This window comes from Brachypodium distachyon, chromosome 2, assembly GCF_000005505.3.
Source record: "Brachypodium distachyon strain Bd21 chromosome 2, Brachypodium_distachyon_v3.0, whole genome shotgun sequence".
NCBI lineage: Eukaryota > Viridiplantae > Streptophyta > Magnoliopsida > Poales > Poaceae > Brachypodium > Brachypodium distachyon.
Window position 1 is genome coordinate 17,133,519 of NC_016132.3, and position 118,128 is coordinate 17,251,646.

The 118,128-nt window shown below is 45.5% G+C and overlaps 13 protein-coding genes, 1 long non-coding RNA gene and 1 other non-coding gene across 20 annotated transcripts; 8 read left to right on the top strand and 7 right to left on the bottom strand.

The window, feature by feature from the left end:
• Positions 1 to 16,747: 16,747 nt before the first annotated feature.
• On the bottom strand, positions 16,748 to 18,169 carry LOC100825807. Its single transcript, XM_003565979.4, has one exon. It carries the CDS (start codon positions 17,765 to 17,767, stop codon positions 16,937 to 16,939), a length of 831 nt encoding a protein of 276 aa, XP_003566027.2. The 5' UTR covers positions 17,768 to 18,169; the 3' UTR covers positions 16,748 to 16,936.
• A 2,847-nt stretch (positions 18,170 to 21,016) lies between these two features.
• On the bottom strand, positions 21,017 to 22,220 carry LOC104582612. Its single transcript, XM_010232848.3, has 2 exons — positions 21,988 to 22,220; positions 21,017 to 21,702 (listed from the first exon to the last, which is right to left on the bottom strand). Exons 1-2 carry the CDS (start codon positions 22,009 to 22,011, stop codon positions 21,268 to 21,270), a joined length of 459 nt encoding a protein of 152 aa, XP_010231150.1. The 5' UTR covers positions 22,012 to 22,220; the 3' UTR covers positions 21,017 to 21,267.
• Positions 22,221 to 22,446: 226 nt separating this feature from the next.
• LOC112270605 lies at positions 22,447 to 23,715 on the top strand. The gene is made up of 2 exons (XR_002962889.1): positions 22,447 to 22,866; positions 22,943 to 23,715. It is a non-coding gene; the product is annotated as an uncharacterized LOC112270605 (long non-coding RNA).
• Positions 23,716 to 32,308: 8,593 nt separating this feature from the next.
• On the bottom strand, positions 32,309 to 34,497 carry LOC100826121 (GATA transcription factor 12). Its single transcript, XM_003565980.4, has 2 exons — positions 33,952 to 34,497; positions 32,309 to 33,542 (listed from the first exon to the last, which is right to left on the bottom strand). Exons 1-2 carry the CDS (start codon positions 34,234 to 34,236, stop codon positions 32,703 to 32,705), a joined length of 1,125 nt encoding a protein of 374 aa, XP_003566028.1. The 5' UTR covers positions 34,237 to 34,497; the 3' UTR covers positions 32,309 to 32,702.
• Positions 34,498 to 38,327: 3,830 nt separating this feature from the next.
• Positions 38,328 to 45,655, top strand: LOC100823982 (probable peptidyl-tRNA hydrolase 2). 3 transcript variants are annotated; one of them, XM_010232849.3, is made up of 10 exons: positions 38,328 to 38,487; positions 38,616 to 38,810; positions 39,402 to 39,462; positions 39,739 to 39,775; positions 40,494 to 40,571; positions 40,666 to 40,738; positions 41,215 to 41,254; positions 41,497 to 41,542; positions 43,563 to 43,674; positions 44,993 to 45,651. In XM_010232849.3, the coding sequence occupies exons 1-10, from the start codon at positions 38,440 to 38,442 to the stop codon at positions 45,329 to 45,331; spliced, it is 1,029 nt and encodes a 342-aa protein (XP_010231151.1). In that variant the 5' UTR covers positions 38,328 to 38,439; the 3' UTR covers positions 45,332 to 45,651. The 3 variants fall into 3 exon arrangements, with proteins under 3 accessions (XP_010231151.1, XP_003568075.1, XP_003568076.1); XM_003568027.4 differs by lacking the exons at positions 43,563 to 43,674; positions 44,993 to 45,651 and adding an exon at positions 41,815 to 42,095 and having other exon boundaries at positions 41,497 to 41,561; XM_003568028.4 differs by lacking the exons at positions 38,328 to 38,487; positions 38,616 to 38,810; positions 39,402 to 39,462; ... (3 more) ...; positions 41,215 to 41,254; positions 41,497 to 41,542 and adding an exon at positions 42,680 to 43,332 and having other exon boundaries at positions 44,993 to 45,655.
• A 772-nt stretch (positions 45,656 to 46,427) lies between these two features.
• LOC100824594 (dolichyl-diphosphooligosaccharide--protein glycosyltransferase subunit STT3A) lies at positions 46,428 to 52,971 on the top strand. The gene is made up of 23 exons (XM_003568029.4): positions 46,428 to 46,652; positions 46,750 to 46,812; positions 47,097 to 47,152; positions 47,261 to 47,332; positions 47,418 to 47,523; positions 47,616 to 47,666; positions 48,235 to 48,330; positions 48,412 to 48,471; positions 48,538 to 48,651; positions 48,780 to 48,866; positions 49,772 to 49,875; positions 50,044 to 50,139; positions 50,443 to 50,563; positions 50,645 to 50,725; positions 50,815 to 50,946; positions 51,047 to 51,310; positions 51,391 to 51,534; positions 51,613 to 51,799; positions 51,888 to 51,985; positions 52,086 to 52,165; positions 52,254 to 52,341; positions 52,446 to 52,535; positions 52,620 to 52,971. The coding sequence occupies exons 1-23, from the start codon at positions 46,518 to 46,520 to the stop codon at positions 52,674 to 52,676; spliced, it is 2,382 nt and encodes a 793-aa protein (XP_003568077.1). The 5' UTR covers positions 46,428 to 46,517; the 3' UTR covers positions 52,677 to 52,971.
• Positions 52,972 to 53,594: 623 nt separating this feature from the next.
• LOC100825103 (lecithin-cholesterol acyltransferase-like 1) lies at positions 53,595 to 55,291 on the top strand. 2 transcript variants are annotated; one of them, XM_010232850.3, is made up of 2 exons: positions 53,595 to 54,221; positions 54,284 to 55,291. In XM_010232850.3, exons 1-2 carry the CDS (start codon positions 53,821 to 53,823, stop codon positions 55,218 to 55,220), a joined length of 1,338 nt encoding a protein of 445 aa, XP_010231152.1. In that variant the 5' UTR covers positions 53,595 to 53,820; the 3' UTR covers positions 55,221 to 55,291. The 2 variants fall into 2 exon arrangements, with proteins under 2 accessions (XP_010231152.1, XP_003568079.1); XM_003568031.4 differs by having other exon boundaries at positions 53,603 to 54,221; positions 54,296 to 55,291.
• On the bottom strand, positions 55,271 to 59,268 carry LOC100825410 (probable transcriptional regulatory protein At2g25830). 2 transcript variants are annotated; one of them, XM_003568032.4, is made up of 7 exons: positions 59,000 to 59,268; positions 58,785 to 58,900; positions 58,426 to 58,487; positions 57,880 to 58,036; positions 57,387 to 57,664; positions 56,346 to 56,466; positions 55,271 to 55,790 (listed from the first exon to the last, which is right to left on the bottom strand). In XM_003568032.4, exons 1-7 carry the CDS (start codon positions 59,094 to 59,096, stop codon positions 55,698 to 55,700), a joined length of 924 nt encoding a protein of 307 aa, XP_003568080.1. In that variant the 5' UTR covers positions 59,097 to 59,268; the 3' UTR covers positions 55,271 to 55,697. The 2 variants fall into 2 exon arrangements, with proteins under 2 accessions (XP_003568080.1, XP_024314452.1); XM_024458684.1 differs by lacking the exon at positions 59,000 to 59,268 and having other exon boundaries at positions 58,408 to 58,487; positions 58,785 to 58,872.
• Positions 59,269 to 63,108: 3,840 nt separating this feature from the next.
• LOC100825913 (chaperone protein ClpB1) lies at positions 63,109 to 66,749 on the top strand. The gene is made up of 5 exons (XM_003568034.4): positions 63,109 to 64,517; positions 64,618 to 65,422; positions 65,512 to 65,791; positions 65,890 to 66,087; positions 66,190 to 66,749. Exons 1-5 carry the CDS (start codon positions 63,362 to 63,364, stop codon positions 66,487 to 66,489), a joined length of 2,739 nt encoding a protein of 912 aa, XP_003568082.1. The 5' UTR covers positions 63,109 to 63,361; the 3' UTR covers positions 66,490 to 66,749.
• Positions 66,750 to 66,799: 50 nt separating this feature from the next.
• TRNAN-GUU lies at positions 66,800 to 66,873 on the top strand. The gene has a single exon. It is a non-coding gene; the product is annotated as a tRNA-Asn (tRNA).
• A 7,507-nt stretch (positions 66,874 to 74,380) lies between these two features.
• Positions 74,381 to 78,628, bottom strand: LOC100826227 (periodic tryptophan protein 2). Its single transcript, XM_003568035.4, has 7 exons — positions 77,392 to 78,628; positions 76,808 to 77,059; positions 76,620 to 76,712; positions 76,090 to 76,461; positions 75,373 to 75,717; positions 75,063 to 75,290; positions 74,381 to 74,982 (listed from the first exon to the last, which is right to left on the bottom strand). Exons 1-7 carry the CDS (start codon positions 78,574 to 78,576, stop codon positions 74,812 to 74,814), a joined length of 2,646 nt encoding a protein of 881 aa, XP_003568083.1. The 5' UTR covers positions 78,577 to 78,628; the 3' UTR covers positions 74,381 to 74,811.
• Positions 78,629 to 80,542: 1,914 nt separating this feature from the next.
• On the top strand, positions 80,543 to 88,092 carry LOC100826539 (vesicle-fusing ATPase). Its single transcript, XM_003568036.4, has 21 exons — positions 80,543 to 80,861; positions 81,624 to 81,719; positions 81,805 to 81,889; positions 81,973 to 82,023; positions 82,192 to 82,362; positions 82,481 to 82,635; positions 82,709 to 82,817; positions 83,204 to 83,303; positions 83,396 to 83,451; positions 83,989 to 84,054; positions 84,146 to 84,228; positions 84,734 to 84,867; positions 85,147 to 85,357; positions 86,142 to 86,273; positions 86,357 to 86,417; positions 86,501 to 86,560; positions 86,734 to 86,792; positions 86,894 to 86,981; positions 87,155 to 87,277; positions 87,531 to 87,596; positions 87,683 to 88,092. The coding sequence occupies exons 1-21, from the start codon at positions 80,677 to 80,679 to the stop codon at positions 87,824 to 87,826; spliced, it is 2,235 nt and encodes a 744-aa protein (XP_003568084.1). The 5' UTR covers positions 80,543 to 80,676; the 3' UTR covers positions 87,827 to 88,092.
• Positions 88,093 to 89,732: 1,640 nt separating this feature from the next.
• On the top strand, positions 89,733 to 94,988 carry LOC100826851. Of its 2 annotated transcripts, none has more exons than XM_010232851.3 (9): positions 89,733 to 90,536; positions 91,921 to 92,181; positions 92,255 to 92,468; positions 92,557 to 92,666; positions 92,771 to 92,970; positions 93,472 to 93,575; positions 93,862 to 94,010; positions 94,089 to 94,288; positions 94,534 to 94,988. In XM_010232851.3, the coding sequence occupies exons 1-9, from the start codon at positions 90,269 to 90,271 to the stop codon at positions 94,774 to 94,776; spliced, it is 1,749 nt and encodes a 582-aa protein (XP_010231153.1). In that variant the 5' UTR covers positions 89,733 to 90,268; the 3' UTR covers positions 94,777 to 94,988. The 2 variants fall into 2 exon arrangements, with proteins under 2 accessions (XP_010231153.1, XP_003568085.1); XM_003568037.4 differs by having other exon boundaries at positions 89,734 to 90,536; positions 93,823 to 94,010.
• Positions 94,989 to 95,579: 591 nt separating this feature from the next.
• Positions 95,580 to 99,781, bottom strand: LOC100827155 (dual specificity protein kinase shkB). Its single transcript, XM_003568038.4, has 4 exons — positions 99,464 to 99,781; positions 97,450 to 98,763; positions 96,197 to 96,652; positions 95,580 to 96,006 (listed from the first exon to the last, which is right to left on the bottom strand). Exons 2-4 carry the CDS (start codon positions 98,494 to 98,496, stop codon positions 95,722 to 95,724), a joined length of 1,788 nt encoding a protein of 595 aa, XP_003568086.1. The 5' UTR covers positions 98,497 to 98,763; positions 99,464 to 99,781; the 3' UTR covers positions 95,580 to 95,721.
• A 5,017-nt stretch (positions 99,782 to 104,798) lies between these two features.
• LOC100827364 (VQ motif-containing protein 4) lies at positions 104,799 to 105,893 on the bottom strand. The gene has a single exon (XM_003565984.4). The coding sequence runs from the start codon at positions 105,783 to 105,785 to the stop codon at positions 105,036 to 105,038; it is 750 nt and encodes a 249-aa protein (XP_003566032.1). The 5' UTR covers positions 105,786 to 105,893; the 3' UTR covers positions 104,799 to 105,035.
• Between the last annotated feature and the right edge of the window lie 12,235 nt (positions 105,894 to 118,128).

Below are 118,128 nucleotides of genomic sequence, written 5' to 3' on the forward strand. Positions count from 1 at the left end.
CTCTTAACACACAAGATCTAATCCAAGATCTAAGAGAAACAACATAAAGTGCTCTTTATTGATAGGTAGTGGTACAGAGTCTGTCCCAAGATAGAGCTGTGGACCTCTATTTATAGGCCTCAAGAGTTTGCACTACTTAGCTCTACTTATAACTAGAAGCTTTTAGGGAACACTACTCAAAGCTAGGAAAATATCCTAGTTACAACTTATAGTAGAACACTCTAGAAACTACCACAACACCTATGACTAAAAGACAAGTTACTTAGAATATAATAGAAGTTTGTAGAAGCCTTGAGAGATCTGACTTCTACTTTTATTTTATTTTGGTTTTCTCTACTGTCCCTCATCATCCTCCCCTGGTTGTTTGGAACTCGGCCTCGAGTTATCCTCGTAGAGTGCTTGTTCTGGATGATAGAGAGCCAAGTCTGTCACATTGAATGTGTTAGATATTCCATCTCATCCGGAAGATCTATCACATAGGCATTATCATTTATCGTACTTAGGATAGAGAAATGTCCATATTTTCGCTGTCTGAGCTTCCCTTTGATGCTTAAAGGCAGTCTTTCTTTTCGGAGGTATACCATGACCTTATCACCGACTTGGAATGATTTCAGCCTTCGTTTGCAATCAGCCAATTGTTTGTACTTCTGATTTTGTGCATCTAAGACACTTTGAATTTCTTCAAATAATTCAGTGTAGTTATCAGCAAAGGACAATGCTGATTTTGAGTTCCCCTTCGTTGGTAGCCTCACCAGATCCACCACATGTGTTGGAACTTTAGTGTAGACAATAGAAAAAGGACTCCTTCCTGTTGATATATGCTTGGAGTTGTTATATGAGAATTCAGCAAGTGATAAAGCCAAATCCCATTGTCCCTTCCTATCTCCACAAATGCAACGGATCAGATTACCCAAAAACTTGTTCACCACTTCCGTCTGACCATCTGTTTGTGGATGTGTTGTACTAGAAAATTTTAGCTCGGTGTTGAATTGCTTCCACAAAGTTAGCCAAAAGGCAGCAAGAAACTTGCTATCACGGTCTGAGACGATGGACCTTGGAACTCCATGAAGCCTGACCACTTCTCAAAAGAATAGATTTGCCACATGATGAGCATCTGTTGTCTTGCGACACGGAATGAAATGGGCCATTTTAGAGAACCTGTCCACAACCACAAATACCGCATCGTTCCCGTGTCTTGTTCTTGGTAACCCAAGACAAAGTCCATAGAGATATCCTCCCACGGGGCATCAGGGACAGGCAAGGGCATGTATAACCCTGTGTTCTGGACTTACCCTTGAAGGTTTGACATACGGGGCACCGTTGAACAAACTTGCCTGCATCTCTTTTTAGTTGTGGCCAAAAGTATCGAGCCTCCAAGTTAGCGATAGTTTTGTTACGTCCAACATGACCACTGAGATCACTTGAATGGAGTTCTCTAATTAACTTGTCACGTAGAGAACTTCTTGGGATGCACAAACGATTATTCTTGAAGAGATAGCCATCTTGTACCAAATGTCATCACCTAATGGTTGTCCTCTCATGTGTTTTACCCAAACATAGCCAAAGTTTTCGTCCTCTTCGTACAGCTCCTTTATTTGATCCATGCCTGGAAGTTCAGCCTCAAAGGAAGTCAAAAGGCATGCACGCCGACTCAAAGCATCGGCTACTTTGTTGGCTGTTCCAGACTTATGCACAATGAGGTAGTTAAACCTTTCCAGGTATGCTGCCCATCTTGCTAGCATGCGATCTACATGCTTTTGATTTCTAAAATTCTTCAAGGATTGATGGTCAGTGAAAACAATGAATTCCTTAGGCAACAAATAGACTCCCCAAGTCTTTAAAGCCCTGAAAACAGCATACAATTCTTGTTGATAGGTACTCCACTTTTGTCTTGCCTCGCTTAGCTTCTCTCTAAAGAAAACAATGGGTTTTCGTTCTTGAGATAGAACTGCCCCAATGCATCGCACTCTATCCCAAAAGTCTTAGTAAAATCAGGTAGTGCCGAGATAGGAGCTTGTGAGAGCTTTGCCTTTATCTCTTTGAAACTAGCTTCAGTAGATTCATTCCACTGAAACTTTCCTTTCTTTAGGCATTCAGTGATTGGTGCCATGATGGTACTGAAATTTTTCACAAACCGCCTATAGAAAGTTGCAAGACCATGAAAACTTCTTACCTCTGAGATAGTCTTTGGAGTTGGCCATTCTCTGATTGCTTCGACTTTGGAGTCATCAACATGAATGCCCTCACTTGTTATGACAAACCCCAAGAAAAGAAGTCGTGTTTGAAGGAAAACACACTTCTTCAAGTTGACATAGAGTTCGTTTTGCTTTAGTACCCATAGCACCTTACGAATGTGATCCAAGTGTTCATCTTCATCCTTGCTATATATGAGGATGTCATCAAAATAAACCACAACAAAGTGGGATAAGAAGGGTCGAAGTACCTGGTTCATCAAGTGCATAAAGGTACTTGGTGCATTTGAGAGTCCAAATGGCATGACCAACCATTCAAAAAACCCTTCCTTTGTCTTGAAAGTTGTTTTCCATTCATCCCCAGGTCTAATGCGAATTTGATGATATCCCCTCTTTAATTCTAGCTTTGTGAACACTCTTGCACCACTAAGTTGATCTAACATATCATCCAAACGGGGGATAGGAAATCTATACCGTATGGTGATTTTGTTGATCGCTCTACTATCCGTACACATGCGCCAAGATCCATCCTTCTTTGGCATGATCAAAGTTGGCACAGCGCATGGACTAATACTCTCTCGAATGTGCCCTTTCTGCAGCAATTCCTCCACCTTTTCCTTTAATATATCATGCTCTTTTGGGCTCATTCGGTAGTGTGGAAGATTAGAAAGACTTGCTCCTGAAATTAAGTCAATTCGATGTTGAATTCTTCTCATTGGTGGTAGGCCTTGTGGTTCTCCAAGTATGCCTTGAAACTCAGCTAGTAGGCCATGTACTTTTGCTGGAATTTCAACCGCCGGTTGCTTTTCACCTTTAACAATAAGAGCAACACACATTTGCCTCCTTCAAGTCTTCCATAAACTCATTAGAGGTGTGGGAAATGGTTAACATATTTTTCCCCTTCTCCTTAGAGGTATTACCATTTGATTGGTTTGGTAGGATGATGATCTTTCTCTTGTTCCAAGTGAAAAAGTAAGAATTTTCCTTCCCTCTGTGTGTAGTATCCATATCAAACTGCCAAGGTCTCCCAAGAAGAACATGGCTGGCATCCATATCGACAACATCACATAACACATTTGAGTGGTAGTATTTTCCCAAAGAGAGTGGCAAGTTGCATTGTTTGGTGACCCTCATATTCATCCCTTTCTTGATCCATCCGATGGTGTAGGGATTTGTGTGATCATGTGTCTCAAGCTTTAAATAGTTCACCAAATTCTGTGAGATAAGATTCTCACAACTGCAACTATCAATCACTAATTTGCATACCTTGCCATTCACCGTGCATTTGCTCTCAAATATTTTCTTCCGTTGTGTGTTGTCGGCCTGTGGCGTTGAGCACACGAGACGCCGAACCACGCATGCCACCTCTTCACCCTCTTCTTCACAAACATCTTGCCCTTCAACATCTTCAGATTCATATTCCTCGTCATCTTCGTCATCATGGATTGTTGTGTTGACGAATTTCCTCAATGGGCAGTTGCTAGATACATGTCCCTCTTCCCCACATTTATAGCATTTTACCACATGCTTGCCCTACTCTTGCCTCCAGCTTGCTTCGGGGCAGGTTGCTTTGGTTTTGGTTGGGTGTTCTTCTCTTCCCCTCTATGGGAGTAACTTCGAGATGGGCCTTCCGTATGGGAATATGGAGCCTTACTTGACTTTCTTGTCTTCACCAACCTCTCGGCCTTTAAGGCTAGAGCTTGTGCTTGGTCAATGGACCAAACCTGTTGCATCATCAAACGATCCTTTATAGTGTCATTGAGACCGTTAATGTATCTTGCAACTTGTTGATCTTCAGTTTCAGCAAGGTTGCACCTCACTTGTAGCCTTAGAAACACTTCGGTGTATTCTGAGAAAGTCATATTTCCTTGAACACAACTGGAACTGAATAAATAGGATCTGATCATAATCAGTAGGCAAAAATCTCCCTTTCAAGAGATTCTTCATTTGTCTCCAAGATCTCACACGAGGTTCTCCTCTTAGTCTGCGGTCTTCTTGAAGGCAATGCCACCATACACCAGCTCCTCCTTTTAGCTTGTATGCGACCAAAGAAACTTTACAATCTTCTAAAATATTCGTGACCTCAAAGAAAGTCTCCACCTCGTAAAACCAATCAAGGCACCCTTCAATATCGACATTTCCATTGAAAGTGGAGATTTCAGCTTTCACCTGTATGTATCTCTCGCATTTGTAGCATTGGTTACTCTCGGATATGCATAGAGGTCAGGTTCATCAAGGCCCTCATCAGATTCTTCACCTTCAGAAGTTTTAGCATAAGTTGGCCTCCTTGACGTATGCTGATGTGCATGTCGTTGTGGTACTTGGATTCGAAGATGAGCTTCCTTCCTTCGTCCCCGAACATCTCCTTCCTTCTTAGATGTATCTTCTTCATGGGTAGCAGGAGGAACACCCCCTTCTTATCATCTCAACCAACCGATCGAATCTCCGGTTAATATCCTCACGTAGCGCTTGGATTTGCTGTTCTGCAGCATCCACTCTTTTTCCCAATTCCTCCATCGCTTGCTGCAGCTTCCTCTCAATGGGGAAACCAAAAACTAGAACGGATCAACAGGGCTCTGATACCACCTGATGCAGCACAAGGTTGTGGAGGAACAACTCCACCTTGCTGCTACAATATAGACAGCACAAATGTTAAAGGAACCACTTCAACGTGCTGCGCTAGATATCGCTCTAGGAGTGGGGAACTGCCAAGAGTTTAATCCAAAATGATTGTAATAAATAAAATAAAAAAAGCAAGCAAAACAAACATGCATTGCTAACAAAGTTTCTAAGCTAATCTCACCTAGTCTCTAGCGTACAGATGAAAGAAAAGATGCAAGCGTGTGTGTCGGAGGTGTGCTAGTGTGGTGTACTAGTGCTACTGCTAACTCTTTCTTTCTTTCCTTCTTTCTTTTTGAACGAAGCTACTGCTAGGTAGCTCCCACTTGCTGCAAAGAGCAAGCACGAACAGCACCACGCCGCCGCCTTGATCTCCTTGCTCGGCCATGTCCGACCAAGCTAAGACCAGCCCTAGACTCCTCTCTCACTCCTCCTCTTTTAGATCCCGAAATTCATTTCTACAAAACTCCACCAACCTATCCCGAGACTGCAACCCTAGCTTTTGGGCTGCCATGGCCGCGGCCGTCTCCCTCGGGTCCGGCGCGGCCAACTTCATCGTCTTCGGTGACCACGACGCTTCTCCCTACGATTTCTCTAGCAGCACGCACCACTACAACGACGAGGACTGCCATGGCTTCTCGGCACGGCTCAGGTGCCGCGGCCGTCGCTGACGACGGCTAGGCTGGGGTCATGCCTACTCCTTCCCAGCTTGCCGGTGTTGGGACCGGCGGTCCAGCGCGTGGCCTCCTACTAAGTATCCTAAGAAAATCTAAGTCCATCTCTCTTTTATTGGCAACAAGTTTTAGTGTATTAGGGAAACAAGTTGTAGTGTTGATTCTGATGCATAGATGCCTGATTTGGGTGAGCAAAGAAGATGGTGATTACTCGTAGGTAGATGTGTTCTACTCCCTATTAGCAAAATGACAATACTATTCACAGAGAATACACATGGGTTCTGGATTAGCTTTGTTGAAGTACTGACTAAACATGCATTTTACTCTACTATAATCGTACAAGCAAAACAATCAGGAGCATGCGAGGCAATCAAGAATAACATTTTGTTTTACCTTTCAACACATAGATCACCACACAATAGCAAGCAGTAGGAAGGATTGCCAGCAGGTGGAGTGGAGGTGGCTCAATGAGGCAGTGGTGAAAAGGCAACACTAAAAAACAGTAGTTGCTATTTATAGTGTGTAGAATACTGTGCAAGTTGAGGACAAGTGTTGGACAAGTTGGTTGCATGGCTCACACGTGTTTCTCAGCTTGTTGGAAGGGAGCCAAATGGCAAGCAGCATGAGACAAATGGCATTCATGCAGCTGGGCCCACCTAGCGGTTTCTTAGGTGCTAAGAAACTGTTCAAGGGCTGAAATGTAAAACTAAAAGGGCTTGTTTGTAATTTTTGAATTATTAATTTGTAATAGAGGACTTTGTATTAATTTCGTGAAATAAGATGATTAGACCATATAATTTTGGTCCTTGAAACCTGGGGTTTCACATCCCTTCCTCCTTAAAAGAAATTTCGTCCTCTAAATTTAGGGTCGAACCTTAAAAAGGTGTGGATATTTCTTGCGTAGGTCTTCCTCTTTTTCCCAAGTCGCTTCTCGCTCCGGATGATCTCCCCATTGCACCTTGCAGTATCTAATTGTTCTATTTCGCAATTTCTTTTCGTCGGTTCCCAAGATTTGGCTTGGTTGCTCTTCGTAGGTTAGATCCTTTCGAAGAGTCAATCCTTGTTCGAGGACTCTTTCTCTTGGTGGTTTTATGCTTTTGTGGAGTTGAAAATATGGAATACATCGTGAATACCTTGCAAATGTGCTGGCAATTCTAATTGGTAGGCAACGGGTCCTCTTCTCCTTAGGACTCGAAATGGCCCAATATATCTTGGACTTAGTTTTCCTTGTATCCCAAAGCGTTTGACACCTCTCATTGGCGAGACCTTTAGGTACACATAGCCTCCGGGTTGGTAGTGTAGGTCTCGGCGTCCTTTGTCCATATAACTCTTTTGTCTGCTCTAGGCGGCTTTCAGTCGTTCCCTAATTATGCGAACCTTTTCCTCCGTCTCTCGAACAAGGTCTAGTGCTAGGAGCTTTCTCTCTCCGGCTTCTACCCAACATATTGGGGTACGACATCTCCTACCATATAAGGCCTCAAATGGGGACATCCCAATACTAGCTTGGTAGCCATTGTTGTACGCGAACTCTGCTAGTGGCAGGTGTTTGCTCCACGAGTCGCCAAAGTCTAGCACACATGCCCTCAGCATGTCTTCTATTATTTGGTTTACTCGCTCAACCTGACCGCTAGTCTGTGGATGGTATGCGGTGCTAAAGTCTAACTTAGTTCCTAATGCTTCTTGCAATTTTTCCCAGAACTTGGACGTGAACATAGACCCACGGTCAGTCACAATTCTAGACGGTGTCCCATGCAGAGTTACTATTCTCTGAATGTAGAGCTCTGCCAATTTCTCTCTGGAAGATCCTGGGACTAAAGGAATAAAATGCGCAGATTTTGTGAGTCGATCCACTATAACCCATATTGTTTCCTCCTTCTTTGCTGTCCTAGGTAGCCCGGTGATAAAGTCCATGTGTATTTCTTCCCATTTCCACTCTAGAATTGGAAGATGTCGCAACAACCCTGGTGGTTTTTGGTGCTCTACTTTGACCCTTTTGCAAGTGTCACACTCATCCACATATTGAGCTATTTCCTTTTTCATATTTCTCCACCAGAATGTACCCTTCACATCACGATACATTTTTGTGCTACCTGGGTGTATGGGGTATTATGTGCCTCCTGTATAATTATTATTTTAATATCCTTGAGGTCTGGCACACATATCCTGGTTTCATGCCAAAGAGATCCATCTTCTGCTATCTGGAATTGTGATGGCTCACCACTTTGTATTCCGCGTTTCTCCTCACAGATGAACTCATCCTTGACTTGATTTTCCTTTATTTGGTCCAATAAATTGGGTCTTAATGTTAATGTGGCCAACATATGTTCCACTGGTTTGTGCATGATTTCGATTCCCATACTTTCTAGCTCACGGATCAGGTGTTTTTCCAATGGTTGGAATTTTCATGTGGCTAATGAGGTTTTTCGGCTAAGGGCATCTGCAACCACATTAACCTTCCCAGGGTGGTAGTTAATTCCAAGGTCATAGTCCTTGATAAGTTCTAACCACCATCTTTGTCTCAAATTAAGCTCCTTCTGAGTAAAAATATATTTGAGACTTTTATGGTCCATGTACAACTAACAACGACTTCCATAAAGGTAGTGGCGCCACATCTTTAGTGCAAATACCACAACTGCTAATTCCAAGTCATGTGTGGGGTAGTTCTGCTCATGTGGCTTTAGCTGTCGAGAGGCATAAGCTACGACTCTCCCTTCTTGCATAAGCACACATCCCAAACCAACTCGAGAGGCATCACAATATACCGTGAATTCTTTGCTTGGCTCGGGTAAAGCTAGGACGGGTGCGGTGGTGAGTCGTTTCTTTAACTCTTGGAAACTGCGCTCACACGCATCATTCCAAACAAACGGCGTGTCTTTTCTTAGCAGTTTGGTCATAGGGGCTGCTTCCTGGGAAAACCCTTCTATGAACCTTTGATAATATCCGGCTAGTCCGAGGAAGCTGCAAATTTCCGTTACGTTGGTTGGTGATTTCCAGGCCAACACTGCTTCCACTTTAGCAGGATCTACGGCTACTCCTTTTCCCGATATAATGTGTCCTAAAAAGAAGACTTCCTCTAGCCAGAATTCACACTTTTTGAATTTGCCATAGAGTTTCCTTTCTCTCAATGTCTGTAGCACTGCTCGGAGGTGCTCGGCATGTGCCTTGATGCTCCGAGAATATATCAGAATATCATCAATAAATACGACCACATACTTATCCAGATAGGGCATCAGGACTAGGTTCATTAGGTTCATAAATGTTGCCGGTGCATTTGTAAGCCCGAACAGAACAACCGTGAACTCATGGTGTCCGTACCGAGTTACAAAAGCGGTCTTGGGTATATCTTATTTACTTATTTTCAGTTGGTGGTATCCTAATCGGAGATCTATTTTTGAGAAAACGCAAGCTCCCTTTAATTGGTCAAATAGATCATCTATCCGCGGCAACGGATACTTATTCTTAATGGTCACCTCGTTTAGGCCTCGATAGTCCACACATAATCTCATACTTCCATCCTTTTTCTTTACAAATAGGACTGGCGCTGCCCATGGTGATACACAAGGTCGGATAAAATCCTTTTCCTCTAGTTCATCCAATTGTTTCTTTAATTCCTTTAATTCTTCGGCAGACATACGATAGGGTCGCTTGGCTATGGGTGCCGTTCCCGGAACAAGATCAATAGTGCACTCTATTTCCCTGTCTGGTGGCATCCCAGGCAACTCTTCTGGAAACACATCTGTGAATTCTTGAACTATGGGGACGTCCTTAGCTTCCTTTGTGTGCAAGGCAGCTACTAAACCTTGGTCTGATTGTGGGCTATTTCTTCTACTCCTGAAGATCATCCTTTTATTATTTGGGCCCCTCAAGGATATAGACTTTCCTTCACAATCCATTTTTGCCCCCATGTCTAGCTAATCAGTCCATCCCGAGTATAACATCTAATCCTTTTAGACCAATCCCGTACAGGCTGGCCCTAAAGGTTATCTTTTCTATTAGTATGGAATGGTTGTGACAGACACGTTCCACAATTATTAGGCCTCCAGGGGAGTTGACTTCTATTGGTCTGGCTAGGGCGGTTTGTTCCAAATTATGTGTCTCGACAAATTTCCGTGAGATAAAAGAATGTGTTGCCCCGGGATCAAAAAGTACTAGGCCTACAGCAGGAGAGATCAGTAGGTTACCCGTGATCACATCGGTGGCTGACTCCACTTGTGCGGCATCAAGGTGTGTCACAAGAACTGGTCCACGTGCTAGTCCACCACGACCACGTCCACGGCCCGCTGCGGCTCTAGTCCCATGAACTTGTGTTGCATTAGCTTGACGTTGAGGTTGGGGTTGAGGTTGAGATTGGGTTCTTGTAGTGACCCTTTTGTCCACATCCAAAACATATGATGCTGGCTTTTGGACAGTCCCGGGCCATGTGTGGTCCATTGCAAATATTGCATTTTATAGGAGGTCTAGGGGTTCGAATAACCAATCTAGGGAGTTGGCGGAAGGTAGGCTGATTCTGTCCCCTTATGGAATTTCGCGTCGGGGCTGTAGGGCGGTTGTCGCCTCCTTTAATGAACCTCGGGTCCATCCTAGCTTTCTTTCTCCGCTCTTCTTCTCCTGCGGCTGTTTGCCGACTCTCAATAAGAAGGGCCTGATCAACTATATCTTGGAACTCAGTCACCTTCACGGAGGCTAAAATTACTTGTACGGATGGGTTAAGTCCTTCGATGAACTGATACACCTTCTTAGTCTCGGTATCAGTGTCCTCTGGTGCATAGCGGGATAAGAAGTTAAATTGGCTTAAATAATCCGCGACGGTCTTTTGTCCTTTCTTAAGGTTCAAAAATTCCTTTCTCTTAATGCTCATTAAACTTTCTGGAATATAAGTTTCTCGAAACCTCCTCTTAAATTCATCCCAGGTGATCACGTGGTCGGCTGACACAATATTTTGCACATTTCTCCACCACGTGGCAGCAGGACCAAATAACTGATGGGAGGCATAACGGACCTTCTCTTGGTCTGTGCATCCTACAGTCATAAGTTTCTGCTCTATATCCACTAACCAATCATCTCTTCTAGTGGATCTGTGGTGGTTGAAAATGTTGGTGGTCTAGTCTTTTGAAATTCTCCAATTGAGATCCCTCGGTCTGGATTTCTAGTCATCTGACTTATAATGGTACCAAATAGATTTTCCATGAACTTGTTTTGTTGCTCCATAGAGTCTCGACGAGACTGCTCCATCCATTGAAGCATTTGAGCACATTGGTCTGATCCCGAAACATGCGGAGGGAATATTGGGGCTGCAGGTAACGTCGCACTAGTTCCTATACCCCCACCATTTCCTGGCAACTCGGACTCTGTCCCGGTCTGGTTTATAACTCCCTCGCGTTGACCAGTACCGGAATCCATGGCTACCAATCTGGTATAAAAGGGCTCCGGTTAAGGATGTGGCTACGCGGAAAGAAAATTTTAATCCACACGTACATTTTTGTTTTGAGGTGTGTGTGTGCACAAACAGACAAGGCACTTTCTCCATTTTATCTATTCTCAGAGACTAAGTTTTGGTGACTAACAACAGCCGGTACAGGGAGGAATAAAATCAAACTAAAGCCTGACATGCATCTGTCGAAGTGCACACATACATAAAGCCATCATTCACACATACAGATACAGGAGCATACAAGACATGAATGTGAACAGAGTAGAAATTACAAGAGATCAAGCAATATACATCATATGAATCTCTGAACTGGAAGTAGCATGGTGGCATCAACTCATACATACGCAGGTCAGTGATACACAGAAATAGTAGCATCATAATAAAGGAAATGCAAACATTACAGAGGAGCACATCATACAAGATGGTAATGAAATGATAGCATAATAGTCCATCATCCATAATATCATCCATGAGTCCATCCGAAACATCACAAAATAAAGTAGCAGCACCATGCCTAACTCCATATCACAATCATCAGGTTATCACGTTTATCTACACGTGTACCCGGCACAAAAGTATACCTGCCGACCTATCTGTCCGTCGGATCTGACCTATCTAGATACGGCTGTGTAAGCTCTGGAAGGGTAGCTACGGCTTCAAGACCTTTCAAGAGGTACATAAACAAAAGGACAGCCTATACGAGCCTGCGTAAGTATCTGGTAAGTAGTGACATCAACTCTGGGAGGTGTAACAGTCTAGCTAGTATAGGCTGCTACAACCTTGCCAGAGGGTATATGCACACGTCTAGCTATGCTAGTAAGTCAGTCCTCCCTAACAAGGGGACTCGCACAACGAGTGAGGAGTAAGTCGGGGTTGAGGCCGGAAGTCGGTGCAGACTGGAACACACTCGGTGCGGGCAGCGGAGAACTCGGTGCTGCAGCGTCGGACTCGTGAACGGTGGAGTCGGGGACAGAGCTAAGGGGGTGCTCTGAGGGAGTGACGTCGGAAGGGACACGAAGGAAGTCTGAAGGGGTGAACTGAGAGGACACAAGACTGGTGTCAAGCTCGGCGAAGTCAGAGTAAGTGAGGACGGCGTCTGCAAGACCTGGAGTGTAGTCAGGAGAGGCGGGTGTGTAGTTGGGAGAAGCGGGTGTGTACTCGGGGGAAGCAGGGGTGTAGTCGGGAGACGGTGGAGCAAGGACGACAGGTGGAGAACCCAGTGGTGTGCGAGGAGTGGGGTCTAGGAGTGGTGGAGCTGAGGTGGAACTCAGAGTAGCGCCGACCTGTGAGGACGGCTCGTCAGTGGCAAGGGACTGCTGGTCAATCGAGTACCCAACACGGTCTAGACTGACAGAAGGAGAGCTCTCAAGCACAAGTGGGTTGAGGGCCATACCTGGGCGGGTGTAGTCCCTCAACGCTGCAGTCAAGTCGCGGTTCTCCCACTCAAGGCGGGGGCAACGCTGCTGTAGGGTGTCAAGCTGGCTCAACAACTCCTGCACTGAACTCTGAGGTGAAGGTGGGCGTCTGTAGGGTGTAGGTGGATGCGACACGGCTCGAGAGGAAGAACCTCTAAGTACCCTGGGTGGAGCTGAGAAGTCTGAAGTACTGGGTGGAACTGTCGGGTACAGAGGAGGAAGAGCACTCGGAGGTGGTGGTGGTGGTGGTAAGAACGTGGGGACAAGTGGTGGAAGTGGAGGCAACACGGAGATGGACACGAGCTGCGGGGGTAAGAAGGTGGGCGGTGGGGCTGTAGACGAACTCCCTGACTCCTCCAGGCAGTGGGGCCACTCTCCCATGCCAATCTGAGCTAGTGCAGCGTGGTACGCATGGAAGACGTGCAAAGCAGCATCTCGTGCCGCTCTCTGGAGCGCCGACACGAAGTCGTAATGTGCAACACGGTAGACCGACGGAACGACACCTACCAATCCCTCCTCGGGAGGAAGGTGCGGAGTGACTAAGTACCCAGCGTCACAAGAGTCCTGAACCACGGTGTAGTACGGTGCAAGGCGAATACACAAAATGTAAAAGAGCTGAACCAAGTAGCGAGCAAAACCCCCTACTCAAAACCCGTACCTGGTACTGTATCCTTCATCCACATTGGTTAGATAAAAATTCAATTAATTATTCAATACATTTTCAGTCAGTCTACTCCAAAACAGTAAGCAAGCAAGTAAGCGATTCAAAAACGTATAGTATTGAACCTAGGTAGTAAGCAATCAATACCATGCAGTACAGTATACTCTAAGTAGCACAAATCTATTCAATCACGCATGCTTGTTCAATTTATTTGTTTGCCATACGTTCCGGTCAGCACTAATATATAATCCTTATTTTATTTACTAATTACTTTGGTCAGGTCAGTAGATACCCTTGCTACAGAACAGACGTCGGAAAGAGAGATAGGTACCAATTTTTTTTTAAGAATAGACAAATTAATTGAAGATGAGAAAACTTTAGTTATTTAGATGAGAAGGGAAATTATTCTTCCTTAAGGCTCTGACAGTCTCTGCCTAATTACATTTATGTTTTCTTAAGCGCGCTGGGATATCAACTTTTCTATGACGCTCCGTTACCTCTGACAAAGTCAGCGTAACGGAAGAATCGTCACGTACAGAGTTGCGCCAAGATCAACTTGAGGAAAACAGTAACATGTACAATAGAAACCTTCACCGTTTTCAGACGGTGTCTTATTACAAGGATACTCAAAGTGTCTCCAAGTCCCACTACGGCAAGAGGTGCCTCTAATCTAGACATTATTAGGCCATCTTGAACTATCCTCCTGATGGTCTACGCAACATCATCTTCGCCAGCGGCATCCTCATACTCATACTCCACTTCAGCATATTCATAGTAAGGACCGGACTCATCATAAGTACCGGACTCTACCTCTTCAGGGCTCACCATGATCATTGGTTCTGAAAACAACATATGAAGCAAGGCTGAAAATACGTACTCCGCAAGCCGCTGGAAATCATTATGCATGAATTAACCTTGACGACCATCAAGCCGTCGGACCAAAAATAATTATTTCCGAAAATAAGTTATTTCTTATAGTATTTCGTTGAAAACCATATTTTATTTGAAAAATCTACTGGCGGGAGATCGACATGGGATCTTACGTCCTGTGTTAGAGGAAAACCCACACAACGCACTTCCAAACCCGGAAGCTAGGAGTGATATCACATTTAACTCTGATCAGAGGTGTACTGCTTTGCCCATAGCATCGCTTGGTCAATCCTTGTCGGTGCACTAATCATCTGCACATGACTAGACCAAGGAATCAGAACCAAAACTAGCCCGTACACTACCTCTGCTTTGCCGCCTTGCCTTACGTAGGCCCGCGGGTCGAGACCCCTGACCGGTAGGTCCCGCCCTAGGGTGTCTGCACCTACCCGGATACAGTCACCTTCTCACCCAGACAGAGGCAGCTACTTGGCGTGGTTTGGTTCAGCCTGTCCCATTCCAGGTCTATGGTCAGTACAGTCTGTGCCGCTTTTGAAGTAAGCGCCAATTGGTTTGTCCTTATATGATATTCCGATGTAGGAGAGCCCTGACTTTCCATCAACCCTATCCGGGTTGCTCTACTACCTGAGCTCCCTACCCGCCGAATATATTCTGGCCGTAACCCAGTCGGGACCGGCAAATCTAGTACTGACCATACTAATGGATCTTCCTCATCCACATAAATATTCTTAATATTTATAAAACTTATTTTTGAGTGACGGGCAAATGTTTTGAAATACGCCGAATTTTCATAAAAATATTTTCGAAGACATGTTCAAAGGGTGCGACTTGCCTGGTAGTGCTCCGGTCAACTCGGAAACACCGTCCGGGTGTCCTACTTGTCCGGAGTCAACTCCTAATATTTAATTCATAAACATACTTAAAAATCTCCTAAAAATGATTGTAATAAATAAAATAAAATAAAATAAAGCAAGCAAAACAAACATGCATTGCTAACAAAGTTTCTAAGCTAATCTCACCTGGTCTTTAGCGTACAGATGAAACAAAAGATGCAAGCGTGTGTGTCGGAGGGGTGCAAGTGTGGTGTCCTAGTGCTACTGCTAACTCTTTCTTTCTCTTTTTTTTTAACGAAGCTACTGCTAGCTAGCTCCCGCATGCTGCAAAGAGCAATGGCAAAGCTAATCTCCTGCCTAAGCCTCCAGACCAGCCCAACGAAGTAGTACTAGTACTCCTCCTCCCTCTCGGTTCTCTCTCTCCCTTATCTCCCTCTCGGCCTCTCCTTTTCTCTTTCTCTCCCGAGCAAGCACGAACAGCACCACGCCGCCGCCTTGATCTCCTTGCTCCGACCATGTCCGGCCAAGCTGAGACCAGCTCTAGACTCCTCTCTCACTCCTCCTATTTTAGATCCCGAAATTCATTTCTACAAAACTCCACCAACCTATCCCGAGATTGCAACCCTAGCTTTTGGGCTGCCATGGCCGCGGCCGTCTCCCTCGGGTCCGGTGCAGCCAACTTCATCGTCTTCGACGACCACGACGCTTCTCCCTACGATTTCTCTAGCAGCACGCACCACTACAACGACGAGGACTGCCATGGCTTCTCGGCACGGCTCAGGTGCCGCGGCCGTCGCTGACGACAGCTAGGCTGGGGTCACGCCTACTCCTTCCCAGCTTGCCGGTGTTGGGACCAGCAGTCCGGCGCGTGGCCTGCTGCTAAGTATCCTAAGAAAAGCTAAGTCCATATCTCTCTCATTGACAGCAAGTTTTAGTGTATTAGGGAAACAAGTTGTAGTGTTGATTCTGATGCATAGATGTCTGATTTGGGTGAGCAAAGAAGATGGTGATTACTGGTAGGTAGATGTGTTCTACTCCCTATTAGCAAAATGACAATGCTATTCACAGTATACATGGGTTCTGGATTAGCTTTGTTAAAGTACTAACTAAACATGGATTTTATTCTACTATAATCGTACAAGCAAAACAATCAGGAGCATGTGAGGCAATCAAGAATAACATTTTGTTTTCCCTTTCAACACACAGATCACCACACAATAGCAAGCAGCGGGAAGGATTGCCAGCAGGTGGAGTGGAGGTGGCTCGATGAGGCATTGGTGAAAATGCAACAGTAAAAAAAAGTAGTTGCTATTTATAGTGTGTAGAATACTATGCAAGTTGAGGACAAGTGTTGGACAAGTTGGTTGCATGGCTCACACGTGTTTCTCAGCTTGCTGGAAGGAAGAGCAGCATGACACAAATGGCATTCATGCAGCTGGGCCCACTAGGGGTTTCTTAGGTGCTAAGAAACTGTTTAAGGGCTGAAATGTAAACCTAAAGGGCTTGTTTGTAATTTTTGAATTATTAATTTGTAATAGAGGATTTTGTATTAATTTTGTGAAATAAGATGATTAGACCATATAATTTTGGTCCTTGAAACCTGTGGTTTCACAGAAGCCTTATTTTATTTTGGTTTTCTCTACTGTCCCTCGTCAGGTTCTTTGATGGAATAGGTTTCTTTTGGTCGGTTATACTTTTAGTTTCTCTTAATTAATGGATCGAGCCGGATCTTTTGCCTTCGTTTCAAAAAACAACTCGGTTAATGCATGTACTAACATCTTAGGCATGCGTTTCAGTCCACATATATAAATCTCAGAAACTTGAACCATACGTCAACCTCATTGCATCACCGTCCCCCTCTTGCCATTGATGTTACTGCTAGAGGCCTGTATTTAACTAAAGTAACTAAGCCTTTAACATCAAATTAATGGGTGCAATTGACTTGAGTGACGATCACAGTTTTTCTCCCAAAATTCCACCAGCGTTACCTCAGCAGTCAGCATCGATCGAAACCACACCAGAAAACAGCAAAAAGAAAAAAACGCATGGAAAGAGTTTGTTCCAAAAATGAGAAAATCAAATCAAACGAAATGACAGTCCAAACTCCTCAACAACTTCACATTCCTGCGTGAAACGATCACGTATTGTGTGTACTGTGTATCCAACGACGGTCCATGCATGCGCGAGTCCACGCACGGATGGCCCTGATCTGCTCTGCTCTACCTAACCCGGTACGTGGCGCGCTAGCTCCCTGGCAGCGGCGGGCCGCTGCGGCTGCTGCTGCTGCTGCTGCATGCGCAGCTGGCCGTGGAACCACACGATGAACTCGTCGGCGCGCCGGTCTACCAAACCCGCCTCATCGTCTTCTTCCTCCCGCGCAGCCGGGAACGGCGAGTCCGTGATCCGCACCTGCCTTGGCGCCCCGGCGCCGCTGATCTCAACAACATCGCCTTCTTCTTCTTCGTCGCCGTCCATGAGATCGTACAGCCTCGTCACCGCTGCCGCCGACCCATGCTCCGGGTCCTCGTCTTGCTGCAGGAGCCGGCGCCGCGACCGGCGGCGCCTGCGGCGGCGCCTGCTGTGGAGCGGCGTGCTGCTGCAGCTGAACTCCACCTCGCGGGGCCGGTACTCGTACTTGCTGTACACCGCGGCGCCGGGGTCCATGGACCGGCACGACAGCGACGAAGCTGCTCCGCCGGTGATGCGACCGCCGCCGCTGCGCGGGTACGGGTGCACGTGCACCGCGTCCACGGACCGGCAGGACAGCGCCGGCGCCGCGAAGCTGCAGTGGCGCATGGAGGAGGACATAGGCGAGAGCAGGTGGTGCAGGTGGACGCCGAGCGCGGCGAGCTTGGGCTGGTGCTTCCCCAGGCCCCTGGCAAGGACCAGGTGCACGGCCCGCGCCATGCGCCACAGCTTCTTCCCGCTCAATAACGCCGCCGGCGCCGCTGGGCCGTCCTCGCGACGGCCCACATCGATATCGCCGTCCCCGTCGTGTTGCTCTTCCATGGCCGCCCACTCCTGGTCACTGCCCATCTCGAATCCCCGATTCATCGAACTAGCTACCTTGTCTCCTTTCTCGATTTGGAAAATCCTCCAAGTCCTCCGGGCTCTGCCCTGCCAGAGGTAGCTAGCTTCTGAGTATCTCAGGAAAATGGCAAATCTTTGTCAATGACGGGATTGGAATATGAAATTAAGGACAGATGTGCCGTGGTATTTAAAGGGACATGCGTTAGCGTACGGCGTGTGTTGTGGCTAGATCACTGGACAATTAAACGCCGCAAGGAGAATTATTGGGCCGGGGTGCGACGGCACGATAGTCTTCAAATTGTTCTTTTTGTGCTCAGACGCTTTGCTTCCGCACACGTACGACGTGGTCGACCGGCGTTTGTCCTTCCTTCCATGCGAGAGGTTTTCGCTGGCGCTAGGCTATAGGCCTGCTGCGACCCTTGCGTGTCATGCCATGCATATCTGGCTAATCGATCTGCGGAGGTCGGATTAGTAGCTTTTAAACCCGCTTTTTTTGGTGAGCTCGATCGGGTATGCTAACTAAGTGTTTCCACGTTCGCTCTGAGTGGGGGCTGGAAATCCCACGTTTAGCTTGCTTATGTTTTAGATATCGACGACGTGGTATAGCATAGAGTGACACTTTGACTATCAGTGTTTAAAGCTAACATAACATCCATACTGAAATATTAAGGAAAGTGTATTTCATGACAGGCATAGTAGCCTGAATGTAGTGTCGTTGTACGTACTGGATCATGTTTGTATCTTTTCTGTACTGGTAGTCGATGGTCCACAAACCCAATTGTTTTATTTATCATTATTAGTCACATGTGTTCCAAAATGATAAATATTTAGAAACGGGAGAAGTACAGGTTAAGACAATTAGGCGCTTTTCGTGTGTTCGTTAGAGCGTAGGTCGACATGAATAAATGGCTAGATCGAAACCGCAATCATGCACTGTAGACAAATGGCCATGCTTGGGACCATCAATATATCAGCTTGTGATTGAGAAAACGGCACATGAAGTTTCCACTAACTAGTGTCATTAGTGTCCATACAGCAGGGGTCATCATGATGAAATCGATGTTGTATTCAAGTGTACTCCAGAAGAGAAAACGAAGAGCCACCGAGACGATTGGATTCTAACATTGAAGGCAGATCTGCAAAGTATGATCAGTCGGGGATGTCTAATACGAAGTTAGGAACTCCATACGCACCGGCCCCCCTTCGGGATATCATGGTGGTGCAAAACATTAAAAAAAAACATGAACATCACGTGTGCACTTAATTTATGGAGAAAATAAAATATTACCTCCGTTTCATAATTCTTGTCGAAATATTAGATGTATCTAGACACTTTTTAGGGATAGATACATCCTTTTTTGGTCAAATTTGAGACATGAATTATGGAACGGAGGGAGTAAGTGTTATATACTGAATATTTTTATCTCCTTTTCTCACAGTAAACAAATGTACAAAATGTATTGTCCCTCACGAAAATCTAACATGACCTCTAGCTAGCTAGCTAGCTAGTTTCTGTTTGTCACCCAGGAATTTCACACTGAACAATCCAGTTCCCAGAAAAAGGATCATATTACCATGAATGCATGATGGCAGAAAAACAGAAAATATGTTGTGCTTTTGCAAGCCAGACATTAGTAAAAAAATATATTCTTGAAAGGAACATGACAGTAGTAGCAGTATACCGGCCAGTTGTTCTAGATGAAAAAGGTATAATTACACGGTGCCTCTCTCCCTTCCATGAATTATTATGAAATAAAAAAGTGGGATTTCGATGTCACCAGCTGGGACTAGGCATGCCGTCGTCACTGTTCATTAATTGGAATGTTTTATGCACTACAGTTTTATAACAGGGAGGAGTCCATAAGCAGCAGCCGCCGTTGATCGATATCACTGTCCAGGTTTAATGGCGCCCCCTACCCAATTATACACAGCCCATGTCCACCTCAAACAAACAGCTAATGCCCAACATCACCTGCTAAGAATTCCCCATGGTGTTTAGCGTGTATATTGTACAGTACGCGCGTACGTACTCAAGCAGGCCCACACACGTGTTTAAGATATTTTTGAGTCGTCGGCACCTGTTAATAGTAGTCTGAATTAACATGCACCATCTGCTCGCGAAAAGATATCCTAGGAAGGGCACTGTTAATTTGCCCATGGAAGTTGCGTGTGCCACGGCAAAGTGTGGTACGTATACGTACGCGTGACAAGACATTGAAGGAAAAAAAAACAAGATACGAAGTACTACCTCTCACGTCCTAAATTCTTGACTCAAATTTATCCAAATATGGATGTTCTATTTTTAAAATGTGTTTAGATACATGTATATTTCGACAACAATTTAGAATCGAGATTACTTATTAAAAAATACTGACTACTACTGTAACGGCTGAAGCTACGCAGGAGCTTAATTAGCTGGAACTTTTCCGGGAAACCGATGTGACAAAATTAACACGGTACGTAGTCCGTGGTTGGCCTGGGCGTAAACGAAAGGAGGAGGGTGTGTGGTGACCGGTGAGAGATGGATCCTGGGGATAACATGGAGTCGACATCTGGACCCTGGGCAATGGAAAGGCGTCGGCGAAGGCGGGCAGAGGAGGCGAAAAGAAAGCCTTCGTTCGGAAATCAAGGCCCCTGTGTATATGCCGCCGGATCACAGACGTGGCGCGCATCGTCTTCTACAGACCTGGAGACTGAATACTCTCTCCCTTCCAAAACACAACTCATATAGATTTTTCTCATTTATTTCCAAACACATCTTATTTTTTTCTTGGTACTCGCACCCGACCAATAACTACTCACATCTATTTATTATTAATTTAATACGAGTAGTCAGGCACTAGAAACAAGAATTGTTTTGATCCAAATGTACAAATTTATATGAGTTGTGTTTTGGAACGGAGGGAGTACGCAATTGACCAAGCCCATCAGTTGAAGAAGTCGCTTAAATAACAACCTCCCGTCGTAATCAAAGCCCGGCCCAGTCCAGTCCAGCCCAGTTTAATTGCTGATTAGGACTTCGCTCTTTCGGAAAAAAAAAGAATTTGCAAACTAAGTTTAAATCTAGCATTCTCGTGTCGATTTCTTTAAAAGTTTCCCGACTGCACGATCTTATCTGATTTTATTTCACATCTTAGGAAAAAAATACTTATGCCTTTTCGACTGTTCGTATGCATGCATGAGCTGATGAGCACGCATACACAGCAATACCATGCACCTACATAAATCATGTCTAAATATCATCTGTAATCTGAGAGGCATGCAAGAAAGATATAATCAAACACTACCGGCCAGCAGTCAACTTACTACGGAGTAGTACATAGTACGGAGTATATAGTAAGGTGGTTTGGCATGCATGCGTTAGCGTGTGCTATCAACATATAATTAAGTTGGCGAGCCAGTGCATATATACGATATATATGATGCATGCATGCCCGTGTCAATTTCTCGATCAATCACACAGGTTAGATATATAATGAAGCCGCCGCCTGCTTGCTCGACACGACCGAACGGTCTTCAATTCGTCAGACGTACGGCAGCGCGCAACCGGCGGCGCCGGCGCCGGCGCGGCCTCCGCCGTTGCAGCACGCGGGTGGCTTATTAACAACCATCCCAGTTCCCCTGCCGGCGCCAGTGTTGCAGGCTCCGCGTCCGCGGTTCTGGGAGCTCTTGCGGGCGATGTCGCGCATGGAGCTGGCGAGGGAGAGCTTGGGGTTGAGCCGGACGGTGGAATTGAACCGCTGGCAGAGCGCCGCGTGGGCCTCCACGGCGGCGCGCACGGTGATCATGACGTCCGGGTCACAGCGCTGCTGGCGCTCCTTGACGGCCTCCGTGCAGAGCCCGCACACGTACTTGCCCTGGAAGTGCTCCCGGACGCGGCCGATGAACGTCGGCGTGCACTCCTCCGCCATCCCGCAGCACTCGCACTGCACGCTCCGCGCCTCCCCCAGCGGCTCCCCCTGTGTCCACGTGCATCAGCTTTAAATTAATTCGTGTATATGTTCATAATTTCTAAATATTTGTCGTGGTTTTAGTTGAAGGTACGGAGGGAGTAGAAGCTAGCTATGAGCTATCGAGGTGGTCGTTTGGATGCCATGGTGAATATAATATATTGGTGATCGAGATCTACTACTGATCTTCTGTACACGCTTTGGCAGTAAAAAAGAAGAAGCGGAAATTAACGCCGTGTAGTAATTAACACACACAAGGGTCAATCCACGAAGATGCTACTATTAGCTACTTACCTCTCTAGCCAAGCGCCAAGGCATATCTCCCCGTTGCGATCGACGACAGCTGGGCTAGCTAGCCCTCTCGATCACGCGAACCTTCCAAGAGCTTCCTATTCCTTCCTTGCACTCAAGTGCTTCCTACTGTATATCTCTATCTTAGCTCTTAGCTATATGACCTTCTAACCAAGTGGTTAGCTATCCTGGTCGATCACTCGTGCACTCTCGTGTCTGCGACTCTGTGCACATGCCGGCCTATAGCTACCCCCAGGGCCTATTTATAGGGCACACACGGGCGGAATGCCCGCGCGCGTTGCGCACACAGTATCGCTTATACACCACAGGAAAACAAAGAAACGCATGCCCTTGTTGCCATGTTGGGGGTGGATCGAACTTGGTTTAATTTGCGGCTCGTGCATGCCAAGGGGAACGCGTCAGCCTGTCCATCGGCCACGAGCATGCAAGCTGGGCCGATCGAGCAAATGTCATGGGTTCTGATCGGTTACGACTTCATCCGTACGTCGTCGCCGGAAAAGTAAGTACGTACGTGCTCGATCAAAATATCCCATATGTATGCGTTTACCCTGGTCCGGTTTTCCTAGGGATAAAAAATACTAATAGTACAGTGTAGATATCTTCAAGCTGTGAAATGGGCAGACCCAGTAAGTTGCACGTACACACATGCTTTGGACTTAACTTTACCTTTCTTTCGTTTCTTTGCCATCGGTTACAACTGTTGAATGGAGTGAGGTTCAGGATACCGGCGGGCAGGCGACCAGAATGCACGTATATACTGTATCACTCTCTGACTCCCTGTTGATCTTCTGTGCAAAGACCTGTATATATTACTCTGAACCTCGTTCCTTAACTTCGTTCTTTCTGAATCTTATCAAACAGGTCTGAATCTTTTCCTGGTTTCTGAATTTGTGATGTCACGGATTACTTTTGAGCTCGTCATTTCATCGATCTGCAGGCAAAGCAAAATGCCCATGCATGGAGAAGATCCTAGCGGGTTGTCGATCGAGATCGCGCGCCTGTGAGTGGCTCACGGGATGCGCATCGGCCGCGTGATCTTGCCCCTGACAGAGCACCATCGCCTAACCTCATCGCCGGCGGGACGGCGGGCACTTTCCTTGGATCTTTTGTAGCTTCCTCTCCTTTTTTCCGTGCAGGTGGATGATGTGATGCACGTTACGTCATTCGTTCGTATACTTCTCTCTAGTATCAGAAGCTTCGTTAGAGCGTACGTCCCGGAGCCCGCCGGGCCGCCGCGCCGATCAGGGCAACAGCAAGCGGTAATAAGCGGTCCTCTATTGATGGTGCATGCATGCAGATATATAGACCCTGCAAATTGACAGTTCGTGCCCTGAATTCGCAACCGATGAACACGCATCCATACTCTTCGGAATGTTGCTCCAGAGTAATCGAGCTTGTCCCAGACGCATGCAGCATGCACCAGCTGATTAGCTCCTGCCTGGAGGAGTTCCACACAAAATTCGAGCAAAACTTGAAAAATATTACTCCCTCCGATCCATATTACTCGTCAAAATATTACATATATCTGGACGTTTTTTAAACATAGATACGTTCATATAGCAAATTTGAGACAAGTATAATATGGATCGGAGGAAGTAATAAACGACAAGTACATTTTCGACCTGAAGTTATACTTATGCTTCATCGATCTTTGGCCAGCTTTCCAACACATGTAAATTTCCTATCTATTAATCGGACTACATTATAAAATGAGCCGTTCTGAATGATCACAAAGTGCAAAAGCTCCATGCATAAACTTTTGGACGGAAAAGGACATTCAAAAAGATCGGCTGAAAAAGCAAAACCACTTCAAAAAAAAGCTTGCAATCATGTTTCAGGTGATCGTCCATGGTATCTTTTGTTGTCATATCACTACTAGAATCCACAAATTTTCCTAGTGCCAAATATTCTAGATGAAAGCAAAAAAATCTTAGATAAAGGCTTCACCTAGGGACTGCACTAGGGAAAGAACCCTGGGTATAGTATGGTGGGGAAAGAGGGCTTTACCTAGGGGCATTTTGACACCTCTAGGGAACGTTTCTTTACCTAGAGGCTTGAACTCTAGGAAAAGTTATCACATGGCAGCGGTGTGCCAAGGTGTAAAGCTACTGTCCCTAGGGCCAATTTAACTCTAGGGAAAGACACGAGACCAAAATTTTAATCAAATATGCCACATCATCATCTTTTCCTAGATGACTTTACCTACTAGGCTCTCAAATAGATTCAAATGGTACCAGAATTCGTATTTTGACCATATATGAATTCGTATTGTCCATATTTGAATTCATAATGACCATAGTTCAAATATATTCAAATAGAACCAAAATTAATAACCAATAGGAACATAACACAAAATGTTTAATCAATCTCAACCTTCATTCAAATAACATGTTCGCAATCAGTAAGAAGTGTTGTTGCTACAAAAAATAGCCTCATTATTGATCAACGGCTAGTGTTTGCTATGCCAAACAAACATGACTCAAGATGTGAACAATTGTCCCAGATGAGTATGCAGCTAGAATCTGCTATGCCAAAAATCTGTGCAAAAGTAGGTTGTATGCAAGACCTGTGCACCTGAAAATTAGATGACACAAATTTTAGTTGTTTGATGAATACATGTACAAAATTTGAGCAGCATAACAACTATAAATATGAAAACGTGAAGGAGAAATCAACTACAACGTGAAACGAGAATGGAAGAACAGAAATGAATACAGGCTTGTTTGTTTCATGAGTGTTTTTATCTTGTTGGTTAACTATTTTTTCCACATCGGAAATCATGTTTGAAAAGGAGTTTAAAAGTGGTACTAATTCTGACCTCATACTTATCCATCCATTCAATTGTTCCAAGTCATGCTATTCTGCATAATTGCCAATGACCAGAGCCATTGTAGGATTATCAACTTGGTTCAAACATTATTTCTAATTATCAGTGATGCCAAAGTAAACTTCCAGCTCTAGTGTGTGTACCAATGCATCGAGTACTAGTAGTAACTAGAAGGACCTGTCAAATATGAGTGCTAGTACTAGTAGTAGAAGGACCTGTACTTAGGCCACGTGTTGGTCTTGAAAATATCAGTAAAGATACAACTGAAGCTAGAGTGGAGTAGAAAATAATTAAATAATTAAACAGAAAGTACAGAAAAATAGGAGCTGGAGAGTGGAGAGGAAAAGGAGTCAGGGCCAGTGGTGCTGCAGCCTGTAGCTGGAAAAGTTCTCAGTAGCAGAACAGCGAGGAGGAGAAGCAGAGCAAGGAGAGTATCAGGAGTTCAAGTGTTAAAGGTAAAAACTTGGAGTTGAGGGGAAAAACTGAATATTTGTTTACTTGTGTGTTGTTCAGATGCTTGAAGAGTGGTTTAGGGGAATCTCTGCTTGAGTTAATTGTTGTTTTCTGTGGAAACCAAATGAAGTATTTGTTGCTCTAGTCAGGTTTCAGGCCTACAAATAGAAGCCTGATTACTGTAGATGTTTAGATTTATCATTAGCTGAGAAAGGAGCAAAGAAGGCAAGATTCAAATGTAAATTCTGTTTTATCCAGTGCGGGAGAGAGTAAAGGTGAACATTTCAGAATTTAAGCTGCAAAGAAAAACAAGTTTTACAGGGAGAGGGGGAGAGAGAGAGAGAGAGCACGCTATTATGTTCTTGTAATTAATTCATGTCAAGTTTCGGATCATATATCCCCATTCCCCACAGACATAAGCACCCATGCACATCACAAAATAGCCATCTCGGGTTTTATTTCAGATGACACTTGGTTTTATTTCAGAACACATACCTAAACAGAGGAATGATTTTGGTGTTCTTGAGCAACAAGACTGGAGAATGTTGTATGCCATTCAAAATCTGCAAAACAATAGATGTGCTTTGAAATGGCTACTTCCTTCTTTCAGTGTCAAACTGAGAAAGATGATTACATACGTGATTTCGGCTGTCATTCAAAATCTGCAATTGCTTAGAAGACATGGTATGCTTGCTTGATTGCTCGGTAGCACAAAGGATCAGTTTGTTCTCTATTCATTCAATCTGGCCAGCAAAAGCTTGTATTTCTCTGAAAAAGATGTACAAAATAATTAGGCAAAGCAAAATAATGCTAAATCGTATAGTTAGCTTTGTCGATGTTGTACATACATCTGAACATCAATCTTCAGAACATTTACTCGTGAATTGCAGGCTTCACACAATTGCTCCTTCAAAATACATACAAGAACAACAATGCATTATCATCTATTTTCTTATCATTGCATCACAAGGTTAATCAGCATCGTGTTTGCACGAACAAGGTTTCAGATAGCAAAATATATCAACAATGACAACACATGTACCACAATTGCAGAACAAGGTTTCGCACAAAGAATGCTCCTTCCAATTATAGGACATTTAGATAGCACATTTAGCATAGAGAACTAATCAACTAAATCAATTGCTAAAAACATCATGGTTTCACACATCATTCAGATAGCACAACTAGGAGAAAGCAAATCATTGTTTCAGAGAACCAAATCCAGTAAGAAAGACACCTAGAATAGCAAAGTTCATCAAAAGAACTAATCCTAGAACATGTAGAACATAGAGAGACCTAGATATATATAGAGAGAAGACTGAGAGGGGGAGAGAGGACAAACCAGAAGGGGTGGCGCACATGGTCCTGTGGCCGTAGAATCAGAGGAAGGCGGTCACCACAGGGACTCACTACGAGAAGAAGACGGACCCCGCCTCTGCCGCAGTTCCAGGCGGGTTTCAGGCACGGACACCGCGATCGCATCCTCGTGGCGGCGCACCGATGGTGACAGCGGAGGCGGTAGTGCGGCGGTCCTTGTAGGAAAGGTTCTGGCGGCGCCGGTACGGCAGGGCGGCGCGGGCATGGCGAGGAGGCAAAGGTATTGCGGGGCTATGGAATGGCGACGCGGCTATGACAGGGAGTCGGGGGTATGGCGCGGCTGAGCAGATATGGAGGGTTGGAGACGGGACGGAGCCGGACGGCGCGGCTACGACAGAGAGGCGCCGTGGAGGCGGGGTGGAGCAGGGCGGCGCGGCTATGGCAGGGAGGCGCCGAGGAGGCGGGCGGCGCGGCTACAGCCAGGAGGCGCCGTGGATGCGGGTTGGAGGCGGGCGGCGCAAGGGGAAAGGAGACCGAGGGGAAAGGAGACAGAGATACAATATTATTTTTTTGAGATGGGAGAAGGCTCACTTGTTGTCTCGCGCGGGCATAGCTGAAATTTTTCGCTTTGCTCTCTATCACTCAGGTGGGCCTGTGTGAAGCAAAGCGCGCCCATGGAAAAAAGAGCGCGGGGCTGACTGAAAAGAGAAGAAAAATCACACGTCGGGGGCATCTTCTTCAGATTCTTTACCTAAAGCTCAAATAAACTCTAGGGATACTTTACCTCACATTTATTTTTGGATGCAAATTCTCCTTACCTAGGGTGTTACTGTTTGCATCTTTACTTTACCTAGAGGAGAGAAATCAGCTCAAGGTAAAAAGGTTTGCTCTAGGAAAAATTGTGATTTCTAGTAGTGCCAAAGAGATTTTCTGTTATCGTCGTAGTCGAGTCTAGATTGTGTTGAAATTGACGGTGAAGGACTCGGATAGCAGTTTGGTCAAATCTAGCTTCTACGAGTGAAGTGAGACAAGGGTGACGGTAAAACCTTTGCTCTGAGCGACGCGTACGTGTTGTAGTGGTTACGATATTGATTGTGCCGAACTTAATCCACTTGGCAACCATGCATATGTAATTTTCTGACAAGCGTAAATCATGACAGAAGATGTCTCCGGATGTAAAACAGTATGCATGGAGAAGGTTCTTCAACAAGCCGTTACTATAGCCCGTTACTATAGCCGTTGCTTTGCATTCCATGTCATGACTTCTCTCTTCTATCCATCATTTTTTTCTAATTAAAAAATATTATTTGTACTAGGGACTCATTTGTCATACTCCAACTTTTTTTGGTACCCGTGAAGTAACAGTTTTTTGCAGGAGTAACTAATAACTATACTTCTTCCTACATGCCCTAAGAGACTTTTTTTCCTTTTGTAACTAAGGCAGAAAGATTTGCCTCATTTTATTCTTTAAGTTAATTAAAAAAAAGGGGGAAGCCATCTAAAGACACGACACCACAGAAGCCTACTTTCCGCATAAAATGTTCTCCAGTGTCTTGGCTGCCTCAGACTTATTTTGGCAATGGTTATGGATGGCTAAGAGCCTTGCCGGTGAAAATTTCCATCCCGTCCACCAATTCTTGACGCAATTGCATTGTTTCACACGTGAGATTGGAAGTTGATTAGTCCGAGCCAATCCCTCGTGGCGGCCCTCCAGGCTCCAGATTCTTTCGGAGCCGTCTCACTTTAATTACTCGGCCATCCTCTCCATTGGAGAGGTCAGTCGTCCAGACGACCAGACATGCGGGAGACACCCATGTCTTCCAAAGTCCTGTGATAACCCCAACTAGACCTGTCGGGCTTGGTAAAGTTCAGTAGCAAAACCTCAAGCCTAGGCTGGCCCGGCCCAGGAAAAGTCCTTTTATACCTATTTTCGGAAAAATTAAACTGGAGCCCGGGACACTGGGCCGAGCTGGGCCACCCATGCCCAAGTCTCCCCAGCCAACTGATAGCATACTAGCGCTGTGTCAAAGGCCGAAAAGCAGTAGGCTATATGGGCCGCATAAAACCGAAGCAACTTATGCAGAGTGGGCCGAAAGTAGGGCCTAGCTGTTCTTCTTCCCCTTCCCTCGGAGGAATAACCCCGTTTACCTTTGCGATTCATTCACGTGTGGGCGTCGAGCCGTCGATCCACCGATGCGAGGGCACGGCGAGGGAGGGTCGGTGAACAACAGAACAATTCGTGACTTCGTGTTTCCAGCAACAGTGGCGGTACTACTACTCCACCTGGCTAGCTTTTGCTCCATCGATCAGGTGCACCCAGAAAGTCAGAAACAGAGGCCTGCCGCCCGGTCCAGTGAACGTAGTATCAGCAAGATGAGCCGCGTACGTCGCCAGGTGGTAATAAATTGTTTCACGGAGGCACAACTTCTCATGGCACGGGAAAGATCGATGGACATACTGTATTCACGAACGCAGACGCAGGGGCACGGCACGGGCAGCTTCCCTGCGACTCGCCGGTGGTGCACGCACGTGGCCGCACGTGCGCGGCAGCGCGAGCACTCCCCCATGCGCATCTGCAGGCCGGTTGCCTGCCGCCGGTGGCCGGGGATTGGCGGGGCCGAAGCAGCGGGATGCGGCCACACACTTGGTTCGATGCTGCCGTTTTCCCATGTGAACTAGCGGGTCACCCCGCAAATTGCGCGATTAGACTTGTACATGATTTATATTCTTTGTGTATGTTTATCTTTATTTTTTTAATTGATTTATGTATGTTCTGAATGATTAGATAGGTTTAAATTGAACAAATTTCATAAAGCACACATTTTGTTGCTATGGTATCACAACCACACTTAACACCAATTCTTTTCGTAGAACCACGACTCTTAAGACCATTTTTCTCAAGTGACCCCAATATGCTAGTTTAATGGGTTTGACAACATTCCTGACATGTGTGGCCCACATGTCATAAGGCACATGCAAGTCAAGATCGGAAGAAGTTGGGGTAAATTAGGGGGAGAAAAGGAGAGGGTTAGCGGGTCAAGTAGGGTCTGACATTGACCTTGTATGTGACATGTGGGTGTGATTTTGAATTTACTTGTTTAAATTTATATCACATTACATTGTAGATTAAGTAGTCATTACATGTTTTCAAAAGAGTTGTATTTTACTAACACTGTCTACAATACTGAAGTGTTCAGGTTGCACATGTAACATATGTGTTTTTGCTGCACTTAAATTTGCTTAATTTAAAAGGTTTTCTTTTAGACATCAATTATAGATGTATAGTTTTTAAATCCTTGGTATAGATAATGCAATAAACATTCCATTTTATCCGGCCCGATTTGTATTTCTTACTCCCGTCATCCCTTGGCATATACAACTTTTCCGAATTTCTTTTAGCCGCAACGCACAACACAAAATCTCCCTCATTCTGTCATGCTGCTTCCAGCAGATTGTAGCATGTGTCCAGTTGCGGCCGTTTTCGTGGAATTAATTGGTGCACCTGTGGTAGATCGGCTTCCGGCTAGCGTTTTGTGCGAGTTTGTTGCTACCGGTAAACAGCGCTGATCGGCACTCGGATTTTCACACCGACCAGCATCTCGAGTAGGATTGTATTTTATTTTGCTTCATTCTTGTTGTATTCAAAGACGTTAAGAGATCCAAAGAGGTTTTGTGTTGTATTCGAAGACAATCAAGACCCAATTGACTATGGGATATACTGTGCCGTGATTGGTTTCCTTCAAACTTATATGCTAGGTTAAATATCCACGATGAAATCTTGACCGTACGGTAATTTTTGCATAATCTAGACCATAAAATTTCTGCTACTTTAATTCTATATAATTATATTATAAAAATCTAAATTGTACGTTAACTTTTGCAAAATCTGGACACAACATCGAAAAGAGAAAAACACTGACCTTTTGGTAATGGCGTCGAGGGCCACAGCGGCGGCTCCAGCGAAGGGCGGAGTGGGGACATGGCATGGCAGTTGCATCGGAGGGAGTGTGGTCGCAGTGACAACGAATAGCGATTGCGGCGGGTGGCAAGGTCGCCGCGACGGTGCGATGCGCGCGGCCAGTGGAGGCGATCATGCCGTGGACACGGCGAGGCAGCGGCACCCGCGGGCGCTGCAATGTGCTGCATGCGGACGTTTAGATGCAAGGAGATTGTTTACCAAAAAAGACGAAGTAGAGAAAAAGCAACGATGGTTTTCCGTGATATGCAGCGCAGGCTGCTTCCTTCCTGGACTCTGATCCAAACATCCGAATAAATCCAACTCTGATCCAAACACTCGGACACATGCATGCCCATGTCCGTATTCTTGTCTAATTGCGATGCAATCACACGTATATGTCATGTACGGCTGTACATGCCAATAATAACTGTTTTAGTTATATAATAGATCGATAAATCTGGATCATAAGATTTCTGCTATTTTAATTAGATATTAGATTAAGCCGGCCCGGACCAGTCCCACCCCCGCCCCGGCACCGTCCTGCCCAGAATGGGTACCCCTATCTGCAACAAAACCTCTTTGCTTACATGGTCAGGTGGTGTATATGTCCAATTTGCAGAACGCAAAGACCTTTTTTAGCTGCTGTTTCCTGCTGGTGGTTGTCCAACGTTTGCAAGGAGAAATCAGAAATCCAATCTTGGGGTAGATAGGCTTGAGAAAAATCTGAATTCTGAACAAACTCTGGAATTGACCGCCCTAAGTAAAACCTTTGATAAATCTCCACACCAAATGCGTACGGCGTACTAACGTGGGTCAGATATCGGATTCATCTGCTCGGAGTACTATCCAGCAACCTCCAAGAATTTCCTGCGTAGGTACGATCATTGTACCGCGTCAAATATTTATTCGCCGAACAGAAGCAAAAAAGCGTCTTTCTCTTGCCACGAAATCCGTCAGGGACAGAGGCAGTCGGCCGGCCGTACTGCAATGGGTAAAACGAAGCTTTCGGTTTGCAAAGTACGTATTACGTACGTCGGCACGCACGGATCGACCGTCCAAAAAAGAGGCCCGAAACGAGGTGCAAAGAGATGAGACACCAGGAAGAAAGAAAAAGAGAATCCATCCAATCCAACAGCGCCGGACCAAAGAACATTTTAACAGCGCGGTGGTTGGATCCAATCTCTCGCAGTCACCACCACCCAGTAGCCCCACGCACGCACAGACTACTACTACTGCCCCCGCCTGCCACGGTAGCCGACATTGAAAAAAATCCAGTAGCTGACACTGAAAAAAAGTTCACTAGCAGCAGCAGCAGCTGACATAGTATAGCCTTTCGCGTAATGCCGGCCAGTGACTGCTCGTTGTCACGATATGCTGTAAAAAGAATTCGCGAGCATCGGCAGGGAGCATCTGTTCTGTTCTGTTCTGCGGTGAAGTGCGGAAGTGCGAGAGGGGAGAAAAGACCAATTTACGGCAGCTGCGTGTTGAGTGTGAGTTATTCTTCTCTCACGAGATTCGCATGGTCACGTGCACCTTTCGCTCCCCTGCGTAAGTACTAGGCCAGGAGCTAGCCAGTACGTGCTAGTTCGGTTGGGCACGCCCAAGTCGTGCCACTTTGTGCGCACCAGCGACCCCGCGTGCGTGCGAGACTGCGAGCATGCCTTCCTTATCATATCATTTCATCGATTCGCATTGCCACCACAGGGGCATCATCATCATCGATCTTGCTCGCCTCAACACAGACAAGATTGGAAAATCACATGCAGCTCAGCTTGAGATTAACAATCTGATATTCTAGGAACACCCTTGTAGCATTGCATTACAAGGAGTAAAAACTCTATCAAGGAAAAAAGTCTAAATAACAGAGAAGAAAATGGAAAACAAACTCCCTAGCTAAGCTAGTACAGGATTTATCTCTAAGCAAACTTGAGAGCTGGGAAATGGAGAGTCTAAATAGCAGCAGCAGCAGCAGCAGCAAGCATACAGGTCTCAGGAAAAGATAAAATTAAATCCGGAGAAACATCGAACTCCCTAGCTGAAAAGAAGAAGAAGAAGAAGAAAAATTAGCTGTTCCTCTTGCTGAAAATTATTCCTGGGCTAAACGAATCAATCCTAGCTCGCAGGCGGGCGAAGACGGCGTCCCTACCGGTAGCTGTGGTGGTGGCCTATGCGGTTGCGGAGCAGGAACTCGTCCGCGCCGGCGATGAGCGGCCCGTCGAACAGCAGCGGGCTCGGCACGTGGACCTGCAGCCCCGGGTGCGGCTGCGGCTGGTGGCCATGGTGGTGCAGGTGCTGCTGCTGCTGTGGCGGCTCCTTCTGGCGCCGCAGCTCGACGACCTTGCGGTGGGAGTTGGAGTGCCTGGACGCCTCGAAGGTCGGGCTGGCCGCCGGCCGGTACTCCGGCACCAGCCTGCCGGACTTGTACCGCACGCCGCACGCGTTGCACAGCGTCTTGGGCCCCAGCGGCCCCGTCCTCCACTGCGGCGTCTTGTCGGTCTCGCAGTGCAGGCACCGCCTCCCTTCCGCCGCAGCCATGGCCGCCGCTGTCATCGGCGCTGCTGCTGCAGGAAGGGGATCCTTCTTCTTGGCAGCCTTCGCGGGCTTCTTCGCAGGGAAGGGCGGGAAGGCAGTGCCCGATTCAGAAGGCGAGATGACCGCGGAGGCCGGGGACGGCGGCGAGGCCGGAGCCGGCGGGAGCACGAGGAGCCTGGAGGACCAGTTGCAGGGAGCCACGCGGGACCGCTTGCTGCGCGCCTTGCCTGGCACGGGCACAAGCGCCGGCTCCGAGTGCAGCGCCCCACCGGCGCCAGCGCCGGCGCCGGCGCAGGCGGCAAGCTTCGGCGCGGGCGCGCGCGGGGCGGCGGCCGGCAGCTGGGACGAAGGGAAGCCGGAGATGAGCTGCAGCTTCCGGAGGTCCTCCGTGGGCAAGTTGTCGTCGCCCATGTAGTTGGACACCCATTCCAGCTCTGCTAGCTGGTCATACTGCGTTGAGACAAAATTTCACGGCGAGGAAGAAGAAGATGAAACAGAGAGACGAATTCAGTCAGTCAGTCAGCAATGGGCAATCAATCAACAACTCTTGGGACTACTGATTACTAGTACTACTGGAAATTATTCGGTATCTGCAAAGTGGGGAGAGCATTTAGGACGTTGCTATTTCTGGCCTCCCGGGTTTTCATCAGTTGCTATTTACGGGAGATGTTGCGTTTCCCTTCATTCGTGGGGGGCGTTTTCATGCGGATTGACCGCCTCCTCCTCCCCCTTCCAGGAAACGAAAACTAGTACAGCTAGCCGAAATTCGAACGAATTCCGGCGTAAATTCGTGGAAAGAAAGATGAAACGCGAAATTAACATACGAGAGGACAGGAACTTAAAACGGGGGAGGCCTTACCGGCTCGCATAGCCCGCCGGAGAAGTCGCCGTCGGCGAGGCCGGAGAGGGAGTTGTTGCCGCTGTCGACGGCCGTCACCGTCGACGAGTCGCCCGACGCGTTCCCGGCCTCCCCGCAGCCTCCGCCGCCGCAATCCCCGTCCAGCCCCTCCGCCGCCGCCGCCGCCTCGTCCCCCTCCTCCTCATCGCACGGCAGGTCGAGGAGGTCGTCTACGAGGAAAATCTCCCCGGCGTCCTTCTTCTCACGGGCGCCGCCCGCCGCACACTCCGCCGCCGCCGCCTCCATCCGCTAATCTCCTCGCAGTCGTCTCTCACGGGAACGGAAAACAAAATTCGTCCTCGAGTGGATTTCTCTTTTCCGCCTCCTCGCCCCGGAATTTTCTGTCTGATTTTTCTCTGCGTGCGTACGTGGAGAGGGAGGCGGAAATAACGCGAGGCGGAGAGAGAGTAGGGTTTTAATTGGGAGGCGTTGGCGTTGGAGAGCGGAGTGGAATAGATAGATAGATAGAGAGGTCAGGTCAGCTTTGGAGGACGATTCTTCAGGAGTAAATAAAGCCACAGCCAGCCGCTCCACCGGGGTGTCAAAAACCTGGACGATTTTGAAAGCTTGTTAATATTTGGGTTATCTCGTATTTATAGGAGCATGAAAGAAATCTCAAATTTATTGTTGCCCGAAGGACGACAACTTTATGTGATCAGAATGAGCTCATCGACGGGTTGTCAACTGAGTGAGCTCGAGCCGAGGAACATATGGCCTGCACCGTTGGGTAGTCAAAAGTTGAGCGATTGTAGTTTATTGTTGCGGGAAAGATGAGAGATCTATTAGGTCAACCTGCGCTCATCGTCGGGTTGTCAACGATGCGATCTCGGGCTGAGAAACGTGTGGTCACTGTCAGGTAGTCAAAAGTTGAGTGATTGTAGTTTATTGTTGCGAGAAAGACGACAGATCTATGAGGTCAAACTGCGCTCATCGTCGGGTTGTCAGCGATGCGAGCTCGAGCCGAGAAACGTATGCTTGGCAGCGTTGGGTTGTCAAAAGTGAAGCGGCTCGGAGTTTATTGCTGTGAGAAAGACGACAACTGCATGATACCAACCAGTGCTAATTTGTCAGGTTGTCAACAGTGCGAGATCGAGCTGAGAAACGTATGGTCAGCAACGTCGGGTTGTCAAAAGCCTAGCGCCTCAGTGTTTATTGTTGTTGGAAAGACGACAATTGTATGAGATCAACTTGTGTTAATTGTCGGGTTGTCAATAGTGTGAGCTCGAGCTGAGAAACGTATGCTCAGCATCGTCGTGTTGTCAAAAGTTGAGTGGCTTGGAATTTATTGTTGTAGAAAAGACATCGGTTCTATGAGATCAAGCCATGCTCATCGTCGGGCTGTCAACAAGCCGAACTTGAGCCAAGAAATGTGTGCTCGTCGTCAGGTTGTCAACGAGTCAATCTCGACGCGCTCGTCTCAAACTCGTTATAACTCAAGTTGACCGTGATCAATTAGTAATTCTCATCAAAGTTGAAGTATTAGGTAACAAACTTCCCGAAATCAACAATGATTAAAGTAAAAGGTGAGATAAACCAACAAAAATCTATTTCAGACTTCCCGAAATCAACAATGATTAAAGTAAAAGGTGAGATAAACCAACAAAAATCTATTTCAGACAATAAATAAACGTTGAGATAATTGCGCGCGAGGATCTCCCAAGTGGGTAGAACATGAGTAACTAGACGCGGAGAGAATCTTTAGTACTCCCTCCGTTTCATAAGGATTGACACGGTTTTAAACTAGCTCTCTAGTCTAAATCCGTGCCAATTTTTATGAAACGGAAGAGTAGCATTTAGCAGCATCAGTAGTTTGTTGCGATAGGAAGAGGAATAAAAATTTGATGCTTGCATATAAGAGGAGAAGGGGGAGACCGGTGGATTGCTGAGTCAGGATAGTCAGCATTGTATCATTTATTGTTTCCCGAAACATTATACATCGGTCTCTGCATCAATCGACGCCTCAAGCTCGACCCACGAAGGGCATCCATCAAACATGTCGACCATTTTTCACAACTATGTTAGTGGCATTCGTTACATATAACATTATCTGTATACAAGGTATCTGTAATATTTTTTTTACAAAAATAAAACGTTTGACCATAATCTGTTGACTTTCGATTGAAACGTGGAAGCGGCATGAAAAAAAATCTCGCGCGGTTGGACCATCTGGGGTTGTGCACCTGATCAACGGAAGGCATCACCTAGGGAAAGTAACTTCACAAGTTTACATCCCCACCATCCTGTCTCCATCAAATTTTGTACCGATAGCAAAACTCACCTACCACGGTAAAAAAAGAAGAAGAAGAATCCTGGACGTTTGGCCATGGAGCCTTTGCAACACGTTGAAAAGCATCGCAAACAAGAACTGACGTCCGAAAGCAAAAAAAACAGTTCAAAAAACAAAAAGGAAAACTGACGTCCGAGATATCGCACACGTTAGCCGCCCAGCGAGGCGCCTCCGTGGAAGGCGCGCACGTCACGGACCCCGCTCTCGTGCTGCCACGCACGCACCACGTGGGCCGCCCCGCCGCTGAGCCGCTGAGGGCGCCGCTCGCCGTCGGATGCGTGCAGCCCAACGCGTGGCCGGCATCGGTGTGGGATATTAGTGGGCTGCGGGCCGAGATGATGCAACAACATGGAGGGCCAGCCCGCGCGCCGGCGTCCTGCGAGAGATCATTGATCCCGAGGTGGATTGGCCCTGGGAATCGTGCCACGTGACAGCGCTGTTGCCGGTTTCGTTTTCTTGGTATAAAGTTTTCGTTTTCTTCGTAAAACTATTAATTGTTTCGTGTCCTCGGGCGGTAGCTAGGCACACCGGCGGGTTAGCACGCACCTAAACCTAGACGGCACATGATTGAATCATTAGCTTTAAAAAATCGTGAACGAAAGAACACTTCTTTAACTTTTCACCAAGATTGCCCATTTTCACTCGTTAGACCTAGCTAGTACAGTAGTACCACTCCAGTTTTACATGTTTATAGATAATGTTATACTCCCTCCGATACTAAATTGTTGTCGAAATATTACATGTATCTATACGTTTTTTAAAAATAGTTACATCCCTATTTGGACAAATTTGAGTCAAGAATTTAGTATCAGAGGGAGTACGTAGTACAATTATTTGTTGTTTTTTTTGACAGAAAACCACTGGGTAGTTAACTAATCTTTTATACCCTGACCTCTTTTATACCCTGACCACGTATACATGGTGGTAAAATCTGTCCTAACAATGATCTATTGAAATATTGATTTCAGACAATCAAAAATGTTTTCTCATTGATCTTCCTGATAAAGATATTGGAATCCTCCTGCAGTTGTCAGACTCCTGCCCCTCCGTCAATCCCAACAGTAGGATACACGAGAGCCGAATACATTATTCCGCCCACGGGCTCCACGGCCCAGTTTTGAAGCGATGGGACGGGTGCAGTGGGATCCCACCAGCCACGTGAGTCCTGCGTGGAGCCGGCCGGGCTCGCACGGCACAGACGTCCGACGGGACACCGCTTGTATTTTGCCTTGGTCAATGCCTCACACGTACTCCTATATATTATACGTCGCGCCATCCCATCCTATCTAGTACTCCTACATACGAGAATGACGAATGCGTATATGCGTCGTTTCTTTCCCCTGCCATTCCAAGAAGCGGTGACGGTACATGACAACAGAAACAATGGGGCCCGTAAAGCTTGGTTCGGCCAGCAACTATCGCCTCATCTGGCTTATCGTCTTGTGTAAAGCTAGCAATTAGCAAAACCTTTAGAAACCAGAAGCCCACACAGCCACACGGCGTAAGTACTTTCTCCTTTTGCAAGAGTGGTTTACACGTCCACAAGTAAAGCAAAGCACATGACTGGCGGCGTCCGAGCACAGCAATCGATCGATAGCAGGGCGCCATTTTTCACCAGAGGTTTGTGTAAAAGGTGATCGAGTGCATGGCCATCGATCGATCGAGCTTGCCCGCCGTGGCATGCATGCGCCAAACTTATTTTTCTCTCCACGATGCAGTGCCTGTCCAAATGCGGAGCCCCAGCAGCCGGAGGAACATGCGCTGTCCGTAAGTAGAGTAGCATTCATGCAGCCTTACACTACGTCAAGTTTGTGTAGGATTCAACGGCGATGATTACACGATAAGCTTTCGTGCTTCATGGCGCTTTCCTTTTTTTTTGTTGAGAAAAGCTTTGCCGATTTCTTTGTTGGGGGAACGTGTGATAGAGAACGTTGCAGCCCAATAGCCTGCTGCGCAGGGATCAGCTCGAGGATATTCTTTATGGGCCCCAAATTGCAAAACGGTCGGCCCATCTAGCGACTGCCACGGAACAAGATGAACCCGCTATCAACACAACACTGAACACAGTTCTCAAAAAAAAAAAAAAGACACTGAACACTGTCCCTCTCCTCTCTTGAGTCCCGACCGAAGCCACCGGATAGCTTTACGCGTCGTTCCAATCCATGGCGCCCCCGCCGCGGCGAGACCCGAACTACAGCATCAGGCGGAAGGTGAGCACCGCCAGCAGCCACCATGTCTCCGTCCGCCACAGCTTCCTCTTGGTACCGCCACTCTCTGCACCTAATTAAACCCTAATCTCTCCTCTGTCCCCCCCCCCCCCCCCCCCCCCCCCCTGCAGGACGAGGAGCAGTGGGTCGCGGTGAGTCTCCGCCCGGCCAATTTCCTCCCGGGCGTGGCAATAGGGTTCCTCCTGGGCATCATCCTAGACCTGTCCTCCTCCTGGAGATCCAGGTTCAGCTTCGCGTCGGCTCCGGCGTCACGAGCCAACAAGCGGACGGGCGGTTCGGTCGCCCCAGGCGAAGAACTTAAGATGGTAAGCTGGACTTCGAAATGTTCTGCAGGATTGTGCCTAAATTTCTAGTACAAAAGGACCCATGCACATTCCATGCATGATTAATTGGCTCCTGGCCCTGAATGCTTATCATCTGGGCTGTGTTTTTTTGCTTTCTTCATGACTTCGTACCCTGAGGATAAGGAAATGCCTGTGTATTGTTACACATCAACAAATCACATTACCTCAACATTGTTATGTTGTCACGCTCCATGACACACCCTTGGCTTTGCAACAGTTCTCGGTTGAGCTTTTCCATGGGTAGAATTGGGAATTTTTTATGGAGGGCAACATCTTGGACGGATTTGAATTTGTGGGGTTGGAGTCGATGAATGAGGAGGACAATTACACTGGCATGTAGGTTTTACCGTTTGACCAACAATTTGAGATGGCCCCACATGTAAAGGATGATGATGAGAATGTAAACAGACTGTTACCACTGGTTGATGTCTTTATAGGAGTGAAGAATGCTGGATCGCCTGAACTGTGTTTACCAAATACTCTTTGTTTTCTGTTGGAATCCCTCGATTCTAGATTTAAACTTGTTTTGAGTTTGGGCACTGTGGTTTGCAGGTTTTAGTCGTGCGTCAGGACCTGAAGATGGGTGCTGGAAAAATAGCATCTCAATGTGCACGTAAGTTCATTTCTTGGATTCTTTGTGTAAGCATTTGTTTCTTGACACGTCTCTTTATGTTGGACCTATCCTGGCCCAGAGACAGTAGTTTGCTCAAATAGAACTTATTCCTTGCCCATTCTGCAACAATCAAAATCTAGCCAGAGCAACTCTAGTTTAAGTATGTACGAAAATGGAATTCAGTAGATAGCGGCTATTTGGTGCACTGAGTAGTAAATTTTTAAGCAAATGTGCATCTTTATGCTTTTAATTACTTGCAATCTATTTTCTTTGCAGATGCAGCAACTGGCTTGTACGCGGATCTGTTGGCAAGGTGCTAATGCAGTTTGCAATCTTGCTTCATTAGGTAGTTCTAGTTAAAGGATGTAGATTATTTTCTCCATAAAATTTTAGCTTGCCTAGGGACATGTAGAGCTGGATTGATAATGCAGGGCTGGATTGACAATAGTCCAAATACTGGTACGTATTGATTGGACTTGAAATCTGTTCCTTGTTTTAGTACCATGCCAGTTTTGCTAGCTTTATTTCTGCATGGAAGTCAGCATCATACTTTTCTTGCATCAAAGTCTGACAAACCTAGCTATCTTTCCTGAGTAGGTGTTGAATTTAACTTTGAGTTATTATGCTACTCGTAAGTATTCCATCATCCATAGGTGGGGAGTCTCCAGAGCATAATCTTAAAAAAGTCTTACTTATGATGCTGGTTATGTTTTCATTGAAGACAAGCCTTTTCAAACAAATAACGATACAGTAGATGCAAGTTAAGATTTAAATAAGGAACAATAATTTACGAAGTAACTGGACAGAAAAGAGAAGCTGATAAATCAAAAGGGTCTGACCTAATTAGTGCTCTTTCTTATCAGGACCACATAGTATATTTTCTTAACAAATAAAAAAAGAACTATTGTACTGCATGAAGTTTGAAATGTACTAGATTCGTAAAACTCTGGCAAGATTAGGGGTGCTAGTCTCATGCAGCTATTCGCCTACTTTCCACATTGAAGATTTTTCCCGTCATCATTCCTTTGCAGCAACCGGGTTCTTTTGAGACAATGGGAGCAATTCGGACAAGCTAAGATTGTTCTGGCTTGCAAGAATCAACAGGAAATGTACGTCATATCTTTCCCAGGACGTATGTTTCTTTGAACAATATTTGCTGGATTATGATGTAGCCTGCCTTTTTCCCTCATTGTGTATTATCAGGAACAGGATAAAGGAAACTGCAGAACACCGAGGTATCCCAACTTTTGTTGTTGCAGATGCAGGGCGTACTCAGGTTTGTTTTATGCTTTATGACTCTGCCTATATTGATATATCGGATTATTTTCCATCTGTGTTGGTCTGTGTTGGTGTCACTTTGGGAGGACAAGTCAGTTATCTATTGAGCTGTAAAAGCAGCCCTCTTCAGGCTTCTGACAATTCAGCATTCGTAGTGATACTGGATGTCTGTATCTGAATAACTCTTGAGTAATTGTTGTAGGGTATATTTCTTACTGAAATCATGTTCTTTGTTGTTGATTTTTAAACCACATTTATCCATCAGGATGTTCGTATTTGTGCTATTGTTTATGCAACAATTCAAATCCAGTGATTTCATTTATTTTAACAATTGCATTGTAGCTCTTTCAATGCATAATAAAATGAATAACGGAATTTATTGCATCAAAAATAAATAAATAAATAGTGGCAGCTATAATCAAATGACTGTGATGCATTTACCCTGATCATTACTAATTCTCATTCTGTTTGTAGGTACTGGCAGGATCTAAGACAGTTCTTGCAGTAGGACCAGGTTAATTTCACAATCAGAACTATGTGTTTTAATCTCTTAGACACTATCAGGGGTTTTCACGAGTCAGAATTTCCCCTTGTTAATTACATTGTCCTAATTCGGTCAAAAGAACATGATCCTCATGCCCTGTATGGAGTATGGGCCACAGATAGAGCGATCTAACTGTTATCTGGTGAAGCCCACTAATTATTTCATCTTTAGCACTATGCTAGAGCATAATATCGCATGCTGTTGTGGTGCAGGGAGGAAAGCCGACATAGATACAGTTACTGGGAAATTGCGTTTACTGTGAGCTGCATTCGACATGGTCAGTCCCAGTCCTCTGTTCTTCCTGGTGTTGTTCTTCCAAAATATCAGCCTTTTGTCTTATGAATTTCGAAAGGGCTTGTGAATATTCACTAATTTTTAGAACCCTTAAAAAAACTTGGTAGTATCTTCACGAAAAGAAAAGAAAACACTGATGGTAACCAGAGTGTTCTTGATGCAAGTTTCATCTTCATACTGCCTTAGACAACAACAATATCTGCTAACCTTGGGCTTTTCTCTTCATTTGATTCCAGAGCATTCATCGGAGTTCAACTTCGATGTTCTCCTGAGTAGAAGGCCAGGATCAGTTTACTTGTGTTTGTGTGCTTCGAGGATTCTTACTTTGGTCTTTCATATCAGGGCAGTATCTTATGTTTGTGGGCTTGCTGTTGAAGGACAGAATACTTTCGTTGTACCCATTTCTCATGTTAACAAGAAAGTGATTCCGCTGATCCAGCTCTAGAGTGCTTGATTAAAATGCTATCAACCTTTTTCTCGTCCACTTGATGCTAGTGCATAACAGCCTTTTTTACCCTGTTTGCGCCACTGGACAAGTGTTTGTAATTTCAAAGTAGGTTATCGTCGCTTTCCAAGTAATGGATCCCTTGCACCGTGTGCCCAAGAGGAAACGTCAAACATGTGTACTTCTCGGCCATTTGGTAGCCCCGTCTTGTCAAACACTCTTGGCATTTCTAGTTGCGCATCTCTATTCCGGATGTGTGAACTTCAATCTTCAGTTTTCTCGTCAAGTGTTACATATCGGATTCTTGTGTTATGTCAGATTCTTTTCATAATCGTGCAAGCAGTAAAGTGAAATGGAAGATTTACTGAAAATAGTTGGGCTCCGTCCACAAATTGGGAGGAGATATTCTGTTTGCTTAAAAATTATGCTCGTCTGCAAACTAAAATAAAAATCCTCTACTCAAATACGTGTATTCCATCTTTCTTTCCCTGTTGCCAAATTTTTACATTTTTTTGAGCGAATTTTACATCTTATTTAAAAACTGACTTGAATGAGTTCGGGCTGGACCGCTGGAGTTGACGTGTTGCAAGCATCGCAACTCGCAAAGTCACAGACAGGGAGGCCCAATAAAAGCAAACCACACGGAGGCCGCCCGAGTTTCGCAACGGACACCCAGCCCGGTCGCGTCCCCGCTCCTACCCTCCCCTGCTCCACGGAAGTCAGGGCAGGGTCCAAACCCTCAAACCCCGCGCCGCGCCGCCGCCCACATGGCCTCCTCCTCCTCCCGCTCCCCCGCCGCCTCTCGCCGGGGCGGCCGCGCGGCGCGGCAGTCCCCGTTCTTCCGCGACCTGGCCTCCCCAATCCCGTCGCACCGCGGCGCCGCCTCCCGCTTCGCCTCGGCCAACGCCGCAGCGAACGCCACCCCCTCCGCCACGCCGCCGCCCCCGCCCCTCTTCACGCTCGACGACCGCTTCGCCGCCGCCGACTTCTCCCCCGACCCCACCGCCTCCGACCTCCTCCCCGTCGCCAACTCCCCCTCCCCACGCGCCGCCGCTGGCAGCCGCTCGCCGTCATGGGACCACTCCCGCGGCAGGGTCTCCGCCCCCGGGTCCCCCATGGATGGGGTCGTGGAGCCGGCCCGGAAGGACCTGCTCGCGCTGCCCCCGCCGTCGAGTCCTTGTACTCCTCCTCATCCTCCTCCCACCGCGGAGGCACAGTCGCCGGTCACCCCGGCGACGATGACGGCTAGGACGGAGCCGGCGGCGAGCGAAGGGAAAGTAGATGCTGAGGAGTGGGTCACTGTATTCGGGTGAGCAAATGATGCGCAGTTCCTTACTTAGTCTGTAGTGGTTTTGCTGCTGTACAGGCGTGTATATACATGGTCGATTCAGCTCCGGAGATCATAGCTTAATGCTTGTAGACTGTGCCGGATAAGTTAGAAATCATAGCTTTTCTTGAACAATTGTTTGTTAAAGCCAAATTTTGGGTCCTTGTATGATAAATTTGGTTTCTTGGTGTTTGCTGTTTCCCCTCGTGCAGATTCTCCCTTAGAGATACCAACCTTGTCCTTCGGGAGTTTGAGAAATGTGGTGTAATATTGAGACATCACTCTGGTCCACGAGACGGTAATTGGATCCACATATTATACCAGGTAATGATATCCTCAGTTTCTGACACTGCCATTTTTTGCTTACCTTCGGCTTTCCTGTATTTATGTTTTCCAATCAGTCATACTGACTTACTGAGTAGTATTACGTAAGGTTGCTTTGTCGCTTAGTGGCGGCTTAATTGGTAGTTGCCAGTGAATTGTGATGCTACATAAACTTATTTAAGCCCCTTTATAATTTGAACCCTGTGCATTCATGGTTTTAAGCCGAGATTTCATGGCCGTTCACAATCTTTTGATTCGAAACATAACGGTTTTCCAGTTCAATTCATGTGATGAATGACCATACATGGTTCTACTCAAATTATGCTTGGTATAATTCTGATTACACTACATGGTTTTACTCAAATGATATTATTTCTTTCACTCTTTGTTAAATTCTGTAAGATGGATGGTGCCTAAGGTTGCATTTTCTTAAAAGAGTTTCAGTTAATGGCATGCTATTATTTTACTATGCACACCGAGTTATGTCCTCATATGTGTAAATACTACAGTATACGGTTCAGTTGTCTTTTCAACATGATTATACAGTTATGCTAGTCCTTAATATAATATCCTGTTCACTTTTTAGCATCACATGGTCCAGTATAACACCATAGGAAATGTTCTTCTACTCTGTACCTTTTTTTAAATATCTCCATATTCTAGCATAATCTATCTCTAAGCCTTTAGTCATAATGAAATTTCTAAAAAGGTTCCTCTAACGTGTAATTGCTATGGGATTTGTTTACGGTGCCCTTGTGATGCCTGAAACTTTTGTGAGCATGCATGACCTCTTGGCTGTAAGACATTACAAAGCAAAAATTTTGTATTATAATGACCGAGGGGAAGCTTTCTGATTAAATTACCAACTACCATTGTCTTTCTCATAAAGTTATTAGGCTTTATCTGAAGAACTCTTGAGCAAACCTTTTGGTATTGACTAGTTATTGTTGGCACTGGTACTGTGGTAGTTTTGTTTCATATAATCAGATTAAGAGCCTGTGTAGTCACAATCGCTTCCACCTTTATGGATCTTTTTCTAATTCGTTCATACAGTTGCAGAAAAATCCATTTTGCTGCTTTCGTTGATTTTTTTCTGCAGTTAAATTCCCACACCCTTGCTGTTATCACCGTTCTGCAATTTACAGCCTTTCTCAGACAAACCATTGTTAGAGTTCTGCTATGTGCATGCAGCATGTGACCTTTTTCTACATTGTTGGTGTGGCAATTCATTTTGTTGTTGTTGCCAAACAGCTATTCATTCATTTGGTCTTATTAGTTCTTAAGCTGACAGTTATCTTTATTGTACTTGGTCTTGAAGCATTCTTACGATGCCCAGAAAGCCCTTCAAAAGAACGGTATCCAACTAACCAGTGGTGTCATAATTGGAGTTAAGCATATTGATCCAATGCACCGGCAGCAGCTGGATGATAGGCTCACTGGTATCAATCAAGGAGGCTTCATGATTTCCTTGCCTTCAAAATCACTTGTCCTGAAGAGCACAGGTGTATCAGACCAGTTAGGTGCCTTGCCACGTCCATATGATCCGAAGTCTAACGCAAATGTTATCAGAGATGCAGGACGTCGCGCAACAGGTAGCGTTGCCGCACCAGCAAAATCAATTGTAACAAATGTGATGGATATGATATTTGGTATCTAGTTTGCCAGCTTGGGAGACCTTATTATGATATTATATACATTCAGCCTGTGGCGTTTCCTCTGTCAGTGTCTCTGCTAGTGAGCGAGAATGTCATAGTGCGAGAGGTCCGGGAGCACGTTTGGGAGAACTGGAAGAGTGGGCTTCTTTTTTCTGTTGATGTAACATTTATAATGTGCCATTTTTCACGTTTATATTATGATCTGCTAAGATGTGAGCGGTTGTTCTTGTATGCCGGTGAATGCTAACAAGAGCTGTACTGCTGTACTACAGCTCCAACATTAAGAGAAGATTTCAACATGTATTTATTGTGATCGCTGCAATATACAGATGGTTTGTTGCCCTCTGAAGCCAAGGGGCAAGGGCTATGATTTGTTTTGTTTTTTTTTTGTGCGTGGGAAAGGTTTTGCTCTTTAGCAACAGTAACAAATTTATGATAAAATCGAATGGTGAAAAAAAAAACTTGTTTTAAACAAGGCGACTGCTGGGCTCGAATTTTCGCATTGGTTTTAATGTAATGTGGCACATTTTGATGAGTTTTTTTTTGGCTTAGGGATTTCGATTAGATTGTTGGTTTCTTTTGCACAGCGATATTTTCTTGTGGCAGTGAGTTGCAGCCTTCTGATTGGCTAGTTTCCTTGGGAATATGTCACCGGGCCAATCAGAAGACAGACGGCGTCTTCAGCTCCTGGGGTCAACAGTGCATGAACTATTAGCCGTCGATGAAAAAGACACCAACGGCTTTGATTACCACTTTATATATTTTTAGTAGTACGAAAAGTAAAGCTCCCTCGAATTTACCTATTAGACCTTATCCTTTTCGTGGTAGCACATTTGATTTTTGTGACTGAAAACTAGAGATGTTGGTTGGAAAGAGAGAAGAGATTTTCCTGAGAAATTATCATAAACATGGTTTCTAAAATGTGTTACTCCGTACTATTAGAAATACAGTTCCTGACTGGTAAAAAATAATCGAATGATAAGAAAATACTCACACAAAGCATTTTAAGTAGGATAACACTCGAAATACTACTATCCTCAGGGTGTCATTCACAAAAATTGCAATAAATCCCGACACTGGACTCGACTGGGTTTCGCGATCGCGAGGTCTTCGTCTCCGCCTGGGAACGCTACTGGGATTTCTCCGTCCCACCCCCTTCCCTCCACTCACAGCCGAGATTCGGCAGCAATGGCGGAGCCCGAGCCAACCACGGCGGCGGCCGCTCCCGCTCCCGGCCGCCTCCGCAACGCCTTCGGCGGGGTGCTGTGCGCCTTCACCCTCCTCCTCATCGGTGTCCTCGCGTTCTCGATCCGCCTCTTCTCCGTAAGATCTGATCCACCCCCAACTCCTTCAGATCCAGTTCGAATAGCGTCCTCGGAATTGTGTGTGGCTTAGGCGTTTCCTCGTTTTGGCGCCGCAGGTGATCAAGTACGAGAGCGTGATCCACGAGTTCGACCCCTACTTCAACTTCCGCGTCACTCAGGTTGGATTGCTTGGTTCCATTTTTTTTTTGTTGGTTTTGTTCTGGATCAGGTGGAATTTTGTTCAACTCATAGGGGATTGCAATGTTATGCTGTGCCTTGTGACTCTTGAGTGTTGGCGTCGCAGGGTTCTGGGTTTTGGAAATTGACTGTCGTCTGGTAGATTTCGTTTTCAGTTGCATGATTGGTTGAAGTTTAGAGCAAGCAGATACTTACCATAGGAACATGAGTCTGGCTTGATGCAGTTATGCGTGGTATTTGTTCTAAAGTTTCCCCATCTGTGCAGTTTTTGTCGAAGAATGGAATTTATGAGTTCTGGAACTGGTTTGATGATAGGACATGGTAAGAGTCACACATACAGCTGAATCACTTAATACTGTGCAACTTCTTTGTTGTGGAATGTGTAAGACAAATGCATGGCTGATTTCCTTTCTGTTGCTTCTGCTTTAGGTATCCCCTTGGTCGTGTGATTGGTGGCACTGTGTATCCTGGGTTGACATTGACAGCTGGAAGCATTTGGTGGTATGTTACCAACTTACCATAGGAACACTCTCACTCTCCTCCCAATTGCTCAAAATGTGGCTGAAATATTTTATTGTTCTACTAGGTTGGTAAACGCTCTTAACATCCCATTGTCGGTGGAGACTGTTTGTGTGTTCACCGCTCCAATTTTCTCAGCAAATGCTTCCTGGGCTACTTACCTCTTGACAAAGGTTGCTTTTCCACAGAAGCATGCGCTCTCAGCCTCTCACACTAGTTACTCGTCTGGAAATTCTGTGCTTATTGATGTATCCTTTTTCTATAGGAAGCAAAGGGCACTGGAGCTGGATTGATGGCAGCTGCCATTCTGGCAATGGTATATTACAGTAGCAACCTTCTCCTCACACTTTTGGCCAGAAAAATTTCAGCTACAGGATTTGTGTTCTTGATTAATAGATATTTTCAGTTTAGTATGTCACGTCGAAACTGAAAGTATGAATTCCTTATTTCCTTTGGATGAGGCTAGAGATGTTGTTTGGTAATTTCAGCTTTACCTACATTTGGGTGGTGGACATAGAAGTGTGGATTGTGGAACAATTTTTCATACCATTTCTGGTTTGATTTTGGTATGCCAAGCTAATATTTCTAAAATCGTCGAGACTGCTAAATGAATGAAATTGTGTTAGCTTACACACAAAAATGCTGATACAATTAGGTGGTAACTGCCCCAATTGAGAAGTACTCTGGTGAGGTCCTGCAACATATTTATACAGATTCTGAAATCCAAATGTGGCGCACGTTTAAACAAAAGCAAGATGTTCAACTTATTGCTATTTCTAAGAATGCTGCATTACCTATATGTGTGATCTTGCTTTCTCTAACCATATTGTATCATCATTCATTAATCAGAACCAGAATGTTGTCGTCTCTTGACATTGTTACAGGTCCCTTCGTATATCTCAAGATCAGTTGCAGGTAGTTATGATAATGAAGCTGTAGCAATATTTGCCTTGGTATTCACGTTTTATCTTTATTTAAAGGTAATGGTGCATGGGATGCCTCTTCATTTGACTTCTTTTTACCATAGCGTTATGGCTGACTTGTTTTCAAATGATGTAAAGACACTGAATACAGGATCCCTCTTTTATGCAACACTCAATGCTCTATCATATTTCTACATGGTAAGCATGTTGATTTTAACCTATATTTTCAAATGAATATTATAATCATCTACCTGCTGTTTCCAGGTCTGTTCTTGGGGAGGCTACACGTTCATCATAAACCTTATTCCAATGCATGTGCTCTTGTGCATTGTAACTGGTCGTTATTCTTCACGACTTTACATTGCATATGCACCCCTTGTAAGTACATAATCTTACGCTCTTGTTTCTTGAATTTGAACACAAAAAAAGGGAGTGATGCTAACTGGATATGTCAGTTGTACTTACTATTTTTCTGGAAAGGATCTCATCAATTAATTATTCTGCAGGTTATATTGGGTACACTTCTGGCGGCCTTGGTACCTGTGGTTGGTTTTAATGCAGTATTGACATCTGAGCACTTTGCATCATTCCTGGTACCTACATTCACGTTATTATGCATGTGTTCCCACCTTCTGGGGTTTTTAATTCAGCAAAATAATATTGAATGAATTGACACATGCAATTCTCATGTTTCTTGAAACTTGTATTTCAAAATTGGAGTTCTCTTGAGTTGTTGAATTTTAAAAATGCTGCAAAAATAGACTTCAACATAGCGTCACAAAATGTGATCACCGGAATTTTCCTTTTGGACCAAATGAAAACACTTAATTCACTTCTTTCCCGGTTCATCTATAATACGTGCACAATAGTAGACTAGATCAAGTTAGTTGACTTAATTCTACTTCTTGTTTGCGAAATTGAAAACTGAGAACATGAAAAGAGAAATCAACAGTATTGCAGCAATTAAAACCCGAACCATTCGAGGCACAACTTGAGAGCCTTTATTTAAGAGGTTGGCAGCATTACCTCATCTCCAAAAGATATGACTGCCAGTGATAATCACCAGCATATGATCAGAAGTACCGTGACATCTACCAGAAGTCACCTACTACGATCTGCTTTTAATGCAAATTGGTGGCGGATAGCAAGCATGGAGATTCCTGGAAGTTTACCACCATTTTGCCTCTTCCTTCTGTTTGGTCGTAGTTGAAATCATCCCTTGGATTCGCCTCGATCTCAGTATAGTGATACACCTGTTGCCATCTTGAGGGCGGACACGATAATCTCCATTTTCTTGCACGTCTGTGTTTGATAATATTTGTACAACTGCATTGGGCAGGCGGACTAAGTTATGCTATCGATAAAAGTGTAACAACCCCATTAAAGAAGAAATCTATAACCACTCAAGTCCCTCTTGTAACTTCACTAAATTGATAGTGGTGCGGAAAATGCAATAACTACTCTTTATTTTATTGATAACGGAGTACTTGAATTGCAGGTGTTTATAATCCTTCATGTGGTTGCTTTTGTGTATTATATCAAAGGACTTTTGACTCCCAGACTGTTCAAAGTGGCTATGACCCTTGTTATAACTGTTGGCTTGTAAGTCTCTGGCCTTATCTCTCATCTAGAATGTGCTAGGCACTAAAATTCTAGCTAAGTTCAGACCTTGAAACTAGCAAGCATCAACTCCTCAAATCTAAACATTACTTTTTGTTGAATTGGTAGCTCCTTATTGACTATATGTTAATAGAGAGATTCTTTGTGCAGGGCTGTTTGTTTTGCAGTAGTAGCTGTACTCGTTGCGTTGGTGGCATCTAGCCCAACAAAAGGCTGGAGTGGGCGCAGTTTGAGTCTACTTGACCCGTAAGTTCTGTGGATCTTATCAAATAAAAACTCAGATATTCTGCGAATAATAGAGTTAGGCAACTGTGCTGGAAATGATAACATAACTAGCTATGCCTATGTCTTTAGGTTTTGAAGTTGCTTACATAATTGTACTTTTGACACTCTATCTTTTGGACAAAGGAAAACAGTTTCATCAATTAGTACATAGTTAGGTCCTTTTTATTCTTAGTTTCTTCTCTATACAGAGTCATATTAGAGTGTTCTTGCTCTTTTTTTCTTCCTGTGTCAATAGCTGCAACTTTATTCTTGCTTTTCTGACAGAACCTATGCAAGCAAGTACATCCCAATCATTGCCAGTGTCAGCGAACATCAACCCCCAACCTGGCCCTCTTATTTTATGGATATCAATGTGCTGGCCTTCTTGGTTCCTGCCGGGATAATTGTAAGCAATATACCTTTTGAATTCGAAGTGAATTAGAATCAGACCAAGCCCTAATTAGTCACTTCTTGACATGATCTGCAGTCATGCTTCTTGCCATTATCCGATGCAAGCTCCTTCATGGTCTTGTACTTGGTCACTGCAGTCTATTTTTCTGGAGTAATGGTAAGAATATGTGGAATAGAATTCATGTATAGTCCTACGTTTATTAAATATTTATTTGATAACTTCCAGTTATGTTCATTGTCTATCAGGTACGGCTTATGCTTGTCCTCGCTCCTGCTGCATGCATTCTATCTGGGATTGCTCTGTCTTCAGCTTTCGATGTCCTCACACGATCTATGAAATTTCAGCTATCAAAAGTATTTAATGATGGCTCTGCTGTTGTACGGTTGCTTCTTCCTCTTCTTTTTTGTTCTGTCTGAATTGAAGTACCTAATATCTCATTGAACAACTTATTGACAACTCGTTTCTTCTGAAACTAAGTCAGGGGATAGTATTGCAGAGGGTTCTACTGCTAGTAATGACACTAAAGGTTCTAGCACTAGCACGGTCAATACAAATTCCGCGAAAATTGAAAACAGGACTGAAAAATCTGAAAAACCATCAAAGAAGAACCGGAAGAAGGACAGAGAAGTGACAGGAAGTGTTCCTGTAAAGCCTAAAAAGGAAAAGAGACTTTCAGTACTGCCTCTGGAAGCGTCTGTTGTGGGTACTTTGTTACTGATTGTGTTAGGTGGTTTCTATGTGGTAAGTTCACTCCCTTAGTATTACCAGAAAGAACGTCTCTTTATAGAACGAGAGGCACCTTAACAATGCCACTTTTGCAGGTCCATTGTGTTTGGGCTGCAGCTGAAGCATACTCTGCACCTTCAATTGTGTTGACATCTCGTTCACGTGAAGGACTGCATGTATTTGATGATTTCCGTGAAGCTTATGCATGGCTGAGCCATAACACAGATGTAGATGACAAGGTATGCTCGCGCACCCCTGTCTTCTACTCCTTTTATTATGCGAACTGTCTGTTCTTACAGTAAGATGTTCTGCTGCAGGTTGCATCCTGGTGGGACTATGGTTATCAAACAACTGCTATGGCTAACAGGACTGTGATTGTAGACAACAATACCTGGAATAACACCCACATAGCAACAGTTGGTACAGCGATGTCATCTCCAGAAAAAGCAGCATGGGAGATCTTTGATTCTTTAGATGTCAAATATGTGCTTGTTGTGTTTGGAGGTTGGTGCTTTATGGACTTATGGCATGACTGGTACCAGCCATCACATCACAGTTCACAGATATATGACACTGGGTGTTTATTTTACAGGGCTTGTTGGCTACCCTAGTGATGATATTAATAAGTTCCTTTGGATGGTTCGCATAGGAGGTGGTGAATTCCCTCACATCAAAGAACCAGATTATCTTGTGAGTGTGAATTCCTTTCTTCAATGGTGCCCTGCGTAGTGAAATATCGACCTTGTATATTGCATGCCATTTCTGATTTCTTGTGTTATGTTATTGCCAGAGAGATGGTCAATACCGTGTTGATTCTCAAGCAACTCCAACTATGTTGAATTGCCTCATGTACAAGCTTTGCTATTACAGGTTTGGTGCACAGAATTCAATAGGACAAGTTCAGTCAGCATCACTACGCATGTTCTTTTGACATTTGTTTTCCCTTTGTTCCCTTCAGGTTTGTTGAGACTGATGGCAAAGGCTTTGATAGAGTAAGAGGATATGAGATAGGAAAGAAGCATTTTAAGCTAACACATTTTGAAGAGGTATTGTGATCCTATTCTTCTTCCCATTAACTAAAGTTGATTTTGACCCCCTTTTTTTACTCTGTCCTCTGCTTGGTATTTACCTATCGCCGTTGTGAATAAAGGTTTTCACTACGCACCATTGGATGGTCCGTATTTATAAACTGAAACCTCAAAAGAACAGGATTCGAGGCAAGTTGAAGAAGTTGAAATCTGTAAGTTTGTCAACCTACTAATATTCATACTTGCACTTTCTTAGCCTATCCTCAACAAACCTTACGATTGATTCTTACCTGCAGAGTTCCAAAACTAGTTCCACGCTTGCAGCAGGCCGAAAGAAGAACCCGTGGCAATAAAGAGAAACCCCATGTTTCGTTTACATGAAACCCGATATTGTAGCTCAAGTGCGCTAAGCTCAAAGGACTAGAACACTACAGAACTAGATTAGAGAGATCTGCATTGTTGTGCTCGGAACTTGACACCCCCTGATATGTTTTCTTGGAACCAGCCAGAGTGCTGAAGACAATTTTTGATATGGACAAGAAACGTTTCTTGTCTCCCCTTCTGGGACACAACAGGCCGTGTCAACTTTCGCTTGTCAATACTGGAACATGCCCGTTGTGATTTAATTAGTTTGTTTTATGCATTGAATTGCTGTGGTTTTGGGGACCCAGAAACGGTTGCTTCTCGTTAAGTTTTAGTTTAACCTTTCTCGTCCGGAGTCCGGACCTGCGCAAAGTTTAGTATGTAGCGCTCGACGGCTAGCGCTTATCCGGGAGAGAGCACTTCTACTGCAGTTGAGAGCGTTGGCAGCAGCTTGCATCAGACTGCAGCGCGGAGGAGACTTGCTGAGTGCATGGTGGCTCTTGCCAATACGGGCGGCGTACGTGCCTCAATGTCCTCAATGAGCGCAACATCTCGGAGGAGATCCTGAAGCCGTCAGAGCACCCGCAATACCAAGCGTCCAGCTGCGGGACCTTTTGTTCCGTCTATGATCAAATACCAATCGCCATCGATCGTAGTGGAGGCAGCGAGCATCGCCTCAATCTTTTGTTCCGTCTTGTCCGGGAGCCTCGTCCAGCCTCTGTCGTACTGAAAAATCGGACGCAAACCAAAATCGTTACGTCTAGCAATGCTCGCCGTATGTACACTTGAGTAGTTCCGTTCTGCCAACTGCCAAGTGCTGACCACTCGATCCTGCTCCCGCTGTCCATTCCAGTGGTTGGCACTAGTGTCTTCTCCCATGGCCACGAAGCTCCAACGGCTGCCGTAGGCCTTTTTCGGGCTCACGGCGAAGCCTTTGCCGTGCCGTAGGCTTTGAGACGTGTCTCCTGAAATCGTACGTGGAAGGGACCTCTGTCGTACTGAAATCGTACTTTCAGCAATGCTCGCCGGATTGTATATATACACGTAGAAGTTCCATTCTGCCAAGTGCCAACCACTCGATCCTGCTCCCTCTATCCATTCCAGTGGCTCGTTGCCACCTTTCGCGTTTCGCCCATGGCCACGAAGCTCCAATGGCTGCCCGCGCTCCTGCTCCTCCTCCTCTTCCCCATCTTCCTCGTCGGCGGCCTCAAAACCCCCAAAGAAGCCGCCTCCGGCGCCCACAACCCTGTCGTGCTGTTGCCGGGGAACACCTGCAGCCAGATCGAGGCCCGCCTCACCGACGCCTACGACCCGCCGTCCCCGCGCTGCGCCGCGGCCGGCAACGACAACGCCCGTTGGTCCCGCCTATGGAAGAACACCACTGCCCCGGAGCCCGACGCCCCGTGCTTCGCCGACCAGCTCCGCCTCGTCTACGACCACGCCGCCGACGACTACCGCAACCCCCCGGGCGTCCTCACCCGCGCTCTCTCCTTCGGCTCCACCCGCGGCTTCCTCTCCGACACCCCCGCCGACAAGTACATGAACAATCAATCCAATTAACCTCTAAATGGAGTGCCTGATTTTAATCTTTGGTAAGTTTGTTTATTAGGGAACTGTGCATGGGGAGGCTAGTGGAGGCGCTGGAGCGAGCAGGGTACGTCGACGGCGAGACACTCTTCGGCGCGCCGTACGACTTCCGCCACGCGGCGGCACCGCCGGGGAAACCCAACAGGGAGTTCTCCAGGTTCCGACGCAGGCTAAGGACGCTAGTAGAGCACGCGAGCAGGAAGAACGGAGACAAGCCGGTCGTCCTCGTGTCGCACAGCCAGGGCGGCTACTTCGCGCTCGAGTTCCTCAACCGGACCCCGCAACCGTGGCGCACGCGGCTCGTGAAGGACCTGGTGCTGGCTTCCACGGGCGCCGGCGGGTTCGTGCTCTCCATGCAGGGCCTCGCCACCTCCAACAACGCTAACAGCAGCAGAAGCACTGCTTCTTCGCCTGCCAACGTGCTGAAGCAGAGACAAGTGAGCACGAGCTTCGCGAGCGTGTTCACGGCGCTGCCATCGCCCACGGTGTTCGGCCCCGACACGCCGCTGGTGGTGACTCCATCAAAGAGCTACGCGGCGCGGGACATGGCGGAGTTCCTCGCGGCCGTGGCCGGGTTCACGCCGGAGGCCGTGCGGCGCTACGAGACCCGGGCGCTCCCCGTGGCGCTGCGCTTCGGGGCGCCCCTGGTGCCCGTGACCTGCATCAATGGCGTCGGCGTGCCGACGGTGGAGAAGCTCGTGTATGGCCGGGGTGATGGCACGGGACCGGAAGTGGAGTACGGCGATGGTGACGGGGTCGTCAACTTGGCGAGCATTCTGGCGCTTGACGACGTGATCGGTGGGGATCCCAGGCAGGAGGAGTACAAGTCTGTCAAGATCGCTAATATGTCTCACCTCGGCGTTGTCTCGGATGCTCTCGCCCTCGAGGTTTTGGTCGGTGAAATTCTCGGACAACCCCGCGCCGTGCTTATGTCGCGGGTGATGTAGCTGGCATTTTACCAGGCCGGTCCCGGCGTTTCTGTCCACTTAATATCAAATGCGCCAAAAAATTATTATCAGAATCAGTATTAGTACCGATGTCTAGGTCAGTGTTATTTTATATTGCTTACAATCACGTATCACACCTCTATCAGCTCATGCCCTCTGTGCGAATCCCAGGATCTAGCAGTTCATTGACAGAGTGAGGTGAACAAGGGGAGCTGAATGCAAAGTGAAGCTCCGCGTATGAGAGGCCAGAGTAAATACTGAGAATTTTTTTTTGCAGCATCACCAGCTTTCATTTTGGACATTTCAAATTGATGATGCTCGAAGTAAGCAGGCTTCATATGCAACCCCACCAGTGCTGGTCTGAAGTCCTACATGGAAGCAAATTTGTAAACACGTCCACCCCACACGCGTGGTGCAACCAGAGGGTCGTTGGGCAGCGTCTCGAGAGTTGAGACTGTAGGTTCAGAACTGGCACTTTCACTTCTGGTCTGTGTAGACAGCATCGACATCATCGAGTTCAAGCAGCTTAGATACAAGGTCCTTGTTTAGTTCCATGGCCTCGTCATCTACCTGCGCACGTGGCAACGGGTCAGATATAATTTTTTCCCACATATACAAATTCCAGAAATTATTTGAGTGATCGAATACACCACAATCTAATCTCACTATGTGGACAGCATGATGTCACGATCTATGAGTTGCTTTCCCATGATTATTCAACCATCTAAGACGTAAATTGGCCATGTCTCACGCAAGATATGCACTACTGGAAGTCTGGAACTTGACTGGAAGATATGTTGAACCTGAAGTGTCCGGTCAGGATTTTATCAGATCCTGACAGATTGGAATAGCTCAAGAAGATGCACTTATCTTGTTTCCTACTTAGTCTCTGAGTTTAGTTGAACATTCAATTATGGCCAACTGCATCATTTGGAAGTTCATAGTAGCAACCTAAAGATTTGGGGTATGCACTACAGTAGATCAGAAAATAAACTACCAGACTAGAGACCTAACAGTATCTTGAAAATATACCCAAAGATTTGGCAGAGACATGTGGTAAAAATAGCATTTATCCAATTAGTTTCAACTCCTATATAGTACTATGGTAAAAGGAAAACCACATACCTCAATCGGGTTGAGAGGCAGCAGTTCATAGCCATTATCCGTTTCAAATTTTATTCCTTCCTCTTGTAGCTTCGATAGCACAACAGGATAGTTTTCTGATGTAGTAACTATCTTGTAAAACCTGACATGAGACAGAAATTGTAAGAGTAGAATAATAATATATGCGAATCACGATTTCTCTGAAGGAATATTCATGGCTAAATGTAGCAAAATAATCCCTCCGGTTCCATAATAACTGCCATTTTAAATACAGGTAAGGTCAAACTTTGACTACCAATATTTTCAAACATATATAGATTTTTTTTTAAACAAAAACATACTTCCTCCTTTTCACAAAGTACTTTCACAATATGCCAACCTAAAAGGAGGGGGTATATAGATTAGATACTTGAACTTCACTCTTCAAAAGTACTTTCACAATAGGCAGTTTTGCTTGGTTTGCAAGTGTCTTAAAATCAAAATTAGTGGTAAAAGTTGTGTTTGCTGGCCGTGTCGACGTCTAAAATGACAGCTTTTACAGAACAGAGGGAGTAGAGAGTAAAGTAACAGGATATCACATGCACGTTCACAACTATCTGGAGAACCACCTGAACCATGCTCTGAGAAGTTCGTCACGCTGAGGACATGGAGCAGTGATTTCACTTGCTTAAACAGAACTTCTCTATATGCAGTGCTTTTTGAAGGATACAACAGCAGAGAACACCTAACAAGTGTCAATTCACTACTTGTAAGATCTAAGATACTACCTAATGCACATGCGTTCCTACAAAATTATTAATATTATTTTGCATAAGTTGCTTAAACGCATTTTTGCACTTATGTTCCCAAATTTTCTGCTGAATAACAATTATCCAAAATATACACCAATCCAATCAGTTGTAGTCGGGATATGTATATCTACCATATTAAATGGGTGCAATTACATTCATTCACTAGTAATACAAGGAATGGTATCAATGGAGTGAAAGATGACCACCAACTCAGATAGATGAGGATTTAATTGGACAGCGCAGAACTCAAGATTTTCAGATAGTATGATACCTTTCTGTAACTTCTTCAGAGTCATCATCATAATCAAAATTTGGTTCAATTACATCATCAGCACCAGCATCCAAAGCAACAGAGAGTAGTTCGTCCTTATCAGCATCTGTAACTTTTATGTTCACTACGCGAACTTGTCTGAATCTAAACGTAACGGACCCAGGATCAGCCAATTTCGCTGCACAGTCCTTTACCACATTTCTAATATCCGCAATAGATCTTGTAATTTTGTCTGTAAGGACCTCAACGACCATACCTACTCCACCAAAACCATAGACCTGTTCAAATGCTTCACGCACTTAAAACTTTTACAAGAGAAAAAGCAGTGACCCACAAACTTGTTAATTCCTTGAACAAAATTCTACCATATAGCTGCATGGGAAAATTTATTTTATACATGTACAAATAGTATTGCCCTTAGATATGTTATATCATACTGCCCAGATGAGAATCTATCGACAAATTATCATGCCAAATGACAGAGAAGTGGTACCTCATAAACCTTTTCCGTGTAAGTATCCTGGCCCTTTTCTGAAGCTCTTTTCATGTTACGCTCCACAACTTCCTTGGGAACATCAAGCTCCCTTACTTTCTCCAGTATTGCTGCTAAGGCTGTGTTGGATGAAGGATTAGGGCCGCCTTTATTGATGCTGCATGATATGATATCCATATTTAACTGTATAAGGAGCCAGATTAGTTTTAAAAAAAGAGGCCACATGTACTCTGAATCTCTGATGCTTAGGGCCAAAATAATATGAAAACTCATTTTTAAGGAGAATATTGATGCTCCGTCTTATAGGTACAGTGGAGGTATTACCAGCTGCAGCACACACTAGTAATACATTTAGCAATACATCTACAAGTAAAACAATGTTATCCTCCTCAAGTCCTCAATGAGGACATAGTAGTAGTAGACATATTAGCAAAATCTAGTGTGTTGAATTAAATCTACACACCAGATACTGCAAGATACTAAAATATTAGGGTATGACAAAGATATTCGTAGGCAATACAAGCTCACAGGGTCCACAAGACCTACGCGGCAACGATTTCTTTTCCAATTTTGCTGTTGCGCTTCATCTTTTTCAAATTCTGGGCATCCTGAGGCAAAGAAGCAACTGTAGTAAGAATAATTAACAGTTTAAGAATAACAACATTTCACACGCGACAAATACTGTTCCTGTCAATCCTTGTTACAGTACTATTTATCCAATTATCCTAGTGCAATGTACATGAAATTAGCATCACATTTAAGTTAGAAACAACCGAAATTTGGTACCCCTCGCTACATCCACTACATAGAAGCTAGAAACACCCACAGTTTACACAGTGAAGTTGCCACTAACTCTAAACTACTGCGACGTAATGTAAAAGAAAAACATGCCAAGGATAGATCACCTTCCTTCCGGCGATCTTGCAGGAGCGCCGCCCCATACAGAGCGGCTGAAACGTCCAAATCCTCCGCCTACCCAGGTGCCACTGGTACAAACTCCCCTCCTGAGTAGAGCCACTCCCTGATGACAACCCAAGAGAAAAACAGTCAAATGCCCAAACCTTTTGAGAGCTCAAGGGAACTGGATCGGAAGAGGGGAAGGCGAGGACGGGTGCGTTACTGTGGAGAAGGGAGGAGCTCCTGAGAGCCGAGGCGGAGGAGGAAAGCGACGAGGCCCTCTGGAGGAGCGCGCCCAGAGCCCGCGCCGCAGACGCCATGGATGGTGGCGGCGGAGCGCGCGCGGCTGGTGTTCGACGGATGGCCGCTGCCGCCTGCGGCTGGTGGGAGGAATCCCTACAATCTCTGCGCCCGGGCAGAATCCTCGCGCTCTCAGCGCCCTGGGGCTTTTCCGCCCAGGATTTTCCGTGTAGGGTGGGTGGTGTAGGGTGGGTGGGCCTGTCAGCGTGTCTATGTAACCACGGTAAGTCTTGGTACCTGTCGCCGTGTCCTCGCAAGCGCGGCGGTTCGAGTAGTACGTGTGGCAGCGTGGGCTTCCTGAGATTTCTTCTGCCTACTCTTTCTTCCTGCGTTTTCTTTCTTCCGTCATTTCTTTCGGTCGGCGGCGGCGTCTTTCGGTTCCTCACTGCCCCGGCGGCTGCTGCCCCTGTTCTGGCCGTCCTTCTTCGTGTGCACAGTTGCCCTCGCTGGTCTTCTCCCCGGATTTGATGATGCGTGTTGCAGGTTCTTTACGCTTTTCTCCTCTCGGTGTGCGTTTTGATTTGCATCATGTGCTCTTTCGTTGGGGCGGTGGCCTGGCTTGGTCCTCGCCGTGCTTCCGGACCGGCCGAAGTTTGCCGGATCCCCGATTGCCCCCTCCATGGGGCTCTTCTCTGTCTTTTCTTCTGGATGGAGTTTGGCATGCGTGCCTCTGATCTAATTGATTTGATTCAAATCGTCTTGGTGGGGGCTGTCGTTCTGGTGTGCTATGTTGGGCACCGTTTATTCTCCCGCTACATTAATGCTTGCTGTTCTTTGGACACACCTCGATGGTCATGGATTCGGTCGCTTCTTCGAGCACCATTGTGCGGCTCTGTCCTATAAGAGACGTTGATCTTTTGGATTTGGAGGGCTGAACCAGATGGTTAATACTGTGGTGAATATTGTTGCATCTAAATTTTAAAAAATAGTTTTGTAGTGCTAAACCAGATGGTTGATTCATGCGGCGTTCAAGTTCATCTGGGAGTGTGAAATGATCGAGGTGCATGCCCACACAAAGTCCACGGTGCAGGTATTTCAGTTAATCTCTTTGTGTGGTAAATTACTTTGGCTCTGATGAATTCAAGAATTCAAGGTAGTGTTGATTGTCCTGGAGTTTGCCAAACTAAGGAGAGGTCAGTTAAATTATCATTTGGCATAGGTATCTGCGTCTGAGAAGAGTAAGAAACTGTTGTCTGAAGTGAATTTCCCATCTTCAGAATGTTCTCATTAGTATGCTGATAAAGGACTCGACATAGCATACTTAATGTCGACCTTTATTTCATCAGATGTGTAGCTAAGAAAATAGAAAATCTTGAATTGGTTTTCCATTTATCTTTAACTAATGACGCCTATGAAATTTCTTTGGTAATGTATTCTCTTTTGTAGAATGGTGTTGTACTCCTTTTGATGCAAAGCTCTTGAGCACTTCTGTTAATACAAAACCACAAGGATTCCAGTTTTTATTTCTATGGATAGAGTCATAGAGAGGTTCTTCATTGGTGTATGCAAGAACCTGGTGCACTCTTTTACATTCAGTTGTAAATCAGTACTGAAAACTGATAGCCGTCTAAACTAATCTCCTGCATGAGAGATGTTGACATTATGTGTTGTGGTTTCTAACTTATCACAAAAGATATATGACATAATGTTGTATTGTATAAAATACTGTTTTGAACTTTTAGAAAATTATGTGGACAAGTACTTGGATAGAAAAAGGTCATTATGAGTGTTAATATATTTTCTTAAAGTTTAGAGATATGGTTGTTTATTATGCATTGAAGCGAGTTCATTGGTTGGTTTGTTCCCTTTTGCTCGGTCATCAATCGTTGGAAAACATCGTGTATGTGCATTTTAGTCCAACGAAATATTTTCAGTTATGCATTTTATCATATGCATATATGGTAGCATATTGGAGTAACAACACATTCTAATAGTTTTCTTCATTGCATAATATAACGAGCACAAGCTACATAAAGTTAACCAGAATGGGCTAGCATACATATTTTTCGATTGCAGATTACTCGATTCTAGACTGGGAAATGTGATTCCTTTCTTCCCTACCTGTTCACTACAAACTGCAGTGTAGTCTTTGTTTTAAATTTATGGGTAGAGTAAGGTTCAAGATGTTGCACTTTATGTCTTGGAGCTGTTATACTATGTATAACCCACCTAGCATTTTGTGCATTCATTTTAACCAATCTCATCTTCTTGGGATTTAATCGGCTAGCCACTTTGTCCATAGTTAGATCCACATGTGTTAATATATTTGCAATTTCAGGATCATGTTTAGCACATGGCTAGATGCAAAGTTACATTGATCGGTGTTGCTGCAAGGTACATTGTCCTTGCACCTGAGACATTTGTTCAGCTAATGCGTATGTGCTTCTGCATAGGATTGGGATCTGCTCCAGAATATTGTTATTTTGGTTATTTTAATTAGGAATTTAGGATACACGCAGATGACCACTTTTTAATAAGGAATAGTCCAGTCCATGTCATAATTTGTTGGGTTCTCATGCAAATAGAAGAAAAGAAAAAAAAAACTCAAACACGAGATGTTTTCTGATGGTATCTAATTAAAGATGCCATGACAAAAGTGGTGTTATGAATACAACCCTTCTATCACGAAAGGAAGAAGAATTAACTTGAACAGTAAGAGAAAGATATTTTACAGAAGTTCAGTTTTTTTTTTTTGCAAGTTCCCAAGTTGGTAAATGTTGATCTCGCTGATGTGCAAACCATCATGCAAAATGCAGGATAATATTTGATCGGGACAAGAACTGCTACAGGTACAGCATCTGTAATAACTAATATGGTGTTTAATGTATTTTCAAATTTATATGACGGTTGCACATATCCGGTTCCATTCTGTGCAAACTGAAATCTTAGTTCTATCCCGTTCAATGAGAAGCCTTCAGTACGTGATGCAGCTGGGATCAAACATTGTCAGAGGGAATATTATAAAAAATGACAATTCACAAGGTTGGCGTTCTAAAACAGTTCTACCTCTTAGAATGACTAAGTAGTTGGTTCTTAGGTAAGGCATTGTTGGTGCTTGCCAATTTTGTGCCACAATTCAATGCAAGATCTCCATCCATGAGTTAGTTCACATGTAACTCATCTTCCATACTATTCTTAGATTTCTTGCCAAGAAAAGCTATGACATGGCAATGCAGAAGGAAATGTTCACGGTGTAGTCTATTTTCCAATATAAATGCTCATTTCATCTCTACAATCATTTGAAAGTTGCATATTGTGTGGGCATTCAAAAGAATTTACTCCGGTGAATATCTTGATCCTTTGTTAGTCACAAAGGGCCTCAAGCCTTTTGAGAAGGAGCATGATTCATCACAGAAGCATACTACAGATGCAAGTGTACTTAAAATTTCTTTGTGCTTTAAGTTGATTTTATTTTACGCTTCTATAGGGTGGTATCTTTTTTAGGTGCAAGAGCTGAGAACTCTATAGAAGTTGGATTTCATTATATATATTTGTCAAGCTGTACATATGATGCTTAAAAACATGTTTCTACTGTGTTCATAATACAGAATGTAATTGCTAAAATATGAAGGCACACAGAATACTTTTGGTCGTGCCATGATGTGCTCTTATATTTATCACCTACATTTTAATAGGATGGGTATATACTCTATGTCCCATATTAAGTTCTTCGTCCCATATAAAATAAATTAAATTTGTCCAAATATGAATATATTTATGCTTACAAAATATCTACATACATCTGATAGAAAGTCAATGGAAGGGAGTTGCACGCCATCGGAACGGAATGACAGCGCGCCTCTCCTTCTAGTTCAGCAGGACGCGGAGACTGGTACTGTTGTCTGTCCGCCCTAAGTCGTCGGATCAACCGCTCCCACTGACACCTGGACCAGGTGACCCGAAACGGTTTGACACGTGGAGCCGAGAAGAAAAGATCTCTGGAAATGGGTCACGGGACCCAAATGTCAGGGACTACTCCTTTTTCTGGGCCCAGTGAAAGTTCAGGTGTCATCCATCGGAGGCACTCCACTTGGTTATCCAAAGGTCGAAAAATCTCGAGGCCCTCTCGTGTCGTCTCGCCGCTTCCGTTTCCAGCCGCTTCCACGCCCTTCTAGATTTCCGGCGAACTCTCCACTCCCCCCTTCATAAGCTCGCCGCTCTCCTGCCTTAGGCCACAACACTCGAACGCAAGCAGAGTCCAAGCAATTCCACAAGCAAATTTGCAGTCACACCAATCCACATCCACGACGATCAGCAGTTGTAGCACTAGCTGTAGCAGGCAGCCATGAATCCCGACAACTTCACGCACAAGACCAACGAGGCGCTGGTGGCGGCACACGAGGCGGCGTCGGAGGCCGGGCACGCGCAGATCACGCCGCTGCACCTGGCGGCGTCCCTGGCGGGGGACAAGTCCGGGATCCTGCGGCAGGCGATCGCGCAGGCGTCCGGCGGGGACCCGGCCGCGGGGGACTCGTTCGAGCGCGTGCTGAGCGGCGCGCTCAAGAAGCTTCCCTCGCAGTCCCCGCCGCCGGACTCCGTGCCGGCGTCCACGGCGCTCATCAAGGCCATCCGCCGCGCGCAGTCCGCGCAGAAGAAGCGCGGGGACTCCCACCTGGCCGTCGACCAGCTGCTGCTCGGCCTCCTCGAGGACTCCCAGATCTCCGACTGCCTCAAGGAGGCCGGCGTGTCAGCGTCCCGTGTGCGCGCCGAGCTCGAGAAGCTCCGCGGCGGGGACAGCCGCAAGGTCGAGTCCGCGTCCGGCGACACCAACTTCCAGGCGCTCAAGACGTACGGCCGCGACCTCGTGGAGCAGGCCGGGAAGCTCGACCCCGTCATCGGCCGCGACGAGGAGATCCGGCGCGTGGTGCGCATCCTGTCGCGCCGCACCAAGAACAACCCGGTGCTCATCGGCGAGCCCGGCGTCGGCAAGACGGCCGTCGTGGAGGGCCTCGCGCAGCGGATCGTGCGCGGGGACGTGCCCAGCAATCTCCTCGACGTCCGCCTCATCGCGCTCGACATGGGCGCGCTCGTCGCCGGCGCCAAGTACCGCGGCGAGTTCGAGGAGCGGCTCAAGGCCGTGCTCAAGGAGGTGGAGGAGGCCGAGGGGAAGGTGATCCTCTTCATCGACGAGATACACCTCGTCCTCGGCGCTGGCAGGACGGAGGGCTCCATGGACGCCGCCAACCTGTTCAAGCCGATGCTCGCCAGGGGCCAGCTCCGGTGCATCGGCGCCACCACGCTGGAGGAGTACCGGAAATACGTCGAGAAGGACGCCGCGTTCGAGAGGCGGTTCCAGCAGGTGTATGTCGCCGAGCCCAGCGTGGCCGACACCATCAGCATCCTCAGAGGGCTCAAGGAGAAGTACGAAGGCCATCACGGTGTCAGGATCCAGGACCGCGCCATTGTCGTCGCCGCCCAGCTCTCGTCAAGATACATCATGGGTAAGTGCTCTTAAAGTCTTATTACTCTTTGTGCTATTGCCGAATTAACTTGTCATCGGCTTTGAGCTCACACATTCTCTGCTGATTTTGCTCTGCGCAGGCCGGCACCTGCCTGACAAGGCCATCGACCTGGTAGACGAGGCGTGCGCGAACGTGAGGGTGCAGCTGGACAGCCAGCCGGAGGAGATCGACAACCTCGAGCGGAAGAGGATTCAGCTGGAGGTGGAGCTCCACGCGCTGGAGAAGGAGAAGGACAAGGCCAGCAAAGCCCGGCTGGTCGAGGTCCGGAAAGAGCTCGACGACCTGCGGGACAAGCTGCAGCCACTGACGATGAAGTACAGGAAGGAGAAGGAGCGGATCGACGAGATCCGGAAGCTGAAGCAGCGGCGGGAGGAGCTGCAGTTCACGCTGCAGGAGGCCGAGCGGCGCATGGACCTGGCCCGCGTCGCCGACCTCAAGTACGGCGCGCTCATGGAGATCGATGCCGCCATCGCCAAGCTGGAGGGGGAGACCGGGGAGAACCTGATGCTCACCGAGACCGTCGGCCCCGAGCAGATCGCCGAGGTGGTCAGCCGGTGGACCGGCATCCCCGTGACCCGGCTCGGGCAGAACGACAAGGAGAGGCTCGTCGGCATGGCCGACCGGCTGCACACGAGGGTCGTCGGGCAGACGGAGGCCGTGAACGCCGTCGCCGAGGCGGTGCTGAGGTCGCGGGCCGGCCTCGGCAGGCCGCAGCAGCCCACCGGGTCCTTCCTCTTCCTCGGCCCGACCGGCGTCGGCAAGACGGAGCTCGCCAAGGCCCTTGCAGAGCAGCTGTTCGACGACGAGAACCTGCTCGTCCGCATCGACATGTCCGAGTACATGGAGCAGCACTCCGTCGCCCGCCTCATCGGAGCACCACCTGGGTAAGCACATGCTCTCTGAATGTTCTTCGCTGCAATTTTTTTATCTGTAAACAAAGACTGAATGTGATTTCTTCTTGTGAATAATGAAGCTACGTTGGGCATGAGGAAGGAGGGCAACTGACGGAGCAGGTGAGGAGGAGGCCGTACAGCGTGATCCTGTTCGACGAGGTGGAGAAGGCGCACGTGGCGGTGTTCAACACGCTCCTCCAGGTGCTCGACGACGGCCGGCTGACCGACGGGCAAGGCAGGACGGTGGACTTCCGGAACACCGTGATCATCATGACCTCCAACCTCGGCGCCGAGCACCTCCTCGCCGGGATGGTGGGGAAGAACTCCATGAAGGTCGCTCGCGATCTCGTCATGCAGGAGGTATGCATGAATTTCACTTCCAGAATCCACAATGTACTATTGTCCTATCCTCCTCTGCAATTTGGTGCTCATTTTCGTGTGGCTTTGTGTGTTTGCAGGTGAGGAGGCACTTCCGGCCGGAGCTGCTGAACCGGCTGGACGAGATCGTGGTGTTCGACCCTCTGTCCCATGAGCAGCTCAGGAAGGTCGCCCGTCTTCAGATGAAGGACGTGGCCGTCCGCCTCGCCGAGAGGGGCATCGCCTTGGCCGTCACCGACGCCGCGCTGGACGTCATCTTGTCCCTGGCTTACGACCCAGTACGTGACCCCCATCCATCCACCATTGTCTTCCACAAAATTCCCCATGTAGGAGTATCAAGTTGTACCAACTCTGACATTGATTTCGACTGTGATCATCAGGTGTATGGGGCGAGGCCGATCAGGAGGTGGATCGAGAAGAGGGTGGTGACGCAGCTGTCCAAGATGCTGATCCAGGAGGAGATCGACGAGAACTGCACGGTGTACATCGACGCGTCGGCCAACAAGGACGAGCTGGCCTACAGGGTGGACCGGAGCGGCGGGCTGGTGAACGCCGAGACGGGACAGAGGTCGGACATCCTCATCCAGGTGCCCAACGGCGCCGTCGGCGGCGGCGAGGCCGCGCAGGCCGTCAAGAAGATGAGGATCATGGAGGAGGACGGCATGGACGAAGACGTCTGAAGCAAAAAAAGAAAAAAGGCTCGGTCGTGTCCGGCAGAGAAGCGCCGGGCGTGCGTGCCCTGTCGTGTCGATGCGTGATTTCCAGTGAGGCCAGAAAAATGGCGATCTTCTTGTACTTTCGTAGGTTTGTTGGTTGGTTGTTGTTTGGGACCGAGTCAGCTCTGGATATCCTTTTGTGGTTTCGAAGTGTAAGTTCGTGAGATGGGTTCAACGGAAGAAATACAATATCGAATTTACCTTCGATTGATTTTGGATCTTTACCTTGGAATGATTTCCTTCTTGAATTTGCAAAACGAAACTAGTCGTCAAAGCTGGAATAGCTCAGTTGGCCAGAGCGTGTGGCTGTTAACCACAAGGTCGGAGGTTCAAGCCCTCCTTCTAGCGAGTTTATATTTTTTTTTCATTTTTCCTCCCTCGGGTACAAAATATAGGCACAAGATCTGTCAGCTGTCATAACTCATAAGCTGTTTGTGAGGATGGGGGACATTAATTCTGGAAAGCAAAGAAGTCAAACCAAATATGCCAAAGTCTCGGGCTGAAGAAAAACCGAATCAGACTCTGCAGATGCTGTCATGCCCAAAGAATCTCACTTCAGAACAAGCTCAGGCCGACAACAGTTGATGAACTACAGTATGAAGACACCATGTTTTTGAATGGAAAGAAGCAGCCGAGCGTACAACAAACTGAGCAAAATGTTAAATGTTAAGCATCTTCTTTGGTAGCACATTTTAACTGTTCTTTTGAGAATTGATTTACACGAAAAGATAGACCAATAGTAATCCATATGAACAACGAATTATCCATGAACGAAAATTCATGACCATCAGGCCATAAGTATACTGATGAGTTACTGACAAACAACCAAGCAAGCCCTGTAGAAGCATCTCATATGGATTTTAAGACATGGACCAGGACCATGCGATATTGTGCAAGGTATACACAATTTTAGGTGACTGTGTAGTTAAATTTTTTTTGTCACATCTTTAATACCTACACTTGATCTAAAAAGGACAACAAGCTCCACCTGTTCCTGATCATAGTTGAGGTCTAGCCTGGAGATAGCTCAGTTGACAGTTTGCATGTCGGATGTCATATAGGTCCTTGTTCTATATATTTACAGGCCATTACTGTGGTCTTATGTTGTTCATTAGCTGAGCAAAGGGCGCCCTATCCATGAACACCACCGTTCCATCATCTGCAAAATGATGCCGATCCCAGTTTGGACCCACAAACCATTCCACAGCCGCGCCCCTAAGCAAGCCACCTAACTGTGATTATCAAAGGGAACTGATAAGATAATTATTTTGTTTTGTTGCCTACTCCTTCCGATTCTAAATTCTTGTCTCAAATTTGTCCAAATGTGGATGTATCTACTCTTAAAAAGCGTCTAGATACATTTAATATTTCGACAACAATTTAGGATCGGATGGAGTAGTAATTTGTGTGAAAAATTAGAGACGCACATGGCCCCAGTTGTTAATGAAGCGCCATAGGATTAGGCCAATGCCCTGTGAAACGTGACACATGAGATTAGCAGATGGATTGAAGCAAATGAGCGAAGATGTAAATCAGTACCGCATTAAGCAGAACATCATATCTAATGTGCTTTAAAGTTTCCTCTGATTTTTCCAAATACTCTTGGTTCCTCCACACGTAAACCGCTTGTGCACCAATCTGATCATCAAGGTAGAGTCGTTTAATCAGTGATACTGTGCAAGTAAATTAACCAGGGATGTCTTAATCGCTCTGTAGGGTAAAATATGTATTGTTGGTAATCATAAGTAGGACAACAAATGCAGAAGTACAGCATATAAAACCGTTCACAATATATGCTAGTTCAGTCAAGTCGTGCAACACGGATACGTGGGTCACGTAATTTATTTCACGTTCGAGACATTTGAATATGGGAACAATTTATCCATAAAACCATGTGAGCAATATAATATTTGGACATTCAGAATATGTGGGTACTCTCCAAATGGCTTCGCTAGCTTAATATAAGATTAATGTGAATATTATTTTTGTGGGTAAGATTAATGCATTACTATCTATGTTCTGATCTATAACTAGCTACTTCACAATAATGTAATCTTCCTACCAAATTATAAACTTAAGGGTTAAGCACACATGATTTTTGTACTACACATGATTGTATTTCTACTATATCTAGCAATAAATTGAACATACCAATCCACAGATAGCACCAGATGCACCGATAGAAGGGCGAGCGGAAAACCAGTAGCTCATAAGTGAACCTGTTACAGATCCATGAATAAAAAGTTACAGTAGTTATGAAAGAAAATTTTACACAAGACCAAAGCGAATATGGATTACCGAAAACAGATACCAATGGCAAAGAAAGACTGTGATTCCTGAAGTGCAGTAAATAGCTAGAAATCTTCTAGGGCCAGTAGCCTCTTCCACTTCAGGCCCAACCTCACGCAAAGAAACATTATTTACCTGCATCATCAGGATGATAGGAAGTTAGCAGTTACCATACCTAGATTACGACTGCAATATCAACTGAAGCAGAAACTCGTACAGCAAGGTGAATCAAACCCCCATGAAGAAGACATGATGTTGCCAAACGCCAGATTTGCCCTTTTTTAATCAGGGCGTTATCCTTCAATGGTAAATCATTGTTTCGATCGAATTGTTAGTATGAAAATCAAGAGAATATTGGTGGACTAGAAATTTCAACCTACAGACAGAGCCAACCCACCCTAATTCCCCACATACGAAGCTTCCTATTTGTTACTGCATCTCCAGATGAACCCTTTAAAAAAATTAAAAAAAATGAGAAAGGGTTAATTGATCAAAAAAGGCCGAAGCAAGCTATACTTTTCATCGAATACAAAGAACCCTACAAAGAAATCAAGCAGATTACACTTAGCATCGACTTACAGAAGATTAGCAGCAATAATAACATCAGTCCAACTCCAATGATTCTTCTCCTTGTCGGTTCATGGTCCTGAGGCCCCATGGGCGGCAAACCTTGCTTACTGAGGTCTGGTGTCCCATCTGATCCGTTCCCGTTGAGAAGGGGTATAGCAGAACAGCAAACAAAGCATACATTTGTGAATGCCCCAAGAATGCGGCGGGGCGCCGTAGACGACGACTGTGATCCTCCTCCAGACCGACTGTTGCCTATCCTCGGCAAGACATGGAAATTCCGCACGCCCTGCAGATTGCAAAATGGCATAAATAATTGGAACATCAAGAAACTGAACTAGTGAAGCACAAAGGCAAATTAACCCAGCTGTCTGGGATTTTGGGTGGAATCAGGAAACAGTACCGGCGAGCGGTGGAGGAAACCGACGAGACGTTTGCCGACGACGCTTGTTGCGAGGTTGGCACCGGAAGAGGAGCCAGGAGGCGGCGGAAGAGGCCTCCTGAGCGAGCAGAGCAGTAGCCTCGTCGCCATTGGAGCTGCCATGGCCTGCGTCTTCGATCGCGTGGATGCCTTTCGATTCGAGGTTTTGTCTCACTTCATAATAATGGGGTTCTGATCGGTAGAGATTAGGGCGGTTTACTAGTAGGCGACGACTAGGAATCAGTATTATTACCGCCGTCAGATTTTTTTTGAGAGCACATACCGCTGGCCTCGTGGGCTGAGCCCACCACCCTTGCGTCGTTACCAAGACAACAAAAGGCTATATTAGGAAACACTAAAATTGAGTTTTTATTTTAACAGCAACACTAAAATTGAGCTAACCAGGAGCTACCAGCATTTGGGCCGGCGCGATCCGTTCGGCCAAAACAGACCAAAACCGCAGTAAAGCGGGGTGATCCATTTCCACCCCGTCCGCTTTTTCGTCCGATTGGACACATTTTCGTCCCGAATTTGGGGCAGGATGTGGACCCAAAGGGCTCCGTGACTGGGCGCGATGACCAGGCACCGGAGCTGGAGGACGATGCGCCAGAGGCGAAAGAGTCTACACCAGAGCCGCGCGACTAGGCGGGTGAAGGGGATCAGTCCCTGGAACTGGCGACTGCTCGCCCCGGCAAACCTTCGACCTGCTTGCGCACTCCGGACAATCACGCAAGTGATTTAACTCCTTCACAATGCTTTGTACTTCCCTTGCAATTGCGCTGCCGATTGGATTAAGAGTTGAGTACCGACTCGAGTAGATGCAATCCTTCTTGCTCCTCCAAAGCTTCCACCATTGCCTTTGCTCGGTTGCCTATGTTATTGTCAACTTGTAGCTACATGGTGTCCTTCTTTTACACTCCATTGGGGACTCTTTAACCCCTTTGTTGGAGATAATTTCACTAGTGGCACTCTCTGTGATCATGTCACTTCTTCATCGCTCTTTCTGCTCATTCCATCGGGGTTCTTTCGCCCTTCTAGTGGAGAGTTTGTGTACTCCTACCGTGCGTGATTGATGAGCCAGAGTCTTCTCTTGTCCTTGTGTTCTCTCCCCAATTTCCCCGAGATTCTATCGTCCTTCCGGGGGCGAGTTCTTCAAGGCTCCGGACGGATGATGGTGTCGCTCCCTGCTTGGTGATAGCTGCGGTTCTCTTAGCTAGAGGTATCGGTGTTTGCAATGGTTGATCTCTTCTTTTGGGATCAGTTGGACTATCTATGAGCTTTTAGATTTAAATGCAATTAAAAAAGGTAGCCGTCGGCTTGTGACGTGTCTTTCTTCCCCCCCTAGTGTAATCCTATGGTTCTTTGAAGTAACATATTCAGGTGGGGAATCTCCCCCCTCCCTTGATTGCCTCAAAAAAAAATCCATATGAACAATGAATCATCCATGAACCAATATTCATGACCATCAGGCCAAGTATAGTGACAAACAACCTAGCAAACCCTGTAGAAGCATCTCTTGTAGATTTTAAGGCATGGAGCAGAATTTTAGCTGACTGCGTAGTTAAAAGAATTCTGTCACACCTTTAATACGTACACTTGATCTAAAAGGGACAACAAGCTCCAACTATTCCTAATCCTAGTTGAGGTCTAGCCTGGAGATAACGGTCCTTGTTCTATATATGTACAGGCCATTACTGTGGTCTTATGCTGTTCATTAGCTGAGCAAATGGCGCTCTATCCTTGAACACCACTGTTCCGTCCTCTGCAACATGATGTTCATTCCAGTTTGGACCGACAAACCATTCCACAGCCGCGCCCCCGAGAAAGCCACCTAACTGTGATTATCAAGGAACTGATAAGATAATTATTTTGTTTTGTTGCCCAGTAATTTGTGTGAAAAAATAGGAAAGTACATGGGCCCAGTTGTCAATGCGGCGAAATAGGAATAGGCCAATGCCCTGTCAAACATAACACGTGAGATCAGCAAATGGATTGAAGCAGGTGCACGCCAAAAACAAAGGAAAACTAAAATCTAATGAGTGAAGATGTAAATCAGTACCAAATTAATGAGAACATCATATCTAATGTCCTTTAAAGTTTCCTCTGCGTTTTCCAAATACTTTTGGTTCCTCCACACGTAAACAGCCTGTGCACCAACCTGATCATGAAGGTAATTAATAAAGTCGTTCAATCAGTGATACTGTTTAAGTAAATTAATCAGGGGTGTCTTAATCGCTCTGTAGGGTAAAATATGTATTGTTGGTAATCGTAAGTAGGACAACATTGAAATGCAGAAGTACAACATATTAAATTGTTCACAGTATATGCCAGTTCAGTCAAGACGTGCAATATGTATGCGTGGGTCACGTAATTTATTTATTTATTTATTGCACATTCGAGACATTTGAATGGGAGCAATTTGTCCATAAAAACCATGTGAGGAATATAATATTTAGACATTAATATGTGGGTACTCTCCAAATGGCTTCGCTAGCTAAGTATAAGATTAATGTATTTTTCTACTACCCTGTCTAGCAATAAATTGAACATACCAAACCAGTAGCTCATAAGTGAACCTGTTACAGATTCATGAATGAAAAGTTACGGTAATGAAATTACACAAGACCAAAACAATATGGATTACCGAAAACAGATAACAATGGAAAAGAAAGAGACCTGCGAGTGCTGAAGTGCAGTAAATAGCTAGAAATCTTCTAGGGCCAGTAGCCTCTTCCACTTCAGGCCCAACCACATGCAAAGAATAAGCATTTACCTGCATCATCAGGATGATAGGAAGTTAGCAGCTACCATATATACCTAGATTACGACAGTAATATCAACTGAAGCAGAAACTCGTACAGCAAGGTGAAACAAACCCCCATGAAGAAGAGATGATGTTGCCAAACGCCAGATTTGCCCTTTTTTAATCAGGGCGTTGTCCTTCAATGGTAAACCATTGTTTCAATCGCATTAGTATGAAAATCAAGAGAATATCGGTGGACTAGAAATTTCAACCTACAGAGCCAACCCACCTTAATTCCCCACATAAGAAGCTTCCTATTTCTTACTGCATCTACGGCATGAACCCTTTGAAGAAAGCAAAAGAACAAAAAGGGTTAATCAACAAAGGCAGAAGTAAGCTACTCCCTCCGTTCCTAAATTCTTGTCGTGGTTTTAGTTCAAATTACTTATCATCGAATAGAAAGAAAAATCACGCAGATTACACTTAGCATTGACTTACAGAGATTAGCAGCGATAAAAACATCAGTCCGACTCCAATGCCTCTTCTCCTCATTGGTTCCATGGTCCTGAGGCCCCATGGGCGGCAAACCTGGCTTACTGAGGTCTGGTGTCCCATCTGATTCGTTCCCGTTGAGAAGGGGTATAGCAGAAAAGCAAACGAAGGATACATTCGTGAATGCCCCAAGAATGCGGCGGGGTGATCCTCCTCCAGACCGACTGTTGCCTATCCTCGGCAAGACATGGAAATTCAGCGCGCCCTTCGCATTGCAAAATTTGGCCCATTAGAGAAACGACGACATAAATAATTGGAAGATCAAGAAACTTGAACTGCTGAAGTTCAAAAGCAAATTAACCCAGCTGTCTGGGATTTTGGGTGGAATAATCAAGAAACGGTACCGGTGAGCGGTGTAGGAGACCGACGAGGCGATTTTTCCCGAAGACGCTTGCGAGGTTGGCACCGGAAGAGGAGCCAGGAGGCGGCGGAAGTGGCCTCCTGAGCGAGCGGAGCAGTAGCCTCGTCGCCATTGGAGCTGCCATCGCCTGCGTCTTCGATCGCGTGGATGCCTTTTTTTAGGTGAAAACGTGCAGAGTTTAACAATAATGGGGTTATGATCGGAAGAAAGCAGGACAGTTTAGGGCATGTACAATTGGGTGATGTCAGCTTTCTCTTAGCGACGTCACATAGGATAAAATCTGATGTGGAAGAGAGAGAAACGAAGAAAAGACACAAGCCTTCTCTTAATTAAGAGATGATCTCTTCACAAAAATGATAAGACAAATTTACCATTGTACTAAAATTCACCTTTTCTTAGCATTTATTTAGTTAATTTTATTCATCTAAACATTAATTCTAAGATAGAACACTAAGAGATAATCCATTGTACAACATGTTTTGTTGTCTTTTCTAATTGACGTGGAATGCCTGAGATAAAACAGTTTTATAAACCATTGTACGTTACCTTACAAGTCGGCGACGACCACGCTGACCAGGAGTCAGTATTAACCGATGGATCAGACGCCGACCACGCTGACCAGGAGTCAGTATTAACCGATGGATCAGACACCACCCTTTTACGTCGTTACCAAGGCAACCAAAAGCTAATTAGGAAACACTACAATTGCCGGATTGAGGTAGCCAGGAGCTACTACAACGTTTTGTGTCCTGAAGACCTAAACCATCTGATCCGATTATCGGACGGTGCATAATCTTCCGGTCGTCCGTTGCGCCCACAAGGGGCACCTTACGGCCGCGCTAAGAGAGACTCTCCTTCCATCTAAAAGAGATATATTTCTGATGTATAAAAATGTTAATTTCCAAATTATAGGATAATTATGTTTCCATCGACCGTAGAACTTGCTTCCATGGTAAATAAAAGTTTTCATGGATCTGACATAAATTTGGTCTCCAAATTTATGCCCCTCTAACAATGTTTTGAGGGACTGTAACAAAATTTGGTCACGCAGATCCTACTCACGGGCACACGTCACGAAAAGAGAGCTACATTCATGATCGAATAAACCTTCGAAAATATCTTCAGCTCAACTTCAATCTAAGATTCAATCGCGTTGCTTAGTCACATAAACGAATAGCTGCCCCATGTATATCAAGCAAAACTGCACACCCAGCGAAGAAAGGTTGGCAGATAAACTTCAGCTGCTGATGTGTTCAGAGATCACGTTGGTGCAATAAGGGTCAGCTTCGGTTTTCAAACGTGAAACACATTCTCGAAGTCCTCTTCACGAGGACAGTATATGTCAACAATGACCTAATTCTTTGTCCCAGCAGAGCACAGATATTTCAGCAAGTACTCGTTAGAAGAACATGTGTCCGCCAGATCCTGATGTAGTTTTGTTATAGACTTCTGCAATGACTTGAGAGCAGGGAGCAAGGCTCTGGAGTTTTGCTGAATGTAATTCCCATCAACCTTGCATAGCTCCTGTAACAAAAAATATTAGACTAAAAACAAGTACAATGCTCCACCAAAATCACCAGCGTCAATAATAATGAGAATGGTACCTGAGACCATAGGAGGATAAATTCCAGATGGGGACAACTTTCCAGAAGGTCAGCGAATGCATCGATCAATCTCTGAAGATACTTAAAGGGTACTGATGAGCAAATTGCTCGTACATTCGATGGATCCACAGCAAAAATGCATTTCTTAATCAAGTTGTCTTCGTTTAACCGAAGGCTTAACAGAAGGGCTCTATGTTGTTGGTTCTCCGCAAGAGCTTCCTCCACTTTCTGTAGAAACACAAAGCACATAAATTTGTTACAGATTGATCGGTAGTATTTTGAGATACCAATACTAAGAACAAGTAAATACCTCAGGAGTAACATCAATGTCAAGATCTGTTGGATCAAAAATAAAAGATTCATCGACTGAGTACAACAGAACACCATCAGTGGTCGCTGCAGCGAAAGATCTTCCTGTCGGGGCAAATTTCACACATTTTGTCCGAGCTACAGGTCTTCCACGATTTGCCATAGCTCCAGGTAAACCATACCCCAAGTTTCCTCTTGTTTGTTGATCAACTCCATCCTCAATATCACTATCTTCATCATCAATTAGATCTAGTGCACCAGCATCAGTCATCCTTTTTGAGTTCAGAAAATCAAGAACTCCATCCAACGAAAGATTGCGGGTGATCTGGAATTTACGCAACAGCACCTGCACATGACATTTACAAATACAGAAGACAATGAATAACTTCAACCATAATGTGTAGAAAAGGCATTCTTACATCACGCCACCTAAGCATACAACACAAGGAGCACCATTCTGATGTGGGTGGCTATTAGTGTATTTTAAGTTCAAGTTTGCGGTGCTTGTAGGAAATATTTCTGGCCCAAGTCACAAGCAAACATTGGGTAGCAATTAGTATTAATAGACAATTTTTACATAACATTAATAATAGACATTTCACAATATAAGAAGATTGTAGACAGCATGCATAATATAAAATGGAGCTACCTCTAAGATGGAAAAAAGAAAATGTGTATACACTTAAAGTTTTTTTTATCACGAGAAAGATTTCCTGACCTGTTCTCCAATATCATACATGCATATGTATTTGCTGTTTCCTCCAGCTAAAATATAGCTACCATCAGCAGAATAGCACAGTGTCGTGAAGTACTTCCCTATACTTGTATTTGCAGCAGATCTTCTATCAGTCATGAGGCGCCCGCCAGAAACATCCCTGCGGCCTTCAATTGTATACATCAACAAGCCATCAAAAGGATCCCAAAAATTGATTTGGCCATCTAACGTGCTGGATGCGATCTGTCTTCCGTCCGGACGATAAGCTAAAGTAAGAACATCATGTGAGTGCAGAAAAGTTTCAGCAGCACCCTTGCTCTCAAATACATCCCAGAGACGAACGGTCTTGTCCCACGATGACGAAGCCAAAATAGCCTACAAAACAGAAGCTAGTTGCTGTTTCTGTGTTTAAAAAAATAAATATAACTGAAAGTAGAGCAGTTGTGTACAATAATACAACCGTTTGCTTCCTAACTAAGTATAGTTCTACCAATTGACAATTGGTACCAAAATACAGCAAAGCATGAACTTACACTGATAGGTGAAAACATTAGACCATGAACTGGTCCTTCATGGCCACTGAGGACGTCCAACAAACGACCAGTCTTCATTGACCAAACATATATCTGTATGAAAGGTATTTTGGTAGTCAAGGAACTAGAATTGGAGCATAGGCAACAAAAGTATTGCCAGAAAAATGTTGACTGTGTACTACACAAACCTCAAATGAATCAAGTGTTCCAGCACATATTACTTCTCCACTCTGATCTGCTGTTAAGGAAACAAATTGTCTAGGCGAAGGGGTTGTAAATGTTTTGAAGTTCCGATAACGGAACAAATCCCACGCCCGAATAGTCCCATCAAGGGAGGCACTGAGAAGAGAATGGTTATTGGCCATAAAATGAACTGCAGTAACAGCATTTGTATGCTCAGAAAATGTTATGAAACAGAAGCCAGAGGAAGCCGTCCAGACCTGCAACACATCAGTCACATGAATCAACTCACGGTGCAGGATATTAATACTTAACACTATTATTTTAAACCTAAGAAAAAGTTGTTATGTCTGGTTTTCAATAGACAGATGATTAAGCCCTATTATCCAATTGAAACGAATAAATTGATGTGAGTAGTAGTTCAGAGAGGGAGACCAATTCAGCTAGTTTATCTGAATAGCACCTCATGAGAGTATCTCGAGCTACTTTATGAAGCACTGAACTTGTATTATAGTTGAAAGGCTTTCAACCCAACGGAATTTAGAAGTTTTTGCACATGGCCAAAGCAGAAAGAGGACATAATAAAACACACCTTGACTTTGTTATCGTCAGCTCCAGTGGCCAGTAACTGAGAATCTGGTGAGTATGCAATGCAGTTCACATCAAAGTAGTGTCCCTGCTGCTTCAAAATGTAGCTCTCCGACCGCCACTCCCATACCAACAGCTGCCCAAGTTTAGCACATCCAAAAACCAGCCAATTCCCCAAGCTGTTGAAAATAGCAGTAGTTATCTTCTCCCTTGATATTGACAGCAAGTGGAGGCACACAAAATCTGGCATCTGGTACAGCCCAAATACTCCGTTAGAGAATCCAACCACCACCATGTCAAGATCCCTATGGTAATCACAGGCTGTTAACTTAGCTAGTGATTGCATGAAGAAGCTCTTTTTCTGCAACTCCCACTTAGCCAAATGCAGTGGAGTAATGCTCGGTTCTTCCAGTTCCCCCAAATGCTTCCTCTTCCTGCTCTCACCTTCCAATTCTGGCTCATCATTCTGTATTGACTCCTGCTCTGGCGTCCCTGGTGAAGGTGGGGGTGTAGAATCATTGTCTTCCACCAAATTCCATGTGAAGATAGCTCCGTCTTTTGAAACTGTGTAGACCCCGTGGACTCTGCCTGTCTTCTTATCCGTGGCAAAGAAGGCTCCGACGACAGCTGCGCGGTGACCGAGGAAGAGAAAGGGCTTGCCTCCGAGGCCCTTCTTGACGGGCAAGAGGCGGGCTGTGAGGTCCTTGCAGGAGGCGAGGAGGAACGCGGAGTCAGGGGACCAGTCAAAGGAGGTGACGCCGGCGGCGAAGCCAGGGAAGGTGCGGAGGAGGTGGAAGGGGAAGAACTCCTTGCGGAAGGAGGGCGAGCGCCAGATCTGGATGACCTTTCCGACGGCGACTGCGATGAGCTCGCCGTCGGGGCTGAAGCGCACGGCGGAGGGGGCGCCCTTGAAGGTGATGCGGTGGAGGACGGCGCGGCGGCTGAGGTTAGCGTAGAGCGCGCGGCCGGCGTCGTCCGTGGCGAGGAGGAAGTCTCCCGACGGGGAGGTGGCGAGGCGGGTGATGTTGGAGGCTGACTCGAAGGGGAGGGTGAGGGAGGAGGACGCGGTGAGGTCGGTGGTCGCGACGCGATTACCGACCGCCGAGAGGAGCACGGAGGAGTCCCCGGCAAATACGGCGTCGCCGCCTCGGTACGGCGCTCCCAGGAGGTTCTGGAAGCGGTAGTTCATGGCGGGAGAGGGAGGCAGGCTTGGGGGCGCTAGGGTTTTGGAGCAGGAGGACGACAGGGTTTAACCTTGATTTGGGTTGGTAGCATCTGATGGGCCAAATGGTTTACTTGGACTGGATGAGCTGGCCCAGTCACGGAACGTAACTGAAATTCTCTCTGTGTTTTTTAACCACCAATTAAGTTTTTGAAATTTGAAAATAACTCTTCTTCTTTGAAGAAACTGCTCAGGTAATATTTAATTTGAATAAGAATACAATATTTCTTAGTATTGTTATGTAAATGTTGATCAAACAATAATAAGTTGCATTTTTTTTACATTTTTGCCTATTTGAAAACATGAATATTTCGGATCGGGGGTGAATTAAATCGCGTGTTTGTGTTTGTTAGGAATGTAGATCAACAAATTGGGTATCTTCGAATTTGTTAATAGTCGAAGGCTGTTTGGAGTAGAACAGGATGTGCAATGCTAGTAGGCAAAATGAAAGCAATTGCAACAAAGATTCAATTAACCAGGCAAAAATGGAATGGAATTCCGACGGAGACTTGCAATGACTGAAATCGCATGGATCAATCAGTGATGTGCATACATGCGCGCATTTTGTTTAGTAACCATGGATTTAAATTAACATATATGTGATTAAAACCAGGTTTATTCTTTCAATTCGATGAAAATTGTCCGTGGCCTTATTTTCATGCGAGTCGGAGTATATAGCCGCAACCACCATGGCTTGCCACGGTGTTTGACTTGGATGAATATTATATCTTTTAAGGAGCTAGAGGCCACCATCATCCTTGTGGACAACAAAAATGCGCTTCAATTGTGCAGGAATCTAGTACTCCACGACTGGAGCAAGTACATCGAAACATAGTTCCACTTCATCTTCGTCCAAGCGTGCTTCAAGGATGAGGAGATTTCCTAGACTACATCAACACCAATGAATAGCTCGCGGACATTTTGATGAAGCCGCTTTGTGCGCAACAAGTTTGATGAGCTTCTCGGGTGAATCGGGATCGTCAAGGTGACAACCAACTAATTGTGGGGGGTGGGGGGGGGGGCAGCTTTGTTGGATGAACATTTGCTTAGCTTCGAATTAGTTAGCTAGTTTTGTTTAAACTCAACAGTAGTTATCTTCTGTTAATATAATTGCACCAGCCACGATTCTCTTGTGCCTGTTGCAATCAGGATCTCTTGATCGCTTGAGCTGGTCACACTCCTCGACGTTATGTCGTAGGATGGTCATGACTCGATATGGGACGTGCATATCATCTCAGTATGGACGCAAGATTGTTACTTCGTTACAAATCTTATGCTGCACAAAAGCCACCAAAATCTACCAATAGGATTTGTTGAAAAGGGGTGTTATGAAAAAGTTGAATATGGATGGATGCTTGACTCATATATGGAATGACTGAACATGCCTACTTAGGCCTGAAACCATGCAATCAAACACCTCAAGAAGACATACAATGTATCAACATGTGAGCAAGGGTTGTAATAAAGTGGGTTGAGTTTATATTTTGTCCAAGGGTTGTAATAAAGTGGCAAATGCTCTGGCGACGCATGTCTAGGAAAAATACTTCAACTCGGAGCGGTTGGTGTTCCTAACTTCTTACTTGTCTTGATGGCCAACGAACTTTTTTTCTTTTACCAAGGTTTTTGACCAAGGTGATGGCCAGCGAACTTGGTATGATGATGTTTCCATTACAAAGAATTACTTGTCACCAGGCTCTTAATAACGGTTAATTTTAAGAAGATGACGTCAGAACGGTGGAGATGACAAGTGACAACCGCGATCTTCTAGTCTGGCCCCGTGGCTTCACCAGCTAAGATCTTGACCAATACGGTGTATCCACGATTCTGACACACCAGCGCCTTCAGATTTCAGAACGAAGGAAGAAGTAGTAAATACAGTAAAATTATACGCCGCCTACAAAACAGAAGAAATGAAATCGGAGAGCTAGTTGCCTCGCTCTGTCTCAGCGTGTCCGTGTGTCGCTTACAGACTCGCATCGTACCTCTCTTCTTTCTCTCCCACGAAGGCATCCTCCTCCTCTCGGCGACTCCCCCCCGCGAGATCTCTCTTCCGTTGCGGCCGCGGCCATGGCGGGGAGGAACTACCAGGGGCAAGGCGGCGGCGGCGGCGGCGCCACCGCGTCCATGGCGGTGGTGAGCACGCCGAGCCAGGAGCTCGCCCTCACCAACTGCGCCTACGTTTCCCCCGCCGACATCCGCCGCTTCCCCAACGCCCTCGCCCTCGTCGGCGACGTCCTGGTCTTCGCCCTGCGATATCCTTTTTTGTTCCCGTGGCCTCGCGATTCGATCGCTTCGTTTGTTTGTTTGCTCCCCGTGCCCCCGAGATCTCTCTGAAAATGCGATGGCCCCGCGCGTTGATCTGATCTGCTACTCGTTTCACCTGGAAATCCTGGAGTGTAGAAAATCGCGCGTGTAGGTTTTGGTCGTCCCTGGAGCGATTTGATTCCGTTTTGTGTGGTGATCTCGCGGACTAGACGGCTTGGTAATCATAGTATTTTTGGAACATTTGCCGTCGCAGAATTTATGGCTGGGGAATGATACGATGCCCATTTTACTTGCTGTACCTGTAGCTGATACTAGTTTACACCAGTGTTATATGTGCTTTGCACAATTGCGCCCTCTAGTCCAAGAGGCATCTGCTAAGGCAAGTAAGTTCGATAAATGCCATAATATAGCATTCTGAGTTCAGCGTCCTGTGATGCCGGTCAAATTAACTTTATTAATTATAAGCATGCAATTACAATTCCCCGTGCTCAAACATGCATTGTCATTAGAAATCACCCCAGTTATAAAGTTTGAGTGTTCTCTACTGGAATCACCATAACTTGGTTTCCAGACTTTCAGTTGATATTGTTCTAAACTGAAGTCTACTACCTTTGGTTAAAACCATCATGCTGTCTCAACTTTAGTAGGCTTTGATGTGGAATCCTATGGAGCTTTGATGATATTATGTGCCGATCTTCGGTTATAATTGTACTACCTTCCTGTCATGATTCATCCTTAATGAATCCCACTGCCCACGATGCTGTTGCAATTGGAAGCATCGCCTTGAATGCCATTCAGCGACGGCAGGCAAAGGTTTCAGCTGGGGATTCCATTACTGTTAGCAGGTAGGATTTCAAGTTTTGACTGAAATCAATAGTTTTTGTGATTCTGTGTTGCTTTACTATTGTGGTGAATAATATTTCTGTCCAGTTTTGCCCCTCCTGATGATTTTAAGCTGGCATTGGTCACACTAGAGCTAGAGTATACTAAGGCAAGGTCCAACCGAGCTGAGGATGTAAGTTCGCTGGACTATTTATGATCTGAGTTTCAATAATGCTTTATTAGTGTGGTTTGACATGCATGAACTTTGTTTTGCAGCTGGATGCTGTCTTGCTTGCCCAACAACTGCGGAAGAGATTTCTGGATCAGGTATGGCAATAGCATCGTGTCTGCGAGTATAGCATTGGTGTAACTTCAGTATGTATGTTTTTGCCATAATGTTTGACACGTGCGATCACATTGAGGATGCATGTAATTTTGTAAGAATACTGCTTCCACTTCTGTGCCCATAACAGTGCCCTGTGGGGTTGTTTACAGGTCATGACAACTGGGCAGCGAGTTCCATTTGAGTTTTATGGAACAAACTATATATTCACCGTCAATCAAGCCTTGCTAGAGGGTCAAGAGAGTTCCACACCATTGGACAGAGGATTCCTGTCAAGTGATACATACATCATATTTGAGGCTGCTCCCAATTCAGGAATCAAGGTTCCTTTGAATAACTTTCATGTTATTAACAGCAGTTCTATTAATAACTTATGTGACAAGAGCGTTTTCTGTAGCTTGTGAAAACACCACAATAATAAGATCTGTTAATCTGCTGTAGGTCATCAACCAAAAGGAAGCAGCCAGCAGCAAGCTTTTCAAACATAAAGAGTTTAACTTGGAAAAGTTGGGGATAGGTGGGTTAAGTTCTGAATTCACAGACATATTCCGTAGGGCATTTGCTTCAAGGGTGTTTCCTCCTCATGTTGTTAGCAAGTAAGTATGATTACCTGCTTTATTTGCTATCATTAGTAATTGATATTGTTTAACTAATAATGGAATACTGTAGATTGGGCATCAAACATGTAAAGGGTATATTGCTATATGGGCCTCCTGGTACTGGAAAAACCCTCATGGCCCGTCAGATTGGAAAACTGTTGAACGGAAAGGATCCCAAGGTATGGATTTTCTTCTTGAGCAGGCATATCATAGTTTTGTTACTTTGTCTAAATACTTGCGGTGTACCTGTTTTCTAGTTCATTTTATCTATTATTAACTGTTTAAGGCCTTTACTCTATATGGTCTATAAGGATTTATGAATATTATATTCAAAAGTTGAGTTTGACAATAATTCAGTTCAATAAAGGAGCTGTCTATTATAGCTGATTTTATACTGAGAAACTGTCATGTATCCTAATTCATTTATTGTTGCACAAGTACCCATTAGTCGGTACCATGTAATCTGTTAACAGCGTCATGCTGGATGTCCATCCGTTATGGTTACTTTTTTTTTTAAAGATACCATTATGGTTACTTGATGTTTAATACCTTTTCCCAACCTCAGATTGTGAATGGACCCGAAGTCCTGAGCAAATTTGTTGGAGAAACGGAGAAGAATGTGAGAGATTTGTTTGCTGATGCTGAAAATGACCAGAAGGCACAAGGTACAACACCTCATCAACAAAAGCCTTCTCATATTTCTGTGTGGAGCGAACCCTTTTCAACACTTGATATTTGTACCACCTTGTGAATACAGGTGATCATAGTGACCTCCACGTTATCATCTTTGATGAAATTGATGCCATCTGCAAGGTGGGTTCTGTTGCCTTTGATTCTCACCATCTGTGTATTCTCACTTGCCTTGGGAGGAGTCTGACAATTATCAGTAGTCAGTACTCACTAGATAGCGCAGGTTTATTCTTATCAACTTGGATTTTGATGGGGTCTAAGAGGGTTCTACTGTTTTTCACCCCTGATCACATGAATCGTTCTCGTGCTGCGACAGTGGGTAATTGTGTATTGTAGGAAAGGACCTGGCAAAAGAGCAGTATCTTATAAGTTCTGTGTGGCTCGGCTTCTTATATTACCATTTGCTTTTGTTCCAAAAAAAAAGATATTATTAGATTCACATGAAACATGTGAAGTGTTTATATCCTTCGTATTTTTCTTCGGTTGTACCTAAAATTTCAGAGCAAACTCTTTCATCTCTTCTATAACTCTTCAACCTGCACTTTTTTTCCCAGTGCTTGTGCCATCATACTGTATGATTACATCATTCGCAGTGTTGCTTCAATTTTATTTCAAACAGTAGCGAACTCTGCCTTTATTAATCAAATGCTAAATGTGCAGTCTAGAGGATCTAGCAGAGATGGTACAGGTGTACATGATAGTATTGTAAACCAGCTCCTTACAAAGGTATGTTTCCCAAAAATTTGAAGTTTAGACTTCATTTTTGTTGTTTGCTTGTCTGTATTACTGAGTTCTGTCTGAACTCTCTAATTTATAGATAGATGGTGTCGAGGCATTGAATAATGTGTTACTTATTGGAATGACCAATCGTAAGGATTTGCTTGATGAAGCTTTATTGAGGTATAAACTCTGACCCTCGTTGGATCATTACTCCAGTTTTTCAGTGACATCATTGGTCTAGTAGCCTCACATGAGTTACCTGACAAGGAGGTGAGCCCGCTACATTTGGTTGGCAGAGTGGATATAAAATCTCACCACCTATGTTCAAGTTCTCAAGGATATGAATTTAGGTTCCTATTATACTGTAGGGGTCTCCCTTGCAGTTTTTTTTCAATAAAAAAAGAGGTTACCTGGCAGGACAGACCAATCTAGCAAATCTGTCATTAGAAAGGCATTCAAGCTGAATCCTCAAAATATGCGAGGCATTTCAGTAATTGTCATTGTGTTGCATCTAGTTAGTACCTTTCAGCATTCCCTGGTGGTACATATTACAGGGCAAATCACAAAGAGAAGCTTGTTAGTTATTCTAGGAACTGTGCACATAGATGGCTAGACCATGTTTCCTTTTGTTAGTTCTGTTTTACTATTACCATATGTTGATTGCCCTTTGATACGTCTATTGCAGACCTGGACGACTGGAAGTTCATATTGAGATAAACCTGCCTGACGAGAATGGTCGTCTGCAAATTCTTCAAATTCATACAAGCAAGATGAAAGAGAGCTCTTTCCTATCTCCAGACGTTAATCTTCAAGAGCTAGGTATGTCCTTCGTGAATTAATATTGCTTCCGCGTTGTGTTGTGTTGTGTTATTATAGCAAAGGTTTTGTAAATACATTCATGGCATGGACTGATTAGTTGGCTAAGTCATGCTAGTGCTATTGTCCATACTTTAAAACTCAATGCCATTATTTTGTAGGCCGACATTTTAGTACAACTAACTAGGGGTTTGCAGGGAGTTCTTCAATATGATTTCTTACTGCATGTCATTGTTAATTGTGAAAATCATATCCAAATGATATCTGATGTTCTGAATGAAGCTGCACGGACAAAGAACTACAGTGGAGCAGAGTTGGAAGGTGTTGTTAAAAGTGCAGTTTCATATGCTTTGAACCGGCAGATAAGCATGGATGACCTCACTAAACCGTTGGATGAGGAAAGCATTAAGGTTACTATGGATGATTTTGTGAACGGACTTCACGAAATTACTCCTGCATTTGGTGCTTCAACTGATGACCTTGAAAGATGCAGGTGTGTGCTCTCATATCTTGACCATCAATTCAACAGAATGATTCCCATCTGCATGAATTTCAGATATGAGATAATTAGTTTCTTCTTAAGGCATTCCTGGGTTTGGCTGCCGTTACATTACATAATGCTTCTCCCTATGTGTCCCTTGGATTATTATTTTTCCGTCTAAAGATTATTTCTTATACTCCCTCCGGCCGGAATTACTTGTCGAAATATTACATGTATCTAGACAATTTTTAAACATAGATACATCCATATTTGGGCAAATTTGAGACAAGTAATATGGGTCGGAGGGAGTACATTGTTTTAAGACAGCGTGCTTTCTCAAACTGATGCACCTGGTTGATGCCATGCTTCTAGAAATAACCTATGCATTTCTTATTCATAACCAAAATTGTCTATGGCCTTTGAGCATGTCACTCTTCTTCTTCTCCCTTATATAGTTGTATTCTGAAATCAATGAGCATATTAGGCTCTGGTGTCTGAAGGATATGCAGCAATTCATGCGTTGGGATTTATGCATCCACTGGCTAGCTTAAGAGGAAAAATAATTTTTTTCCTTTGGGTGACTGCATTTGATGAATGTTTGTCATACCCACTATGATATTTCACTAAAACAAACCACATGCTTATTGGTTTGTCACCCATATCCTACTTCAAGAACGAGCTTAACACATATAGGCTTTTAAAGTTCACTACCCTCATGTATCTCTTATTTTATCTTACTGGTGGCCTCAATATTTGCTACAGTTTTAATGTTTCATTTATGTGATTTTTTATACAGGTTACGTGGTATTGTTGACTGTGGCAATGCACATAAGCACATTTTTCAGAGAGCTATGCTCCTTGTGGAGCAAGTTAAAGTTAGCAAAGGTAGCCCACTTGTGACCTGTCTCTTGGAAGGTCCTGCTGGAAGGTACAGTCTCTAAAACACATCTTTGTTGTCTTTGAAAATATAGCTGGAACATGAAACCTCATTTCACACTAATATCTTGTCAGTGGTAAATCGGCTATGTCAGCTACTGTTGGCATTGACAGTGATTTTGCTTATGTCAAAATTGTAAGTTCATCTCCTTCCGGTTTCATTCATCCTCTATCCCGAATTATAGGACTGAATATCTCAAATTCGGGTTTTCACTATAGATATCGGCAGAGACAATGATTGGTTTCAGTGAGAGCAGCAAGTGTGCACAGATTTGCAAGGTCAGTGATGTTCTTCATATAATGCATTTGGTAGCTACTTGTATGAAAGGATCTATTTGAACAGTGTACTCTGTTTATTGTTCTTCCTTGCCTTTTCTAGTTATGTAAGTTTGCTTCCTGTATGCTTTCACATAATTGTGTTGAGTTGGCGTCGTCTCTTGTGGATAATACAGGTTTTCGAGGATGCTTACAAATCTCAGTTGAGCATCATAATTCTTGATGACATTGAAAGGTACTAGACCCTCAAGTCTACAAAAGTTCGCTGCCATGTGTCCTTTCTGCATTCTGTTTTGATTAAAGTATTTTTTTTGATTCTCTTGTGTAATCATTTAGGTTACTGGAGTATGTTGCCATCGGACCTCGTTTTTCGAATTTGATCTCACAAACTCTTATGGTCCTCCTGAAGAGGGTTCCTCCTAAGGTTTGCATAATCACACTTTTTTCTTCAGTATTATCCTTGAGCTCAATCCTTGGTTACTGTCTTACTACATGGATATCCAACTCAGGATCTGATACCACAACAATTCGTCTTTTTCCAATAGCAGCTCTACCTTAACTTCTGTCTTTAGCTCGCTTATCTCTTGTGTATTGCAGGGCAAGAACCTGCTTGTCATTGGAACAACAAGCGAGGTAGGGTTTTTAGAATCCGTTGGTATGTGTGACGTGTTCTCGGTGACCTACCATGTCCCCAAACTGAAAAAGGAGGATGCCGCAAAGGTGAGAATTACTACAATGCATCTGTTGAGGGCTATGGTTAATATTCAAGATACTATAGTCATTTCACTCGCTAGATAGTTGCACACTGGCATTGTTGTGGAACTCTGTTCCTAATGTCTATTTCTGGAACAGCAAATGATTTCTGTATTATTGTCCTCTATACATTTGTGGCCTGGGCACAATTTGAAATTTTAAGCTCTTTCAAAGTTCTGAACCATTTTTTATTTATCTACCTTATCTCACTTCTCTCCAGGTGTTGCGACATCTCAATGTGTTCGACGAAGGAGATATTGATTCAGCAGCAGAAGCGCTGGACGATGTAATCTTCATTCATGCATTCTCATGTTCTCCCTTGAGAAAAACCTTTTTTTTACCCAAATTCTTACAATCTCCCAACAATTGCAGATGCCGATCAAGAAGCTGTACACTCTTGTCGAGATGGCTGCACAAGGGCCATCAGGAGGAAGCGCGGAAGCCATCTACTCCGGAGAGGAAAAGATAGACATCAGCCATTTCTTTAGCATCTTGAGCGATATCATCCGCTACTGAGAGCACACTTGCAGCTTACATGGACCCTAGGACGTAGGTTCCACTATAGGAATTTGTCCGCAATTTTCCTTCACTTGATTTCTCTAGGCTTGCGATCTTTACAAGGTATAGAGTGGTTTGATCCTCTTATTGTCACGGTTGAGGGAGTTGTCTGGTTGCTATGCTTCTCCTGTCCATGTAAACATTTTACTGTTATATACGCTGGAAGGCTGGAATACACTAGCGCGTCAGGGTTTTAATGCAATGGCAATGGTAGCGTTTCTGAATTTTAACGTCTGGCCTGGATTTAGGAATTCAGGACAGGCTTCAGTGACATGCCGCATTTGCCCGAGAGCAAGTTTGAATCCAGACCCCCTCCTCCTCTTCCCTTCCTTCCTGCTCTCCGACGTCTCCGGCCACAGATTCACCAACACCCGCAGTGGACGATGTTCCGGCCGTGCCGCCGCACCCGGAGCTTCACCGGACGTCCGGACCGCGCCCATGATCTCCGACCACACTCCTTCCATGGCGCCGACCTTGCTTGCTGCTCCGCCTTCCGCTCCCGGGCCAAGATTTGGAAACCCCGGACGACGTGCGCGCGCAACTCTGGTACTGGAAAGGGTCGTTCTTGGACGGACGAGCTAATTGGCGAGCTGCCCGGGCCATGGACATGGGCCGGTCCTGGCATATCAGGCGCGCAACTCTGGTACTGGAAAGGTAATCTTCATTCATGCATTCTCATGTTCTCCCTTTGCGAAAACACTTGATTTTTTTAAGTTCTTGTTCCTAAATATTCATGATGAAATGATTCTAAAAAAAACATGATGAAATGTGGTTGTTTTTATGATCACTTGTATTACTGTCATCCTCGTCCAAACTTTTTTTTGACTAATAATTTTGGGAATTGCTAGCGCAACATGAATTTGTCTTTGCCAACGGCTCCCTTTTGAGATTTTATCAGCAAGTGTGGTCATGAAGACAAGTTCGGCCACGCCATTAAAGATTGACCGCTCTTGACAATGAAACTTGGTGCTCCATCTGCAAGACGCTCAACATGGCTGGTTGAAATGCAGAGAAGCTGCCCCATCTGCAAGACGCTTGACATGCTGAATCAATAGATCATGTAAATGGCCTGAAGTTTGCAAGACTAGACAACTAGGATTGGAAAGAGTGGTTGTTGAGAACTAAAAATTAGGGCACATGAGAAGTCGAACTTAGACCTGAAGAATGGTACTAGAGCCACCTAACCACTATATCTAGATATGTATTTTTCTTGGTTCCGTCCCTGATGCCGAAATGCATAAAGCATAAACGCCCCACTCTCCAAGCAATGCACATCCCTCCTTCCATAATGTAAGACTGCCAGTTTTCGTTAAAACAAGGACTTGACCAAGAATTGCTTTGTTAGTGATTTGTAAGATACGAGAAACCACATCCATTGCCAAGCAATTTTGATAATGAATCTAGTGATACCAAATTTATGTAATATAAATGACATTTTAACATTGTAATTCCTGGTCAAAAATTTACAATCTTATATGCTTTACATTGTGAATGGATCGGGAGTAGTACTTTTAACCTTTTAACAGACACCGTAAAAATCATCCGCCGTTTTGGCAATGTAGGAGCAAAAAAACCTTAGACAAGTACTAAATACGAAGATTGTGCTCTTTTAAGACATTCTAAAGATACTTTGGACCATTATCGTAGAAAAATATTCTAGTACTCCTTACTCCTTAGTCAATGTCATAGCCACATAAATCACCTCTAGATAGGTAAAGAGGACTACCTAATTAAAAACAGTCGTAAAATCTGGATGCAATTCTGTGCTAAACCGTTGGTCCTCCACGTTGAAATGACATCTCTCCTAGCTCTCTTTCTTGCCTGGCGCAAGACCGTACTATATATAATCCGAAGCAACCAACCAAACCTCACGTCATCGCTAGCTCTCCCTCCCCCCCTCTTTCCATTTCCGGAGCTTATTTTCACACGCGATTTCCCGTCCCCCGAAAAAAATAAATTTCAAAAATCTTCCACTACAGTCACGCGCATCGATCTCCTGTCGAATCCCCAATCCGCCGCGCACGATCCACTCGGGCAGCAATTACCTCCCGCATTCTCTCCGATTTGTCCCCCCCGCCCCAGTATTCTCGCGCTTCTCCGAATCGTCGGATCTCGGGGTTCTCCCTTGCGCAATCGGGCACGGGATTTTTGCCATTTGGAGCTTCCTTTTTTGCTCCAAATTGGAGATCTCGGTGCGATTTTCTGTCGCCGCCACAATTTTGAACTTCCCCGAGCAGCGATTCAGACAGACTTTGCAGTTTGAGTGCTGTTTGTTCGTCGCGGCATTGGATCGGGCGCCGGTGGGTGAGAGGTTGGTGGGCGTCTGGTGATCTGCGCCGCGCCAGCACAGCGTAGTGGGGCGATGAGAGCTGGCGCCGTGGCCCCGAAGGCGGCGGCGGTATGAGCGGCGGGGCGTCGCTGGGGCTCAGATCGTCGGGGAGCTATGGATCCTTGCAGCAGTCCAACGGCCAGTTGCCGTCGGCGTCGCCTCCGCTCGCGCCCCGGAAGCCCGCGAAAACGTCCCTTGGCGGCGTCGGCCGCGGAGGCGAACGCCTCCTCTTCGCCCGGATCTGCCTGTTCGCAGGCCGTCGCCAGCGGATGCTCCTGCTCCTCCTTGTTGCCGTTGCTGTGGTCTTCTGCTTCCTCTTCTCATCACTTATCAGTAAAGGTGGTGGTTGTGTTGCTTTGCCTCATGTTTCATTTCTAACCCCTTTGTGACTGTTATCGTGACTAGATTATTTAGTTACTGTTGTTTTGTTTTTCATTCATTTGGTCAATAGTCCATTGGAGTGATGCAATGCAACTTGCAAATAGCATTATTTTGTGCTTTATGTACACTTAGGAGTAGAAAACATCTGGTTTACCTTGAACGTACTTTAATTTTTGCTTGAATGACCTGTAGCATGTCAGTGAGTATTGGTGTGGCCGGTCTTTAAGTACACTTAAAAATTCGAGCTAATAGTTGACTTCAAAATAGAAGTTCCAGTGTAATGGAAAAGGAAACAGGTATATGGATGGATACTTCAATATTCTGGTGCTGCCTGCCTGCCATTTATTTTGTCTGGATTGTTTATTGTATAAGCATTCGATCACTTGTATCCTTGTTTGTGTGCGTCCTTTAATTTGCACCATCTTTGACTTTAGCTGACTCATGTGATGCAAACTGATTAGTATGTTATTCTTAGCAATCAGATCAACTGGAGCAGTGTCAATGTTTCTGTAATAGTTGGGCTAGGAAATTTTCATTGAGAGATCATTGGTTTATCTTTGGTTTGGCAGCCAATCGTTTGGAACTTTGGTAGAAACTTTGTTGGGGATGTATCTTGTTTAATACAGTTAATGTGGTATTCCTAAGAGTTTGGGCTTTACAATGAGTTTGTATGATGTAAGGTGCTAGTGCTGATAACATTTATCAAAATTTGAACCTTTGTGGTACTAGCTAGTTAGGCTTTTGAATTTGTATACTGATTGTTTATTTCTGTAATCATCTGGTCAGCTGCATGCATATGTTTGCACCTGTTCCTTTCATTTTTCCTTTTGAAGTTCATGTTGTTTTGACTTTGGCAGACTAATGTATGCCTTCTAAAGAATCAATAAAATGAGCTGGCCCTTGTTTCGTCTATCAGTCATAGTTAGAGTGAGAGTAGCTTGATTTTTTATATGATCACTCCAGTGTCTTGTTTAGGACTTGATAGGCTGAAAGGATGTGATTCCCCTACTGCTGCTAATTTTCATAGGTTGTCCGGTTTTCTAAATGTGCATAGTATATGTTTGTGATTCTACAGAATATATGGTGTGCAAACGTGATAAGTTAACATGGTATTTTTTTTAATACTGTGTACCCTCTTATTGTTTGCTCAATATTTTTATTTTGAGTAATAGCTAAACTGATCTAATATACTTTCAGTTATGCAAATAGAGTAACCGAAAAAATATTCTTCTCCTAATATACAGAATTGTATGGCAAGTACATGTTTTGTGCTCTTTCTGTATTTTCACACATATATATCTTCGAATACTGAACCACAGAAATCTTCTTCTCGTAACTGTAGATGAAGTTGCAGCACCTGGTACCGATACCGTGCTGGGATTTTCTGATCATTTCCGGAGCTTTGTAAATCCTGTTTGGTCATCTTCTTTGAGTGAAAGTTTGAATATGACATTACAAACAGGAAAAGAGTCTGGCATCAGTCATGTAAAGGAGCGGGGTCTTTTAAGGACTTTCCCACCAGCTATTGCTCTGGAACACCATCCTTGTGAAAATTTCTCTTTTTCTCCTCCACCTATCGACAGAAAACGCACGGGGCCAAGACGTGAGTTGTTTACTAATCCAGTTCAGATTTACATAAGTTTTGAATCTAATTATAGTACTTTGAACTTGTGTAGCATGCCCTGTTTGTTATGTGCCTGTTGAGCAGGCGCTGGCATTGATGCCCGGTGCTCCATCAGCGTCACCTGTCCTTCAAAGTCTAAATTATTTGTCTGAAGACAATTTGATTTTCAAGGAGTCCAACAGTGGTTCTTTGTTTGGTGGTTATCCATCCCTGGAACAACGAGACAGGTCTTATGACCTAAAAGACTCGATGGCAGTACATTGTGGGTATGTCCATATGACTCATCTGCTTTAACTATTGTACGTTTGTACATGACTGTTTATGCTGTAGCACTAACCTTTTCTTTATCTTAAGATTTGTGAGAGGGAAGATACCTGGTCTTAATACTGGGTTCGATGTAGATGAAGCTGATCTGTCTGAGATGCAGCAGTGCCATGGGACAGTTGTTGCTTCTGCTATTTTTGGTAACTGCATCCTCTTTCTATGTCAGTTCTATTTACATGTCATCATCTTTATACATCAGTGCTAACTTCACTTTCATATGAACTTCATGTTTGTGCTTTCTCAGGAAATTATGATATAATGCAGCAACCAGAAAACATCAGTGAATTTTCAAAGGATACTGTTTGCTTCTTCATGTTTCTGGATGAAGAAACAGAAGCTGCAATAAAGAACACCACTATGGTTGATAACACAAAAAGAATTGGGCTGTGGCGGGTGGTTGTTGTCCGCAACCTTCCATATTCAGATGCAAGGCGCAACGGGAAGGTACCTGTATTTTTGTTCATTTGATGTTCTGAGTCGAATCTGCAGAGTGCCAGTTACTACTTATGCCATATAGATGCATAAGTGAACAAGTTATTTCACTTTACTGGGCCATGCAGGTTACAATTCATCTGTGTAAAGATAGTTATACACAATCTACATGCGTGCATACATGACGTGCATGTCATATTCTAAAACAAAATGCACACTGATCTAGATGGTTTGAATGCTAAATTGCCCGCGCCGCGAGGAGGTCAAGAGTTAAGTCTTGCTAGTGCTTGCAGATCATAATCGAGACTGTGATGATGCTTCCAGGATGAATATGTTTCATTCTTTTCTCCATTAAGTGAATATGTCAAAACGATATTTCAGAACCCCCACCTATGTTTCTTGACTTGAAACCATTTTTCTGTTCAGCAAAAAGGCAAGAGGATGACATGCTTAATGTGTATCAGCATCGGTATTTGTTTTTCTAATTATTTATTGCCTTTTTTTCTCAAACAGGTTCCAAAACTATTGCTTCATCGGCTTTTTCCTAATGTGCGATATTCACTTTGGATTGATGGTAAACTTAAACTAGTGAAGGATCCTTATCAGCTATTAGAGAGGTGAACATTGCATTCTCACTGAGCTCGATCTGCTATTTATTGTAACTGTACTCTTGCACAAAGTCAAGTTACATTCAGTTTAAGTATGCTTTCTGAAAGTAAGTTTGTCTTATTGCTAGTGCCACAGATGCTCCAAGCTGCATCACCTTCTTACTCTAATTTATTTTTGTTTTTTTTCAAAAGTCTGCTCTTAGCTGAATTTCGACATGATATTTTTCTGATTTCTGTGTACACTGTTATGTTACAGATTCTTGTGGAGGAGAAATGTGACATTCGCTATTTCCAGGCATTACAGGCGCTTTGACGTCTTTGAGGAAGCTGAGGCGAACAAGGCTGGTGGAAAGTACGATAATGCTTCAATTGATAACCAAATAGAGTTCTATAAGAGAGAGGGTTTAACCCATTATTCATCAGCTAAGCTTCCTATTACAAGTGGTAATTGCTTCTTCTACTAATTTTTGACATAGCAATGTATGTCTTCCTGATACCATAACAACGCATTACCATGAACAGATGTCCCTGAGGGCTGTGTAATAATAAGGGAGCACATACTTATCACCAATCTCTTCACATGCCTTTGGTTTAATGAAGTTGATCGCTTCACCTCCAGAGATCAGCTAAGCTTTAGCACAGTGAGGGATAAAATAAGGTCAAGAGTTAATTGGACTGCTGACATGTTCCTGGATTGTGAAAGGCGTGATTTTGTTGTTCAGGTACTTGAGTTACTGCTTTGTTATTATTGTTTGCTGATTGTCTTGAAAAAACAAGAAAGGTAGAACCTACCAAAACATGATTGATAGTAAGACACCTTTTAGTCTGGCTTCTAGTAATGGACGCAAGAGTGCTTTGACCCTCTTGTGAAAGAAAACATGATTGATCATGATGCGTTTATTCCAGAATATCATTGCTATCTGTTATCGCTCACATATATCTTGTGTATGCCATTCTTACTTTACAGGCATACCACAGAGAACTCTTGGAGCAAAGGCTGGCCGTGTTAAGAAGTCAGCCTCCACCACCGCCTCCTGTGGTGCTTGTGCAACAACCCAGAAAGATGCTCCCAGACAATGCGGCAAAGGAACTTGGGAGAGCTTCCGCAACAAAGAAGTTAACAGGGAAGCGTACACGGGACAGGAAATCAAGCTCAAAGCGATCCCATCGAACCAAACTCAATGCCGGGAAGGAATCTATTCGGCTGTAGATATCCTGGCAATATTTTGCTCCCAAATGATCAGGGATCCTTCCAACATGGCTCTTATTTAACATGTATCCATGGTCCCCTCCCAAAGGCTCGAAAATTTTGTCAGGATTTGTTGATAGAGGATTACAATTTTTTGGTGTAAATAAACATTTTAGAATAAAAGATGGGTTCACATACAGCTGCTTCAGTTCAATGCATCTTTTTTTTTTGGAGGGGAACAGGGTTTCCAGATGATAGGTCAGTAAAAGCTCATGTAATCATGGTTGGTACACCAACACCAGGATAACCTTTTGGGTTCTCTCAGAAAAGCTAACCTTTTGTGTTCAGAAGTTTTTTTTTTTTTTGGTAAGTGTTCAGAAGTTAAAAGGCTAACCTTTTTGGGTTCAGAAATTAGAAGGCCAGTAGCCTTCAAAGGAGCCGCAGTGTTGCTATCTGATCTGACCTTTTTGGATCAAGTTGCACTCACTAATGATCAAGGAAGCTGAGGCGCTGTACGTGTAGAACTCGTGCTCGCTCGTGGACGCGGCCGTCCGCCGCGCGCAAGGGCGGACCGTGGGCCATGTGATGGCGCCCTGGAGGCGGAAGCATTGCTACACAGAGTCGCCCAGCAGCCCGAAGTATACTATAGAAATATCAGGATTCAGGAACCTCTTCAAACAAATTTTCAACACAATCCAGCATACAGCTTGCACAATTACACATTTCTCAGAGACTTGACACATTCAATACGTGCGTATTGGATGAGTTTCAGCTTAGCTGGTGCCACTCAGCCAAGATTCGTGTATCAATTCGAGACAAGAAAATTTCAAGAAGACCAAGTATTTATTGTGTTCTGTAGAAGAAAAAGGGCGTGTTTTCTGTTATATACCACGAAGAAAATTTTGATTTACAGGGCTGTGATGTACCTGATAACACAAATTGGAAAGAAGAGGAGGAGACAAATAATTACAGAAGCTTTGGTGGTGGAGGCCCTGAGAAATCAGGTGGGCTATACGAGAGCTTTTGGATCCAGTTGGCAAGTCTATTCTTATTTTGGTCCTGAGCTTCCTGGCAGCTGGCGCTCGGGATCTTGTCAAGTGTTCCATCCCTATCAAGAACTGTCTTGAGATTTTCAAGGATTGGGACTACCTCACTAAACTCGGGCCTCTTATCTGGTTGAGAAGACCAGCATTGCTCCATCAATTGCCGTAATGGTGCCGGGCAGCTCGAAGGAACCACCGGTCTCAAGTTCTGAAATGAGAATTTATGCTTGTCATTTTCGTTACCAAACAATTCACTGATGTAAGGTAAGTACAGTCAATTCATGTACCAACAATTGATGTGTAAAACTGAATGTTTCTCGAGGTAATTTCCTCGCTATGAATGAAAACAAATTGCAAAGTCCTGGATAGGGAGGATAGGGTATCAGAACTAGAAATACCTTGTTAACAACTGCAAACGCTGCTTGGACTGGAGTCATCTCTTCATAAGGGATTGAGCCACTAACCAGTTCCCACAAGAGAAGGCCAAAACTATAAACATCAACTTTCCGACCATATGGCTTGCGCTTACACATCTCCGGTGCCATCCACCTATATGTACCTGGGTCATCTTCCAGTGTATTGCAGTATACATCTTCAAAAGCTACTCCAAAATCAACAACCTTTGCACAATACTCTCCATCAAATAGAATGTTCTCAGGCTTCACATCACGGTGAATTACTCCTTGCGAGTGAATGTATTCCATGCCATGTGCAATATCCAGGGCAATGGAAATAATCTTCTCCAAAGGAAGACTTTTGCACTCCAGCTTGCGCAAAAAAGCTCTCAGAGAACCCCCAGACAGGAACTCAGTGATGACACAATAGACAGGTGGACAGCTACATGCTCCAACCAGCTAAACAAAATATTGAGAACGGATTAAAACAACTATTAGATGATAGCTACAGAACCAACACGATCAAATGTTGCAACAGTCCGATGATATAGCCTTTTTAGCGTTGAATCGGATGATAGCTTAAGAAAAAAATGTTTAAAAATGTAAATAAACAATGTGGTAAAATACAGCTGAGGTGATCCCAGTAGTCTAATACCAAACATAAGAAAATGCTTTTGTTTCTTTTTCTCTTAAATACTTCTCAAGGTACATAAATTAGTGACCTTACGCTATGAGTTTGACAACTATGACGACATTGATTAAACTGATGGGGATGGGAGTAGTTAGATAATTATGACAAGTCAAACATGTTGATTAGGATATTTCTCATGTGTGCTTGTCATCTCCAAGGGAAGGTATTTCTTTTTTGAGTGACAGCGGAAGATACCAGCATTGCAGGGGTATATTCTCCATATGTTCTAAGGGGAAACACTCTTGATCTACTGGCAGAAGAGTCGTGCTTGCAGAAAACTGGAAAATACGTAAGTTTACAATTATGCCTCAAGCTATTGCTAATCGAATATTCCAATGAATATAATGCATTTTGCACTTTTTAGATATTTCATGTGTGCTCCATACTGACTCAATGGCATAAAATTCCCGAAACCAAGTACTTAAAGTTCTATGAATAAATAGAAAGGCACAATTACAGAATAACTAATGGTTACCTTGCTGTTTTTTAAGGATAAATGCTAACTCACACGTAATGCATAGGTAGAAACAACAGAAGAAAATATGTGTGGAAGTTTAGCTAGTACCTTAATGACATTATGATGATCTAGCCGAGACAGAATGGTAACTTCTGTAGTGAACTGCTTCTCAAGCCGAGCAGCCAATTCCGTATCTTCACCGTCATCAGGTAGCCTGATAAATTTGACAGCAACAGGCTGCTCCTTGTAGATTCCATGGAACAAACGACTATACGCTCCTGATGCAAATCTATGGCCAATGAGCAACTGTGAGCGGTCGACCGTCCATCTCTCAAGTATCTCCAATGCAGTAATCTTTGATACTCCTCCACTGTCATGGTTCCTTGGCCAGGAAGAGGCTCTTCTAGATTGCAATATGCTTGCTGCTCTCGTCGAGGAAAAGGCAAAGGGGGGATTGTCATCCACTGACCGTGCTGAACTAGACTTCCTTTGCCGCTGCGGAGAGGAGAACCTCTTGCTGGCAGCTTTTGCCTCCCTAAAAACGTCGGAGATGACACGCCGGGGGATAGGGGATTTTGCTCTCCTTTTTGGCTGTGATCCATCTCCTGCGACCTTAAAAGATACACTTCGTACATTGGGATCACCAGCTAGTGTTGCATCCTTTGCAAAGAAAGGAGATGGGCCTGGGCTAGAACATACCCTCTGCAACCTAATGCTTTGTTCCTCAGAGTGGAAAGAGAACTCCAGCATGTCTGAGCTTCCATCCTCCGTAGTCCGGCCTAGACTGTTTCCCACAGGTTCAACCTCACGATCTTGCTTCACCGATGTTTCTTTCAATGAGTCTTCACTAATCACACCCTGTTGTTTCAGTTGACCATCTAAGAACACATCTTTCGGCTTTTGATCTGCCAAAGCTGCCGATGGTGCCTTCGGAATAGACGGCCTTGCCGGGTTTGAGGCTGCTACGACTTTGGCTCTTGGTTGTAAAACATGTGCAGGAATCTTAAGCTCTGAGCTGAATGCTCTCTGCTTCAACGCAACCCAGCGGTCAAACTGGTCATCAAAATCACCAAGCTTCTCCCTGCCGGAGCTAGACCTGACAACGGAGTGCGAGAACCTGGTGCGGCCCACCCAAGAGTAGTCATCCTCATCCATCTCCTCTCAGAAACCTCAAGTCAACCAGATCGGTGAACAACAGAATACTATAGGGCCGCCCAAACTTGCAGCAAGAACTGAATCAGAGTAACTCAGATGATGATAACCTGATGCTAGAATTCACCACGGAAGGCCGAAAACGATCCACTGCATTTGATCACTCCCCACGAGGCAAGGAATCCCACAATGCCTGCCACCTGCTCGATTGCTCGATTCTGACGCGCCATTGGGTCAGATTCAATCAATCGCCTCCTCCACTTCCTAAACCTGAACCCATATTTTGGAATCAAACACTCAAACAAACAGTACAGTAAAAAAAAATCAAGAACCAAAACATGGTAATCGCATCGCGATCGGTGTTTGGTTTTGCATCTGAAGCTCACCAGACTGATTGGCAGAATCTACCGAACGAGGAAGAAATAAGGGCAGCTAGCAGACCAATCGGTGGAACAAACAAAGCAACCGGTTTGGGAAAGCAAAAGGCATGGACCAAACAACGGGCCGTACCCCGTACTACATGTCTCGGCGAAGATAGAGGGAGTGGTGAGGTGAGTGCGGAAGGGAAAGCGAAATGCGTCGCTCCTCCCAAGCAAACTACTCCTCCATAGAAGAGCACTACAGTAGTATATCCTTGTTCTGGCGGCTACCGGGGATTCATTCATTCGAAGCCCATTCGTCCGTCCCACGCCAAATCCCCCATCTCTGACTCTGACGCCACCCAAAAAGAAGAGCTTTCCTAAATCAAGCCGAATCTAATCTGAATGAAGGAAAAGGGGATTAACCACCACCCCCGATCGAACCGGGGGAAACAACCGATTATAGCGGGGACAAACGGGCCGAATTCGAGATCACGGGGAGCACAAGGGGACGGAAGAAGAAAAGGGGAAGAACCAAAAATGGGGGAAAAGGAAAAGAATGTTGTTAGTCACATCAGAAAGCACGGGAAAGGCGAGGGCGAATCGCTTACCCCGGGAAAAAGCTTCTACGCCTTGCTCGTCCTCGTCGCGGATGCAGCAGAGATACTACCACCACGCAACATCGTCTAGCTGCGACCTTGAGTCATCAGTGCTCAGAGTCCCCACGGCAGGCTCGTCCTGCTCGTGGAAAATGCGGGGATACGATGCGACCCGATGCTCTTCCGTGGAAGCAAGGAAGCGGGGTCTTGCTGAGAACTGTACGGCGGGGAGACTTGCTGGTACAGGGTAAAAATTTGTTTGTTTGCTGCAATTATTTGAGGCGGATAGTCAGGCGTTCATCGGTTGGCCAGCTTATCACTTATCAGGATTTGGGGAAGCTCTGCCGATGGCGATGCGAGCTTTTGGCTCGATGGATGGGATGATTTTATAATTTTTATTTGATTTGCCACACCTCCCTGTCCCGTTGTTGTTGCGTGGACGTCGCCGTAGGGCCCCGAGCGAGAGGTGGCAACTGGCAAGTGGCAAGTCTGATTGGCATCCATGGGTCCTGCCTGAAGGGGAGGCTTTGACCGGGAGATCTTGATTCTGCTGCTTCTGCTTCTGCTTGGAGTGCTCCCGAGTCCCAACTGCTACGGGGCAAAGTGGGCCGGCGAGTTCGGATGCCACGAGACAAGCACGCGCCCGCCGCGGCGTTGGCATCGTAGAACCTCGTGCGTTTGGTCGGCTGGCTGGCTGGCCGCCGACCCTCGTGCGCGCTGGGAGTCAGGGCACGGCAGCGGAGGCCGTGGAGAAGTTCTTTTTTCTTTTTTTGAGGGGGTCGGCCGGTGGAGAAGTTGGAGTCAATGGCGTGCATTGTTGTTGTCTCGGCCTGGCTGGGCCTCGCTCGCGGCCTTGTTCCGGGAAGAAAATCGATTAGCACGGCCTCCTCGCAGCATGGGCTGTTTTGCATGCGCTTGGTACGATGGTACTGTAAGGTGTTTCCTCAGGCCGCAAGGATGGGCCTGGGCTTATATAAGTAAGCCGCGAGCAATTCTGTGGGCGGGCGGGTCTCGGAGGAGTGGCGTGCTTGGGCAGGCCTGGCATGGCTCGCTTCGTGGGCTGTTAGATCGGGCCGCACGTGGCCTGCTCACCCTTACTGCCGCGCGTATGGGCTTCCTGGGTAGGTCGAATGACTGGGCCTCCACAAGTAAGGAGTGCGCGAGCAATTCCGTAGCATTTTTTTTCTTCTTTTGTAGGTGCGGAAGCTTCATCTGAAGCGACCGATGAACCGAACAGGTGTCACCGGCTAATCCGATCCACAATGTGCGCCACAAGCAGGGCACACAACACAACACGCATGATTTAGATAATTAGATTCAGTTCCGCGGCTTCCGCGTGATCATCCCAAGTCCCCCGACCGTGCGTGCAGTGTACCGTGGCCAATCAGTGCGACCACGGACCATCAGACGACCAGCTTAATTAAGTGCTTAATTAGTTCGATTAGAATCTCAATGGAAAGTGAAGGACTGTTGGCGGGGGCCTAGCTAGCTAGAGATGTCTGTCATTCAGCTTCTCTGCAGCTTCCGTTGCAGTCACGGGGCGCCAAATTAATGTTATAGCTTCAGCTAGGAAGCTCACGCTAACCTTCCTCTGCAACCAAAACTTGATCTCCCTGCCGTCGGTTAATCCCAGCTTTTGTTCGTTTGTGATTTTATTGGATTGTAGATAAGATAAACTGGTTATGAACTTATATATGTGTGACCGGTGGAAGAGCTTTATCTGCACTTAGGACATTTGGGGCACGTATGTGTATGATGAACAGATGACTTGGTTATCAGTGGTATCATCCATGTGCAGTGATCTGCTTTTAAGAAATTTATATATGATCGGGGACCGTGGGTGCCATCTATTAGCTGCAGCCTGCTGCATGCATACAACAGTCCGCACAGAATTGTCATATGTTGTTAATATAGGATTTTTATTTGTTATGTGTAGAAAACAGAAATTCAAAGTGGTGCCAAAAGCATGTGCTCCAGGCTGACCAAATGTTTATTTAGAAAAAACATGTAATTCCTCTGTCCGAAAATAAGTGACTTATATTTGTATAGATTCTTCTTATACACGTCACATTTTTCGTGTTATTTATACGTCTTAAAAAATCTCATTGAAAAAGCCAATACGCCAAAGTCAATAACAGCTCACCACATGAAAAAGTGATGAGTTTTGCATCTTCCGTTAAAATAAGACAAATTTAATGTTTTACATATTTTTTTTAGAACATTGGATTTTTCTTTTCTATTTTCCTAGAGAGAGAAAAAAAATCCTTCTAACGAAAATTTACAGGTACATAAAAAAGCATGAATATTTATGTCTATCTTGAAAGTTTCGAAATAGTTTTAACACTTATTTTTTCTGACTTTTTACGGTTCATCCTTGAGCCAAAACGCTGCACAAGTAGAACAACATTAAGTCTCATTTTAATAAAAGTGGGGCTGGAGAGCAAACCCTATTCCTCTAAAAAAAATGGACTGTCCAATTTTTTGTTCAGACCCCTATTTGACAAATTGAGATGATTCTCTCTTTTTTTTCTAGAAGTTCAACAGTTGTCCGTTGCGAATACCTGAATACTCCCCCGTCTCATATTAAGTGACTCAAATTTATCCAAATATTGATACATCTATGTCTAAAAAGCATCTACATACATGTAATAAAAAATTACTTAATATGGGATGGAGGGGCATTTCTGAGATGCGACTAGAATTACTGCGAACGTTTTGACTTGCGATCTAAACCACGCTTCAAGTGATCTGGCAATATACGCGCTCCATGAACTCGAGACGCAAAGCACCAAAAACTTTGCGTTTTCTTCTCGTCGTCCCGATAGAAAATAAAAAACTCCCACCATGTTCCCCGAGGAAGACTTGACCAATTCGAGGGGTTAGAGATGACTGGACAATTAACATAGTGATCGCCAGCTGCAAGATTCTTAATTTTTACCATGAAAACTCGACGCCAGCAGAAAGCTATATATATCGAACTATAGATAATGCGTGAAGCGTCCTTCGGGCATGACGCTGTCCAAGAAACCAGAAAGGACTTACAATACAGAGTTTGATTAATTCCTTCAAGATGGAAAATAGTAATGTCTGATATGATCTTTGCTATGTTAAGTTGACTCTGAATATCACCAATTCAATACAGGCTCGTGTGCGTACGTTTTCATGTTTGATACTATTTGATGTTATCTTCGCTATGCTCAGTTGACTTCTGGATTTTACACCAATTCAAATAGACTTCTACATACATCACACCAGACTCAGATCACCGGAGTACGTCTTCGGTACGACCGTATCAATTTCTTCCGAATGTACACCTACCACATCACAGTACAAAGTTAAGTATAATCTGACCCCTGATGAGACCCCAAGGGCATGCAGCTATAGCTGATGAAACAGACACAAATTGGCAGAAACGGCGACTGCTTCATTCGATGAATTATGCCAAGCTGCCAACGAACCAACAAACCATGGCTCCTTTGCCCAAAAGTCAAGAGGAGGACAGTGCCCAACCCGAGGCAGTTCGCCGTCGATCCTTGGCGTTGCCACTTGCCATTGGCCAGCATCCAAGCTCCAAAAACTGTACATGTCACCATCTGCGTGCAAGGATGGCTGGACGCATATAGATTCCTGCCTGCCTTATCCTTGTTCCTGACGTTGGTCCATGGCGTGCGTGCAGCCTTTGCTGACCCATTCAGTTGATCGGTTCGCCACAAGAACGGTAAAAAAAAAGAAAGAACAAAGTGTTTTAACCAAGCACAGAGTTTGGCAGCTACCGGCCCTTGGAACATTAGCCACCACGTACTCCGACTAATTAAGACACTAATGGTCACTGTCTTTGGAAAAGGGCAGCCAATTGCGGATCGTCGCTTAATCTCCCTTGCGATAACACTCACTTGTTGGACGCAGGACAAAGGGTTAAAACAGATATGGATGCAAAAGAGCGTGCATATGCACGTACGTGTACGTGACACAAGTTCCCTTCACTCCTACGAAATTAATCAGCGTCGTTGGGTCGTTAATCTCGATTGATTGAGTTGATGGCAAGACATTTCACCTCGCTTAGCCTCTAAACTCAGTTTAATTTAGTACTTCCTCCGTCTCATATTAAGTGACTCAAATTTGTTCAAATATGGATGTATCTATACTTACAAAACTTTTAGATACATGTAATAGAAAGTCACGGAGTTGAACAGCAGTACTCCGTACTTCTACTTCGTCTTGAATCAACGAGCAAAGCAATCGGTTGGAACAGTGCAAAGACGCTAATTAATCATCCTCACATGGGGGCCGCCCGGCCGGGCCGGGATGGATTGATCGATTACTAATGACGCTGCAGCACGGAGATCAAGCGATTAATTAGCGTACACACAAGTCAACAAGGAGCAGCTGGCTAACTAGCTCGATCATGTACTCCACGGAGACTTCCACGGCTCCAGAGTTTACCAGTCTACTCCATGTCTCTTCATACTGAAGAAAACGACTGGCTGCACTGTACAGATGTCTATAACTCCCACGGCCGTCCAACCAGTCAACCAGCAGTTCTTAGTGGCATTTTTTGCTTTCTGCATTCTACTCCATTTTTGCTTTCGATCTCCATTCTACTTTGCTTTGCATTGTTTAATTTGTTGTAAAGTGAAGAAGAGCCATGTGCCCGTAACCCTGGTACGCACCACCGAAGCTATCTATTTTGGTAAGTACTGCTTCCTCCGATGGTATTACTTGTCTCAAATTAAAAAACGTCTAGATATATGTAATATTTCGACAAGTAATTCCGATTACAGGGATTAGTACTGTATAAGGTGCACCGATGGTAGTTCTAGCAGCAGGGAGCTAGTGCCGGCCATCGACCGCGAGCTGCTGGCGCGCACACACACCACATCTCCTCTCCCAATGGCGAGATGGTCAACCGGACAGTCTAACCACTGGTGGCTCTCACGGCGCTGGACGAAAGCGACATTTCTTTGACCCGAATCGATGATATAAATTAAAAAAAATTGACACTTCATTTGCAACAATTACAGTTTGTAAGAACGTGCTGCGATCGCCGTGAATCTGAAGAATTACGGTTGCTCGTTCATCGCATCAAAGGCGAAGATGGTGTGACACTCTTGTCAGGAAATCGGTGTAGGTACTGCTATCACTGGCGGAGTTCCTTATTCCTTCTTGTGTCAGACTGCTAGATTTGGGAGAATTCAGAAAGCTGCGATCCCGAGGACGATAAGGATTAGACGGTACCTTCTTAGCTAAAATAAACGAAATGGGCATGTGCTGTTTGCATCCATGAAAGGGAGGGAGGAAGGAGAAAGATTTCTGCAGGGTAACTGAAGAAGGAAACGGGCAGAATTAATGGCATCGAATGGAAGGTAAATTAGGCACAATTAGAAGTTCAGAACCGTTCTTGGTCAGAAGACAACACCAGGAGCTCAAAGAGGGATTCTTTCGGTTAATTCCTTCGCGAGCAAAAATTACAAGAAAGCACCGAGGACGAGCCGATCGAAATTCGAAACAATTACGTACTGCTGCAAGGACCGGAGCAGTACTCAAGACTGTATACTCTACGCGCGCGCGGAGCACGGCCGGCCGGTTACAGCTCCGAGGACGGCGCCGCCGCCGCCATCCTGGGGGAGGTGACGGGGAACAGAGGCAGAAGCCGCGGCGGCTCGGCGGCGGACCTCGGCGAGGGGTGGAGGAAGAAGCCCTTGCGCGCGATGGCGGCGCGCTCCTCCGCCATGGCCCCCTGCTGCTGCTGCGGCTCCCCAGGGGACCCCGAGGCGGACCGGTTGAAGGGGTCGGGCACGAGCGGCGTGACGGGGCTGAGCGCCAGCGAGGGAAAGTCGAGCACGCTTGGCGACAGCAGCAGCTCCGGGGCCGCCGCCCTCGGCGAGGCCCCCGCCGCGGCCGCGGCCGCCATGGCCAGCGGCGCGATCATCTTGAGGTTCTTCATGCCGCTCCGGCGCTCGTACAGCTTGAAGGCCGGCTTCTTCGCCCTGCACGGCACGCCTCCCCCGTGGATGGTCTTGGCGGGGGGCCTCTGGGTCTGCGACGAGGGCGGCGGCGGAGGGGGCATGTCGGCGGCGCCGGTGAGCATCTGGACGATCTGCTTGAAGGAGGCGGTGTCGGCCTGGACGAAGGTGGTGGGGAAAGGGGTGGTGTCGATGATGCGCGGGGCGGGCCTGGGGGAAGGCGAAGGCGGCGGCGGCGGGTGGTGGGAGGAGGGGGACGCGGCGGCGGAGGACGGCGAGGAGGAGGAGGTGGAGGAGGACGGCGAGTTGGGGTCTCGCGGGGGCGCCATGGGGAGGAGGAGTTGCTTGGAGTTGAGGGGAGCAACTTCCATTGTTGGGTGGTTTCGGCCTTTCGGGAGAGAGGAAAGGGAGCGCTTCGGTTCAGTCCTGGGGGGAGTGTGAATATGAAGGGGGAAGAGGGAGGCGATGCATATAGTTGGTGTGTGGGTGGGTGCTTTCGGAACTTTTCTTTCTCTCTGAAAAAACAAATGCTGCTGTCCGTTCCTCTCTCGCAGATTTTCTTGCCGGTTTTCAGTTTACTACTCTCTCTCTCTCTCTCTTTTTCTTCTCCTCTCCCTTAGTTTTCCTTTTGTTGTGGAAGTTGTATCCACCTGTTTTTTATTTATTTACCACAAGCTGTATCCACCTGGTTTGTATGACTCTTTGTCATCAGTAGATGTGTTAATTCTAAGGGTAAAAAAATGCAGTTGAGTATATATATTCCCGGACATTTAAGAAAAAGAAATAAGCATAGTACTTTTTGCGGAACGGAAATAAAAAGGTGCAGGAAGCAAGCAGACGAAAACATTACAGGAGAAAAAACGAGGTAGAAACGGAAACGAAAAGGTGCGAAGAGAAGGCAAAAACGGAAACTTGATTGCGGAGGAAATGGAACCGAACCATCAATTTCTACCCAAAGTAGATGTGGAAACATAAATGAAAAGGGATGCAAAGAAGACGGAAACGAAAACTTGACCACCGAGGAAATGGAAACTGCCGCCAAAGAGACGAGCAAAAACAGAAATGAAATGGAGCAGCGAGAAAGCGGAAACAGAAACTTGGTCATGAAGGAAATGAAAACCGAACATCAATTTCTGGCGAAAAGACGGGCGGAAACGAGCATGAAAAGCGTGGAAAGGAAACAGAAACTTGATGACAGGAAAAATGAAAAACGGAATGGTGATTTCTTGCAAAAAAGACATAGGCTGGAACAAAACAAAAACGTATGAAATAATTGGAAACATAAACTTGACCGCAGAGGAAATGAAATCGAAAAATGGGCGCAAACAGGATTGAAGTCCACAAAAATCCGGCCTATGCCCATCTATCGCGGCCCTAATTCCCTTATGTCTTGATGCACTATGTTATTTGTGGCATTCTTACAGAGCACTTCTTATGTCACCAAAGGTGGAATGCGTTGTGTTGTTCGGCGCATTCTTATAGTTGTTATGTTGTCAAAGGTGGAAACTTATGCATAATATACTTTGTGGTGAATATCTAGTCGATATTCCATTATATACTTTGTGATGGATCATGATATATGACAATATTTGCGGTCGTTTGGCAAACCCACGTTTGTTGGCATTGCTGTCTTGTTTAAGGGTGTTCAGAAGGGTTTATATATCCTGCAAATATTGGTTGTTGCATCCATGTCCGCTTTGTATTCGATCTATATTTATTTATTTTTCGGCACTATCCACTTTCATATTCGTTTTTAGGAATTTTATGTTCATATTTGTTTTGATAAGAAAACGAAAGCAGATATGATAGTCCCCACTTTTGTCCATTTTCTGAATTAGAGGATATGCAAAAATAAGAAATATTTCAATATCCAGATGAATCCCTGTGTTCCATATCAGCCCAAGCAAGTTTTTCAGTTACACTACTAATTCTTAGAAGCAGCATAAGTAGAAAATGCCACCAATTTTGCATATCCTCTATAATTCAGAGATGCAAAGAGAAGAAGAAAAAGGTATAAAAACATAGGGAGTATCCTTGACTTTACCAGGTCACAAAGGCAGGAAGAGTAGCTTAAAAAAAAGGCAAGGACGGAAGAGTCCAAAGATGCTTTTGTCAAGTCGAAGAAAGGTGGCAAGAGCATTGACTTGGACAGCAGCGGCATAGCATAGGCAGCTCCCCTTGACCCCCATCAGCATCTGCCCCAGCATAGGTGGGTGGGGCCGCCGGAGGAAGAAGAAAGATGCTTCCTATCCCTGACCGTCGCTGCCTCGTACTTACCCTTCTTTGCCCTTGTCAAATTTCCACAGTATAGGGTCCATGATCGGTAACTAAAAACAGTAGTAAAATGCTGCACCATGGCTGCTGTTGTTGCTTGGCCAGACGATGTAGAAAATAGAAAAGGACCGGTGAAAAAAGAAAGATGTTACGAAATGGTGTTTTACCGCTGCGGCAGAGGCTGCGGCAAAAATTCAACTGTAACAAGCATCAAAGGCGTTGGGGTGATTATTTTCCCCCTTTATGTTGTAATAAAAATCCTGGAGACGCGACCACGATCTTGCAATGAATGCTCTCCCCAGGACATTCGTGACCGGGATTTAAATCCGGTCTTAAATTCCGCCGTATTAGTGCGCGCGCTTGTCAGGACACTACGAGCCGTACGTACCATACGAAAATACTGTACTACTGCTACTCCCCCATTATCAATGCCACCCGGTCAAATACACAGAGCATCCCGTGCTCAAATCCATCCATGCCTCGAGGCTGCAAGCAGTGTATTTCCATGTTTCCTCTTGTGCTGGACCACAAACTTGTGCTGGCGTACTCGCTCGGTCTCATATTAAATGATTTTTCTTATTAAATGTATTTAGACGTTTTTTACTCATAAATATTTTTATATTTTAATAAATTTAAGTCATTTAATATGAGGCGGAACGAGAACTTTACTTCAAAACACAGATACACTATGCTAGCGCTGTAGAACGTTCTAGAAGCGCGGCGCCGAAAAGACGGGGCAACGGAGAAGGCGTGTTGGCGTCCGGTCCCAAGTTTGACGGACCCTCTTTGTATGCAAGCAACGCATGCATTTCTCCAGGGCTGAACGCACTCACCGACGATCTCCGGTGACTCCGCAGGCCGCAGCATAGGAAGGAAGGAGGGAAGAAACGGCCGGGGCCGGGGGCAAAGCGATACGCCTGCCGGCCACTATCAGGAAAAGAAGATCACGGGAGGGGAAAAAAAAGAAAGTGTTTCGGCACGATAGGAGATCGTATGACCCGGACCGCCGACCGGACCGGCAATTCAACGCGTCAGCACTCAGCAGTGTACTCGTACTGCTCGACTAGCTTTCACAGTTTCACTCGAGTAGGTCAACCTCTGTACTGTACTAGTGCTAGGATTTTACTTGTTCTAGCTAGACCACCATGGTGATCTTCGGATCGAGGTGGAGCTTGTTCGCTAACTGCAGACTCGTTCGGAATCATCAGTGCTGCTGCTTGTCTTTTGCATTTGTGGACCTGGAGTCTGGAGAGTATTTGATTCACGAGTGTGTTCTTTTTTGGCGTAAAAAATGCTTGTAGTAGGAGTACAGTTTTACATCTCTGAAAACATCGCCCCGGATTCTCGTGCATTGGATCCGTCGCAGTGGAGACAACATACGCCCGCATATTAACCTCCTATTTGGTTGTCTGCTGGCCTGTGAGCCGGACACTGGTCAAAGGTGTTAAAACACCAAGTAGTACAGTATACTCCTCCGTATCCCCAAACGAGCATGCAAGTAATGATTTTTTTTTCACTTAACGATGATGGAGGACGGAAATTGAAAATCGAGAAGATGATTTTTTTACTTAACGATGTTTTTCATGCCAATTAATCTTAGTACTCCCTCCGTCCCAAATAAAATGACATGGATCTTTTTCGAAAGAACAAAAGATTTCATTAATTAATCAGGGTCCAGGTACAATCATAAAGGAGGGCTCGCTGAAGAAAGTCAGGGAAATCTCCCAGCCAGCAAGTAGTACTATGGTTACATCTTGAATGGTTTGCTAGACTATCACTAACACTATTCTGGTCACGAGGAATTTTCCGGACAGGGATTATCCTCCAGAGGTCAGAAGTTCCTTGATGTTTGTAACTCGATGGTGGTAGACTGAGAGATTTGTGCCGCTGTTCGTGATTAGAGCCAAAGCTTCTGCAGAGTCAGTTTCCAGCATGGTAGGGAGTTCAGTGCACTGGAGCATGAGCCGGAGACCGTCCTCGCAGGCAGCAAGTTCAGCATCAAGAGGGTCGCAGCAATGGTACAGGTATCTACGCGCAGCTACAAGGAGCTTTCCATCATGATCACGAATACAAACACCGATGGCCGCACTTCCAGACTGTCGGGGGAATGACCCCGGGTAGGATCATGACGGCACGGCTTTAGCCGAGATGACGGAGGCAAAGCCAGCATGGTTATGTATGCCGGCATCGTAAAGTCAAACTAACACTAAGCCGGCATCCTTGATGTATGCCGGCATGACTATATTGTCTTATGAGCTTACAGGATAAGGACGAGCACCTTGATCCCGGCCCACGCCGAGATCTCTCAACGGTATTATCCTGACCACGCGGCAGAGGGTAAAACAGCGTCATCATTATCGTGGAAAAGGCAGTCGCCGCTTAAGTACCGGTGCCAGACGACTGTACAAAAGAAGCACCGAAAGAGAATTTCTGACGGAAGCCGGCAGAGGATAGCGGTACTTGTTGCAGGGTGCCAGGGAAAAGTAAATTTGTCTTGTCCCCTACGGTGCCACCAGGAGGGAACCAAGCCGCGTGTCTGGCGGGGCCCAAGGAAGGCGACGTTAGGACTCGGCCCACATGTCAGTGTGACATGTGCGGCCTATAAATAGAACCTTACCCCTCTGTAGAAAGGGACGGAGCACTTAGGCATCTAGGTTTCCCTTTCTTCTTCTTCCTCAAGAATACAGCTCAAGGAGCGTCATTGTAGAGCTTGTCTATCTCGGCTAATACAACAAAGCAGGAGTAGGAGTCTTACCTCAGCAAGAGGGCTCCGAACCTGGGTAAATCTGTGTGTGTTTGTGTAACTTGTGCGTGTTTCCCTTCACGTCCTCCCTCCTCCGGTTCCTCCTTCGTCCATCGGCCCCAAGTTAAGCCATCCTATGGAATCTATCGTGACACCACCACGACAGTTGGCGCCCACCGTGGGGCCAGCAGCGGCGCTGGCTGGAGTTTTCATCCGGATGGAAAGCTTCCTCATCACCGGAGAGCGCGTGGTCTCCGGTTTAGTCCAGAGATTCGGCTCTCTGGGCTTCATCGATAACAACGCGGGCTGCTTCTACGACGCACCGCTTCCCTGCGCGGGCCGCTTCATCAACTTCGGCATGCACGAGGTTTATGTCATTACTAACAGTCCCTGCAAGTACTCGGAGCAGGTGGTGGTGGCCGAAGATCCCCCCCGCCGTCTGCACGGTTCGCGGCCGGCATGCCGACTACCTCGCTGACCGTGTGGAAGTCATGGTGACGGCTTATGGCGCTGATGCTGGAAGGGACGCTGCAGGAAGCGGTGCGGTCCCAACCAAGTCCGGCAGAACGGCGAAGCTCCCCTTGGAGAAGTCGGAGAACATCGCTGCTCAAGCCGGCACGACGGCCCTGCCGCCGAAGCCGACTCAGCTCCAGGCCTCCATTGAACGGCTGACCGCGCCGGTAGCGTCGAACGCTAACCCGGCCTAGCTGCAGGCAGAGTTGGAGTTGGAGAGACGGAAACAGTTGAAGGAAGCAGTCGACGTCACTCACGCTCGACAACAGCTCGACATCTCGCTTCGTGAGTATAACAAAGCCCATGGTCTTAGTTCTACTGTATTTACTAACCCTAGCAGAGTTGGGGAAGTGCGTAACCGTGGCAAGAACTTGAATGCCGAGATAGCTAGAGATGGCAGGGGTGCGCCAGTAGTGTCGGCAAGTTTTGCCTCGGCACTGAAGCCGAAATACAATACCCCTGTCAAAAATCTCAGGGCTGCCGAGGCTGCGGCTGAGGAGTTGCCGAATCTTACGGGAGAGCCACTTCGGCAGCAGCAACTGCGTGTGAAGGAGTTACTCCACACAGCTAACGAGCAGAATGAGGCGTACATGAGAATGCACGGCAAGCCCGGTGCATCTCAGGTAATTCACTCGGCAGCAGATGCTGGTGGCCGAGTTGACAAGCAAGTGTCCTCACCTGGTGGTAAACGGGACAAGAGCGTTAATTATGGCCGGGATAAGCAGCTAGAGCGTTATGACCCGGCCCTGGCCGAGAAACAAATGGTCAAGAGGGTTGATGACAGCCAAAGTGGTCTGCGTCCCGACAATAATCGTCGAGACCAGCAAGAGCGTTACTCGTTTGATCATGGACACCGACATCGGGGTCCGGCATCCAATACTGCTGCAGGTCAGCAGGGTGTCGGCCGCAACCCCCTGTATCGAGGTGAAGATCGCCGGTATGACCGTTACGATGACGGATACTCGGCCATGGGTGACGAGGGTTATATTTGGCGAGAGCGTGATAATCTCGGCCCGCTCGGAGCCCGAGTTGGGAACAGGCAGGTATCGCCCCTGGATGCCCGACATCGGCTTGACAGAATTTATCTGTCCGAGCTTCTGGAGGAGCAAGGCCCTCTGGGACCGCGTTGTTTTGCGCATCGGATCATGAGGGAGAGACCAGCCCTAGGTTTCCAGCTGCCCAAGGGTACGAGAACGTATGACGGCAGTACGAAGCCGGAAGATTGGCTGGAAGACTATATCACGGCAGTGAGCGTGGCAGGCGGCAACCGCAGATGGACAATACGTTATGTACCCCAGATGCTGGTGGGACCGGCAAGGATCTGGTTGAACAATTTACCGGAAGACATCATCAATTGCTGGATAGACTTTGAAGAAGCTTTTGTCAGCAATTTCACTAGCACTTATAAGAGGCCGAATCGCCCTCAGCAGTAGTCCATGTGCAAGCAAAGAGACAACGAGACTGACCGGGACTACCTGACAAGATGGAACAATCTCCGCAATTCCATCATGCATATTAATTACCTCTTTGGTATTGTATAAACTGTCCAAATCATTTGAAAACTTTTCAAAACAGAAACGAAACTTTGTACTTTAGAAGTAACCTTTGTGTGCATCATCATAGCATATGCATCATGACATGGCTTTTGTATTGAATGTTGTGTTTATTGTGTGTATGTTTCTTTTATTTTAGATTGTGTGGAGTGTAATCTTTATTGTTGCGAAGAGTGCGAGAACTATCACAACCTTGGACAAGGCAAGTTCACTTTGATCATATCCCATTATTATTATTGTTTTAAAATATTATGCATTAGTGTTGTTGGTAGAGATGCATTGATACGACTATTACTCGTACCTCTATGCTAGCTATAAACCTCAGGTAGTATAGTTTACCCTCGCCATTACCTTGCTACCAAATTGCCATTGATTGTAGTTGAATGTTAAGCTATGGTAGTATCGTGGGGGGAAATAACTACATTATGATATTGTTATGCCGTTGGCTATATAAAATGTTTTTATTAGATGTAAGGCAAAACAATTAATCCAATGAACCGTCCTGGGTGGGCTGCTTTGAAGATTTTGAGGATTAGCGGCGTCAGGTCCATTTCTATGGGTCCCTCTAAGTCGAGTTCCTGTGGATTCAGGAATGGGTCGTCCATGGACGTCTCTCCCGTGGATTCGGGGAGCGCCTACGTTGCAAATGTGGAATGCCACCTGGGGTAACAGAGACTGGACTAGTTTCCTGTTTAGTAGCTTCCAGTACAACCACATGGTAATATGGGCTCTGCCAGGATGGATGTAAAACATATGACCCTGGATCCGAGGGATTGTGCAGATGTAGCCGTGTAGGTGGGAACGTAGGTCCCTCAGGTGGTCTGGGTGATTATGATCTGAAATTCCTGTAATCGATGCCGTTGCTACTCTACCCTGAGGACAGCAAGGGATTAACACGTCGATTTCTTGTGGGTAAAGTGTACAACCTCTCGAGAGTGTCAAACTAAGTACTTAGTCGTGTCCCCGGTTACGGACAATCATGAGCAACTAGATATTGGGGCTGTAAGGAAAGTCTCACTCATTCCAATTTCTTAAATAAAATGAATGGTTTGAACAGGGTAGGAGCACTTGATGAATCCACTTCAATGTGCTCTAGGTTAATAGGAGCATGGGTGTGTCTACCCCGTGTCCAATAGTTAACATTATTATAACATTCCTTTGTAGTAGGATAATTTATGTTCTGCTTCCACGCAAATAGCCTTGAATCCCACTTTGCCACATTATGCATATACTTGATAAGCTCTGTTATAACTCCTAGTGAATCTTGCTAATACATTCAATGTATTGACCCTAGTGGCTGCATCATTTAATGATGCAGGAAGCTCCGACGACGAGTAAGATGAACGTTCTGCTTATTTGGGTTATGGGCCTACATTCCAACACGCTCTCACCGTGGTGTTGATGTGCCCTTGTATCTTTCGCTTCCCGCTGCTAAATAGTTGTTTTATTTCCAGCTAACCTGTGAGGTTATGCGAGTTGTAAGTAATTTTAAATTCTGGTTGATACGTTGTAATATTGAGACCTTTGTTCTATGATATTACATCTTGAAACTGTGTATGCTAGTGAGTCGATCCAGGGACTAGCACTAAAGCACAAAGATCGAACCCTTGTACGGGGGCGGTCGCTTCACGCAGCAGGTGACGAATGCCGAGAGACTAAGGATGACATTCGCCGGAAGGTGGTGCGGCTGGAGGCCGAAAAAATCTAGGAAGTTCCTAAGAGAATCGCTAGCCGGAAGAGCGAAACCGTGTTCGAAGTGAGCAAGGAAAACGACATGCTCACCAAGCTCCGGAGTCGGCACGGTCTCGTCGCCGGGAATCCGGCTTTCAACGTCCTTCGGAATCTGCCGGGAGCGGCGGGGCCACTCAATGTCCGCCGGAGTGACATCGGAGCCCTCCCTGTCGGCTCGCTCCGAACCAGTCCTCCGCTTATTGCTATCGATTCGATGATCCCTATAGGGCGCGATCAGCGAGAGTTAATTATTGGGGACAGACAGAATGGCAAAACAGCAGTAGCCACAGATACAATTCTCAATCAAAAGGGCAAGATGTAATATGTGTTTATGTAGCTATTGGTCAAAGGGGGAATTCATACCTACTCGGCATTTCACGAGTTATGAAAATGCAAGAAAGGATACTAAATCTCATCGTTAACTGAATTCAGAATAGAAAGATTCAGAATAAAAAAACATGCAAAGTAAAGGTAGGCGGGGAATCCCTTTTGATAATGAAACAATGGATAATGGAATAGCGGGGTTAACCATATTATCAAAGTGGTTAATTCCTTCAATAAACTTTACTCAGGAAAGTTCCAACTCTTCTATAAATTCATATGAATTTATTACTAATGCAATATCTTCTGTAAGTCTAGTTATCCTCGGTTTATTCATAGCATATATTTTCTATGGATCTGCTTATTCTTTTTTTCAGAATTTGGATTTACAAAATTCCTTTGTAGAGCTACAAAAGGATTCGTTTTTTTTCGTGTCACAGCTGATTACTCCTTTTTTTTCCTTTTTAAAGAGCGGCAATCTCTTCCAGCTATTCTCTATTTCCTTGAAAAGGGTGCTCAACCGACAAGAACTTGTTATGATATTTTAAAGAAGGCGGAATTCTTTAAAGAAAAAGAAAGAACTTTTCAAAAAAGATTGACTAATCGAGAAAAACAAAAAAGGAATTCCATTGAATTGTATTTTTATTGATCAATTAGAATTGCCTTCTAGAACGTATAATTATCTCAAAAGGGCCAATATACATACACTATTGGACCTTTTGAGTAAGACTGAAGAAGATCTTATGAGAATTGACAGTTTTCGTATGGAAGATGCAAACTTGTTTTTATCCTAACTTGAAAAAGAAGAAGAGCCAAAAATTGCAATGGATTTAAAACGAGAGCTCATTCTTAAGTAAATCAACTGGGAGATGCTTCTCTAGAGTGTCCCATCCTTAATACCCAAAGTTTCATATCTGAAGCAAGTTTTCAAGAAACTGCTCGAGTTTTAGCAAAAGCTGCCCTACGAGGTCATATTGATTGGTTGAAAGGCCTGAAAGAAAACGTAGTTCTGGGGGGAATTATACCTGTTGGTACTGGATTCCAAAAATTTGTGCATCGTTCCCCACAAGACAAGAATCTTTATTTCGAAATTAAAAAAATATATTCGCGTCGGAAATGAGAGATTTTTTCTTTCTCCATACAGAATTAGTTTCTTCTCCCAAATCTCCTCCGCACAAGGAAAGAGCTCGCGCGAGCGGAAGAAGGTGGCATAGGCTGAGGAAGCCGAGAAGGAACCCGGGTTGCACCACCCCCAACGGAATGAGTCGTCACTCACGTCAAGCACCACCATCTGTACCAAACCCCACAGAGATAAGAATTCCTAAATCTCAGGCAAAGAGAGGTTTGTCGCGATACTCCGGATCCAAAAGTCATCGGCCAACGCCTCGGCCACCGAGACCCTCTTCGCTCTCGGAGATAGTTTCTTCCACAAGCAAGGCATCAGATTATCAAGGCTATCTCCAAGGAGCCACCGGTCAGTCCAGAAGCACACCTGCCGCCCGTTACCGACACAGGCCGAAATTGCAGCCCGACACAACTGAATAGCCATCGGCGGGATGTTGAGATTGAATTCAGCCCAAGGCCGGCCCACGTCGGTTTTCTGTAGCCAGAACTACCTCGACCGCAAAGCCACATTGAGCAGCTTCAGATTTGGCAAGCCCAGACCACCAACTGCACGAGGTGAACAAACATCCTTCCAAGCAACGAGACAGTGTCCACCATGAACCTCCTTATGGCCCTTCCAAACAAAACCACAGCAAATGTTGTTTATACCGGCAATCACCTTTGTCGAGAGATCAAAAGACATCATCACATAGATCGGCATAGCGCACAAGGTGGATTTAACCAGGATGAGCCGGCTACCTGACGACAGGAAGGGAGCGGACCAAATTTGAAGCTTGTTTGCAACCTTATCCACGAGCGGCTGGAGTTGCGCCGCCAAAGGCTTTCTCAAGCCCAAAGGCAAGCCCAAATAGACGCACGGCAAGCCCGAGACCACACAGCCCATCCAACGTTGAACCACAAGTTCCTGATCCTCGGAGCACCGGATAGTATGAGCTGACGTCTTTTGAAAATTAATCCGCAGCCCTGACGCCTCGCCGAAATCATCGAGCAATGCCACACAAACTCTAATCTCCTCCTCCACAGGCCGGAGAAAGATTACCGCGTCGTCCGTGAAGAAGGAGGCCCGTTGAGCAAGCCCATGCGAGGCCAGCCTCCCAAGCAAACCCACCGCCTCGGCCTTCCTAAACAAAGAGTTAAGGACATCCATAGCAAGGATGAACAACATGGGCGAGAGGGGATCGCCCTGCCTCAAACCACGCCGATGCGGAATCTCCTTGCCCAGAATGTCGTTGATCAAGACCCGAGTGGAAGCTGTGCCAAGGAGAGCACAAACCCAACTCAACCACTTATGACCGAAGCCAAGCCACCTCAAGACATCTAGCAGGAAGGACCAATTAAGCGAATCAAAAGCCTTTGTGATGTCTAATTTCAGGAGCACGGCCGGAGAGCGAAGCGCAGGAAGGCGCCTGGCAGTACTCTGAACAAACCAAAATTGTCATGCAAGCACCGGCCCTTAACAAAAGCCCCTTGGTGTGGCCCCACAAGCCTCGACAACTCCGGACCAAGACGGCAAGCCAACACCTTCGGCACCAACTTGCCCACGCCATGAATAACGCTAATAGGCCTAAAGTCACGCATAGCCACCGCTTCTGGCCACTTAGGGAGTAGGCAGATGTATGCTCGATTCACCGCATCGAGGCCACGAGAATCAAGGGAAGCAAAAGTCCTAAAGCAGCACATGATATCATCCTTGATCACGGACCAGCAAGAGGTGAAGAAGCGACCAGTAAACCTATCTGGGCCGGGACTCTTATCAGGCGGAAGCTCCTTTACCACCTTCCAGATCTCCGCTTCCAAAAAATCCCCCTCCAACCCGAGAGGTTGAGAGATCGGCAGATCCAAAAACTCCGGGTCAAAACCAAAGGCCCGGTCCATGGAAGAGCCCAAAAGCCGCGAGAAAAAATCATTGGCCACAGAGGACATGCCCGCGTGATCCGAGACATGGGCACCATTACTTTCCACAGAAGAAGTGAAGTTTTTGCGCCTGCGATGACTCGCACTCAAGTAGAAAAACTTAGTGTTCGTGTCTCTCTCCTTGAGCCAAAGCAAACGGGAGCGCTGCCTAGCAATCGTGCGCTCAAGCGAACACAGGCCAAGGAGTTTTTTCTTGAGGAGCAACCTGAGTTGGCGTTCCTCGGTAGAAAGAACACGGGCCTCCATAGCCACATCAAGACGGAAGATGACCTCCGTAGCAACAAGGATCTGAAGCTTAACGTTCCCAATGAATTAGTCGCTCTAGCTCCGTCCACCCGCTGAAAGGGATTAGCAATCCAGCGCTCATCGGCCAACCATGCCTCCTGCACCACTTGAATGAACCCAGGAACCTTGGGCCAGAATGATTCAAAACAAAATCTCCGCCCAACCAGCAAATCAGCCTCAAGATCAAGAATCAACAGGCAGTGATCGGAGGTTGCAGAGCTGAACGCCGAGAGGTAGGCGTTCGGCAATAAAATC

What these genes read in the sequence shown, in the direction of transcription:
- LOC100825807 (XM_003565979.4), bottom strand. Translation starts at nt 17,767, where the DNA reads ATGAATCGGGGATTCGAGATGGGCAGTGACCAGGAGTGGGCGGCCATG.
- LOC104582612 (XM_010232848.3), bottom strand. Translation starts at nt 22,011, where the DNA reads ATGCCTTGGCGCTTGGCTAGAGAG. An exon ending in CTTGGCGCTTGGCTAGAGAG is followed by an intron (nt 21,703 to 21,987) that starts GTAAGTAGCTAA and finishes ACGTGGACACAG; the next exon opens with GGGGAGCCGCTGGGGGAGGC.
- LOC100826121 (XM_003565980.4), bottom strand. Translation starts at nt 34,236, where the DNA reads ATGGAGGCGGCGGCGGCGGAGTGTGCGGCGGGCGGCGCCCGTGAGAAG. An exon ending in CCGGCGGGCTATGCGAGCCG is followed by an intron (nt 33,543 to 33,951) that starts GTAAGGCCTCCC and finishes GTCTCAACGCAG; the next exon opens with TATGACCAGCTAGCAGAGCT.
- LOC100823982 (XM_010232849.3), top strand. Translation starts at nt 38,440, where the DNA reads ATGGCGCCCCCGCCGCGGCGAGACCCGAACTACAGCATCAGGCGGAAG. An exon ending in CAGGCGAAGAACTTAAGATG is followed by an intron (nt 38,811 to 39,401) that starts GTAAGCTGGACT and finishes TGTGGTTTGCAG; the next exon opens with GTTTTAGTCGTGCGTCAGGA. An exon ending in GGATCCACATATTATACCAG is followed by an intron (nt 43,675 to 44,992) that starts GTAATGATATCC and finishes TTGGTCTTGAAG; the next exon opens with CATTCTTACGATGCCCAGAA.
- LOC100824594 (XM_003568029.4), top strand. Translation starts at nt 46,518, where the DNA reads ATGGCGGAGCCCGAGCCAACCACGGCGGCGGCCGCTCCCGCTCCCGGC. An exon ending in TACAAGCTTTGCTATTACAG is followed by an intron (nt 52,166 to 52,253) that starts GTTTGGTGCACA and finishes TGTTCCCTTCAG; the next exon opens with GTTTGTTGAGACTGATGGCA. An exon ending in AGTTGAAGAAGTTGAAATCT is followed by an intron (nt 52,536 to 52,619) that starts GTAAGTTTGTCA and finishes TCTTACCTGCAG; the next exon opens with AGTTCCAAAACTAGTTCCAC.
- LOC100825103 (XM_010232850.3), top strand. Translation starts at nt 53,821, where the DNA reads ATGGCCACGAAGCTCCAATGGCTGCCCGCGCTCCTGCTCCTCCTCCTC. An exon ending in TCCGACACCCCCGCCGACAA is followed by an intron (nt 54,222 to 54,283) that starts GTACATGAACAA and finishes ATCTTTGGTAAG; the next exon opens with TTTGTTTATTAGGGAACTGT.
- LOC100825410 (XM_003568032.4), bottom strand. Translation starts at nt 59,096, where the DNA reads ATGGCGTCTGCGGCGCGGGCTCTGGGCGCGCTCCTCCAGAGGGCCTCG. An exon ending in GAGCTCCTCCCTTCTCCACA is followed by an intron (nt 58,901 to 58,999) that starts GTAACGCACCCG and finishes GGTTGTCATCAG; the next exon opens with GGAGTGGCTCTACTCAGGAG. An exon ending in GGAAAAGAAATCGTTGCCGC is followed by an intron (nt 58,037 to 58,425) that starts GTAGGTCTTGTG and finishes CATATCATGCAG; the next exon opens with CATCAATAAAGGCGGCCCTA.
- LOC100825913 (XM_003568034.4), top strand. Translation starts at nt 63,362, where the DNA reads ATGAATCCCGACAACTTCACGCACAAGACCAACGAGGCGCTGGTGGCG. An exon ending in CTCGTCAAGATACATCATGG is followed by an intron (nt 64,518 to 64,617) that starts GTAAGTGCTCTT and finishes TGCTCTGCGCAG; the next exon opens with GCCGGCACCTGCCTGACAAG. An exon ending in TGTCCCTGGCTTACGACCCA is followed by an intron (nt 66,088 to 66,189) that starts GTACGTGACCCC and finishes TGTGATCATCAG; the next exon opens with GTGTATGGGGCGAGGCCGAT.
- LOC100826227 (XM_003568035.4), bottom strand. Translation starts at nt 78,576, where the DNA reads ATGAACTACCGCTTCCAGAACCTCCTGGGAGCGCCGTACCGAGGCGGC. An exon ending in TGTATGATATTGGAGAACAG is followed by an intron (nt 75,718 to 76,089) that starts GTCAGGAAATCT and finishes TGTCATGTGCAG; the next exon opens with GTGCTGTTGCGTAAATTCCA. An exon ending in TTATCCTCCTATGGTCTCAG is followed by an intron (nt 74,983 to 75,062) that starts GTACCATTCTCA and finishes TTTTTGTTACAG; the next exon opens with GAGCTATGCAAGGTTGATGG.
- LOC100826539 (XM_003568036.4), top strand. Translation starts at nt 80,677, where the DNA reads ATGGCGGGGAGGAACTACCAGGGGCAAGGCGGCGGCGGCGGCGGCGCC. An exon ending in GATTCCATTACTGTTAGCAG is followed by an intron (nt 81,720 to 81,804) that starts GTAGGATTTCAA and finishes ATTTCTGTCCAG; the next exon opens with TTTTGCCCCTCCTGATGATT. An exon ending in ATTCTTGATGACATTGAAAG is followed by an intron (nt 86,793 to 86,893) that starts GTACTAGACCCT and finishes GTAATCATTTAG; the next exon opens with GTTACTGGAGTATGTTGCCA.
- LOC100826851 (XM_003568037.4), top strand. Translation starts at nt 90,269, where the DNA reads ATGAGCGGCGGGGCGTCGCTGGGGCTCAGATCGTCGGGGAGCTATGGA. An exon ending in AAAACGCACGGGGCCAAGAC is followed by an intron (nt 92,182 to 92,254) that starts GTGAGTTGTTTA and finishes GAACTTGTGTAG; the next exon opens with CATGCCCTGTTTGTTATGTG. An exon ending in TGTTGCTTCTGCTATTTTTG is followed by an intron (nt 92,667 to 92,770) that starts GTAACTGCATCC and finishes GTGCTTTCTCAG; the next exon opens with GAAATTATGATATAATGCAG.
- LOC100827155 (XM_003568038.4), bottom strand. Translation starts at nt 98,496, where the DNA reads ATGGATGAGGATGACTACTCTTGGGTGGGCCGCACCAGGTTCTCGCAC. An exon ending in ATCATCATAATGTCATTAAG is followed by an intron (nt 96,653 to 97,449) that starts GTACTAGCTAAA and finishes TATTTTGTTTAG; the next exon opens with CTGGTTGGAGCATGTAGCTG. An exon ending in CGTTTGCAGTTGTTAACAAG is followed by an intron (nt 96,007 to 96,196) that starts GTATTTCTAGTT and finishes TTCTCATTTCAG; the next exon opens with AACTTGAGACCGGTGGTTCC.
- LOC100827364 (XM_003565984.4), bottom strand. Translation starts at nt 105,785, where the DNA reads ATGGAAGTTGCTCCCCTCAACTCCAAGCAACTCCTCCTCCCCATGGCG.